Source organism: Malurus melanocephalus, unplaced genomic scaffold, assembly GCF_030028575.1.
Source record: "Malurus melanocephalus ecotype Western Australia unplaced genomic scaffold, MMel_1.1 scaffold_180, whole genome shotgun sequence".
Classification (NCBI taxonomy): domain Eukaryota; kingdom Metazoa; phylum Chordata; class Aves; order Passeriformes; family Maluridae; genus Malurus; species Malurus melanocephalus.
This window is the reverse complement of record NW_026623412.1, coordinates 1,255,947-1,372,198: the sequence shown is the minus strand read 5'-3', so window position 1 is coordinate 1,372,198 and position 116,252 is coordinate 1,255,947. Positions and strand designations below refer to the sequence as shown.

The 116,252-nt window shown below is 38.4% G+C and overlaps 2 protein-coding genes across 11 annotated transcripts in view; one reads left to right on the top strand and one right to left on the bottom strand.

Moving 5' to 3' along the window:
* The first annotated feature begins 347 nt into the window (after window positions 1–347).
* ABI2 (abl interactor 2) lies at window positions 348–62,748 on the top strand. 9 transcript variants are annotated; one of them, XM_057372873.1, is made up of 11 exons: window positions 350–612; window positions 28,138–28,305; window positions 36,174–36,350; window positions 47,756–47,853; window positions 48,590–48,736; window positions 49,748–49,872; window positions 50,776–50,958; window positions 53,501–53,659; window positions 57,958–58,044; window positions 58,374–58,547; window positions 62,455–62,748. In XM_057372873.1, the coding sequence occupies exons 1-11, from the start codon at window positions 496–498 to the stop codon at window positions 62,628–62,630; spliced, it is 1,611 nt and encodes a 536-aa protein (XP_057228856.1). In that variant the 5' UTR covers window positions 350–495; the 3' UTR covers window positions 62,631–62,748. The 9 variants fall into 9 exon arrangements, with proteins under 9 accessions (XP_057228857.1, XP_057228856.1, XP_057228855.1 ...); XM_057372874.1 differs by lacking the exon at window positions 57,958–58,044 and having other exon boundaries at window positions 348–612; XM_057372866.1 differs by lacking the exon at window positions 50,776–50,958 and having other exon boundaries at window positions 366–612; window positions 49,751–49,872.
* Window positions 62,749–72,042: 9,294 nt separating this feature from the next.
* Window positions 72,043–116,252, bottom strand: part of RAPH1 (Ras association (RalGDS/AF-6) and pleckstrin homology domains 1) — an 86,374-nt gene continuing 42,164 nt past the window's right edge. Inside the window, exons 5-15 of one of the 2 annotated variants that reach the window (XM_057372863.1) lie at window positions 104,408–104,482; window positions 94,990–95,067; window positions 93,531–93,690; window positions 91,258–91,379; window positions 89,524–89,589; window positions 88,006–88,149; window positions 86,667–86,777; window positions 83,837–83,935; window positions 83,113–83,233; window positions 81,319–81,461; window positions 72,043–76,906 (exon numbers count right to left, since the gene is read on the bottom strand). In XM_057372863.1, coding sequence (XP_057228846.1) covers window positions 74,939–76,906; window positions 81,319–81,461; window positions 83,113–83,233; window positions 83,837–83,935; window positions 86,667–86,777; window positions 88,006–88,149; window positions 89,524–89,589; window positions 91,258–91,379; window positions 93,531–93,690; window positions 94,990–95,067; window positions 104,408–104,482 — 3,087 coding nt within the window. In that variant the 3' untranslated portion in view covers window positions 72,043–74,938. The remainder of the gene's footprint in view (window positions 76,907–81,318; window positions 81,462–83,112; window positions 83,234–83,836; window positions 83,936–86,666; window positions 86,778–88,005; window positions 88,150–89,523; window positions 89,590–91,257; window positions 91,380–93,530; window positions 93,691–94,989; window positions 95,068–104,407; window positions 104,483–116,252) is intronic. The other variant, XM_057372864.1, reaches the window with a different exon arrangement.

Genomic DNA, 116,252 nt, shown 5'->3' with positions numbered 1-116,252 from the left:
AAGCAGGAGGGTCTGGCGCTATGGCTCACATGGCMCTCGGAGCCTCCGAGCTATCGGCAGAGGTGGCCGTAGGCCTGTGCTCTGGAGGGCGCGCTGCCAGCGCGTGAATTAAGGCAAAACTATTTAAAAGGAAGCCGGGACTTGCAGAAAGGAACGCACGCCGAGTAATTTCTTGTTTCCCAGGTCGTAACTGGTTCTGTGGGGGCCGCCCGCGAGCCACCACGCCCCGCCCCGCGCGCCGCCGGCACAGAAGTCGGCGTGCGAGGGGCCGTGCGGGACCGCGCATGCGCAGGAGGCGGTGCGCGGCCGCGCCCCGCCCCCGCCGCGGTGGGGGTCTGGCGCGCGCTCCCTGCGCGCTGCTCGAGGGCCCGAGACGGCGGGGGCAGAGCCCGGGGGGGCGGGGGGAGCGGGGAGCGCGCGGAGCGGGCGGGGGACAGGGGACAGGGCACGGACGGACAGACCCACGAACGGACGAACAAACGAAAGGATGTGAAGATGGCGGAGCTGCAGATGCTGCTGGAGGAGGAAATCCCGGGGGGGCGCAGGGCCCTATTCGACAGTTACACGAACCTGGAGCGGGTGGCCGAGTACTGCGAGACCAACTACATCCAGGTGCGTGGGGCCGCGGCCGCGCGGGCCGGGCAGGGGTGCGCCCTCACGGCCGCTCCCGGCGGGGCTGCCCCGCTCGTGGGGCCGCGGCGGAGGGCAGGCAGCGCCGGCTGCTGGAGCCTGGGGAGCGGGGGGTGGGGGGGGAAGCCGCTTCACCTCCAGCGTGAGCTACCCCGGCGTGACGAGGCGCTTAAATATGTAATTGATTCCTAGATTGAATTCCTTCCACTTTGTGAGTGAATGTTATTCCAGATCGTGTCTCTGTCGCCCCTTTTCTTTCCCTCTGCACATTGCGGTTTCCTTAGCTGCTGGCGCTGAGGTGATGCGATAAACCGAGGGCACAGCTAACTCCTGTAAATACAGTGATGGTGTCTATTAATTTAGAGCAGAGTGATAGATACTTTACTAGGGTTATGTCTGTCCGTTTGTATTTCCCTTCTCGAGCAGGACTGTGGAATCCCATGGGAAGGGCGGTGACCAAGTGGTAGGCGCAGGATGAAAGCGTGATGTAGTAGAGATGGTACAGAATTAGGGAGAAAGAGATCAAGTGCCAGTTGCTACCGCAAAGTGTGGTTTTTGTGGTGACTGCTCTGTTAGGACTTTCTTTTTCCTTTCTCTTTTTAGTAGAAAGAAAAGCAAAATATTGTCAGTTTACTGTGATAGTGATAGTAGGGCTAAATGAAAACTTTGTCCCCAAACAAACACCAAAAGACATCCTAAGATGGGTTTGAGTGTGCAGYAGAGAAAGGTGGGTGGGATGACATGGATTTGTGGTGTCAGTGTTGAGAGAATTCCAAAGTGTCCCAGAATTATTTTTGCATTCAGTCCCTGAAGGGTAGAGTGCTTGTGTACTTCCAGAGGGCAGCTAGGGATGAGATCTGTGGTGAGACTGTTCTGTCAGTGAAAATGGGAAACTGTTTAACTAGAGGCAGAGAATACTTAAAATGTCCCTGTAAAAAGGCTCTCACTGTTTCTTTTGAATTGCTGAATGACCAGCTTCCCTTTAGAGAGAAGACTTTGAATATTGTGGGTCATTTACAAAACAGGTCAATTGCAGTAAAACTGTATAGATGTATTTTATTATGTAGTAACTTTAGTGATGTTGAATTAYTGTGACTTAGGTTTTTTTGAGAGAAGTGTTGAAATATTTTCATACAGTTACAACCTGACATACATGTGTTTAAATTTATGCTTTTTTGAAAAGTGTGAAACTGATTTTTCTGGAATATGGGAGAAGAGTATTGGAAGGCAGAACCAGATAGGAAGAGCTGCATGTAGTTGGTGTTTTTTTATTTCCTCTGACCTTATTTTYTGATTCTTTGAATAAACCCAAGTTTTCAAAATCTGTTGTACAGCTCTGCTTTTAATGTTTTGATGAGAACTGCAGAAGAGGATTCCACGTTGCTTTGTGCAAATAGAGAATGAAAAAAATAGGGTTATTGCCCCAGACAGCACACAGGCCTTAAGGACAGTCTGGGATCACAGGAGAYGGATACAGACAGATGGCGAATGAGGGAAAAGAATGAGGCACTCTTGGTCAGCCTGATGGATTCCGACAACCACGCAGCAATATCCTGACTGTTGGCAATTTATCCAAGCATCATGACAGCACAGAGCTTTAAGGGAGAGGTGAAAATTAAAGAATGAAATTGTGTTGTGAGCATTGACTATGAGGTACAGTATGGGTCACAGCATGAGCATGCTTACATTTTTAAACAAGTGGAATGGAGGACATCAGCCAGGCAATAGGCTGCAGCTTTTGGAATGCTTGGAGACATCACAGAGTGGGTTTATTGCAGAGAAGAGATTCAGTGTGAGGGGATTCTGGATTTCGTGGTGCAGCTGTCCTAGTAACAAATCTGTCAGCGAGGTCTCCCCACCTTCACAGTGCCAGAGCTATATAGAGTGCTGCACCAGATCTCTATAAAAAGCTGGTTCTTTTCTTTAAAAGAGGGGAATACATTAATGGGAAGAATTATTGGTTAATKGAATATTTGTGGATTCGCGTCTAACAATATTTATTATTCCAAAGTTGTTATGTCTGAAACAAGTTCAAATTAYGTTCAAAACAGTAGCCTTGAGTTTTGTAGGGAAGGTGGGTTTGTGACTGCTCTGAAATGTGTGGGAATAATGATTGTCCAGAAAGTAATGTAATGAAGATGAACTAATTCTGCTGCAATCCTGTAGTATTTCATTTTTGACAGAAAATTTGTTGTGGATAGTCTTGAGATGTAGGGGAGATTGAGAATGTGACTAAGACCTGAAGCTGACCTGCAGGATAGTAGATGCTGTGGTGATGGGGACATTGAAGTCCTTTCATTGGCCTATATTACATATATCAGTATACAAGCCGCTCCCTTTCTGTGCTGCTTGCTGCTTACAAAAACTGTTGCAAAAGCCAGYGAGGCATAGGCTTTTGCAACAGTGAAACAGAATTTGAAGTTCAGTGCTAAAGTGAATGTGTTCTCTTCCCCCACAGCCAGCAACATAATTGCAGCTTCAAAATAATTAAACRTGTAATTTCATACATGATGAAATTGCTAGTTCATAGTAGTAGAGCTCTGGCAAKTGCAATTCGTTTGATTTCTGCTTATGAAATGAAAAATCTGTTCTTAAAAATTTTGTCAGTGTTTATCCAAATTATGATTGATGTGTAGCTCAATTACTTTAGCAACAGGGAATGTTATATAAGATGTTATTCTTCCCTTGAGTCTGTGATATGGTAGTATATCAGAGCACATCAGCTTTAAATTTTGTGGAAAAWTATAGACATATAGGAAATATATAATAAATGGACCTGCAGCAGTGAAAGACAGAAGACTGCTCTTTGGGGGGAAAAAACTTTATCATGTCAAAAAAGTCTTATTCTTCCAATATCTTGGAGAGAGTATACAGTTATTTTTATATCATGCTTCTTAAAGAGATGGGGAAGAGAAGCTTTYTTGTTTAGGAGGGTACTTGTGTGGTATCTGACACAATGTTGGTCACAGATGAAATGTTTAATGGTCTAGTACTTAAAGCGTTGAACAGTGCTGTGTCCTCTGTTACCAAGTTTAGTCTCAGTCTAAATGTGCAACCAAATAAAATTTGGTTATTTGGGATACTTAKTATTTGCAGTCTACATTGATTTAACTGATCTTTCACAAAAAGCAGATAATAGTTATATTGGACAATGTGCTGTGTCTACAAAATGTTCATTTTCCTGCTTAATTTTGTTCAGGAGTATCATAAAGGAAATTTCTACTTATGATAGTGTACAGTTATGTGATTTGCACATTACATCAGTAATTCAGCCAGTTGCTGAATTACTGACATAAATTCCAGCACTGGCTTGCCCTGTTAAGTTTTTTTGAGCCTGTCCTGTAGAAGTCTATTCTGGAATTCTTTTGTTTGTTTCTCATTATCATTGCTCTTTTTAAAGATCAGCATTTCATTTTGTGCAGTKCATGGAGCTTTCTGGAGTAACTGAATGCTTGTGTCTGTACTCTTTGCTTAAAGAGTCAGAAAAAATTACCAGATGGAGACATTTCAGCTTGTGGGTAAGTGTCTGGTGGGCAGAGATTTGCGGTGAGGGGAGATCCCACGACCACAGCATGCAGAACTGAGTGAAAAGCCAAGCCTCTGTCCTCTGCCCAGCTTTCGGAAGGAGCTTCTGATTTCTCTGATCCAGCTGTGTTGGCTGGATTCTTCTAAAAGGCTCTGTATTTCTTAGTTATTCATGATTATTATGCTTTACTTGTCAGCTCTAGAGACTGAAAAGGAAGAGGGAGCTCTTCTCATTCTCCTCTCTTBGTAGTCGTCTTGTTGCCATGACTGTATTGCATTTTATATACAGAAACACTCTTCTGGTGTTTGTGAGGGGAAGAATAGAAAGAAGATTTTTATTCTTGTTCTCAGTAATCCATCCTGCTGATTACTAGAAATAACCTGCTTTCATTCCTGCAGATAGGTTTATTTAAGTAGACATAAGGTGAAAACTRCTTGTTTCTTGGTAGTCTTACTGCAGTCCATAGATCAATGAGTTTGCTTCTTGTTTTCCACTTATCTGTTGATTTTGCTTAGATCTCATAGGCAAAATCAAGTGGTTGTAGACTTGTAAGCATCATCTAGTAGGCTGAACAAGAGAATAAGGCATCTATTAACATATTGTTTTAAATTACAGAATGGTGGTCTTTACAAATAGCAACTTCAAGGTTACAGTTGTAGTCATGAGAAATTTCTGTTCAGTTGCTTGTAATGACTGGTACCAGTATATAGCTATGTAATTATACAGGGAATTGCAGCATTATGGTTTATAAAAAAGTTCAAGAATGATCTATCTTCTTTTTATTRAAGATATGTATCGCCTTAACAAAGGTGGCTGAGTTAGATTTGTAAAATCTAATTAGCAGAAGTGTGGGTACCAAAGTTGTTTTCACTTACTCTGTTCCTCAAGCTTGTTTATTTTATAATCCAGCTTCAGTGAAGGGGTGATTAATCTTAGCAGTGATGGAGCACTTGTTCTGCAGGCATGAAAGTGGATATTGATTAGCTCCAGTGAATATTAGTCCAGAAGTTCAGGAAGGTGCTAACAAGCTGAAACTAAAAAACCTATGAAGCCAGTGAAACAGCAGTAATGAATACATGAACAACGTGCTATAGTGTCTTACTCCTAAGGGCAGTGAATTATTACATGGATGTATCTGGTCCATCAGCCTCTGGTAAGACTTTATAAAAACCACATGATTTTAAATTTGAAGTATGCAGTGGTGGATAAAACTTGAATGTCAACCAGGTGCCCACCAARCTGTTCAGTTATTCTCAGTGCTCAGCAGAACAACAGGAGAAAGGAAAAAAAAAAAAAGGTCATGGGTTGAGTTAAAGACAGGGAGRTCACTCACAAATTACTGTCATGGGCAAACCAAACTCAGCTTGAGGAGTCTTAATTTACTAACAGTTAAAATTAGAGTAGGAGAGTAAGAAACAAAATCAAAACTAAGTCCATCCCCCCTCCCTCCCACCCTTCCTTCTTCCCAGGTTCAATTTCATTCCTTAATTTCTACCTCTTCTACTTCCTCCCTCCCAAATGGTGTAGGGGGGCATCTTTCTGATGTGGGGGCAGCTCCTGATCTCATCTCACAGAGGCCATTCCTGCAGCCACCTGGCTACCACTAAAGGGGCATGTTAGATTTGGTAAGTTTAGTGAGGATAATCTAGACCGTTTCCTGYAAGTTAGTGAGTGAAGCTGACAAAGTTGGTAGAAGGATTTATCACTCAACCAGTCTACTTTCCTTTTTCATCAGCTGTGCTGTGTTTTGCTAGAAAAACTAATTTAATGCATTTAATATTGCCACAAGTTCAGCCTGGGATTCAGGAAGAGCAGGGTTGATCCTCTAATTGAGTGGATATAGAAATAGCATGAGCCATTTTATTAGTGGTAATAGGAGTTGCTGATGGTAATACTGTATGTGTAGGTATGAAAATAAAATTTGTAAACATGCATGTTGTTAATATAAATTTTGTAACACTAAATGTTGGTTACAAGTGGCATTCTAGTTGTTCCCTTCTATAGTTTATTTTCAGGTTCTGGTTATTGAATTACATTGACCAARAATTTTAATTCAGAGTAGCAAGCTTCATCCTACAGTTAATCAGCTCTCTGAAATTTATTGTCCATTGCTTGTGTTTTACTTGAGTTTACAGTTATTAATCTTTGTGGCTTAGTGCTAAGGCAGAAAGTGGTGCCTGTGTAAGGCAAGAAAGAGCTTCTCCTGTCAGTGCTTTAAGCAAGTGAAATCATACTCTGTTGTGTTCAGCACAATATATTCTTGATGAAAGCATTGATTTAAACACCATGTTTGCAGCAAATTTTTTCAGTAGAATCTACATGTAGAGGGTGATAGCCCTTTTTTTAAGGTTTCAAATGTGTTTTCACACTTAATTGCTCACTTGAAATTGTCCTCTTGCTTAGTAATCTAAGTTTTGTAAAGTTTGTTGGATATACCTACCAGGAACTTCAGTCATTGGGCTGCTTTATGAAGCAAAACTCCAGTCAGTAGATGAAGCCTGTCGTCAAAGCACACTGAATTTAGGAGCATTTCCTCTTCTTAGGGCTTTCACTGGTTAGGCTGGCAATTTTTTCTTGGACTGAAAGAACTAATATTTTCTTGCAAATAAGTTGTGCCTATTTCAGTGARAAATCTTAATTTTCTGTTCTCAGGTGCAATGAGTAAGTTGTTCTGTAAAATTTAAAGTTATATTCTCTGAAGTATATAGTTATATATATGCTATTCCCAGTAGATATCATTGTAAAAATATCTATTCTTAGTGGTATTTCAGTTTGAATAATAAGTGCTTGCCTTATTATTATTGGTTTAATATTACCATAATGAARTTGTTTTATGTTCAGTGAAATCCAGGGTGAGGAGCAAATACTACTTGGTCTGGGRTTTTTGGTAGCTTGTCTGTGTTGGTTTTAACACATAGCCAAAGCTAATTTTGTGCCAACTCCTAAATATAGTATTTTTGTCTTAAAAGTTCTTCTAGGTAAGTGTAAATATTTTTATTGGGGTATTTTCTAGCTTTGTTGTGTTTTTCCTGCTTGCAAGAGCTGCACCATTGCTTTGCTCAGGGATAGTGGGAGTGCGAAGTGAGGGAGGAGGAGGGAATGACTGAGGGTAGTGACCTGTGAGATGGACAATTTTAAGGTAGAGTGAGAAGTTCATCAAGATGCCAGGTGTGAAGGGTGGTTATTTTGAGCTTTTGTGCAACAGCRGTGCTACTCTTGGGGCTTGAAGATTAATAGTGAAAATGTCAGATGTTGTTTTTGTGGCCCCCCAGTGAAAACTGTGAGCAGTGGGGCTGGCACTTGTTAAACGTGAAAGGGTSGGGATAGATAACCTTTAGGTAATACAGGACTTTTGAAAGTGGAAGTAGTGTTGCCTTTGTGTAGAGTCTGTCTCATAAAATAGTCAAAGTCTGTTCTTGATACTCCTGGTTTTGCCAGACAAGAGTTTACAAACTTAGCTGAAATAGTATTTTTGAATCTGATCTCCGTTTAAACAAAAACTTTTATTGTGTCTAACAAACAAAATATGCAAAGCTATTTATTACTGAATAGTGTAGTGTGAATTCAAAGCACACTAACTTGTCTTGGTTTGCTTTAATAATCATTAAATAGCATGTGTTTGCTCAATATACAATGCAAATTCCCAATTATCTTCACGTGTGTCCTTTTAAACTGTAAGTTTGAACAATGCTGGGCATTGCAGATTTTGTAGTTCACTCTTAATTTCTTAACTAATTGTCGACTYTGTAAGTTGGTATGAGAAGTAGAGCTTGTTCATTGCTTTCTATGTGAGTCAGAGTGTTTTGCTGCAGGGTGTGGAAGTTTATTGTCTACGTACTTTTTATTGGGTAAAAACYACAGGTATGCTGCAACTTGTGGGGAATGTAAAAATGTTAAATATCCAAAATAAAGTGGCTGTTTTGAAACAGTTAACATACATTTATCTGTCTGGAGGGTCTGTGGAGGGACAAGCCAAAAATATTTAGCCAGAAGGAGTTAAAAAATCTTATAGAATATTAAAGGTATCCTGCCATTATGGGAAGTTTACAGTAATTTTCACTATTTATTATTTCTTTTTCTTTGATATAAAAACAAAAGCCAACCTTTTATCCCCCACACTGCCAACAGCAAAAAAAGAAGCTGAGATGCATGACAGACTTCAGACAGATTGAAAAAGGCCCATATGAGCAGAAGCTCAAAAAAAGGGGTGTTTTTTTTAGTAGAGAAATAATAAATTATAGGATTATTCAAATACTGTTTTGAAAAGTATGAAATATGTACACTAGTTTCCCATTTTTCTTGGATTAAGTACAGGGATACTAAATTAAGTTTGCGAGATAGGGCTACTTAACATAWTCTATAGAATTATTGCTATGAGCTTAGGCTCAGGATTTGAAGGTATTCTAGAAAGGCTAGACATTTTAAATAAATAATGAGAACATAAGCAGTTTTATCTTTTTCTTTCATATGCTTTTGCTTTGCATTTATTCTGTGATGGAATTTTATATCTGTTGTATGAAGTATTTTGCACTGTCCACTGTAAATAATTTCACGGGATTATTTGAGATATTGCTTCTATTTAATACRGTATTTTGTATATCCTAAATATGATATATCCTGGATCCTTTGAAATGCTTTTTGTGCAAATCAGTGTTGGATTGGCCTTCCAAGGAGAGGGAATTAATGTGTTGAGTTACTCATGTCAACTAAGTRAGATCTAGATAAATTTCATTAGTGGGAAAGAGCTAAAGATTTTTATGTGATGGAGTATATATGTATGTGCTGAAATGGTGATAGTAAAAGTAATGGGATTTTTCTACCATGACTAATAACTAGTGAACTGAGAGTGAAAAGAGTTGTAGAGAAGAATAAAACTGTGACATTTATTTGTTACTTATGATAAATCTATCTGCAGTGTTCTCTGCTACACTTCTCAGTTTTCTCACTTTATTCATCTGTTAGTGATCTCAGAAAATAGCTTCAAAGATTAAGACCTATTTGTGTTTGTGTCCTTAGGGATGTGATACCTATGAAGTGACTGTCTCAAAAGGGGCAGAATGATTTAGCATGCAGAATCTCTGGATCAAAGAGTAATGTATAATCAGCCTAAATTAGTGAGATTGTTGGTTTTGCAGCCTTCTTTATCATGTTCTAAGTGCACTGTCATGAGAGCAGTCCTTTCCRGAAAGAAAGAGGTAATTCTTTGGCTGTATGGGTATCTGTATAAATTAATCAGTTTGGATAGTAGAAGGTGGAAAGTTATCAGTAGACTCTGAATTGCTATTATATTTGTCTGATAGCGATAATAATTAATTTAAATMATCTCCAAATTGAGGACACTTCTATAACTGCTTGATGGAATAAGTTAATAGAATTACTGTAAATAATTTCTGTTTTATTAACTGCTTAAAATGTAAATGAAGTATTTTCTAAATATGTATGCAGTCTACATTTATTGTAGTTAGTAATTCAGTATGTACTACAAATACAGTAGGGCCAATCCAGTTCTGCAGACTGCAGCAAGAGGTAGGGGTAGGCCTCTTAATTTTTGTTTTTCTCATTTGTATGTTCATCTGTACATGAAATGCAGGTCCTTGGAAAAGGAACTTTTTTCTGTAATAAGCATGTTACAAATGTTTGTAGACCCTCAACTGAAGAAAGGTTTATAAATTATACTCATTATGCAGGACGGGCTGTTTTGAATCRTCTCATTTGATCAACAGTTGGATAATTAATACAGAGTTGTAATTTGTTTAACCATTTAGACATACACAAAAGAATTATTTCATCGAAGAGCTAGTGGGGAATACAGTGCCAGTAATCCACTTGTCCTCTGGAAAGTCTGTGTGTAAAGGTTTTACAAAGAGAAGGAGATTTTGCCTTTTTTTCTTAGGATGAACAGAGGTTAATATTTTCCATATATTTCAGTTTCCATTAAATTTTCTTTTTATTTTTTTTTTTTACTTTTGTTAAGGACACAGAGAAGAATGAGAGATTTATTTGCCACTGGTAAAGATTCACAGTATTGAATTTTTTACATTTATCTTCTTTTCTAAACAGCATGCTTARCTTTGTAATATTCAGTGTGTAATCTCAAATTAGCTTTTCTGTGTGACGTATCTTTAAAATTAAAAACATACTTAAGAAAATGAGTTCTTTTTTTTAAATTAATGATAAAAACCCCCCTAAACCAAGCAACATTTTCTTAATTTTCTGTGCCACTCTTAAAGCTGTGTAATGATATGGGCAGCAATAGGAATGTCTGTGGAGCTGGCTTTTTACTTCAGAAGTGTGATGTGTTTTATCATTTCAGGAAGAAGTCTGTTTTACAGATGAAGTACCAGTTTTAGATCTGAAGTATAGTTTGGAGGTCTGCAGCAGTTACTGTATGAATATGCATGACTCATAAACACCCCTTCTCATGAAGGAACCCAAAATGCTTTCTTTGTTCTCTTAAACGAGTGAAATGATAGCATTCTTGGGGTGAACTGATTTGAGCTTAGTTTTCAGGCCTCTTTGCATTACCACATGGTGAATGCTGTACTCAATGAAACTCCCTGGGCAGCTCTGAAAGGCCAGAATTTTGAAAATGGTTTTTGCTATTTGTCTTATATTGGAGATGGGAATGTTAAACTGTGGAGATTGAAATGCATGGATTAATCAGGTTGTTTTCCTTTGTTTGTTTGTTTGAAAATATTGTATTAATTTCTCAAACTGCATTTTTTTGTGTGTGCTAAACAGCTAAGTGCCTCTGCATAGACCCAATCACAACATGAGCAGGCAGCTTCTTATACCTAATTCTGTTGGTTTTAAGTAACACAGCTCTTGTGTGATGTCATCTCTAGATCTCATACGTTACAAATCAGGGTTAGTCCAGTTTCTGTGTACAAGCAGTGGAAGAGGTTTATTTTGGTCTGGATTCCATATGCCCTTAGGGCTCTGAACATAGTTCTTCAATAATTGTTTGCATGTGTTTCTCTGGCTAATTGTAGGGGGAATATGAATGGTATTTCCTGAGTTTTAGGGACAAACTGTTCAGTAAACTGCCTGGAATATGATGAGTGATAAAAAGAAGGCAAATACCTGTGTCTAGAAAGGTGGAGGATAAGAGGTTATGTAGTTGGTGGATCATTCTGCTTAAAGAATGGTTATGGATCATTCTGCTACTTGTCTGAAAAGTAGCTTGAAAATTCCTGCTTTCTCTGTGCCCCTTTGTCTTAAAGCCTATGATTCATCTTGTGAAACTCTCCAGGGTAGTTTTATTTACTGCCATAGCTAGATGTGTAGAGAGGTGATATTACTTAGGCATGTCTTTTCAAATGAAAAGGYCATTCATGTAGCACTTTTAATTCATGAAGGTATAGAGAAAACCCTTTTTTTCAGATGGTAGTAGAACTTGCTGAATACATAGTTGTAACAATCTGTTAAGACAACCTGAAAATGAATTCGCATTAAAAAAAAAATGCAAGGCAAGCAAATCTTTTATGACATAGAAAAAGCATTCAGTAGTTGAAATGCTATTTTTGTTGTTTCACTTCTCTGATATCTCTATCTTTGTGACAACAAATTGCTCTGAATTGTCAGAACAATAACAATAAAATTTGGTGGATAGGTGAAGTTTGAGTCTCTGTGTCATAATTATGGTGATAGTAAACACAGTCATGGGGATTCTTATTTCCAGTATTGGAGCATAAAACTGCTGTGAGAGGAGTCTTGTGTTCTTTCACACGTGTTCAGTGTCACTTTCAATTTTCATGCTGTAACCTTTCATTTCTGTATTTTGCATGTAGAACTGCTGTGTTACCTGAGCAGCTGCTACGTTGCAATGCAGTGCTGTAGGTGTGCTTGCAAGCTGAGGGTATGCTGGCCGTGCAGGTGGAGTGGGCTGTCTGCAACAATGCATGCAACACATGCAGCCTTGGGGATGTGTTCTATGGCTGAGAGTTCTGGCCATTGGGAGGGTTTCCAGCATGTGAAAAGCTACCTGGTACTGCTGCTGTAGTTGGACATGATGAAATTTGGCCTGTGTGAGGAACGGCATGATAATTCTTAACTACGGGATGAAAGTTACTCTTCCCTGAAATATTTTTCACCAAATTTAGGTTGTAGAGCAGGAAGGGTGTTCCATATTTGAGATGACCATAGTCTGCATATGACTTTTTTTTTTTTTTTAGAAGTGTTTGTAAAAATTGCCTTTTAAGACTTGCATCTGAAAAAGTTCATTGCTGGCAATTTTGTTCGGTGASGAAATTAATGGATTAATTTACTTCATGAAGATTCTGCTCTTAAGTTRTATAGGCTACTCTAGATGTGGCTGTTGTAGGGGAAAAATAGCAGTATGTTTTTAGCTTCTGCTGAGATGTCTGTGACAGATGGTGTCTTCTCTGTCCAATATGAATGCTTACCATTCTATAAATATTGGAAATAATAAAAATTCTTTAAATATGGAAAAGAAGTGTTTAATTGCTCTTCAAAAAATGCATCCTGTGATATAGGATTGGCTAAGGGGTATTTATAAAGGTCTTGGGCAGAACAGCACCAGTAAGTGCTAAAATCAAATCTGAACAAATTTAAAATGCCTGGTGAAAATCTGGCTCGCATTAGGCAATCAGAAAAGAAAATTATTATTTCTTTTAGTGATGTCTGCAGATGCTTGTATGKTTAAAAAGGTGCTTCAGTAGAATCTGAGGTCTGGAACATAGTTAATGTRTGTGCAGAGGTGGGCAGGTGTTAATTTTGGAGCATTGTAGATGCTCTATATTACTTTGAGAGTCTTTGMTTCATTCATCTGTCCCTTTCTGCAGCTTTTGTGGTAACCACCTTTTTCAAAACAGACTTCATAGAACTTCCTGTACACGTGTATGTGCTCCTTATTTATCATTTTAGAATTGATTCCAAGTTTACAGATCTGTCTTCTGTTGTATCCCAGATAACTTGATTGATTGTTTGAAGGTGTTCTGGTAGAACTGTGTCCGTAACTGCTGCCTCTACAAGGTCCTACACAGAGATTTTCTCCTGTATGTTGACTGGGATAYTTCTGAAGTTCTGTTTTTCAAAGTTTCCTCCTGTAATTTTTTGTGTTTTCCACATGAGTTATGTGTTGTCCATAGTTCCATAGTTATGTGTTGTCTTCAGCTGACATTCAAGTGTTAGAACAAAAGAACTCAGACATTTTAGAAATAAACTCTTGTTCGGTACTGCAGTCATTCTCTTGGGGTTTGTTGTGTTCATTTATTAACCTCCTATGCTTTTGATTGAAATAATGTATTTGGTGCATAATCTRCTTTCTTTGTGTGAGAGAGTAAAAACAACCTTGTAGAATTTAAAGCTTCTGCCAAGGGGTCCAGTTCCATTATTTTCACTGTCAGGTAATGCCAGTGCTTCGTTTTAAGACAGCAGTCTTAAATGTTGACTGTATGAAATTCTGATACTGTTCTGAAGGAATTTTCAGAAAAATACGRTTTCTTTAAGCTCATCCTGTTTGATGTTCTGAATGAGGGCCTTCGTCGTTAAGCAAGAAGATCCTTCTTCCTGGTAGTTTATGTTTTAAGTCCTGGCTTCTCTTTACCTGACATAAAACTCTCCGTATTGTTAGCAAGAAATTCTTGAAATGTCTCAGGGACCTGCAATGTGGTCACATTGTTTCCAGCCTGGAGAATGTAACAATTATTGTAYGTGGAGAAAAACTTTGCCAAGGTTGGATTTGGTTATCAAGCATATTGATTCTTATACCTCAGTGTGATGTTCGTTAATTCTTAAAAACGTAACTTGGTGATTTGCAGAAAGCAGTATTTAAATTGTGTGGAGATTACTGTGTTGCAGTTGCAGTGTAGTTAATATGAAAAAATCAAATACAGGTCCTTTATGCATGAAATGGCCYTATATTGTTTTTAAAAACTAAGTTACCGCTTATATGAAACAGTCTCTCTTTGGGTAAGAAATACTGCACTCAGTGTGAATGTAGGTCATGCTTAGAAAATGTGTGTGTAAAACAGAGATCTCACCAAAAATAATTACAGAACACTTGATGCTGTGCTGTTAAGTTACATGCTGCAGGTTGAATATAGCGACTTGGCTTGCTGTTCTTGAGCTACATAGCAATTGACGGGAAGTTTACTTATAATTTTGAAGTAAATGGACCAAAACTGCTTGTTAAACTTAGAAAAAGAATAATTGCTAGTTACAGTGCCTACAGAAAAGGGTTTTTTTCCTAGTTATTTTCTGAGGTTCTTAAATTGTASCAGCATCGGAGAGTTTGAGTCTAGTTGAAATGAAAAACCTGCAACCTTACAATTTTTTTATTTGTTGAAAACTCTATTRCAAGCATGGACATGAAGGGTTCTGAAAAACTGTTGTGGGTTTAAACCTGTTTTTTCCAAATCTGAGTCACGGCACCAAAAATGTCGTGGTTTGGACTGTGCTGAAAGCCAAAAAGCACTGCACCCRCGACGTTCTCTCCTTTCCSCCACTGGAGAGGGAGAAGGGAGAGCAAAAGCCCAATTATCACGAAAATTTATGGCTTTCAGACAACATAACATAATTGAGAGAAAGATACGTATGTGCTCCAGAGAATTGTCAGACAGGCTGAATAACTTAAGTTGCAAAATAGATTTATTACTACAAACTACTAAGAATACTACCGGACTGGGGAGGGGAACAAAGATAGGGAAAAATTTACAAGGAGAAGAAAAATAAAAACGGACATTTTAAGACACCTGTTATCCTTTCCGGGGACCCATGTCTTTCCCAGGGCCTCCCATCTCCACCCCCCATGTTTTCCCGCACACATAGGGGGCAGGAAATGAAAGTCTAACATAGATCAGACTACTCATTATGGTTGTCGTCCAGCATCATAGGAGAAGCGTTCTTGCAGCTCCAAGCTGTGGAAGTTCCTTTCCCAAGAAACAGTCAGTGTTTAATTGCTGGTGGCGAGGGAGTATTTTCTTTACCTTGTAGGAAAAAGGAAAATATGTTCTTCAAGGCCAAACTGCATTGTTTCGGCAGCGTAAGACCACTATCACAAATCTCCTGGCAAAACACAGCTTCTTCTAAGCATCCGCTTACTTCGGACATAGGCGGGGGCATCTCTCCCTCCCCGCAGAATTCATTTTCTTCTTAGCATCAACTTGCTTCAAATGTCGTGGGGGGGGGCAAGCCTCTTCCCCCTTTTTGGCTTCTGATAAGTTCAGTCCAGTCCTCAAAGGCCAGGTTTTTTTTCCTCAGAGCAAGGTCGCTCTCCTTTTCTATACAGATCTCCCATTGATGAAATAGTCCTTTCGAGAACAACTTATTTTCTCCGTACTTGAGCACCACAGCAACAGCACAGCACCTCATCCCATCTTCTCCTACTATGATCTTGGGTCTCCATTTTTTCTTCTTACATCTCCTCACCCTCCTGCTCTGTTTTTCCCCAGTGCATGATACTGAAACTAAATACTAACAACCTMGKGGCGGCTGCCCCTATCTTGTTTTGAATTCTTCTGAAGTACAAGACAATACGTCATCACAGAGGTGTAACCAACCTGTGCAATTGGCCCAGGCCTGATGRGCAGCCTGTCCRTCAACCTCAGAGCCACAATGGATTGGCTCTAAAACACAGGGGGCAGGACTCCTTTTGCTGGAGAAGAAGGAGAAAGCTTCTAGAACTTCCTCACAGAAGCCATCTTTGTGGTTTCTTGGTCCCATCCCCTTAGTACCAAAAAATCGGACCAAGTAAACCATGACAAAAACCTTTATTTCTAGCAGTTTACCCTTGATAATTAGATTGGGACTCTTCACTTGAGGAGATGACTTTTGTACTTCTAAAGTATTCTCTAATAAGTGCAGAACAGAGATCTGGGGTTGGCTAACTGTCTCTGCATAAGAGACCAGAATCCCACTCTCACTCTGCCAATATTGTGTTTTGTTCAGTGCTATGGTAACAGGAGCAAAAGGTTGTCAAAACATTCTTTGCCARAAAAATGAGCAGATGCTTCTCTCAGAGCTCATAGAGAACAAATCTACTTAATAAGAAGGTACTGGTTTTGATTTTTAGATTTCAGAGTGAACTTTCACTAACTTTCTCTCACTTTTTATTTATTATAGTAGTTTGTTTAGTTAATCTTCATCCTGTGTTCAGTTATACTGGGTATTATTGCGTCTTACCACCACCTTCAGCAGGTGGGCTCTACGATAGAGGTCATTTTCTAGCAAGATGAACATGGATATCAAGAACAAATCAATCTGTTGTTGCTTGCTTCTGCCCACTTTCTGTCAAGCTTTTATGATGACAGTTATGTAATGAGTTTATTTGATAATTTGTAGCAGAAGAAAGAAACTGGTAAAATAGGTAAATAACTCAGTTGTTATATAAGCTCTTTGTGTCTAGATAATATTTTGTGAAGCTGAAGTAGACCTCCTTTCTTAGAAATGGTAGATTGTGTCAGATTTCAAGAGAGAGAGATCGAAGTCTGTTCATCTAATATTGATAATGGGGGAAACAATTTGTGTGAATAGCGTTTTTTGTWCAGCCGAGTGTAGTTGCTATATGATTGTAGTTTTTACTTCTGAAAGCCACTTTGCATATGAAGTAAGTTTTGCAAATGCTGTGACTTGATTTTTTTTTTTTTATCAAGTAGCTGTAAAATTAAGTTTGAGTTGAGTTCATCAATGATTTTGATTTTTAAACTCRGTGAAACCTGTGCATACTAAAACATCCTTGGTGAATGAAGASTTGTACAACAGCAGATATCTGAGATTATAGTGTTAAGCCTGTGTATCTTTGCAATTTCTGAGGTTCTTTATTCAGTGCATTTGTATTGGCCTAGCCTCTTATGACGACAAATRTTGATTTTGTGCTGGTATTAAAGCCAAAATTTGCCTTATTTCTGGAACTCTTAACAATAATTATTTTGTTGTAGGAATTAGAAAACTACTTACTTTTCTCAGCTGTTTTATTCCAGAAAAGCTACTAGAGTAAGGTGAAACCTTCACAGAATGAGCAGGGAGTCTTAAAAGTACAAGGGGAGTAGATTTCCCTCACTGCTGCTTTGTCTCGAGCAAGAGCGAAGTCTGATGAATGCAGCAGTGATTATTATTATTATTATAGTATAGTAATTATTATTATTATTCATTACTATATGTTACTATTAATATAACCACATATTAACTGTATTATAGATGTAAAACCATGCTGTTCTTGTGATACAAGTTGTGATGCATCATTTTGAACTGTACTGTGGATGTGTTGAAAAATTTTTTATAACTTTATCTGGTAGGTTTGTGTGAATGTATCATGCCCTATTATTTTTGCATAAACAAGACTTTGGCTTTACTGTCAAGGAACAGGAACTTTAAAGGTCTGGTGAGAGCAGAACATTTGTGTGGGGAATCTGATCTTCTGTACTTCTAAATGTATGGAAATAAATACAAAGTTTGATTCTGGTGATGATTAAGGGAAAGATATGACAGATTTGTTGCAGTGATGCAGGCAGCATGAAAACAGTGGTGGTGCAAGTGATTAGATGTCAGGGAAGCTGTGCTTGTCCACAGCTCCCATTTGCTATGTTTTTCTCTTGGGTACAGTAGACTGATATTGTCATGGATTTCAAATCAGTGAGCTAGTTTTATCCTCACTAGCGGCCTTGAATGCAGTTTGTATTTTAKAAAGTAGCTTTTCCTTTTAGGGGATTAGGTTCTGTGTATATTTCTTTGAAAGGTAGCTTTCCTTGCTGTTAATCAAACATACATTTTGAGGCTCAGCACAGAACTGAAAACATCAAATAAATTTATGGCAGTGAAAACAAAAGACTGCAGTTTAATGCAAATGACCTTGTAGAGACTGCAGCAGATTATTGATACAGAGTTTCAGGTAAAAATTAGAAAATCACACTTGTAATAAAGAAGTTCTAGTGATATTTACGGAATCATTACAGTTTCTTAATAATCTGGAAGACAGAATAACTTAATGTCCAAGTCTTTACTAGATTATGAAGACTAAGAGTATATTCTATAGCTAGAATGCCTYCTATTAGTATGCAGATGAAAAAAGATAATAATTATAAATAATTTATTAAAATTAAATAATTGTTTATATGGTATTAATATTAGTGTAATAAGATTAATGCAATTAACCTTGCATTTGGAAATTACTTTTTTAAATATCTCATGTGTTACTTACTCTTTGAATGTTGTTTGAATTATAAAATATAGTGATATTTTGATGAATTCTTAATTCTAAACCYGGTGTCTTCTGTCATKATTGTGTTTGGCCTAAATGCCAGCRTTCCTTATACAGCTCTGTTAACTACTGTGTGATCTGTCAAAAGATGATGTGTTTTACTAGATATAGGATATACAGAATTGGTGCTGTGAGAATAGCCCTAATCCCCTTATCAGTTGTAATGAAAACGATTCCTTTAGTAAATTCACATTTAAAGGTATTTAAATTTTRAATGCACTTTGTGTGAAAAGCAAGTTAATTACTTACATGTAACTGTTGAGTAAAGCCTGTGGATACAATTGTGGAGGAAGTACCTGCCTTTCAGTTGAGCAGATATTGATAAGGTGGGATGGGTTTAGGTGCCTGACTAACCTCTTCTGTCTGTGCCWGGATGGTCCATCCACAGCTGAAGTTTCATTTTATGCTGATTCTTACACTATCTCTTGTCACTTCTGAGAGCAGTTCAACAATAAAAAAGGAGTTGTGTCTCTAGGAGACTTAATATGCTGTGCTCCTTTTTTCACAGCWAGGACAAAGAGTTTTCAAGCAGATTGCTTTAATTATAGTTAGCTGTTCAGATAAGGTCATGCTCAAATTCCTTTGAAATAAAAATATTGTATCTCCGAACTCTAGAGCTGCTATTTCTTTTAATTTGTAGGCCAGATTACCAGTCTCATTAATCTTGTTTGCTTCCCCTGTTCATGGTCTCAGTGCATTTTGCTGCTCATGTTTTCTTTTGAATGTAAAATAATAGAAAGCTGTCCGAGAAATTATGAGTGGGTTTGTGGCAGGGTATGTGTGAAGAAGTATTTTCCGTTTGTTGGTATGTAGTTGGTTATGTTGCTTAACATTTGTTTATATCATTATGTGTAGAGTACATGTAAATGGGCAATGACTGTGAGAGCTCCTTAATTTAAAAGAAGGRTGTATGCATTTCAGTAGGGTAATCAAGCAATCAAGCCAACCTTTTGTCTTCCTAAACTAATAACAGTAATAATTATATATATATAAACGAATTATATATATAATCATGAATAAGCAATGACATAAAGAAAWGTGTTTGAACATGGGAATGAATAGTGTCGAGATGATGTTGTTACAACTGACAGAGACAAAAAAAATCCTTCTTCCAGTTCCAGGTACTGTACAATTTTGATTATATTAAAGAACAGGTAGACCCAGTTGCCCTGTGTTCTGTATACAAAAGGAATACATGGATTGTTCTGCATGCAAAAGGGAAATTTGGAGTTTTACTGGTGCCACAGAATAAGTGCCTTAGAGCTCTATGGCCCTTACTTTTTTTTCTGAAACTCWKGGAGAGCTCGTTTCCTCCTGTTCTAATGTGTTTGCTTCTGCTTTTTTGTGCCCGTTTCTCCTATGTGTTATAGACCAGCTCCTTAAGAATTGATGGGTACATGTTTTTTCATGGTGGGAATGAGCAGTTCTGGTAGTGAACAAGGAGTGAGGGRTATTCTTTAGCAAGTGTTTAACAAGCTGGTTTGTTAAAACAGAAAACTACTGTGTTTTTCACAGTTATGTAACTTTTTGGCATGATTTTGACTTAATTTTTGGATTAATGATGCTCAGTTTTCTTCTCAATCATTTTTTGTAGTTCACGGAAGGATCTCAGAAAGCACTTGGATGGGGCAAGCAAATGCCATCTGTGCAGATGAATAAAAGTGTGTAAAATACTTAATTATGTTTGAGGCTTTCAGTAATTTCAAGGAATTCAGCAACAATTAAAATGAAAAGGATGATACAAGAGCTCAATCTGTTTTTCACAGGAAAACTGAAGTGTGCTCTGTCAGTGTCACCGTTGGGCACATTTTGGACTGAGTAATGCAAGCTTGTTGAACTCTTGCATGCAGCTTTTGTTCTTGAGGCTTCTTGAAGCTGATGCAASCTCAGCAGAAACCTGAGGGGTTTTGCTAGCTGTAAGACAAATGTCAATTTGGGTTTGTGTTAAGAGTAATCAAACGAAACTACTCTTATATTGATTAAATGAGATTAATCTTCTGTCTCATTTTTTAAATTTTACTTTTTCATCACATATATTAAATATTAGTRTGTTTCACTAAACAGTACTGTTTTGAACAAGAGCAAGAGATGCTCTGTATGTTGGGGAGTTGATTCGTATGTTCTGGATATACCTTTTTGTGTAGTTAGTCCACTGTCAAACTCTTCAACCTCAGCTTCTCCTCTGATGCCTAAATATTACTGCATGAAAGCATTGCACATTGAAGAATTGATTTGMATATGAATTGAGATCTTTTTCCATTCAGAAGTCTTTTTACTTAAAGCTGTGAAGGCCAGTAGCCTTAGGAATGAAAAMCTCTATTTTTTTGCCCCCGTTCAATTTAACATTAAGTATTAATCTTGGAAGAATTTTTTATTGTTGTCATATTGATATTAAAGGCAATGTGTGTCAATGTTCTGTATTAAAAAACACAGTTTCTTTCTCAACTCATAGGTCCAGACTTTTTGGCTCATCCAATAGGATTTATTGTATAAATCTTGTTATCCTGACTGCAAAACTTTGAACTTCCACGTTGATTATGACTTGTCGGGGATAAGTAACCATTTTTTTTTCCTTTAGAACTGTAGAAGGAAAGAAATCTAGCTACAATAACCAACTAAACTGCCAGTAGCTTTTAGTGCTTCCTTTTATGTACCACTTTCAGACCTGCCTTTATTAGCTCTTTCTAATTCATAAAAAACGTATTTTTCTTTTTTAACATGTTGCTTTCTTTGAAGTCTTTCCTTCAAATTTCGTAGCATTGGTAGCATTTCAAGCATTTGGTAACATTTCTTCTTTTATCTAGTTTTATCTAGTTGAGTGGATGTTTTGTAAATCTTGCTATGGGGCTCCTAGTTGCTTCCCATCATTTGTTTCTTTGTAGAATTTCTCTATTATTAGTAGCTGCTTTTCTGTAGAAAATGATCCAAGTTCTTAAGTGGCATGACAGGCCTTATCACTAGGATGTGGCTGATCACTCTTTGGGTGGAAGARTGCCTTAAATTCTTGGTTTCTTTCTAGCCCTGCATTTTATGCTTTATATGCATGTAAGAATTCCTTTTGCCAATCATATAGCCAAATAATTTTTTCATTTTGAATGCCTTACTGCATGTTTTATTATCTCATCTGCCCCGTGCTCTCCATCCAGTATTTTTTCCTTCTTTATAATCTGATTTTTTATTGCTTGTATAAATATAAAAGCTTGTATTTCCCTAGGCAGGAGAATAAACATTGAGACATTTAATTCCTAAAGTGAAAGGATATTTTATATAGTCAGTAATCTAGGCTATTTMGTATTCAAATCTGGTAGTGTAATTGTGTGGTGTAACTGTGCAGTGTAAATGGAACTTCCAGAGTGGGAACAAAAAATGATGCCTGGGCGGCTTTGCATCCTGACACGAAAAGTAGTCATCTTGRCACTTACTGCAGGTTGAATTCCACACAATTTCTAATGCTAGCAATTTGGTTTATACAATCCAATTAAAAATGAGAAATATTTTCAGGTGAACATTTTTGATCATTGCTGAGCTGTTAGATTTAGTGTCCATTGTTGGACTGGCATGTGGAACTTGAAACTGTTAATAATTCTCCAGTGTCTGAAACAAGCACGCACTATTACCTTGTGTATGTAATACATGCCTYTCCTGACTGACTGAAGTCTGTGCATTTGTAGCTGACCTGAATGACTTTGATCTCCTGTTATCTAAAAGCCCCAGTTTGTAGAGTGATTGTAGTCTTTACTGTAGCTCTCATACTGGAYTCATCCTGAGACGTATTTCCATATAGTTGATAGCTTGTTTTGTTTTCTGGTATAGATGCAATAACTGTTTCAGTACTGGATGCTTCCCACAAATGGAAAGCACTCTCCACAGGAGAGCTGGGCAGAGCAAGGGCTACTGCTGTGTCCACGTGCATGGGGAGCCACTTCCTGCTACAGCAAGGGAGTGTCTCCCAGTAGTAGCTGAGACCATCCCCACTCCATATGTGGCTGGCAGGAGCCTCAGATGAGCTCTTTGTGGTGAGTTAAAATGGTRCTCTCACTGTTGAGAGCAGAGACAAGGATGCTGCCTTGTGACTCACATGGACTACCTGATGATGTGTGCATTGTGTGGAGAAAAATGATAAACAGAATRAATGCTAAGTTGTTGCCTGGAAATTCCATAACATGGGCACAGAAGACGTGATCTGAACGTTTTCTGTTTRAGGCTGTGAAGATGATCCAGCTGTGATACTCAAGTATTTTAATGTTGTGTGAGAAGTCAAAGCCACAAGTTTAAKAGGTGGAGACACAGCGGCGTTCTTAAAACAGTTAATGGAAAAATGTTAAGGGAAACACGGGACACTGCACAGTTTGGGTAAAGAAAAACTATAGGTAGTGGAGGGCTAGCAAAACTGCAATGGAGTTCCAGCCACTTGTTCCTTTGCTAGCAAGCTCAACAACTCTGCATAGTTCTTCCTTCTTTATTCTTGATTGTATCCTTCCTTGTGTTTCTCTGGCTAGGTAGTGATTTRAATGAGGCAAAACTTATAATTTGGTTTATGGATCAGATAATTTTCATTTGGGACTTGCCTCCTGGTGTAATTCACTACAGCTGATGGAGTGTGCACTTGGTGTTGGGAACATCTACTGTGACAGGTACTGCTGATTAAAGTAGGTCCTGAGTCTTCATATCACAACAGTTGCTCAGACCATAATTCACTAAGTTGATTTACTTTTTCTCTGTGGCATCTACATAGTTTTACAAGGGGTAGTGTTTGCTGTTTTGCATGACAGGGAAGATAATGGAAGTGACTGGGGTTCATGAGCAACCATTTGTACCTGAAGTTGTTCATGAACCTGGTCAGGTACAGTCATGCCCTACATATACAGSGTTATCACAATGAAATGGGTATATTAAGTCTAGGAATGAGAGGATCCCTATGCTGGCAGTGTTGCAGAAGACTTGTTTGTCAAACAGTAGCTTTGATTTTTTAAATTTATTATGCGTTAAATACAGATCAAACYGACCTAATAGTTGAAAGCATTGCTTTTCTAAGAGTTGTGTGTGGATAGATGTTAGGAGCCTGTATTTTTTCATTGACATGCACGATTTSTGTGTGAGTGCTAAAGATACTTAAAAACTAAAATGGAGATTCTCAGTGTTCTGTTTCATGGCATTTAATTGAGATCAGGGCACTGAAAACACTTGCTTACCAGTGCTTGATCATGCTGAACACTATGTTTCTGAGAACCGAAGGACTTCAAGGACTCTGGTTAATATTCATGGGAACAAGTCTTTTTGTTACAATGAAAATACCAGAACGTTTTTTTCTTGTTTTCAATATTCTGCACAGAAACAGTATTCCATAGGTCACTGAAACTACTGTAGGGAGTCTTATCAGATTGTTTTTTTCTTCTTTCACTAGAGAATTTTGGTAGGTATGGATATTGAAATAACTTTTTTTCTGCCTTTACAGTCTGATATGAAGCTGTCGCGGTTTTGACTGTTCTGAAAATTAAAAAGCACTGCACCCAACGACGTTCTCTCCCTTCCCCCACCGGAGAGAGAGAAGGGAGAGCGAAAGCCCAATTAACATGAGACTTTATGGCTTTGAGATAACATAACATAATTGAGAGAAAAGATACGTATGTGCTCCAGAGAAAATARTCAGGCAGGCTGCATAACTTAAGTTGCAAAATAGATTTATTACTACAAACTACTAAGAATACTACGACACGGGGGGGAGAAAACCGAGATAGGGACAGATTTACCAGGAGAAGAAAAATAAAACGGACATTTTAAGACACTTCTTATTCTTTCCGGGGACCCRTCTCTTTTTTCAAGTCCCATCCCTCTCCAGCCCCTCCATGTTGTCCCTCACACAAAGGGGGGCGGGAATGAAAGTCTAACACAGATCAAAGCACTCAGTTGTTATCAAGCGTCATAGGAGAAACATTCTTACAGCTCCATGCTGTGGGAGTTGTCTTTTCCGAAAAACAGTCAGTGTGTAACTGCTAATGGCAGGGAAAAGAATTCCTTTTACCTCATAGGAGAAAAGAAAGAATGTCCTTCAAGGCCAAACTGCGTTGTTTTCGGCAGCGTGAGACCGACTATCACAAACCCCTGGCAAAGCACAGCTTCTTCTAAGCATCAGATGTCGTGGGGGGAGCAAGCCTCTTCCCCTCTTTTTCTTGGCTTCTAATCAAATCAATCCAGTCCTCAAAAAGGCCAGGGTTTTTTTTTCCTCAGAGCAAGGTYGCTTTCCTTTTACTTATTCAGGTCTCTCTCTCAGTCCTTTCCGWGACACTTATTTTCTCCATGATCAAGAACCACAGCAAGCASAGCAAATCATCCAGCCTTCTCCTTATTGATCTTCAGTCTCCATTTCTTTCTTACATCTCCTCACCCTCCTGCTCTGTTTTTCCCAGTGCAAGATACTAAAACTTCATGCTAACAACCTAAAACTAACATGGCGCCCGCCCTGTCTTGTTTTGAATTCTTTCTTAAATACTAGATAATACGTCATCACARAGGTGTAACCAACCTGTGCAATTGGCCCAGGCCTGATGGTCAGCCTGTCAATCAACCCAGAGCCAATGATGGATTGGCTCTAAAACACAGGGGGCAGGGCTCCTTTTGCTGGAGAAGAAGGAGAAAGCATCTAAACTTCCTCACAGCAGCCATCTTTGTGGTTTTCTTGGTCCCATCCCCCCACCACCAAAAAATCAGACCAAGTAAAACCATGACAGAAGCATAGTGGCTCGTATTTTGGTGTTAGGAAAATCAGAGTATTAGAATTTAGACTGCTGAGGATTATGTTTGAATTTTGTTTATTGATAACTTGAAACCACTTATCTTATTATCAGAAATCCCTTTATTTACATAGTTATGTACTCAGTATCAGTGAGCATTGGCAACATTTGTAAGCACTGTAGTTTGGTGTCAGTGGATTGTAAATGGGGATCTTGTTACATAGGAGCATATGATAAGATACCATATCTGGAAATCTACTGATCAAATTAAAAGATGGATTTCATGCCTAACACAATTTATCATTTCAAGTTAAAATGTAACTGACATTTATTGTTATATTTCCACAGAGGAACTTAAATTTTTTCTGTAGGTATTCTAGAGTTTTTCCTAGAGTTGATATGAGTTGTTCAAGTTTTCATCTCTTGAAAGTTTTCCAGGTAAACACAATTGTTTTAAAATGTWGTCACTAATTAATTTTGGTTTGTTTGAATTGGCTTGACAGTAGTAGGTTCAAATAGTCATTTTAATTTTAACAAATTCTTCATCTTTGAGTATTAAGGAAGAAAGTTCAAGCTTCAGTTTTGCTGTGCCTAACATGAGTGGAGTTTGCCTTASACTATTTCAGGCTCTCTAGAAAGGCATGTAGAGCAAATCACAGTTGTTAAGTTATCAGCTAAATACACAYATTAGACACCTCAGTCAGATGAGTTTTTGTGCTAATAACAGTTCCAGCGGAGTTTATAGGAACTTTTTATAAGATCTTTAATGTGTTTGAACATTGAGAAGCCAGTTCCTTCTTGGTTTGAACTGGGAGTGACTTGAATTTAGCTATAGGTTACATCCCTGGGAGGACTAGCTCTGAACATGGATTCATAATTGTGCTTCTTTAAGCAGAAAAATCATAGCAGAGGTTCATAATATGTAAAACTAMAGGTAGTTTTCCTTTTGTTCTCAAACACTTTGTCTGTTAATGAAAAAATACTGTGTTTGCTGGTTTATACTCAGATCCTCTGGATGTACAGTGTACTAAGGGAAATCAGCATCTTCTGCTTCTATAAATAGATTGGCAGCAGCTGCAGAGCAAAATAGGTGAGCTTCTGGTCGTTTTTATTATTGCCATTGAAAAATGGTTTGAATAGCTATGGTGTGTGCCTGCTGCAGGAGAGTATGCAGGCTGACCTAGGCATATGAGTAGGGAGAGGGAAAGAAAGAGTATTTACAAACCAGCAATGTGAGAATAGAGGTAATGAGCTCGGTATTCCTTAATTTTGGAATCCTTAAGCTGAGCTTTGAGCTCTTTTTTGTACAAGACATACTACTCACCTGATTAAAAGTCACGAGTTCTTAAATGAAATCTGGGGATAGTATTTTTCTAACATCTTTATAGCCTAATATAAGGCAGCTTTTATAAGCATGCTCTGCTGGAGAATATCATCATACTGTACCCCGAGAAGCTGTCTCCTAAAATTTATAGTTCCTTCTTCTGTTGGTCTTGTTTTGTCTTCTGGATGGGAGAGAAGCATGATGAGAATACTCACCTCCTGCAGCATTCCTCCTTCCTGCCACATCTGGGGAGCTCTTGGATAAGCAACTGCTGCTGTCCTCCTTCCTAGAAGATGAAGAACTGGTACCAGTGTAGCCTGCTAACTGGCCAGTGTTCTTTACGGACACAGGAGGTTGCCAGGAAAGGAAAAGTATTGAATATCTTTCATGTGAGCTTTTAATTGAAGTCCTCTGCTTMTGTTTACATATGGGGGATATTTTTTCCCTTGAAAGCTAGCCATCCTCTTTTAAGACTCTTGCTACAAGGTCTTGGGAAATATCTTGAGCTGTAAGAATTGCTTTCCTAAAWTACAGATATGCGTACTTTCTATGTTTCTCAGAGTATGTATAATAAAATGGATGGTAGCTTTGGCTTGTTCTGAAAGATAGGGAATGACTTTGTGTTCCCTCTTTAATAATAGCATATTTCTTGAATCTTGATACCCAACCCTATGTGAATAATATAAAAAGCAAAGGAAATAATGGAATATAGTATTATAATGTCAGGTGGGAGTAAAGAACATTTATCAACCGTTGCTTTAGAAACAGCACCATCAGCCTGTGAGATGGCTAAAGATCACTTAAAAGTGGAGTTCACTTGTATATGGAGGCACTGAAAACTGGAAAATTTCTTAGCATCTTACTTGTGTATTTTTCCAGTGCTTTAATCTGTRTTTCTGTAGTGAATTATATATTAGTGATAGTAACTATTATTCCAGGAGAAACACAGAACCCTAACAATCAGAGTCTTAGCTTATTATTTTCAAGTCTGTTTGAAATGTATGTTTTAAATGTTTTTAAACTTCTAATGGATATCTTGTCTGTTGATAGGCTAAATACTTTTAGGTGCTCTACTACTAGAAAAATGAATCATATTAATTTTTTGTAGAAGAAAGGATTGACAGGGTGAAAGTACAAAACATGTTTACRAAGAAAACATGGACTTATTCTTTTTAAAAAATTATTCTCTCACATTTTATTCAGCCACCGTCTYAAGGGAGTAATTATAATTCATTCACTGAATGACCATTTCTGACAAGAATGAGGTCTAAATGATTGGGAGACATGAGGAATATGGTATTTGGCAGCTCCTTTCAGGCAGTTAGGAATTATAAATGAAGGACAAATTTAGAAGAACTAAACAGTTCTAGATCATATAAAGTCTAGGAGAAAGAAAYAATAGGTGTCTCAGAGTGCTTTCCAAGTTAATTGCTAAAGTACTTAAGAAGTTGGACTTCTTTCAATTAAAAAATTAGTATATTTCAAGAGAAAAGGCACTTTATTGGTTTTTAGAAAGTACAGAAACTCTTAAAATACAAAGACAGCCTATTTTGTGGAGTGAATGGAAAGGAGGAGAAATAGTAACTTTTATTTAGAATTCGTTTGATTTGTATAATCCTTTGTCTGTAAAGACRAGCAAAAAGAGTTAATTCCAAGATTCTTTGCATGAAAGGCTTTATASTAAAAAATCTTCTCTTTCTGTTTTTAGTCAGCAGATAAACAGCGAGCMCTGGAAGAAACCAAAGCCTACACAACCCAGTCATTAGCAAGCGTAGCCTATCTGATCAACACTTTGGCCAACAATGTTCTCCAAATGCTGGATATCCAGGCATCCCAACTTCGACGCATGGAATCTTCAATCAACCATATTTCACAAGTGAGACTTTTTTTTCTTTTGCCTTTGCTATTACATAGCAAGTAAAACTCTGAATTGACATCTTGTGCATGAGAAAAATTTAAACCAGAGGGATGCATTTCTTCACGTATTCATTCTTGGGATTGGGTCTCATCATGTGGTTCTATACTGGTGTTAGTATGAGCATTTTACATACCGTGAACAGGTTGAATGCATTCTCAGCCAGTTTATTGTTTGGAGAGGGGGTCAATCTGCATAGGTGAAAAGCCCAGAAAAATTGCTAATGGTAAAATGAGAATATTGTGTTAAGAAATATAAAAAGGATGGTGGAGAACAGTACTTGTCATCTTTTTACTTTTCCTGTTGCTGTAATACTGGCATCTAATGACAGAAGCATAGATGACAAAAATAGTTTGCTCCTGGCTTTTCTTAATAAAATGTACTTTGCAGTGACATGAACAAAAGCCAAAATTAATGTTTCAATTTGTGCATGGTTGCAGAACTCCTGCCATTGTTTGCAGCTTTTCTGAGCAGCAATAAACTAAGCTACTATAATCAGGAATCCAGATTCAATCACCACATTGATGAAGGAATTTTGATTGCCAGAATGGGCTCAGAATGAATGATAGATAAAGTGGAGATTTAYCAGGCACTGATGGATTAAAAGAGAAATTAAAAACAATGATACAGCAGTTTCTGGTTTTCTTTGTCTCTTTACTGAATATTTTGTGTCTGAGTTGACCAGTACATTTTGGCTAGCAGGGTTGCTTGATCTCCATGTGATAATATAAAGTAAAATAAAGAATATTGTGGTATTGAGAAAAACATTTGAAGTAGGGGCTTTGTAAGGTAGGAGATAAGTAGATGGATTTGATCTATTAACTTGCTGATGCAGAAAGGGTTACTAAGCTAGTAGAGGTTYGAATCAGCAAAAGAAGTGAATAATTTTATGCTGGCTTAGTGGGCTGAATTGCCTCCATTTGGGTCAGAGGAATCCCAGGGCAAGTACAAAGAAAGGGGTGGGGAGGATTTTCTCTTTTGATAGTGCTGTGCTATTAGATTGCCTTAGTTGTCTCATGGATCTGCATCAAAAATAAGCTGGAAGTTTGATTTCTTCTGCTAAAATGCACCTTGTTAATCATTACATGGTCAAGTAAATTAATTTTTTCCTCTGGAAAATGTAATGAATTAAAAATGTCTTTGTAAGTCTGTGCTCTATCTGTATGCTGTGTGTGTGTGTGTGTGTGTGTGTGTGTGTGTATATGCCTCTGTGTGTGTGTATGTGCTTTTTCGCAGGCTAGTGCCAGCTGATATGTGTTTCAGCTGTTTGAGAGCCTGATGCAAAAGACAGTATATTTTCACTTCATAAATGTGGAAAATTCATTCTGTCACACAGCTTCTGTAAAGTAGCTTTTGTGGAAAGGGCCATAGCATTTTTCATTGTTTCCTCCTGAGAAGCTGACATTTATGGAGATTGAGGTACTAGGTTAGATTGCCTTTGACCTTTATACAATACGGGTAGTTTTTTAAAATGGAGCTCTAAATAAATAGTGCCCAATACCTAATGAAGATGCATCTGCACAATTTCATAAGTTGAATTTGAACAACCAAAAAAAAAAAAAAATCTGTGATGGTCTTTTATTTAAATACTACTGTAAAATTGAAAACCTAGGGCTTTTTTTTTTTTTTTTTTCTTTTTAATGTAGTTTGCTTTGGTTTTTTTAAGCTTTCATCATCCATATGTAGGATGCTCCCCAAATCTTCATGGAAGAAATTAGAGGAGCAGGCAATATTTGTATTTTGGATATCACATACTTGACATGTTTTGATCCAAGGAATGTAAAGTTGAATYAATGTGTTTGGAAATGGCTTCCTCCCATAATCCCACTCTTGTAGATGATTATGTTATCTGTCTTAATTTCCAGGGTTACTTTTCTTAAAAAAAATTACACAGTTTCTCTGTAAATAAAGAATTTATTTTCAAGAAATTTGATTTTACTTCTCTTGAAATTGGCCTAACTTGCAGAAGGCTTCCTTGATTCTTTTTATATTGATGTAAAGTTTAGTGGACTTTTTTCTAATAGCACTGAAAATGCTTTGTGTTAYAATACCTCACTGCCAGATTAGGATTTCAGTCAGCCTAACTTCAAATAAAGCCAGTAACATGGAAGAGAAAACAAGTTGGTAATCACCACCTGCCCATAGTCTATTTTTGCACTATTGCTTTGGTCAGTGGGTCTTGGTATTTATGTTTAGGAAACACTATGTGCAAATTATGATATGTGAATGTAATCCTACTTTGAAATCATATGTGGGATTCCACATATTCTCCAAGGAAGAGAGCAAAATCATTTGGCACTTAGTACAAAAGCATTTCCCAAAGGGCTTGTTTTATACAAGTAGCTCAGATCGGGTGAAGTGTGATTAACTTTATAAGATAAAATGCTCTGGTTCTCTGTTCATTGGTAGAATGCCAATTTATAGTCACTATCTGCRTTTCCTTCTAAATGCCAGCCTAATCAGAGCTGAAAAGGAAGCTGATATTTATTTGTGCTTTTTCAAATTATATATAGGTCATGAATAAGGAAATTGTCACTATTGAAACTACTTTTATGCAAGTGATTAAGTCCTATTGGTTTAAAAATTAGAATTACTTTGTTTTRGTCTGAAAGCTGATGAATCTATTCTTACTTCCCTTCTTGAGCCTTGCCCAGAACTAGATGATACACAGTATTTCATATTTGACTAAGAATTTAAATCTTAGATACAGATCATATGCACATATATGTATACTTGTTAAAAAAGTTATTTTGAAGCTTTCAAGTTATCAGACATGAAATACTACTAAAGTCTTTAAATTAATCTGGCAGATTTTCAGGTTTTAATGTTTGTATGATGAGAAGTGTATTTTCAGCTTTAGTTATAGTTTGTACTTAAGACGGTAATTTTTAAAACTCTGCTGTTAATTCTATAAAAAGCATTTTATCACAAAGATGAGTGGTAGTGATGAGCTTACTCTTGTGGCACTGTGTTGTGGGGAAGTCTGCTATGTCCTTCTCTTACAGAATTGACTCCCATGATCTTGCCTCTGAAAACAGGTGTTGAATAGACTGCAGGCAGCAGGTGCTGCTTAGCTGGGCTGTAGCAACATGTGTGAGCTGCTTGGTCTCTGCAGGRAAGTTCACTTGGACTTTCTGCTGAAAGTCAGTAAAGTTTTGTGACCTTTTTCAGTTGTCTTATTCTTRCAAGGAGCAAGAATAGCAAAACACTTTAAAAAATGGTAATGCAAGGCTAATTTTACACAACACATATTACCTGTTTATGGAACAAGTATCTATTCAGCATTTTTGTAGCATTATGATATTATTTTTTTGTGTATAAATTACATACAACCTGAGTTGAGACAATTATTRTCACATTTCTAACATGTGAAAATTAGTTACTAATTTCAAAGTGATAATCCACTTTTCAAGGTAATTTGCAATTAATTTGAATTGAATCAAATTAATAAGATTAAGAAAAAAAAGCCCAGCAATACTAAATTTAAACAATGTTTTATTTTAAGATTTTTGAAACTGAATTTTAAAAGTCCAGACTGACAAATAATTGATAAATGTAAATTAGAATGTTTTGAGAAAGGGAAGAAATGAAGACTTCTGGAGACTTYTATCTCTGAAATTTCGGTACTGTTCAGACTTTCAAAGTGCTGTTGTGGTTTAACCCCAACTGGCAGCTAAACATCTCATGGCTGCTCACTCACTCCCCTCTCCCTGGCTATGGGTAGAAAATCAGAAGAGTAAAAGGCAGAAAACTTGCAGGTTGAGATAAGTGCAGTTTAATAATGATAATGGTGGTAATAATAGAAAATAAATTAAAAAAAAACCAACAAAGAGGGAAAGGAAACCCAAGAAGAAATGATGCAAATAAAAACAATTGCACAGTAGCAGCTGAGCGGTGCCCAGGCAGTTCTCAGGCAGCAGACCCCAGCCAGGCTCCCTGCCCCTGGTGTTGCTGACTATGAGGCCATATGGAGTGTTGTCCCTGGTGTCAGCGGGGCTAGCTGTCCTGCCTGTGGTCTTTCGCAACTTCTTGTGCACCCTAGCTCTCTCAGTGGYGGGTGGRAGGAGGAGAAGAAAAGGCCTTGGCTCTGTGTAATCGCTGTTCAGGAGTAACTAAAACATCCTAGAGTTATCAGCTCTGTTTACAGCAAAAATCCAGAATATCATCCCATAATCTGAAGAAAATTACCTCTGTCCCAGCAAAAACTAATTTAAGTTAGTTAAATGCTAACTTAATAATTTGAGAAATTCTGTTTACTAGCTGAAGAGAATATTTCTCAAAACTCATGAATTCAGTGACTTTTAAGTGAAGTTGTAAGTAATGTTAACTTTCCCAGAAACGATTTAATGTTTTTTTCTGTTTTTTGCAGAACTTGATACGGGTTTTGTTGAATTCAGTATGAAAAMCTGGTATTTCAAAATGGTCATAAAATTCCTAATAGAAGAAAATTCAGTGGTTCATACTTACTTTTCCCCTTAAGCTGTTCCTTGGCTATTGCAGAGATATTGGAAAACATGAAAATATGGTAGTAATGAGCCTAACCTCTAACAAACTGTCATTTAAGGGTAAATGCTTTTGCCAAAGCTAATGAGGCTGTGCAAAAAAAAAAAAAAAAATAAAAGCATAAAAATGCTGTCAGGAGTCTAGAATTTCTTTTAGAAAACAGGGTTTTAAGTTATAGAGGGGCACAGTTACTCATCAGCTTTTCCTAACAGACTTTCAAGCCAGGTGTTTTGTTAGTCCAGCTCTAACCCCATTAGAATTTTCTAAATTCTCATTACAATTTTCTAAACTGCTGAATAAACCTTTTSGTAGAATTCTCTTGTCTTGTGTAAAGGATTTATGTTAGTACTGAAGATAATGATTATCTCTGTGTTGAGGATAAATGYTTTTATTTTCATCAGTAGCAAGTTAATCTTTGCTGTTTCCTCTACTAATCAAATAGTGCAGTGTTTCTTTCTGCTGTTCTATACGTCCATAGTCTACTAAACAAGGAAATGAAATGTTGGGAAAACCGCCAGCAAAATGCTTTTCTGTACCATTTTTAGTGTATGGACCAGAATTAGGTGCAGTTTTTATATTCYTAGTCATTCCATGGCTATTAAAAGAGATGTTCTGAATCCTAATGCCAGAGAAATCCCACCAGATGAACTTCAGGTTTTAATTAGGTTTAATTATGCATTTTATTGTTTGTTCCTGTAGTCATGCTTCATAATCACCATAGTCCTAAAGGAAATCTGTTATACTTGTGGCTTATATTGAAAAAACATTCTTTTTGCTCATGGAAACAGCTTTGCAGTTTCCAAACTGTGGAAGTTCCAACAGTGGCAGGATACCATTGCTACAGGAACATGCGCATTAAGTATCTGTACTGGCATTGTTTTAGTAAATAATTGCCTAAGAAAGTACTGAAAGAACATATTCTAAACTGCAGAATTCTAGYGCTTGAAAGAGAAAGTGAGAAATCATCTCGCCAATTCTGCACTAATAAATTAATTTTTGATTTGTGGATTGAAATAAGAGTGTAGTATGCAAGGCATGAAACTGGTTTTGAATGACCAGATCCAGACCCATATGGTTTTGATGTTCCAGTACAKCTGAAGTGCAGCTGCCATTGCAGCTGAAGCTTTTTCATATTCTAACCAGTGATATCAAGGGGCCTGTAAGGCAAAGAACATACAAAAATCAGTMATGTCTCTGCAATTCTCCAGTGACATGTCTAGACCACAGATAAAGTCTGCAGTAGAGATTGMAWYMATCWGKGRKRWCARWCYYRRGWYTGWYMYCMCWGATKRWTKCAATCACATATCTTTAACTTCTTAAGACAGTAYGTGCCCTCTGACTCGTCAGCTGGTAAGGTGAGGAGTCTGTGGACCATCTTTTCCAGAACATGTCCTCCCTCCCTGTTCTGCAAAAGCAAAGGTCTAGCACTGAGAAAGGGTAAAAGCCTGAGATGGAAGATAAAATCTTACATTTTGCCCTCATGTATAATGGTGTACTTTAGGTGCTGTGACCTGGAAAATGTTGGTGTGCTCTGTTTTCACTTGTGATTGTACTGTAAATAATACCATAAAGGCTGTGAAGAAATTTATGTGTTTCTGTTACACTTGTAAAATACACTTCTGCGGTATTTTTATATTGGCCAAATCTGTGGGTTTTTTGTAGGGGTGTCCCAGATAGTATAGCTTCCCCTATTAAATTCTGAATCATTGCTCAACAAACTAGAACTTTCCAAAGAGAAGTTATCCAATACATTTTGAGCTTGAGAAATCTATTTTTCTGTAACTTTATTTTAAGAAATAGCTGTGCACCTTTAGTGAAAACCTTAGGGTTCTAGGCAGGTGGAACTAGAGGTGGTGGAAAAATACATGACAAAGCTGTAGTCAGTGCTTAATTTTAGTAAAGTTGCAAAATCTTGAAAATACACTGCTGGGAAATAGTAGGTAATCTTGATGGTAGTATTGTAAGCTCACGTATAATGCCCCACGTATTTGTGGAAATCCTTCTCTGGAAATAATGCAAAGCAGCAACTTSTTTGAAGTAGTTTGGGAGTTGGTTGGGGTTTCTAAAATTTTTCCTTGGTAATTTTAAAGGTTGTGATGATTCTTCAAGGTAGCACAGGTTCTGTTACCTTGTTTTGCTATCAACGGCACAAACAGAAGGGTAAAACAGTGTAACCARCCCCACTGCCCCAGTGCGTGCCCACAGAAAAACAAAATGGACAAAAAAGTTTATTATGAAAATGAGTTCTCATTTGTACCTGTTCACCAGTTACTACAAAGCCTAGTTCAAAACTGTGAAAAGTGTTTCTGATGCCATTCATGATCAGTGAGGYGGTAAAAAGAAATCCTATCAGTGTTTAGAAATCATTATGATGGTGAACCTGGCTGTTTTCTTACTTTTGTTTTTTACGCTGTAGTTGAAACAGTTCGTTCACAGTTTTAGCAAATTTCCTATAAGGAAAGATGTTTTGTGAACAAGCAATTGTTTTTATTTTAAATAAAGCAATGAACTCCGTGCCTTGTGATTTAAGAGATGGTATTTTCCTGGAAGAGATATGTAGACTTTTTAGTACCATTTTTTTACTTGTATTACCTAACAAGATTCATATACATGTTTTTAGGCAATGAACTTGCAGCAGAGCTTTGTCTTACACAAAACATTCTTCTATGGTACTGATTTTAGTACATAGAAGGGAGGGTTTTCTAKTGTTGGCCCTAGGCATCCAAAGAAAAGGCAGTGTGCTTAACCTCTGGCTTTATTGTGGATAAATTAGTATGGAACACCTTCTAAAATATCATTGCTTTGTGGTGAGTGAGTTGCAATGACCAAAATACTTTATTGATTTGTCTGAGTGAAATTTTATTCTATTATACAATTGCCAGTCCTAATATAGCAGACTTTTATAGTGTAAGAAAACCTGCTTATGGTTTGATTTTCAGGTCATAAAATTAAGGTTTGGGAAGGCATCCTTACACTTCATCTAGTTGGAACCTATGTCAAAGACAAGCTTAGAGAGCAGTTGTRAACTAAATAAGTGAAGCAGTCTTATAAAACATTGTCAGTAAATTAATGTGAACTACTAAGAATGAAAAGGAGAAGGAATTCTATGAAATMATAAAGAATGAGGGTAACAGAAAACCCCAAGAACCCACAGCTATTAGCATGGCTTTAGAGGTGGCAAATTCAGCAGTAAATTGAAGTAAGATGATGTAATCAAGTGTATGTAGTGATATGTTTAGAAACATTTGAACTGATTTAATTTTTTTTAATACTGACTCTKTATTCCATGCATACCACTGTTAGTAAATACACTGCGTCTTTTGTAGACGGTGGACATTCACAAAGAGAAAGTTGCTAGAAGAGAAATTGGTATCTTGACTACAAACAAAAACACCTCAAGAACTCACAAAATCATTGCACCAGCTAACTTGGAGCGACCAGTTCGCTACATCAGGAAACCTATTGATTATACAATTCTAGATGATATTGGACATGGAGTGAAGGTAGGTGATATTGTTAAAACAGCCAAACTGCAAATTCATTGTCTTTTTATATTTTCAAAATAACCTGATGCTTTTCATGATAATACACCAGTTTCTTCTTGCCTGGACAATGTGTCTATAAACATGAGAGGAGTCCTGTCTGATTTCCAGTTGTCCCTTTCCCTTTTCTTGCCCCCAGTTGTTTCTTAAATGTTACAAACCCACTGAATCTTATTTCTGAAGATATTTGGGACTGTGAGTCTTACCTTTTAAAATGCTTCTGAATACCAACTTGTGTGATGCTGCTGTTACTGTTTGAATCAGTTGTCAGGTTACACGTGGGGACTGAAGGGCTAATGACCATCACATTTCTGCCTGAATTAGCACCACCAAGTGTGATCTAGCTGTAGTTCCCACTGGTTTACTTTGAAGCTCACACGAAGGGTTTTGATGAGAAGTATTCTGGGCTCCCTTTTCTTCTTTCTGCCATGGTCATTTATGCGCCAGTCTAGTGATGTGCTTTGTTAAAGTGAGCTCTCTACAACTTTTGTGCCATATGGGATTTYGGGATGGGAATATTGCTACCAAGTTAAAAGCCAGCTGGTTTTCCTTGTTAATATTAGGTAAAARGAAGGAATTTCAGGGCAAAGATCAGACTGAGACACAAATGGTGGCTGTTAAATCAATGTACCCAGCAGCAATAATATCATGTGTGAGATTAGATACACATTTTTAAAAGCACATCCTGAATGTAAACACAGTCTTAGCAGGTGTGAGCTCATTATTAACTTGTGCTGCTAGCAGGACAAGCATGGAAATGAGAACACTGASAATATTAAAGTTCCAGGAAATGTAGGGTAAATAACACAAAGTGGTGTCATTTTTATAAAATAAACTAACAAATCTGTAAACCTGCTAAGCAGCAGTARGGTATGATACTTCTTCCAGTCAAAGTACATCAGAATCTCTTTTGCTTGACTTCTAACTGCATTAGGTTATCTCCATTGTTCTATTTGATTTGTCTGCTTGGACAACCATTTAAATGGCAATATTTTGTTTAACCTAACTTTTAAAATTCAAATTCTGAACAATTTGATTTAAATATCTTTCCCAAGTAATTTTACTTAAGGTCTTTTCAACATCTTGTTTGTTAACAGAAGGTCTCTTTTCCCCCATTTCTTACCCAAAGAATCAACTTCTTGATTTTAAAAAGGCAAGTGGCTCTAAGCTTCATTTGGAAAACYAAACAAAACAAAAAAGCACCCCAAGCTTTAATAACTACAGTTTTGACCAGGAAATTATTACCAGTCTTATGTTAAAATCTGATACCAATTTTGAATTAATGCAGGTCAGCAGATCTCCTTCTGGATGTGGATGTAGCATATTAACCTGTAGTATTGCTAATATTTTAATCATTGCTTTTTGTTTTAGAGACGTCATTTTAGAAATCATTACAGAATAGTTTTTAATTGCTCTGCAGCACAATCTTATTTAGCACTGCCTCTAAATCATTATAAATGGTATCCCACTTCGCTGTAGCTCAGTCATACTAAGATGCAATGAATTATGTTCTTCTGAAAGAACATAGTTCATTGAATGGATGATGACTGGAGTGTGTGTTTACATCCATTTGTTAYGCTTGTGATAGACTTATATTTTCAATGCATTATGTTTATCTAGAGAATGAAGAACTACTGTGTACTTGTGAAACAACAGAGAACTTGCAGTCATGCTATCCTTAATATTATAAATATTTCAATCAGATAAATCCTGTGTTCAGGACGGAGGAAAGAACAGCTCTCTTGCTGATGGGGAAAAAGCAGGCAGTTGTTCTTATGAACCTGTTTTTGTTCTGCTTCAGTTACTACAGATTAGTTCATTAGATCTCTGGCTGTAGAGCAGAGAGGAAAAAAAATAGCTAAAGCTTTAAATTTGCCTATTTATAGCCTTATTGTTAGAGATGTGATACTTTTCCCTTCAAATGAGCATTCAGGAGTTGTTACATAAACAGCGTTAAAGCTCCACTTAGCATCAGGGTTCTTCAGTCTGCATTCTTTGTCCTTTTTCTGCTATAGGGCTTTTGGACTCAGAATTAWGTATTTTCAGGACAGGCAGAATGCTGATGCAACAGGTGTTCCTTGCAACCCCTAAGAAAGATGGCAAKCTGGACAGAATAATACAGGAATGAAAGAAAGGATCTGTGGCTGAGAAATTCAGTATGCCATGCTGAGAGAAGTAGTAGAGGCCCTTGAGCATCCTATTCCTTCCATTCAGAAATACAAAGCATTTCTGGAAACCATGTTCAGGAAAGGTTGYTCTATAGTATGGTTTAATAGATGTGAGAGAATTCAAGTGCCTCTGTATCATCCCAGCAGTCCCTCCTCATCTTCCCTCCCTCAAGCTACAATGCTGCAAAAATCTAAAGAAACTTTTGTGTGAAAGAATCTTGCTTTCAATTGTTTTCAAATGTTTCCCAAGTTACAAAGTCTTCCAACCTATTGCTCTGGCCAAAGGGTTCTTGAGTCRTAAGAATGGAAAAAAAATAAAATTCCATTCGGAGAGGTGTGTATTGAGACATTATATTTATAGGMCGTGCTGCTGAGCTCTCTGCTGATGGAGCGTCCCGTGTATCTGACCACTCTGGCCAGTACAGGAGTCCTGGTTTTCCAGTGTGGCTGTGTGAGGCAGAGACCATATTAATGGTTGATCGATCCACAGAACTTGAAACTSAAAGACAGGAGATTTTCTAGTAAATTAGAATATGTTTCTTTTTGGTAGGGCAGTGTCTCTTCTAAATGGGTGAAAGAAATCAGTAACTCTTGATGCTCTAYTATTTATCTGAGTATTTAAATATTTATCTGATTATTTAGTGTTTGGCRTTGCAGAAGGTCTAAGAAATTTAATGATACATTTAGATGAACTGAAATCTAAATCACTCACATGGAAAGACAAATAATTTTAAAAGAAATTATGATCGAGAAAAGATGTATGATATTGTGCCAATAAGATGCAGGCCTTGGTGTCAGAAAACTAGCACTTAGGCTTTAACCAACAGCAAGACCTTACTTTAATGTCTTTATTTACACTTTAGAAAATGTGGATATGTGGTGCTGCATCCATACAGAGTGCTGTGCTTCTTATAAGACCTAATAATTTGCTCTTGATCTTTSTTCAAGAGATATCTGACGACATCAAGTTAACTAACAGCATTCTCTAGAAAAGACCATAAATATGTATCTTAGCTTAATATGTTAGAAACTTCCATTTCAGCTACTTGTAGATATGTTAATGCATGTAGACAATTTAAATAAGCTCAGGCTCATTGATACGGCTAGTCTTTGACAGCTCAAATAAATTAATCTCTGAAGTTAATCTGTCTAGGTCTGATGATCCATTTTGAAAGAAGCTGCCTTTTTTTTAGCACTGTAAGAACTTTAATAAACAGTGTACAAGCATTTGAGCATTAATTAAAAAACATTAATTTAAAGGCTTTGTGGTCGATATATGTTARAAGTTTCAGCTTGAAGATCTTTTGTTCATGACATTCTGCTTTAACCACTTTTTCTATGATCTACTGATACATTATTTTGTTAATGCTGAATGCTTAACTTTTTCCTTTCTTTTTCCTTTCTCTTCATATCCTGAAGTTCCAACTAACCTTTCAATGCTTTTTTTCCTTACCTCTTTTATTTGCTCCATTTATGCATTAAGTGGTTGCTTAGATTTAAGGTAAGAAACCCCAGGGCTGGATTTCCATTCTTCTTCTGAGATTATTACACACGGGGAGATGATTAACATAAATTTTACTGATTGTCTAAAACAGCACCTGCTCTCCCTTCTGTGTCGCAGAATTTCTGTTGAGTAATGCATTGTGGATAAGCATTTTGTGATATAAATTGATGTGCATATGAAAGGAAGCTAAAGCAGTTAAGAGCTTTGTGATGAAATACTTTTTGCCCTCAGCATATCTAGCAGATMATTTATGAGGGAGGGGTGTGCTAGCCTTGTGTAGACAAAAATACACACGAACTAGCTAGCAGCTGAACATGAACCTCCCCCTGTGTAATACTCTTTATCCTATATACGGTGTAAGTTATGGTTTGATTTGGATTAATGTTTCAGTGTGAGATTGCTCAGATATTGGGCTCCAAAGGTGTGTCACAAATTCAAATCTGTGTATTATTTTTTAAAGTTGCAGTATTCTTAATTTTTTCAGAAACTGCTAGCACTGCTTAAATACTCAGGGGCACTCATATATGGAAACTTCCAGAAATTTGATAAATGTGTAAAATACTTAATGACTGTTAAACAACAAGATAAGTGGTTTACRTAGTTGAATACTAAATAAAAATGCATCAAATAACTCAGGCTGAAGTATGTCACATTCTCAAGGATCTTGARGGTTTAAATGTTGGTTTAATGGCTGCAGAGGCAGCAATAAAAAGCATCAAATCAATTAGACAAGCAGTTAAAGTAAGTTACATCATGTTATGGTGGAGTTCATAGTACATTATTTGATAGGTTATAGCCTTTAATGAGTATTATGATATCATCCTTCTCCTGAAGTGCAGCTGATTTGGGGAAAGGAGGAATGGAAGTTTTTTAGTAGCAGGTGCCATAGCTGTAATAAGGGAATTGTATTTTAGAACATAAAATGCTAATATGTAGAATGAGTATATTAATTACAGGAAGTCCCAAGTTGATGTGAAATATTTCTAAGTATTTTCTATGATTGGTAAAAGCTAAAAGAAAATACTTGCAAATTCCTGATATTGCCTGTAAAACCAAGTATTTCAGTAGATATCTCCATGAAGTCCCTGTGAAATTGGATTGATGGTACTTTTAGTCAGGTATTTAAGTGTATGTATCGTATCTGATAACAATGGAAAAATTTTAATTTATGAGAGAAGTCTCACATGTAATTTGAAATTWATTTTTACATAGGTGTGTGAGGTGTACAGTATTTCAATTCACTTAGTGTTTATATGCTTTTAATTTGACAATGGCAAAATATGTCTCCTCTCTGTTTTTTGGCTGTCTATTTATACAAAATGAATACTTTTGATGCTAAATATGTCTTATTCTGTATGCACTTAATATTGGATGGTGGTTTTCTCAGTGTTCATAAAAAAACAGTTTGCAAACTCAATTTTCTTCATTACTCTCTGCAGTTTCAGTTTATAAACAAACAATGACTATCCTAAACAAAGTTTTAAAATTGCAAAATTCTAGAGGATGTGTGAACTGACATGTCTGTGCATTATCTGCAGTGGCAGTAAGAATCTCTTCAGCTTTTCAGAGAAAATATTTTTTTCTATTTTAGCTTTGGAATGAAACTAACCTTTCTTTTTGTTATTGTACCACCTAAAATATTTCTGTATTTACTAGAGTGAACCCAATTAAAAATGTGATTAGAGGAATCACGATATGTCAGTCAGCATCTCATTGCCAAAACATCAGTGCTTAAAAGAGAAAACAAAAAAAGCAAAAAGCAGTGCAGCTTCTCCCAGTGAGTTATTCTCTAAGTCTCACTGTAATCACTGTGCATCAGGCTGAAAGAAGAAGACTAAAACTGTAACCTCAGTTCTGTGTGAATGGGTATTTTACTACACTTAAAAGTGATTGGATATGAAGTATTTAGCCTGCATTTCCTTTTTGTGACTGCAAAAAAACCTTAGCCTTACTTAACAGTRATAATATTAAACCGATTGAGTGTAGCACTGCATTTGTGTCTGAGTAACAAACAGATTTTGAAGAAAATTTCAGTTAGAAGTMATAGGAAAATCAATTGAAAATTACATTTTTTAAGCTTTTTTGTATTTACCAGACTTGGTTTTTCAATTTTACATAGGTGGATGTGGTAAAAACAAATAAGTTCACTTGTTGAAGCTGCTACTTGTAGTCATTTGCCAAAACAGGGCTGAAATTTATAAATGTCACTTCCATATAAATTCGTTAATGACCTGACTAGCAAATGGTTTGGTTAGACATGCACAGTAAGTATTTGAGTAGCTGAGCACAGCCTGGAAAAAGGAATTTATTTTGAGGTGGCACATGATGGGCAAAAATCTGTTCATCGTCTCTGTAACGTTAACAAGATGAAGCAAGTCATGGGAAGGTAGTTTTCATTCAGCCCTGTTTCTTTCAGTTGTTTTCTTCCTGTAATTGGGTATAAAATTACTCCAGAAGGTTGAGGAACTGCCTGAAATTTCTGAATAATCCATGAAACATCACTGATGGGACACTTTTTCTTACTAGGTTTTGGGCAAAATATTGTTTTGAAATCTGAAAGTTCTAGAAAGTACAATGTGACTGTAAAGCACTTAAATATTTGTGGCTGCRTCCAGCTTTGGAAAGCAGCTCCTCCTGGGGTTTGATTTTGTGGAATGTCTGGTATTCAGGATTTTGGGGGAAAAAAAMCCCAACCAACTAAAAATAACCCAACTCCCTCAAAACTCACCTTGCTTRCTTTCTTTCAGGTAAGTGCCTACAGCTCTATAAATACAGGGTGTTGGTTCAAACAGATCTTGTTGTCTCTTGACCRGGTCTTGCATTTGACCAACTATGTATTTCTGCACTTCCTCTTCAGTGAATTTCTTTTCATGAAAACAGTCCCAAGAATTAAATTGAATTAATTGCAGGATTTATCTGTTTTAACCAGTTTATTTCAGTACAAATCCCTTATACAGTGGAATGCTAAAGAAAGTATGTAAAAATGTAATTGTGAAGGAAGCTCGGTCATATGTAGGATCATAAGATAGTGTTTTAGTCCCTGGAATCTATGAAAATCTTATTTGCCAAAAATAGAAATTGGCTAAATAAGCCTTAATTATTAAAAAAACCCTAAACTTGAAAGGATAGTTGTTCTGAGGGCTCTAGTCTGTGCCATATTTTGCCTTGAAGTCATCAGATGGCAGCTTTCTAAAACTGGCTATGTAGCTCAATGATAGAAAATACCRGATGAAATACTGTTGTACTCTTGAAGCAGAATGGTCCATGGATATCCATTTCTTTACAGTTCATTTTACAGCTRTTGCTGTGGGGCTGGATCCCAGAGCACTTTCCAGGATGTGTTACCTGCCGAGGATCTGCTTTTTAAGTAGTTTCTGTAGTTTCCACCTCAGCAAAACTTGCAATTTCAGCTCTAGTACTCACAAAATTACACCTTTGGTAGAAGATACTTTTTCTGTAGAGCATGTGCTTGCTAATTCATCTATAAAAAGCTTCTGCAAGGTATCCAGTGRAAAAAAACTCTTAACCAAGATGTCACTAGAATTATTTGGTGTTCCAGAACTTCAGTTGGTAATGTTTTTTACTTTTTTTTTCTTCTGTGAAAGGCAAAAAAAATATTTGAAAAATCCCTCTATGCATTCTGCAAAGACTCTGTGCCCTACTTCTCTGTTCACAGGGTTCTCTTCCTGCTTTTACATCAGTCAGCTGTGTTTTTTTCCTGAGCTTTGTGCCCAGTTCATTACTGCCTCTCTTACTTTTTTTCTGCTCTAAGTACAGTGGTTGGCTGGTTAACTGTGCAGTTGTGAGCGAAGGCAGATATAAAGATCCTTTGTCTTTCTGGTTGTCCATGCATTTTCATAAAATTATTTGCAAGATTTAGACTAGAAATCATCCCTAGACCTGTGGGGTCCTGTAGTAAAAAAAACCACTATCAGGCAGATGCATTCCTCTGCTTTCACCCTCKCATTAAATCAGCTGCATCTGGGTAGTTCCAGCTGTGCAGAACCAGGGAAAATGTCTGAAACAGTGCAACTTCTGGCARATACCAGCCTGCTCCAGAAAAAGGAATTTTTTATTGATTTTTTATTTATTCACTTGACAGTGAATGCAAATGTGACTTTGAGTTCTGGTGATTGYGTCAGATTTTAGATGTTTTTAAGAGGGATGTATGTGGGTGGGGTGAGGATTTATGTATGGAAACTCTATTTACAACTGTTTATACAAAATAAAAAAGGCAATAGAGTAAAGTTTGGAAGAGAGGGGGCATTAATGGCCTTCCTTTTTTTTCCCCCTAGTAAAAATTGTCATAAAAGGAAACAGATGGAAAAATTAGTGTTTGTATCTCAGCTGTGGTTGCAACCTGTGTAGTTTCAGAATTTTTTTTGAGTGTCTTGCATGCTTTTATTTACAAACATCTGTCCGTTTTGATCAGAACCGTTGAAATAATCATATATTTTTAATTTATCTTCTGTGATTATTTAGCAATAAGTCAAAGGGAAGTTACTTGCACAGGATTGTTTAACTTAGAGTAGCTGATCTGAAAGCCATCAGATTTGAAATCCTGTCAGATTTGAAGACAGCTCTGTGAATTTTAATTACTTGTTCTTTGAAGATTTAAATTTCAATGTTGAAAAGTMATTTCTAGTACTCTGAAACTAAACCTACTTTAATTTTCTCGTCTTTCAGATCATCTTTTTTAAGGATGGTTTCTCTGTGCTAAGTTCTTGGGCTACAAAGAGGTCATTTTTGGTTTGGCCAAATTTTCTAAAGCTTCCTTCCCATCCTTTGTCAAGGATATGTTTATTTTCAGTGTTAATGAAAGTAGCAATCACTGAAGTTCTGTGTTAGTGAGACGAGTATTACCTGCACTTCTTGCTGTATCTGCTGTGATGTTACGGCATCTTCCACCTCGGTCCTTTCTTTTCCTGGAGCTGTAGCCCTGTGGATGCCTAAAAGYTAATTTTTGTTCTTGCAGTGATTGTGTATAAAATAATAAGATTATTTGTTTTAAATATATGGAGTGTCGTTGTCTTGGTTTGAGACAGTGTTTTAAGAGAAAAATGTTACAGAGTAAATATTTCCTCTGAAGTGAAAAATCTGATAATTTTTTTCCCACCAATATGAAATAGATGTTTGGGCAAAAGTGAAGAGAAAAGAAAGTAGTTTATTAACAAAACACAGTGCCCACAGGACACAGATAAAAAGTAACTGTTAGATATTTAARAACTCAGGAACACACACCGCTCCTTCCCCCTACAAACCGCTTGGCTACGTGGTGTGGAGAAAAAGATGGCAGCTCCTGTCCCCGGGAAAAAGAAACAAGAGTCCACTTGGCCACTCCGGCAACAGTAGCAACCTGGTGGCAGTCCTCACTATGGATGAAACAGTGGGCTTGGGGTGTTTTTCTGTCGCTGGCTTGGCCTCTTCCAGAGTCCGGGATGAGACGGAGCCRTGCGGCTTCTCCCTGCCAGCTGTGGAATTGCTCCAGAAACAGAATCAAAGCAGCTGCTGAGGGGGTCTGTCCAGGGGAAAGCTGTTTGCCCAAGCTAAAAAACCCGAGCTAGCTAAAATGGCAMCACATCGAGGAAGGACCTCCYGAGGCGCTGAGCTGAGCTCAAACTGTCCGCGCTGCCTTCCCAGCAGCCCCTGCCCCTTCTTCTGGGTCAGATTTAAAGGCACAAGCACCTTTTGGGCATACAAGCAGATGAAAACAGGAATACAGGATTGGCACAAAATGAACCCCAAGACACTCATATTAACTGTAAAGTGATAGTAAAAGTTACTGTAAAATAAGAGGTTACATCATCTCATCCGTAACAGTAGTGTAGCCAGTTAAAACACCTAAATGTTCTATTCAGGGGCACACAGATTGGTCTGTCATCAAAGGCATCCAAAAACATAGGCTGAGTGGGCTGTTTGAAATACAGCAAGTGACAATTCAGTGTGCGTTTAAGGTGAATTTTGTTTGTTTGTGGGGGGTTTTTTTGTTTGTTTTTTTTTTTTTTTAAACTCAAATAGGTAGATGGGTGAAACAAGCATGTTTAATACAGGGGGTGCTGCAACTTTAAAAAAAAATTCAGATTTTGCTATTATTTAAATGTTCTCTGTATAGAATAAAATGTATTTCATTTCACACTTTTCCTTTTCCCTTCAAGTAGTTGTAGTTCAGCGCTTACCTGATCCCTCACTTGAATTAACTTCAGATTTCTTGTTGCTTAGAGTTGGCTTAAAGGACTTTATAATGCTGTGCAAAATAATTTTGTCTTAAATTGACATTACAAAGTACTCTTGCACAACTAAATCCAAACATCTGGTTTTGAATCTGGTAAAAAAGAAAAAAAAGCCCTTCCAATGCTTGGGTTTTCTTTTTCTGCAGATTGAAAATGTGATAGCAATGGGATTATTTAAAGCCAGAAAATCAAGTTTCAGTGGATCRGAACACTGAATATATTGCTCTTTACATTGTTGTCAATATTTATCAATTCACAAATCCAAATATTGCCAAGGTTTTAAGTGAGTTGTTACAGTCAAATTTTGAAGGAGTAATTTGCCTTCAACCATTTTTGTAAATACTCTTGAGTGCCTTGATCATTGTTTCATTTCCATATGGGAGTTGGGGGCAGTAGCCAAGCCTTACRTTTGGGAAAGATGAAACACTTTCATGGTAAATAGAGCATGCCAGGAAGAAGGGAGAAAGGGATGTAAATAGGTTCATTTAGATTTGCTGAATATCTCTGTCTAAGCAATAGCTCAGGCGTTCGTGAATCCAAGCGGTTGGTAAGCAGACCATGTACTGATTCCTGTAAGGATGTGTGCATTGAGGAGATTTTCGTTGGCTGGCAGACTACAGAGAAGCAAAATGCACACTGGTAACAACTATTTACAATTCCTAGATTGAACAATCAGTTAAGAATGCAAGTAAGTTTTTGAAAGAGGTTAAATTATCTAATGTAAAATTTATTTCATTAGTATTTTAACCTGACAGAGGGGAAGTGGACAATCACAGTTATATCACATCACTGCTAAATATTTTTCTCTCTGTCCATTTGTTTATAAACTCTTAGAGARTAAATTGCTGCAGATTTAATGCGGGGGGAAATACACCTTTGTATTTTTCTTAATATAGCTTTCTCTCTATGTTTACATATACATAACTAATATTTAAAGTGAATATCTTTAAAAGTTCTTTTATGCTGTGCAAACATTAAAACACTAGTGGATCATATTTTTATAGATCACTTTGAMTTCTCCATATCTGTATAAATCACATTAGATTGTGGGCTATTAGATAAACTTTAGTATTTTTAACCCATATTCAAAAATATTTTTGCAAATTTACCATTCAGTAGTGCAATGTGAAATAACTGCCTTTATCTCAAAAGATGACTGGGAGATTCAGCCAAGTTAGGTACAGTGTCTGTATCATCAGAGATTTAATGTTAATGTGATAGCCTGAAGGCAAATTCACTTTTTTTGTACAATTTCTAAAAACTCGATGTAATAAAGAGTCCTTTGAGCACAACTCTTGACTTCTAGCAGAGTGGAAATTGCATATAAAATGCATGGCTTCTCAATTTTTTTTTGTTTGTTTAAACCTTCCCTACTTAAAGTTAATTGCTAARGGAATTTCAGTGTCTCTTCCCCTTGACCCTGAGCTCAGTGAAGGCCGTTTTCCTCCCCATTCTTTCATGCAGGTCAGCACCCAGAATATGAAGATGGGTGGGATGCCTCGCACAACACCACCCACCCAGAAGCCACCAAGTCCACCAATGTCAGGAAAAGGAACTATTGGGTAAGTGCAGGTACCGAGTGGGTGACCAGAAATGAAAGAGAAGAATCTTACTTTTTCTGCRTAAGAAGTGTGAGGGGTTTTCTGGGGTTTGTTTTAACCATTCCCAAAGRTCAAGAGGTGTTTTATTTGCATCCTCTTAAACTGATCATGTCTTGTATGTTAGTGTGCTAATGCYAGAAGACAATGGGCATCATCAGCCTTTCCTAACAGGAGCATTTTTCTCAATGCTGAACGTTTACGATGTCATGCTTTGGAATAAAATGTCATTAACTTTAGCAGGTGATGCTAAACAACTGAAAAATTAATATCTGGCACTGTTCATTAATTATTTGTGCTGTGTTTGATAAAAGTACTTTCCTGCTAAATTTATGAACTTGACTTTGACCTTAGGAAAATGTGTTGTAAGTGGGATGAATGCTGTTTGCTGGTATGTGATTATGTATATACATATAGACCATGGAGCTTTATTTTAATGAAAGATCATGGCTTACTTTTACAACAAGAATGGGACATTCAACAAAAAGTTTATTGATAGGAAGACTGAAGTGCATGTGGAACATCTTTAATTGGTTTTCTTCCTCATCTTACAAAATAGGTACTGCAAAGGTGTACAAAAAACCATTTCTTTAGTTCACATTCCTAATTAGTTTGCAGCTGTCTTTTAAAGGGTGAAAAATATCTGGTTTTATATGCATTATCTTAACATGCTTCTGGCATGTGCTTTGTGCTGGTGCAGGCGCCACTCCCCATACCGCACTCTGGAGCCGGTGCGGCCCCCGGTGGTTCCCAACGATTACGTGCCGAGCCCGACGCGCACCATGGCCCTGGCCCAGCAGAGCCCCGTCCGAACGGCCTCGGTCAACCAGCGCAACCGCACCTACAGGTACCAGCCTGGCCTGCTCTGGGCACGCCTGGCCTGGGGCACAGCAACAGAAAATTATGCGCCAAGTATCGGATCCACCTGCACCTCCCTCTGTGGTGAAGCTTYCTCATTCATCCTATGGACTGGGAGTGTCACTGGCTTGATGAGAACGAGCACTAATAAGACCAGAATAGTGGATCATGTCGAGATTATTYACCTCAGTTTTAGTGCTGTCACTTAGAGTACATAATAAATTGCTAAGATTGTGAAGTCTTTCAARGAGGTAGATCATGTAACAGTAATGTTACAGATACTGTTTTACTAATTGCCTRCAAAACGGGGGCAGGGACACAACCTGCCTTCTACATGTTGAARGGCTGCAGAGATGCTTATACTTGACATTTTTTAATAGTCTTTGATGTTTGTAAATTGAGTAGCTGAAATTGTAGCATAGTATTTTGAAGATATTGATAACTTCAAACACAGAATAAAGCTTAATTTCATTACCAAAGGCATTGCAGAAGACTAGCTTTTTCTCTAGGATAATAGAGAAGTGATAGAAGTGCTTTGCTTAAAATCTTTTTAAACACGTAAGTACTTGAGGATGGCTAAACAAGTGGACTTAGTAAAATTCAGATTTCTTATCTATTGTCTTAAAACTTCTAGGCATTAGTAGTCTCATGAAAGCATATGAATCACAGTCTAAGAACTCTATATGTTTTAAAGTTATAGGAAARAAGTCTGTAATTGCTCTGTAGGGTCTTAACAACCATGGAATGACATGCTTTGAACAAGGTTCTGGAAGTCTTTTGTTTTTKGGCAAGTTTACTAAGGCTGACTGAAAAACTTCTTGTGTTGTAGTCAAAGTAGAGAGTTTCAGGAAAACCCAACTTTGTATAGGTTTGTATCATCCTTGTTTTTTTYCTCTTGTTCCCTGTTACTTCTCTGATTTTGTAAGATGCTCTATGAGGATCATGTATTCCTGCATGAATAGCAGCATATTCATACCCTGATTACTTTGGTTTCTTACAGCAGCAGTGGGAGCAGTGGAGGAAGTCACCCAAGCAGTCGGAGCAGCAGTCGAGAGAACAGTGGAAGTGGAAGCGTAGGTGTTCCTATTGCTGTTCCCACTCCGTCTCCTCCTAGTGTTTATCCAGGTAAATGGAAACTTGTTCTTCCTCTTTCTGCCTCAGTCTTAACCTTGAGCATTCACAGTTTCCTAAACTCCAAGGGAAGCCCTAGAGTTCATTGCTGTTGTTACTATGAGTTTGAATCAAGTAGTATCTTGTCTGAGAGTGTCTGATGTGCTGTAATGTTCCTTTTATGTATTAATTTAGCAGAATTTTTTCCCTGGCTGCCTGCATGTGACAAGGTAGGATGCAGGGCCTTTTTTCAGTGGGCTGAGGGACACTTCTCCCTTGTCCTTGTAAGCAGATAAATGTTTTTTCATTGGCTGTTTATGTAGATATGTAGAAACATATTTTTAGAAAATTAGATTGAATGAGAGGCAGGCACAGAGTAAATCTTGAGTACATCAATGCAARCCTGGGTTGTCACAAAGAGACACTTGTTCAATGTAATGGCCCCAGACTTTCCCTAAGTAGGAAGTTTTATTAGTACGTCTTTTTCTTTGCTCAACCTTTTCAGTGAAGAAGAGCCTGTAGTGTGCTTGCAGTGATGCTTCTGAAACAGAGGAAATTTTTTGGTTTCCTCTTTATATTTTCTAATTCATACAAAAGCCAAAGATGACTGTGGTAGAGATTGGAGCATAAATAACAAAATGTAAAAAGATAACTTTCAAAAGTAATGGCTTTCACTGAGAAGTTTTGGGTTGTGTTCTCTTGACACCTATAAGGGAAGTGGCTTTGCTTGACCCACATTTACCACCTACACAGGAATGAGGCTTTCTTTAACAGTGCCATTGTTTTCTCATCTTTCTCATCTACTCTGAAATACGATGAAGCTAATAAATAGTTAACACTGAATGCTCAGAGGCTTTCTCTAATCCTTGCTAACATATCTCCTTATTAACTCCACCTCTTCCTCCTCTCTTCACTTAGCCCCTTCTGGCTCAGCTGGCACTTCTCCCCTTCCTGTTACCTCTGCTCCTGCCCCTACTCCTCCTGCTCCTCCTGCCCCTCCCTCCGCTGCCCCAGATGCTGCTGCTGCTGCAGGAGCTCAGCCCCTTGCTGATGGCTTCACCTCTCCAACTCCCCCTGCTGTTTCTTCCACACCCTCTGCAGGTGAGTGTCTGCTCCAGCTGTTGGGCAGATGAACCCAGACGTGATCATGGTCCAAGGCTTTGCAAAGTTACTTCAGCAGCAGTGATTTATAATTTTAAAAAAAGTTTAATTGTAACTAGAAAATGTCTGCTAATACCCAACTATAAGGTCATGGTTATAGTAGACAATTCAAAGTATGCTGGTTTTATAAACAGCAATCATTTGATTTTATAATTTTATTAGTTTTATATTTATATAATTTACTAAATCATAATTTTATTTTTGTTTGGATACTGAGAACCTCAKAGAATAAGTATGTTTCAAGGGAACCAGCACTGATAGTTCTGGTCTTATTCTTTTTCATAAATGCAATAAAAGAACGGTCATCTAGCAAAGTGTAATTTATATGACTGGTTTCTTCAATACTTTCAAATGACAAGTCTTCCTTTATAAACTGATGAAAAGGGCAGGTTTTTTTGTGTTCAGTATTAGGTAAAATACAAGTTTTTATTATGCAGAATAGTATTAAAGCTTTTTGTTTTAATATGTGGTACTTACGGTGTATATTGCAAATTCCTTTTTTTAGTGCTACACTTTTCATTTTATCATGTGCTGAAGTTGCAGAGTGTAGGACTTACCAACCATAACACTATCCTGCATCACCTTTTGATGAGGAGATTGCATTGTAAAGATCTCCTGCATGCAGCCAAATTCATGTGTAGCTCCCTGCATGCTTTGCTACTTCACATTACGGTGGACACCCTCACAGAGGCGTGAATTGGTTGGTGTGTTTATTCGTGTTCATCTCTTGGTAAGAATTTTACCAGGTTCCAGAAGCATTCTTGAAATTGCATTTAGTTTAAGGGGCTGTGGCTCATATCAAATTAGAAGATACTTACACTAGAATCCATAACTGTGATCAGAAGTTTCTAAAGTGTGATGAATTTTGGTATCCAAAGATGATCCTCATGTCTCAATTACATTCACATTTAGATGAGCTATGGCATATGAGACCTMAGTTAGTTTTCCATTTTTGATGCACTGTCACTATCCCAGTTCTTAAGCCACATTGTTTCTGTATTTTTAAMAAGTCAAAATCAARCAAAGATTAATATTTTAATGGCTGTAAATTCACATTCACAATTTCGTAAGAGAAATTTCAGGTTAGTTACTATTTTTAAGATATTTTGTTTCCCTGTTTTGTTAGTGAGGTTACTTGTCYGGCTTCTCTGAAATGAAGTAGTTGAAGAGATTGAATAGGTAACCACTTAGGAAGTCATAGCTTTTGGTCCTTAAAAACCTCTTATCCCTCTTTCATTTCCCTACTCTCCAATCACCACCAATTCTTGCAAGTACATTAAGTAACAAAGAGAGAGACAAACATTGGAAAAACACATTAGGAAAAATGAGAGAAAGCCTTTATAGAAGGCTTTCTTCTTTCTTAGCTGTTTCTCATCTGTAAAATGTGCATTTTTTTATATGGTACACTACATTATGGGTACAAAGCAGAGGGAATGTGAATCTCTAGTTCATGCATTTGCTCTCACAAGCAACAGAGCAAGCAACTTGTATTTTATTTTACTGACCTAGTATGAAGTTGTGCAAGGCAATTAAAACTTAAGAACAATGCTGATTTTTTAAAACTTGTACATTGTTTTGTTCTGTTTCTCTATTTACTTCTCTCCACTGTCACAGTGTGGACATCCCTTCTTCCCTTATTTTCTTGCAAACTCTGAAATTTGCTTCTAGGACAAATGGTGGAGGCAGAATAGTTTGTGGGGGGTAATAACCTATATGGGAATAATAAATCCAGCTTACTGTTTTATACAGTATAAAATCCAGAGAACTTTATGTGAGCACAGAAGATACCTTGCTTCATTTATTGCTTGCTGGGATTCACAATCAATGTCTTGAATACAGGAAGTAATGAAAATATAGAGCAAGTTTTTAAGGAGTTGTTTTAATTGACATGTCTCTGAAAGAGGGTCTTTGAGTTTGACATCATTTATTCCTTCCTTCAAGCAGTTTCTAACATTCTTTTCTCCTCACATGATTATCTTCTAAATAGCACTGTGATAGATAGTACTGTGTTTTTCAGTTACAGAAAGTAACAGCTTTGAATCTTGGAATTAGTCTACAGTTATTTTTTACATATATGTTCCTTAATTGCAGAATTGTGAAGTTTTAGGGAGGTTTTTTGCAGGTTTATAAATAACTAAATGCACAAGAAGTTATTGGAATACATTATTTAAAATAGACAACTGGATATCATTTTCTTTCATTTTGAAGACTTTTAGTTTAAAAACTTTTGTATTTTCAAACTGACTTTTGTAGGCAGTGCTGAGTGCAGGTAATTGGGAGGGTTGTGTTTGGTATTGCCATTGAGACAGTGTCCTGCAAGTGTGGCAGCTGAAGTGAGTGACTCCTCCTAGGATGCAGACTGCCTTAAAGTAAAGAACCAGAAACCTTTCCAAATTTTTCCAAACCTTTGAAATTGAATGCAGATACAAAGAAAGCAGGCATCATTCTTCTCTTTGCTAATCCATTTCTCTTTCTGCCCTAGGTCACCCAGTTCAGTTCTACAGCATGAACAGACCTGCAGCTCGGCACACRCCCCCAACAATAGGGGGGTCTTTGCCGTATCGGCGGCCTCCTTCCATCACATCACAGACGAGCCTTCAGAACCAGATGAACGGGGGCCCGTTCTACAACCAGAACCCAGGTTGTTGTCTGCTCCGCTGAGCTCAACAGTGGTGAACACAGTGACCTTCAGCACTCTGAAATTTTATGTTCTGTCTCCACTGCAGGTCTTGCACTTCCAATATGTTGATGGTAGCTGTGCCAAAGCTGCAGTACAAGTGCAGAGTGTTCAGCTTCCATTATGGCAAGCAGCTTAAAAAATACTGGCTGTTGCCTAATAATTTACTTCTGATGTCACAGTCCCAATTAGACAAGCTTTAGTCCTTGGCAACACAATGTGTCGTGGACCTGCTTTTATGTGGGATGGATATTTGATTTTGCACCAGAATGCTGATTCTTTGTAAATTAGTCTTTATCTTGTATACTTTTCCCTTCTGGGTAATGTACAGTTCAAACAATAGTACTTGTTATATGACGGTAAGCATTAGACACCCTGGAGACAACAGTGGTGTTTGGGATGTGAGAGAGCCGTGTCATCTGCTAAGCCCACAAGTGATTTACTTTATGGGTGATCTGCCTCACGAAGCAAGAGGAGACATTGCCAGGGAGTCAGTGTCCTGTGTGCCAGCGTAACACAGTAGCATTTTGCCTAAGGAGTCCTTCATGTGCTTCTGAGGGGATGTGAGGGTTTTATACCAGAGTAGGGGAGAGTTTCTCTTTTGACAAAGCTATGGAAAGATGCAGGGGACATGCTAAAGGGGTCTTGTCAGGAAATGTTCTTTTACCAGCGAGACTGAATGTTGACTTACAAGCACCATTGCACAATGGTGTTTTGTGGTGGTGGAATTTGAGGTGTGTGTGTGTTGGTTGGTTGGCTTTGGGTTTTTTTTTTTTTCTTGTTTGGTTGTTTTTTGTTTGTTTTGTTTTTTTATGAAGGTGAGCAGTGAACTTGGAATTAGGTCAGGTGCTGCAATCTGCATTTAAGGGATTTGGTCAGGTTCAAAAATTACTGTTTGTGAGCTATCCTGCAGAGAGCTGTGTGTGATGAGCTTTAGATGGAAATGGATGGTCCTGCTGGGGGCAGAGAAGTGGAGGAGGTTATAGGGCTWAATTGTAGCTGCCTGAAATACTGTCATATTTTCTAAACACATTATATGCGTATTGAAGGCTGAAGGGGGGAATAGGCAAGAAGGAAAGGGTAATAGCAACTAAAGAAACCTTTCAGGATTACCTTTGCAATAAAGAGGATTTTCAGTATATCCAGAGAGGTTTTGATGACTGCTGTGCGTTTTTGCYTTAGGAAAGGGATAATTCTCTGCAATCTGCCATTGCATTGTTAATAGGTAATCATAGAAGATGCCAAATAGACTTTAAATAACCACAGTTGAGTCTGTGTACTCAGAAAAAGGATAATGATTATGGTGATTAGTCATTTCAACTGTAAATCACAAACAAAATACTTCATTTATACTGGCATATCTGAGACAGTCTAAGTAAGAAGTTGTAGTAAGAGCCYTTTTTTAATATACCTAGCAGAATACAGAATTGATTAGTTTTGCAGGTACATTAAACCAAGTTTTTTTGAAGTTTACCTTGAAAGGAGAGGATGCTCAAGCATGCATAATTGATGAAGGTCCTAAGAACAGAGACACTGATATATCTGTAAGGCGCAAATTTAGTMGTGACAGGACAGAGGCCACAACTAYTTCTCAACATTCCTGAAGAGAGGGAGAAAACATGAACAAGAGGGGAAAGAGAATTTACAAGAGGCAGAGGAGCATGCCAGCCATGGCTTTTTGTTGCTTGTGAGCTGTTTGGCAATAACACAGTACTGTTATTTCCATTGCTGACATTTTTTAGAATGTTTATTCACTTGACAGGAAGATGAAAGACAGTTGCATTGCCCTGTTCTGTTAAATGCCACTTCTAATAGACCATTTTTCTACTCCATGGTGAGACCTTTCTAACAACTGAAAATATTAAGAWATTGAGACTCTTAAGTGATCTCAGCATATGTCTGTCCCAAAGCCACYCTTGTCAGCCCAGCCACCTAACAAGTGCTTTAACCTTGCAGCCTTGGATATTAATATCTAAGCAGTACAGAGCTCAGCACAGGCTAAAAAACCTGGTGGGAGAATCTAGGCAAGTATTGAGATGCGGTTGCACCACACCCCATTGTACAGATGAATTCTTACCAGTTTGAAGCAGCCTAGTGGAATATGCTCTTGAGCATYTCTGAATTAATGTACAGCAACTGTACTAAATCTCTAAGTGGTCAGTATGGAAGGAARATGGGAGAGAACATTTAAGCTGGTGCTTAGACAGCAGAGGTACAGTAATGTTCTTCTGATGTACTTAATAAGCAAAATAATTAGTATTGGCGCCTAAAGGTCAAATCTAGAGTCATTATATAGCATATAGAGACAATATTATGATWGTCCCTGCATAATTCATAGACTGAAGCACAAACTGAGGGGTTAAGATACACAAGGAATTAYGTCAGCTAGTGTTAGCATCATCATTGTGATTAAACTACACAACCCAGACTAAACCAGGGGATTTTTTGGTATTCRCTTGGTGTGCTTGTCTAGAGTGATATATTTTTCTATAGAAAGCCTTGTTATTTCTTTCAAAGAAATATATATAGCATTCAAACAAAGTACAACGAAGAGACCAAGGAAACTGAAGCTACTCTCATATGATAGGTATGGATTGTAGGAATCCATATGAYGTTGAATAGAGGAATCATTTTGAAATGAAACACTTTTATAGCAAGTGTAATTGAAAAAGCAGGGACAAGAATGCTGAATTGATGAATATTACTGCTTTTCAGTAGGACTTCAAGTTCCCTTCTTCTGCTTTGAAAAAATGCAAGACCAAATGTTCTCCCAACAATCATGGTTCCACTTGAATAAGTGGAATAAGTGCTCTGAGGTCACATCATTTGAGTCAAAGAAATTGTAATCAGAAATGTATTTCAGTTTTTTCTCAAGAGATATCAATTAAATGGTGAGATAATGGAACTTACTTTATATGGAGATACAAGATATTTTTGCAACAAAATGGATGGTTGCTGTTAGTATTTTCATTTATGGTGTGTGGTTCTGAAAAGAATRTGAATGGGAGTGACAGAACCAATTCATAGCAGTTAAGATAGTTTTTACTGGAATAAGCAAACAGAAGAAATTTTGAGACATGAATTGTAAATGCTGTAGAATTCTTTTCTCTTGCTATGATAATGTGAATTAATTCTGAAAAATGCTACATCATACCATCAGTTTTCTTACTAGCTCTGGAATTAGTCTGAAATTTATTTAGCTCTGTCTGTTAGCTGTAAAAATGTAGCGGTACATGAAGTATAGACTTTTTTCCCCTTAATCCCTTTGAACATGATTAAATCTTTTTTAGTATGCCACGTAATAACAGGAAATTCATTGATTTGTGCTTCTCCTGAAGTGTGCTGTCTGAAAAATCATTGGGCAACTTACTTAAAGAATRTTGCTATATTATTCAGTGCTACTAAACCTACATAAAACTAGTTAGCTGATTTTTTTAACTAGATAACTGAAACTTGCATTCCAGACTTAAACCACAGTTTAGTGTTATGGCATTTGCAACTAGCTGGAAGTGTCTTCTTTAACTGTGAATTCACACACATTGTACAAAGGCAGCTCTTAYCGCACAAAGAGAGCTCTTCTGGTACCAGTGAAAGGCCTGTTCAGAGTTCAGTTCAGTGAAGTCAGGTGGGGAGGAAACCAGGCAGCACATCTGGAATAGGCCCTGTGGTTTGGCAGCAGCACAGTATGCTCTGTTCTACCAATAAGATCAGAAGTGTTTTATCTTTCAGATGTGCACAATTCTCAAAGGCATCTTTTTCTGTTTTGTCTAAAATAGTTGCCTCATTTGATGCAGGTTTTTTGGCCTACATCTTCGAAAAAACAGAGCTATGCCCATTTTCATTACTAGGGATTTGTGGATGTTGTTAGACACCTCTATAAATACCAGATCTGAAAGGGGGAGAATTATAGGCAGAGAGTCCTCTTGATATATTTGTTAGGTCTGTTCATAAAGTGCTATATTCTGTAGTAAAAAACTTCATCTTAAKGGAATCTCATCGTCAAATCAGAAAAATACTTCAGCATAGATTCTTAATGTTATGAAAAAAAGCAGGGTTGGAAATTTTTAAAATAGAGAAATATCCTTGAAGAAAGCATTAGGAATATGCTTAAACCACTTGAGCCATTTTTCTTTGAATGTCAGTCTTTTTATCTCAGCTTCTTGGCAGCCTGCTGCACCGAGTGGTGATGTTGTCTACTTTCCTGTTTGCTGCTTTGTTGTGTTTCTAACTGGATGCCTCTCTCTTTTTAATTTCTGTGGCAGCATCCCTTGCTCCTCCTCCCCCCTCCATCCTACAGGTAACTCCACAGTTACCACTAATGGGATTTGTGGCCAGAGTTCAAGAGAATAGTAAGTTTGCGGCTTCCTTTTGCTATGTTTTTTTACTGGATGTGGCTTTTGGATTGAGTTGATGAAAGATTTGTCTGCATATAGCCAGAATTCTGCTTTCTCTACTGCCTCTGCAAGTTTGTCTGAAATTGTGAAGGGTGGGAAAAGGAAATAATCATACTGGAAGTACCTGGTCCTTCCTTCTCTGAATTTTCCTGTCTCTAATGTATTTTTTCCAAGTTGTAACTGTTGGTCCCAGTGCAGGTAATTGGGATAGGGAGTATTACTTCAAGCAGCAGCTACTGTGGTTATGGAGACATTTTCATGGTTATACTATCATTTATTTTCAGTTTCAGATACTCCTCCCCCACCACCACCAGTGGAAGAGCCAGTGTTTGATGAGTCTCCACCTCCCCCCCCACCTCCAGAGGATTATGAGGAGGAGGAGGCAGCTGTGGTGGAGTACAGCGATCCCTATGCTGAGGAAGACCCTCCTTGGGCACCGAGGACATACTTAGAAAAGGGTAGGTTTAGAGCTAGAAGAGACAGAAGGGTTGTATTTGTAACAACTTTTTCTATATGCTCCTGCCATCCTGCTTTTGGACATGGAGTCTGCCTAGACTCCTTCATAACCAGTATTTGGTATTACAGCATTTCGGTCAGGAGCAAATGAGAAAGGAGCCTGATATGCATTTATAGGGTCTCTTGCTAATGCAAAGGATGTATGTGTGCGTGCATGCACGTGGCTTGTGACAACAACTTTCTGTTTGAAGAAATAATGATATTTGAATGATAGCTCTGTTCTGCATTCCTGTGTGACTTTTATGTAAGTGCATATATGCACAGATCTGTTCCATCTCAGCACTTCAGTTTGATATTTACAGGGAAAAAGCACAAGGGATTGCAAAACTGTAAAGGGAAGTGTCTTTAAAGACAAGCTGGAGAAAGTCAGGCTTTTAGTAAGTCMTGTTTCCTGTGGGGCACAAAAGTATAGGAAGCCAAACATTGTCTCTATTGATGTAGAGACCCATACAAAAAGATAATTTTGATTTGTATTTGTAAAACTAGATGACCAAAACATCCAGAAGGTTGGTCTGTTTTTGAAAACTTTCTTAAAAGTAATAGAAAATTGAAGTGCTTTCAATATATGAAGAATGGTTAAATACTAGTTTTAGGATACCAGAAAAAATGAGATTTTGACATGTGAATTCTGTTGTAGTTACATGAATAGCTCTACTTGCATTCAGCCCATGTTGTGAGATTTGACTGCTTTACTGGAGTTGGGAGAGAAGTGATTGTCTGTGAGTTTTTTGTAGCAAGCTTTGAAGCTTTAATGAGGTGTCTTGTACTAAAAGAGGACTTTAATACTCAAAGAATGTGTATGGTTATACTGCTGTGAATTATAATGCTTTATTTAGAGAAATTATTTATCCTGTGGCAACTCTTCAAGTTTTTATAAATAGTATTCTATGCCACATGATTCAAAGASGACAGAACAGATCGAAGTAACTGCTGTTCCAATACATTTACCCCCAATAAGTAGAGTAGCAATTCTTAGGATTTGTACTTGTACTTTTGATATGACCATTCCCTTATTTAAGTTCATGTGAGAGCACTTCTAATAGGATTAGAGTAGATGACCTTTGCAACAGAAGCTACGACACCCAGGAGGTGGCAAATACAGAGGGTTGCTGTATATTGGAATGGGATTCAATATGACCCTGTTCTGTAGAGGGGTCAAGGAGGTACCTTTAACAATAAGATAYGCTGTAACCTACAGTGAGGAAGGAAGTGAATAGCAGATCCATTTTGAACAGATGGACAAATTCTTAAGTGGGATATAGTTACAGGAGATGTTGAACTTTAGGACACTGCCATGTGATGGTAACAGCCAACAGCCAACCTGGAGTGTCCAGGGATGTGCACTGCAGTTTTCCATTGAGCTTAGTGTCTGCATGTGGGGAAGGAAAAGATAAGAAAATGACCTGCCTTTGCAAATCAAATGAATGGAAATGGRTATCCAGAAGGAAAAATTGCACTTAGACCACATGGAAAAAGTGTRTGTTCACAGATTTCAGCTGGATAATCAGCCTAGCCTACATTTGTGGTCAATTGGAATAACAGAGTTCAGCCAAACTCTGTGTTATTGTTGAAGAACCAAAGATCACTGATTGAAAAAATGTCAACCTGAACGAGTAGTTCTGTTTTTCATAACTGCATTGAAATGYATTCAGTCAGAAATGAAAAGAAGCCCTGGCTGAGGCTGACAGGGAAGGATGCCACCTCCTGAGTCAACATTGCTGCTTCCTGTTTCATCTGAGGCCTTTTTTGCAATGCTGGCCTGGACTCCTCATAACTCGGGGCATGTGTCAAGCTCACAGCTTGTACTTCTGGGACTACAGACAGAAGGATTTAAACAGTCTTTTAGAGAGAGGAGCATTGCCAGTACAAAAATAAYATGCTGGAGGGAGCACTGGTGATACAAAAACAAAACCAGGCTTCAGGTAAATCTTATAAGGAAGCAAATTTTCTTAAAAGATTTAAGGAAATGTTTACTTCTTGYGATTACAAAATAATGAATACATTCATTATCTGTCTTGGGTTGATTTTGTGCCAATCCTGTATTCCTATATTCATCGGCTTKTATGCCTAAAAGGTGCTTTTGTCTTTAAATCTGACACGGAAGAAGGGAYRGGGKSSSYKGGRARGKKGSSSMRGSMRKTTWAAARSYKGGGCTGCTGTGCAGCYCTKTGCTTTMGAGCTCAGCTCAGCGCTGCGGGAGATCCTTCAGYGGASTTACATTGTTGCTGTTTAGCTAGCTCRGGTYTGTTAGCTTGGGCAAACAGCTTTCCCTGGAGAGACCCCTTCTGCGGCTGCTTTGATTCTGCTTCTGGAGCAATTTGGCGGCCGGTGGGGAGAAGCCGCGTGSCTCCGTCTCGTCCCAGACTCCGGAAGAAGCCAAGCCAGCGACAGAAAACACCTTGAGCCCTCTGTTTCATCCWCAGGGAAGGAAAGGACTATCCAGGTTTTGCCACTTTTGCCGGAGCACCACGTGGACTTTTCTTTCGTTTCTTTTTTTTTCCCTGGGATGGGAGCCGCCATCTTTTTCTCTGCATCAAGTGGTGGCGTAGCTATAGGGGAGGGAGCAGCGTGTGTTCCCGAATTTTTAATATCTAACAGTTACTTTTTAYCTGTGTCCTGTGGGCACTGTGTTTTGTTAATAAACTACTTGATTTTTCTCTTCACTTTTGCCCGAACAWCTATTTCATATTGGTAGGAAAAAGTATCAAATTTTTCACTTCAGAGAAAACATTTACTCTGTAACATTTTYCTCTGAAAACATTGTCTCAAACTGAGACAGTATCCAAAGGCACTAGAGTACACTCAAAAGTGGGAAAGGAATTGGAAGTTACCATGATCCTTGGGTGATCATCATCATCAAGATAATGAAGAAATATATAGCACAGTGAYACTAGGAAGAAATTTCAAAACTCTTTAAAATTTTGAAGGACTTATATTGAATGCAACTCATGTTCATAACTTGTTTTTCAAGCCAAAAATGTATTTGCTTCTCCATTTGTGTTTTGTTTGCTTAGAATTATATGTCTAAAGCTAAATAGAATGARTTACTTGATTGCTGGCACAATTGTAGAGCTAAACAACATGTGTTTTTAAAATATGCTCTAGTCACATGATAACAAAAAAAAAAATCTGTATATACTCTGATTTTCCACTGGGATTGATCTGTATATTTTAAAATCTCTTTCTGGACTGTTATATTTAATGTTTGCAAATGCTTTGTCCAATTTCTTTGCCTTTGCTAAGAACTTTTATGCCTTTAGTAGGATGTTSTGGAGCTGTAAGAAAAATGTCCTGATACACTTTGTTTCCACCRTTCTTCTTCGTGGCTCCTAACAGGGATTCGCACACCTTGGTGTTGTGGGCCCTGGGAGTGGCTGCTGGCTCTTGAGGTGCACACGCAAACTTTAGAAACTTAAATGTGGAAGTAGCTAAGGTAGATGGAAGTCTCATTCTCACTGTGGCCTGAAGAGAGCTCTTGCCCTCTCTCATTTTTCCCACTCGTAGTTGTGCTGAGCATTTATCTAATACAAGAACCTTGGAATAGGTCTGAGTGGTCATAGCTATGGAGATTCACAAMAACCTCCTTGTATCGTTCCACGCTAAAAGTTTGTCATACAGTTGTACTCTTCCTCTGTGGGTCTGGAAATAGTAAGATTGGAAGAGTTAAAGGAATCCTGGCACATGTGCTTCAAAGCATGAGCTTGTACAAAAGGGGTTGGAAGAAACTGTCCCTCTCAGCAGGTTGCTCTGAACACACAGAGGTGAGGCAGTCCCTGRACGAGGGAGGTTGATTGGATTTTCCTCCTTCTCCCCTACCTCTCCTAACAGTCATGTTCTCTTCTTTCCTAGTGGTGGCAATCTACGACTACACCAAGGACAAGGAGGATGAGCTCTCATTTCAAGAAGGTGCCATCATTTACGTCATCAAGAAAAACGATGATGGCTGGTATGAGGGGGTCATGAATGGAGTAACGGGGCTCTTCCCAGGGAACTATGTGGAGTCGATCATGCATTACTCAGAGTGAAGACTASAGGACAGAACACTGCATCTCCTGCTGCAGGAGCTGTCGGGGCTTCTCAGATCTCCACCAGCCTCTGGGGCCTCATCCACTATAACTGAATGAAGGATAATTGTAACAACCACTCTTTTGGGTTTTTTTTTCTTTCCCCCCTCAGTTTAAAACAATAGTGATTCGAATTGTTTGAACAAATGCCTCTTCAGCTGCCAGCAGAGGCTGTCCAGAGCTATCTGACTTTGAATTAAGCTGACCCATTCAGATGTAACAAACTTGAGTAGCTCATACTTCACTCGAATTCTGACTTCTGACAGGCCTTGGGATCTGTCTCAGGAATCCTGTGTGCCGTCATGGTACTACCGTTGGAAGCAGTGCCTGGCACTGGGGATGTTCTGGATGCTTGTGGTGAAGGTTACTGGCCAGTGGACATCCCTCTTGTTCCTACACTACACTCCTGTGCAGCTGGAAGAAGAGTCATGTGCTAGCTAACACTGGGATTTCTATGCAGAGACATTCCTGTAAATGACTTCCAGTAGCTGGGTGCATCTTWAGCATAAACACTTCTGCAGCTGCTCTGCACATGCAGGCTGACACAGGGCACACAGAGCYGCTTTTCATTCATTCACCTTTTAGTTTAGACAATTCAGATGGCTGCAGCCCAGAGGACCCTCATCTCCATTTCTCATCTTCTGAATGCCACATRTTTGTTTTGTGTTCTGCACTGATGTAACTGTGCTCCTCTCCTTGCCTTGGTTGCTGCTGGTTCAAACAGAACTCACAGATGCCATTGACAGTGAAGGCAAAACAAAGTTTACAGGTCCTTCTGGGGTCTGAGGATTAACTCTAGGGGGTGTGATCTAAGGTTCAAATCTACTCATGCCTGCTTGCACTAGAGAAAGTTGTCCCCAGTTTTAGTTTTATGCACAATATRATCTTAAAAATCCAATCAGGTATTGTAAATTGGCTGTTTTGTACTTGATTACTAGATTTGCATATGTACTGTGAGAGCCCTGTGCAGAGGCAGGACAAACGGCAACTGTCGTCTTCATGACTGTTGCCTAAATCTCTTCAGTGGAAGCAAAAAGGGCTGTTGTGTGTACTGGTTTCCCATGGAAATCCAAGCAGTAATTAGTAGTAGTCCTAGCTCTTCTCCTAGCCCTCTCCATTGTTTATTATAATAGATATTTTGAGCTGTGCTGGTGGCTTGGGGTGGAGTAATACCAAGTGAAGGCTCTGTAGCCCCTTGTGATGATACTTGGCTTTCCAGTCTAGTCTCGGTTAAAAATTCTGCTCAGTGATTGTGCACAGCAGATCACTGTACATGATGGTTGTATTAGTCTGCCTTTAGGAACATAYAACTTTTACCTTTGGGTAAATATCACGCATAACTAATTAAATTTCCTAATAAGTCTTGTTAGCCTGCAAATTGAGCTGATCCTGTATTACGAGAGCCTCCTGGGCGAGAACATCTTCCTGGGCAACATCTGACTGTCACCTGGCCAAGTTCCAGCTGGTACCAAGAGTAGCTTGTCCGAGGTGAGACAATGCTGCAGTCGGAGAGGCCGGTGTGTAAAACAGCAGTGCACAGGAGAGTTGGGCTGGCTTTGTGATGGCATTGGCACCAGCACAGGTAATCGATCCAGCCCCTTGAATGCAATAGCAGCATGGAGGTGTGGATTTGGTGCCATTCTGGGCAGGGAAGTGCCATAGCTACTCAAGGGGAAGAAAGAGGAAACAAACAGGTGAGATGTGTTTGTAGGCAATGGAGGAATGTGATCACCTGCTGTGAGCTTGTGGAACTCCTGTGAACAGTGCACAAGAAACTGGTTTGGTTGAAATGTACAACTTTGAAGAAACTGGTGTGCAGATAGAAGTGCTTTCTCCCTTGCTAAATCTACAAGTAGCCAAGGCACTCTCGTCTTCTTTCTGAGAGCGGACGATATTATTGTTTGGGATGTGTTTGCCAGAACAGATACCCTTAAAGCCTTTTCCTCTTTGAAAAGTTTTCTTGCAGCAAGACTAAGAGAAGCAGCCATGTTCAGTTCCCTCAGCCCATTGTTTCTCTCGGGGCAAGTGGTCATTGGAATGAGTGTTTCTATTGTCATTGGGTAGGCCTAAGCTTTTGGCACAGGGAGGTGGTGCTTGTAGCGAGGGTGATTGAAGAGCAGCATTCACAAGTCTTCAGTGCTTACAGGGTRGCGTTTTCCAGGAATATCAGAGTTTTCCTGGCCTCTCTTGCCTTGGATATCCTTGTGGCAAAAACTGAGCCCACAGTGCTCAAATGCATCATTAGGGCAGCTTAATGAGTTTCTGAGAGCTGAACCTGTGTTGTGAGAGCAGAGCAGAGGGAGATGAACCCTTGACAAGAGCACAGCACAGATGAGGCTGCAAAACCTTGAAAGTGGAATGTGTAACAGGGCTTTGGTCTGATAGGCCAGGGGTTTAGTCCCTGCTGATAGCATATGGAATTGTTTATCCTGCAAGAACTGCTGTGGATCGAATTTCTGGGTCAACTCCTGCTGGTTTAATGCTTTATTATGCAGTACTAATGTAAAGAAATTTGTTGAGTTTTATGCATATTTTTATTTTGTACAGATTTTAATTCTGTGGCTTGTTTGGGGATTATGTGATGTAATGGTCATAGACCAGGCCAAGGTAAACAGGCTGTGTATATTAATGTTACATAGATTGCATGCTAGTAAAGTCAGTGAGGGTTTTGTTTCCAGTTTTGTCCCTTGTATTGCTCCTTGTCCAAAATCTTCTCTTCCCCACCCCTTTTTTAATTTACAGGTTTACTTTAAAAGGGGGTGGCAAATGGGGGRTGGGGGAGAAACACCTCCGTATTTTACCTAAGGTGCACATCTCTTCACTGCTGAGTTTTGTTGCCACAGCTTATGGTGTTTAGCATCACAGGCTGTTGAAGCAGGAGAGTGTATGCATGTGAGATGGGGGAAGAAGACACTCCAGCATAGCCCAAAGAGTGCTGAATGGCCAAAATGAATATGTTTCTCCCTTTGTGAGAACTTCCTTAGTTCAGCCAACTGTTTCCATTGTGCACAGAMATTGTTCAGCATCCTCTAGCGGTGTATTTTGCCTTAGTTTGCTGTGTATCAAAGGTTTCTTCCTTCCTCTTGGCCCCAGGGATAAAGCTATTAACTACAGCTGCCTCTCTATCACGTGCCTGCATGAGGTCTGACTGAATCTGTCCACATCTAATGCAGAAGCAGGTTCATTTTGGTGCCAGTGCCTTCATTCCAGCTGAAGAGAGATAGCTGAGGTTGCATGTCTCACCCATTTTTCTCCCTCTTTCTCTTCCACCACTTGCAGCAGTGGGCTAAAAGGGGCAGGAGAAACAACCAGTAAATTCTGTGCCTGAGTGTCCTGAGGGTATGCTYATGGGCACTGGGCTGAAGTAGGCACCAGAGAGCTGAAGACAGACACTGGTGCACTGAAGAGCCATTGCTCTCACTGGAGGATGAGGTGTGGTATGGCCTGACGTAGATGACAGAGCTTGGTGTGTGTTACCAGGAGGCTGACTGTGTTCCTGGGATTCAGCTTGTCCGTGCAGATAGTTTAACATGGTTGTTCTTAACTAGAGGCTGGAGATGGCTGCTGGTGTGAACCACAGGTCCTGTGGTCTGTGTCTGGGTGGCTTGCCCATGGGTGCCAGAAAGGCTTAGACCCAGCTAGTTCTTGCTAGAGCAGTTTGTTCTCCTTTCACAGCTGCTGGGCATTTCCTTCTCTTGATGCTGAGGGTTCTCAGTGACAGCCAAAGTTACAGTAATGCGGCTTCTGAAAAGTGCARCTTTTATCTGGGGTATTCCAGTTGATCTTGAAAAGAAAGTGAGGCAGCAGCAGGATTCAGGAACCTTTTCCAGCAGAGGGTGTGTGGGCTGGCTGCCTGCTGTGGCTATGTGCATTGTTGACTAGAGGTGAAAGAGGACTGTGCACCAATACTATTGTGCTTCTGTGTCTCCCACCTCTGCTTGCTGTGCTTGATACTGTGCTTTTCCTAACAGCTTCCACCACTTCCTACCAAATGCTGTGGATGTGCCTCTGCTGGAAATGAGCTTACTTTTTTTTTATTAGTTATGTCTGTGGGCTCCAAGCATAAAGCAAAACTTTCATGCTTTCCTTTCTGGAAAGGATGGAACTTCATTTGGTGTAGTGAACTGGGAGCATTTACAGAGCTTCTCCTCCCAGACAGGACATTTTGCACCAGGACATTTTGTAAAACAGGTGATGTCTGTATTCTTTCCAGACCCTTCCTGGAAGCTGCTTAGAGGATGCTGTTGAAAAGACCATGGTGCTGTGGCTTTAGTAAGAGCAGTACTTGCATTTAGAGTATAGTGAGTCAGTGATTAAGAACTGCAGCATTTCAGGCAGCATTACAAACCCCATGTAGAGACTTCAGTTCCTATGTTGGCAGCCGTGGCAATGGAAAACGTACAGTGCTGTTGCATTCACTAAGGCATTTACAACACTAAGCTCTAGAGAAGGTGGTGGTGGAAACTGAGCAGCAGCAGAATGATGGGCTACTTATGGGGTGCCAGTTACAAGAATTTACTGTGCTTACAGGTGAATTCACCTTCCCCAACTTTTGGCATCTCCCAGTATTTGGCACTGCCGCATTTTGTGGATAGAATGGTATTACACAGAGGTCAGAACAGTACAAGAAGGGAATAATGTGTGGTTTAATTTGGGTTTTTTTTTTCTTTTTTTCCCGCAGTAAGTGAAGTCTGTGTGTAGTAACAGTCCTATTTACCTACTTCTGATTTTAAAACTTCAAGCATAATGGGACCCCCACCTCACATCCATGGGGACATTGCTAAAAGCTTGATGTGGCCAAGATTTGACAACTGCTGTTAGAATAATTCACAGGCCATGGTGTTCTGCTGCTTTCATTCAAAAGACCCCCTATTTGTGCAATCTCCAGCCCATGCAGGAAGTGTTTTGGGTTTTGTTTGGTACTCTAAATATACTAATTTTATTAGCACCTGTGCTTATTACAAGACCTATTACAAGGCAGGGATGGCTTCAGCAGCCTGCTGTCCAGAGATAACCCAGGAYCCTGCTGAAATGGGTGCAGTACATTTGGTCCAGTTTCTCTTTCTTGGAAGAACCTTACCACTGCTGACTAACAGGAAGAATGCTGTACAAACTTATTTCCAGTACAGTACCTTGGTAAGTGCTGATATGTCCCAGATTTTTTTGTAAAGAACAAGTGCTTCTTTTCACATTTGAAAAAGTGTCTTTTGCATATTGCGTGGACAAGTAGTTCCTATGAATTCTCTGGAGATGGCAGTGTTTATCACAGATTTTGTCCATGCACTTTTTTTCTGAAAGCAGATCCCCCCGTTTAGTTTGCAGAGCCCGCTGTAAATGACCAAGCCCACAGGACTCTGGGGAGCTGTATGCTGCCAGTAACRTTTTAGTGTGTGTGCCATTTGAACCACCTTCCAGTGAGTGCAAACCCAATTTTTAAATTTTTTAAATTGTACTTGGAATTAACTGTTGCTGTGTACTAAACCCTCTTGTTATGAGCCCTAAATAAAAAGAACGAAGCACACCCCATGTGTTTTGTGAGCGTGCCAGCAGCTGTGTCAAGTTCTTTGTCTTTGACTACAGACTTCTCAGCGCACTAGGGCCAGGAATGGTGGCTTTTGTGTGCAGGAACCCTGTCCCTGAGCATCTCTGGGCACAGCACTTCCCACAGCAAAGGTACAAACCCTGGCATCCATCCTGCTGCCTTCAGCAGCTCTTCCACCTGTGTGACTGCCCCTTTCCWGCAATGGCTAATGCAGTTCTCAGATCTCTGCTGCTCAGGGCTGCAGGGCGAGGCTGAGAGCATATCCCAGGGCAGGGGAATGGAACCACATTACCTAYAGACCCCAGACAGAGGCCGCAGCCACACTTACCAGCCCGCAGATGTTCTGTGTGAGCAGAGCTGTACAGGACTCTGCAAGCCTGAGGAAGGAGCAGATGGAAAAGGTGAGCCTTCCTGGGTCCTCTTTGGACCTGCAAGTGGTGTGCACCACGTGGCTGGTACAGCCAGCTCTGACCCACTGGGAAGAACTGTGCAAAGGAATAAAAGAAGTTTTATTGGGAGTGAGCACAGAAATGGTAAGCTGTAGGTCATCAGCTACCTGACCCCTCCAGAGGGGAACAACTGGTGGCGTGAAAACACAGTGGGTTCTGAGCTCAAGGAAAAAGGAAAATTGCAAGACAGAGGATTAAAACAGATTATTAAATTTAACTACATCTTTATTGAAYTGTGCATATTCCATTGTATAATGACCTATATTGGGTACTCTATAATGTAGTATTTMTTTTGTCCTCTCTCATGCTTAAAAAAGTATATTTATACATATATTTATATATATTTATAATATGGCAAAGCTCCCCCCAACCTGAAGCTATCAGTCTAAAAGAGCTTTGATTTTAATAATTATTTTTTTTTTTTTGGAAACGGAAGAAGAGGGGAGACAATCCCATTGAAAGATAAAATGTGCAATTTTCTTTTTAAAGCGGTAAACATGAATGTATTTACAGCACTCAGCACAAGTTTGCTGCACAGACAAATCATCATTGCAATGACACTTCTTACACTTGCATCTCCCGTATTATACAGAATATTCCCGGTGACTGGTAACAATTAGTGTAAGCCATAAACCAGACTGCTGCTCCAGCTAATTTCTGGTCCACTGCAGTCCACTAGGAGACCGAAGACTTCTAATTACAACTTGTGACAAAACATTTAGTTTTTCTTTTAGAAGTACATGCTCTGTTKTCCTGCACCGAATTAGCATCAGGGTGCCATGGGCACAGCTTTGTTTGCTAAACTGTCTTGTCCAAGTGAGTACCCAATTCCCAGTGTTGGTTAAAGGCAAGGGACACACAGCATTAATAGTGGCACCCTGTTCTCTCACCARATGTGCTCTCACCAGCACAAGACACCTGGCGACTGGGGCACACAYATCTGCATACCTGGAATTTAGCTCTGAATGCATCTTTGGCATCTTGGGAAAGTGGGGAGCAAATTATCTTCCACTATAGCAAACAGTTGGTGGAATTCCAAAATCTCCTMAAAGACAGATCTTTTAAAAGGCAAATTGCCATCAGGCATTTAAAAAAAGGGGTTTAGTGTCCACAATCTGTTACTGAAGGKCCTTCTTGCTGATTTCTCTCTGCCATGGGGGGTTGTATATACAGCACCAGYTCTTGTTCCTCCTGCTCTTCCATCTTCTCTAACTCCCCTCACTGAAGATACATCTGCTTAATAGCAAGCTGAGTCCTTGCCCCACTGAGGGCCTCAGAGCATCAAATGATCATTAACCCAAGTCACTATTTTCAACGTGGYTAGTGGCAAAGTAATTTCCATTGTGTGGGATAAGCATGTGTTTCTCATCTTATTTGCAGTTTAGTGTCTTATTCAAAACTAGACCAACCCTATCACAGTATTGAGTGTTTCCCCCTGCAACAAAACTCTGTTTTGGTCAGTCTTTATGGGCATTTTTTAACTGAAGGAAAGAAAATTCAGAAAGGAAAATTACTCAAGTTAGACAAACTCAGAATTCCAAAACCCACCAACACACAGCAAAAAAACATCCAAGAGAAACTATCCCTTGTAGTGTTAAATGCTCTCTCGTTTGGAGTCTGCCGAAAGCAGAGGTTTGAGCTTTGTTGTGCAAGGGAATGAATGCAAAGCTCAACAGCAGGAGCCACAAATGGGCCCCAAAGAATTAAGACTCACCTGCAGCTGAAGAGCACTGTGTGACCCAGAATGTAAGCTACACCTTAACTATGCAAAAAGGAAAAAAAAAAAACCCAAAAAACAACCAAACTCTCATTCTGGCTGCATCCTCACTACCTTCTGCCAGGAACTTACACTGTTCTTCTGCAGTGCAACTAATTCTAACATGATGCTAGTTTAAGTAGTACTCCTATTTAGACCCACTTACAGTCTTACCTTGAATAAGAAATTTACCTGTGATGGTAGCACTGAAGCAGAATAATTTGGTTCTATGCTGTTTTCTATAAAAAGCAGAAAAATTCTCTTTTGCCCTTCTGCTGTTGAAATTGCACTTTTGGTTTCTTAAACTGTGGAAAAAATAATTTTAACTGAGAGGAAGACTGGCCACACTTTATCTCTGAGCTGATTTATCTGGTTGCCTGAGGGTACAGAAAGATGGAATTAGAAACCTTTGAATGTACAAGCCTRGAACAGTAAATGTTAAAATGCATTTGTTGAAAAAATTGCTTCCTCTCCCATCAGACCTGAAACCAAATGATCCAGGTCCCTTCACTTTGTTTCCTTTATGTGTCAGTCAGTCACTGCTGCTCTGCAGGCAACTGCAGAGTAAGTTCAGGAGAGGAGCTCTTTGGCTTTGAAGTTATCACCAAGCTGGAGCAGTCAGTGGTCGTTTGCCRCAGGAGGAAACCATTGTGCAGGGTGAAGCAGGAACCTTTCTCTTCCATCGAAATAACAGAATTATTTAGACAGACACTTGTGTCTAACCTCCTCTCCTAGCTATGGGTTTTAGAAGACTAGCTGCAACCCCTAGCATAACCACCTCCAACATGTTGCAGATAATATGTTTAGAACATGTGGGCTTTTGGTTTTAAAAATAATTTCTAAGCTTAGGGCTGCTAGAAGAGCCTGGTTTTCCCTTTCAAAGTAACTCCCCAACATTTGAATTGTAATTATGTGGTAACAGCTCCCTGCTTTTTACACATGGGCTGCAGGCACAGAGACCTGGCTGAACAGGGCCTTGCTACTCAGAGGTGGATGCTACTCTGCATGGCAGGGGGAAAATGAAAACCAAATGTGGAACAGATTAACAAACACCTGTGCTCTCTCAGCTGCCCCTGCAGCACCAACCAGGGCTTCCCTGATACCCACTTTAACTAGAGTCCCAGCCCAAGGGCATTCAATGTAATGCAACTACAGCTGTACACTCAAGAATATTTCGGGATCAAAGCACCAGTTATCTTTGTGTCCAGAGTATGAACACAAGCCTTCACATGCCCCTTTTAACAGTGCCAGAAACATTACTGTCCAGGGTTGTAGCAGGAAGCCTCTGCCTGTGTGTCTGAAATCCAGAGCCTTAATTTTCTGATTTAAATAAATATAATGGTGCAATTATGAAACCACTGCACACAGGGGAAACTAACTTACTTGCAAATAAAGTATAAATGTTTACTGTCACGAAACCAGTAAATATCTCCCCCTGTAACTTGCGTTTCCAGTGTATCTCATAACCTGAAAAGGCAATCAGGTTGTCTGAACCATACTGTAGCCAAATTTCCATGCTCAACAGTGTGAGAAAGCACACTGCAACTACTCACTGGATCACTTCTGTAATTAGAAGGAATACTGGGTGCCACCTTTGCTTACATGCGTTTCTTTTGCTGCAAAGAGTCACATGGTTGTCTCCCAGCAAGCTGTTGGCAGCCCACAGTAATAAGCATGGATTCATTGCCTAGGGAGAGATACTGGGGAAATGAAAGTGGGCACAGGAAAATGAGAACAAAGCTCAAATGCCTCTGAAGAAATTGCACTCAAAACACTGATGTGCCAAGTCCAAAGTCCAGAGGTACCTGCASTGAACTAAAGTAAAAGGACTGGAACTGACACACACCAGTGAGGCTGTCTTGGGGCAGGTGCCAGTGCCTTCATTGCAGCTGAAGAGAGCAAGCAGAATTCCCTGACTGCTCTCAGGTGGGAGCCATGCTACATCAGCTCAGATGCACCTTGCCAGGGAGCAGGAGGATGTGCCCACTACCCGTTATCGCCAAGGGCCAAGGAGTTAGGACTGTAGYGAGCACCTTTTGCCCAGTGGTATTTCTGAGCCCCAGGAGCTGCATACACTACAAAGCAGCAASAGGACCAACGCTGAAAATTACAGCACCCATGAACTGCAGTATAGCTAAAAAACCCTCCTGTGAAGTTAGTTGCCAGCTACACTGAGCATGCTTAAAATCAACAATGCAAATGCTTTTAAGGACACTTTGTAAGCACAAAAATAGTAGAAACGGAACTTAGTGAACAATTTGAAAGATACAAAAAAGTGCCTTTCCRTAGCAGTGCTTTAAAAATGCACACAATGGTATATACTCTTATTGCTCAAAAAATCTAGTCTGAAATATTAAAACAATTTCCAGAGGTGCTGAAACAGATTTTAAAAAAATCATATGAAACAGGTCAGCAGAGACAGCACCTTTAATTTTTCTTTTCATTATGCACCTATTTAAAACTATATAGTTATAGATGTGTCATTTTCTGCCTCAAATTAGCAAAACTTTTTCTCCTATTCATAAAATATTCACAAAGACTTTTAATATTTGGATTTTTTTAAAAAACTGTAAAAAAAAAGGAATGGGAGATAATGTCACATTATTTCTTAAATATATCATCCTGAATTACTCTAACGAGAGATTAGTTTATATTGATTTTATACATGTGAGGATATTGCCAGGTCAAGCTGCTGTCTTTGTTTCATTCTTTGGGGAAAGGAAAACATTTCAGGTTTGCTTTTGGAGAAAAAAGTAAGCAAACGGTGAAATTATTTGCCCTATGAGCCTACTGACAGTATCCCCATGGTGGCAAGGGAAGCTGTAACAGCTGAGGATGGAGTAGGTATAGTCTGAGTTATTTACACTGTTTTACAAAGGCCGTGTACCACCAYCCTGTAATGGATGTGCAGTGATACATAAAACCACTTGCACTACCTTATCACAAGGTCTGAGTAYGTGCTTGACTGTACCATCAAGCTACTGAAGTAGCTATTGAAGAAAAAGGACTGTCAATACTTGATCTGGTGAATGTAAATTGGTGACTAACAAAAATCCAAGCAAATCAATAGTCTATTTTCTACTCATATGGGCCCTTAGATGAAATTCCTAGCAAATGTTATTGCCTCTTAAGGTCATTTTMTTTTCAGTCTTCTTCCTTGACTGCTAGAAGTGCAACTTTGTAATAAATAGGTTAATGCACTGGTCACAGTCTCTGTCGGGTCAAAGAAAAGAGAGAATTCCTACTCTGCTTGTCCTGAAATCRTGACTCCCTTCTGTCTTTTGAGAAGGAAAGTTTCCTGACAATTTGTAATCAATTACAAACAATACTTTCTTTATACATTTMCAGAAGATCGTTTTAGTAAAGACACTACATCTTACCAGGCACAGACCAGGTGAGACTGGACACTGTGCATGCCTGTGTGAGCACGTAATGCTTTCTACAGAAACCTACCTGTTCATTCAGGGTAAGAATTACACGGACAGCTCATGGATCAGTGTGGGTCAGCTWTGATGATTGACAGAATTTTCAATAGCAGGAGTCCTGGCAGCTTTCAGAAGAGGTTAACAGAAATATATTCCTCTTGAGCCATAGAAACAAATGATTGAGCCTATTATCAGTTAGAAGGCATAATGGTTTGGAATAAYATATATATATCCTACTTAACTGCATGGACAAGTAAGTTTGAAATAATTTGTATCAGTGTACATTTTAAAACTATTTGAAAGGAGGGGGAGGCTCTTTATAGTATAAATATATTTCACTCCAGCCCACTATATATAAAATCTATTTCTTTCCTCTGAACATATTCATTTTCAGTAGTATTACGACCAGAATGTTTTGGTATGTTGCATCTGCACTTTTCAATTAACGGACAATGTACAATTACCAGCCAAACACCTCAGCTCTGCATAATTTACCCACCACAAACTGCTGAGAAGTTTGTGGGTTTGGGTTTTTTATTTTCCTTTTTTTAAAGTGCCCCCTACATCTTCATCTTTATGGTAAGATTTGACCAGTTAAGAGTCCGATTCCAGATAATATACTGACTGAAACAATAAATACGGTTTTACAAAAACATTCTGGTTATCTTCTATAATTGCGACGAAATATATCACAATATATTATATGCCTACACTTATAATACATGCACAAACATGTCTCACATGGACAGACACTACAAAAAATTATCTCACTCCCCCTCCCCTAAAYGCAGAAAAAGTAAGAAAATGGGGGTTTGGTCCAATCCATAAGAAGGGTAAAAGAAGTGGAAAGAATGAAGCCAACACCTCTCTACCCACTTTTCCCAATAAAATATGAACATCCCTAAGCCCCCAACTTCTTTAATCTAGCCATGAAAGGGGAACGTCTTTACATTTAGCCTTAGCTGCAGTTCGAGATCACCTCTTTTGATGGGGCTGTCATCCACATCCCCACATTCTCTCCAAGTGCACAAGGTCACAGGCTGGCCAATCACAGAGCAGCCCATGAGTCACGGACAGCACTGGCCCCTGGGGACCGACTACCAGTCCCGTGACAGCTTGGTGTTCTGATCCCTTTTGGGGGGCGCAGGGGGTGGTCCCCTCCGTAACGTTGCATAGCCAGATATATGACTGCCCCCAAAGCTGCTGTTCTTCTGCTGGTCAGCCAGCAGCTCTGGTGGGGGTGGAGGCAGGGCCATATCGTCCATGGTGGCCGTGGGCTCCGTTCTGGACAGCCGTGTGGAGGAGAGGGAGCTGTGCCGTGTGATGGATTTCCGCTGCAGCGTCCGGTTGAGGTCTGCCAGGAATCCCGGCTGAACGCTAAGGCTGGATTTGGGTGACATGGGCACTTGCGGGGTACCTGACCCTGGGGGCTCTGCGACCTCTGCCTGTGTCAGTCGGGTGCTGTCGTTCCGCTTGGGCCGTGTGGGTGGCGGGGCTTTTTTCACAGATGGTTTTGACCATGCCTGAGGCTGGGGATTTACAACAGCAACTTTTGGGGAGGTGCTGCCTGAAAACACAGATGGAATTTCTACTGGCGGGGGAGGAAGATCTATTTCAGGTGGTGGTGGTGGGAAGTCTGAATCGGATGGTGGTGAAGGGAATTCAACCACAGGTTCCTTTCCAGACACACTTGGAGCAGAAGCCTTGGCTGGGATCCCACCTTGTGGAAGAACAATGGGCAGGCTCACACCAGAAAGATTGAGCTTTCCTGGCTTTGGAGGGGCTGGAGGAGGTGATGACTCCTTGGAAGGAGATCCTGACGGCTCTGGTGAGTGTGCAAATTTGCTGACAAGGCGATCCACTGAAGGCCTCTTGGACTCATGGTACTCAGTAGAGCTCGTGGACTTGATGCTGGAGTTGCGCTGAGGTGTTGGAGGCGGTTTCTTCCCTCCAGGGCTTGATGTCTTGCTGGCCTTTTTGACTGGAGATCCTGATTTGTCAGGAGGGGGAGAACCTGCAGAGGAAGCTGGGGAAGGAGGTGGAGGAGGAAACACTAAACTGCTCTCCGGTGGAGGAGGGGGAAAATCTGGTGAGGGAGCAGCAGCAGGCTGCCATTTGGACTTTGCCTTCACTGCTGGAGGCGACTGTGGAGCCACACTCAGTGGAAGTGGTTTCAGAGGCTGGGGCTCAGTGGCAGGTGGCGTGGGAGGAGGTGGGAACTGGCTGACTATCTGCTTCACCACTGATGGCACTGGGGACTGAGGGGATGGAGGAGGCTTTACTGAGAAACTCTGCTGCTTTGGGAACGTTGCAGGGGGAGTGGGGCCAGGAGGRGCTGGGGGCAGAGGCACCTGGGGAGAAGTGACACTCGGTTGTTTCTTTATTGCAGGGGGCAAGGGAGCAGTCACAGGGGGAGTGACATGTGTGACCCCKGGTGAGGCTGCCTTCCCACTAGGCTGAGGGGGCAGAGATGCCGTGACAGGCTTCGGAGGTGCCTGGGGTGGTGGAGGGGCGGGCACAGGAGGAGGTGGCGGTGGCAATGAGGAGGCAACAGTGGCCTGGCTTATATTTGGTWGAACCTGATGTATCTTGGGAGGTGGCAGTGGTGGCGTGAACTGTGGCACAGAGGGGGCGCAAGGTGCCGGCTTCAGCTGTGCCATGGCCGACCCCGGCGTGGGGGGTGGCGGTGGGGGCGGGGGAGGCGGCATGACCCAGTTGGGGGGCACCAGGATCTGAGGCTTTGTTGAGGGCGGGGGTGGCGGCGGGGCCTGCTGTGCAGAAGGAGCTTTGGAGAAAGGGCCGCCGTGCTGGGCCGCGTTCTGCAGCCGGGTGATGGTGCTGTACTTGACGAACATGGTGGCGGGCGAGCCCGCAGACGGGGCGGCCTGGCTGGGCAAGGGCGGGGGCGGCGGAGGRGGTGGCGGCGGGGGCGGAGGGGGCGGCGGAGGCGGCGGTGGCAGCGGCGGGGAGGGCTGCGATGCCGTGTGCGGGGTCACCGCTTTCGTCTGCGGAGACACGGGAGCTGCGGCGGACACGAAGGGCCGACCTGCAGGCTCCACTCGGGCCTATGGGGAAGGGATTTTTAGTGAAAGTGGATAGGGAGAAAAAGAAGAGAGAGGGAAGGAGGGAGAGAGGAAAGGAGACAAAGAAATTAGAAAGTCAAGGTCTAAATGTTCCCGACATTAAAAATTAAGTCAGAGACTACAGCATGCAAGAAGTATTATCAAAACACCAGAACAAGAGACTATTCCATACACTGACAAGCCTGGACCATGCAAGGGGATGGGGCAGGCTGGGAGGAGAGCCGGCAAAATTCAGTGGAGCCAGGTCGGCTCCAAGTAAGGCTGTCAGGGGGAAAATACGCCGGCATCGTTACTTCTGTGGGGCAGGCAGTGGGACCCAGCGAGAATCACTGGCATCCTTGGGCAAGCAGACCAGAGATCCCCCAGAGGACCACAGGCCATGACAGAGGACAAGCAGGCAGTGCAAGAGACTCTGTGGACATCTCAGCTCACTATGACTGGAATCAAACCACACACGGCCTCCCAAAGCATGTAAAATCCTTATATCTGTTAGTTCAGGCCTTACACTGCTCAAGTGTTACAAAACGCAGAAATCCTGAACTGCTTTATAACACATTGAGAGCTCGCTCTGCACAGGAAGAGTRCTGAGATACTTCTCCTCCACATGCTGTGCTATCCAAGACTGACAAGGAAAAAGTAAGGAAAAAGAGGAAGAAACCGAATTTTCCTAGGAAATTTCTCCAGAAGGAAATGTTTAGACATCCATAAAACGAAGTAAACTTGGCAAAGAAAAATTACACATGCAACTATTATGTTAAGCAGAAAAAATAAGGAAAAACAGGKAAAAACTGACTAAGGGAAGGATCAATGGGAAAGCAGCAGGCATATTTTAGTCAACTTATCGTGTTTTGCTTAAGTTAAGTTGTTTCTCAAAAACTGTAAGCCTACATGACTCTTAAAAATTGAAATGATGATTGCATTACTCMAATTTATAAACATCCTCCTATTACGAAGTGTTTTGGCTATAAGCCAAGTAGTGAATTYCACAGTGCACAGCACAGAAACATGCCACCACCGTGGCAACTGACCACACTGGATACCTATACCTTATTAGTAGATACTTAGCAGTAAGTTAGCCCAATTATGCTCGTTTGCATGGGAAGAGCATGTTTGCATATTGCTTTGTTCTAAACACAGGTGCACAGTGTCTGTATGTGCAGAAGTCTACAAAAAGGATTAGAGTCAGAAGCAGTAACTTTACAACCAAAAAAAATTGTTGTGCCTCTATTTGTTGCATTAGGTCTGTAAGGAAAGAGTATTAATGGGTCTGGAACTAAATCCACTAAAACATTAAAAAACAGAGAAATCTTGATCTCTTGCAGGTGTTAGTCTGTAAATTACCATTCTCCCAATCACCCAGGTTAATGAGTTTTCAATTAGAGCCACCTGACCTTAATTGTGCCCTGTATAAAGCACCAGGGGTGTGCTGCCTTTAGTTGTGCTGAGCTTCACTTTTGACACCTGAGACAGCAAAAGGCAACAGGAAAAATAAAGGCAGCATAAAACAGACAGAGGGAGATGAAGGCATAACAGAATAGCTATCCCTGAACGGCAAGACCTTGGAGAATTTTGAATTTGTCCCTTAACACAGACACAGCACAAATTTGGTTATTTGTAGTAGCATCCCATTTGAAAGAATGCGTTCAAAATCTAACAAAGCAAAACAAGACATAATGAGATCTTCACTGCCCAACTGGGAACAATGTGAAAAGATGAATAAAAGTATTTTTTTGGCAAASAACAGGARAAGAGTTTTTCCTAATTTTAGATAYATTTGAAAGAGGGGGGTGTTTTCCTCATACCCATTGAAGATAGTAATTTTTACAGTGAACAAATTAAACACTCAGGGACAGAGAAAATACTATTGTGCATCTCAAGAGGGAGAGCCCCTCTCATCGCCACAGAATCAAATTAAATTTCAAAATCCAGAAACATATTCAGTGATACTTTGTTTACAGACCCTTGAGAGAGGTCACTGTCTTTTTTTTTTTTGTCCTTAGAACTATGTCCTTCTGTGTATCTTGACAAATTACTTATTGCATAGTAGCAATTCCTATTTGTAACATGCACCATCATGACTATCTGGAATTCTAAAAACAAACTTRCAACTGAACTGTTTGCCATCTCTTTTCCCATGCTTTAGGACGGGTTAGCAAACTTAGGTCAAGTGAGACAGACCTCTAGAAATCTCAGCAGGTTTTCAGCCTCAAGAAATTGTTGTCAAGTTACTGGCAACTGGTAAATGAGGGCAAAGTGGGCAGAACTCACCCATTATTAATTTGTTGGGCCACTAGTACAACACCCTGGCTGGAGAACCAGTGTCAATGTCATCTACCTGCCGAGCCACAGCATGTTCTGTTCTGCCCTGCTTGCCAAGGGGGATGAGCCAAGGCTGACAAGGTAGGAGTGAGCTGTTGCACGAGGGCAAGGGACACGCTAGAAACTTCTGCATCTTGGCAGCATCCTGCCCACATCAACTTCTTAAGCCAGCTTTGTCACCAAAGAACTCCTCTGAGATAACAGRAGACTAATTGCCTAAACCAGCACATCTCAGTATCACTGTAAACACCTTCTCATGTAAATTACTATTTTTCAACACTGCTGTTGCATTTTTTGCCACACAGTTTAACATTTTCCAATGCCAGTCTGATTTCCTAGTTATTGAAGTTCCCTAGGCCAGACTTACACAGTAGTTTCACTGAAAGTAAGTTTGTTACTAATTCACTCAGAATTTTTTAACATGGCTTCTATAAGTTTACATGGTTCATTTCATTAGGATTCTTTGGAAGTTTTAGGGCAATCCATTTACCTGTGCTATGCATGAGGTGAAGAAATACACYTTTTCTTGGATTTGCAGAAAGGAATTCAAATTGATGAAATCTTGATACATGGGTGGCCTCAACAGGAAGCATTCTGAATATTTTATTTCTAACATGGCTTTAATCAGGTAGCATTGGGGTTTATTTAGATGAGCAATTGCCAGCAGCACTGAGGACTTGATAAAGAAAAACTATAACCCCAAGGTAGTGAACTTCTAACTTTTGCTTGAAATCTCACAGAGAGTGTATGTAGCAGCAGGATTTTTACACTGAACCCAAAACGTGAGGAAACAGTAACATTATCTTTCTCACAGAAGTACTCTTTCACCTCTGTTGGACACCTGGTAGCAAATGCCCCATCTCTGGCAGCTATCCTACTTCTGCAGAAATGATGCCTTCTATACCCACACAGAAGCCGTCTGCTGGTGGACATGCACCGCATGTTGCACTCATGCAATAGAAAAACTTGGAGCACAATTTAGCAAGCTACATTCCTGGACTGAGTACTACATTACTATTAGAATCAATTWCCAAGCTAGCAGGCACTGCAGAAAAGTTATGAATCCCAAAGGATGCCGCTACGTCAGCTTTCACATTGTCATATGCTTTCTTATTTGAAAAGATGATGTGTTCCTTTTAGTTATTTATCTGAAGCACTARTGCCAGGTGTATTGACCCATAGTTTAAAAAAGCTTGCTTCTCTAGCTTGAACCTGGTGTCTGGGGAAGATTTGGAAATGACACAAGTAACAACAGCTTCTCATAGTGCACTTCCACATGTAGTTGCTACAGTTAATGACATCAAGGCTCTTCAGGGACCTGCAGATTCCTTCAAATCCGACAACAAATCAGCTTCAGTGGAATTTCTGCTGTGCTTGGAAATCTTCCCCAGGAACTACATCASTTAACTACCACAGGAAGAACAGAAAATTAACTAAACCACAACAGACCTAATTAGCCCCAGCCTCAATCTGTTAAAATCTTTTATAACTCTCTACCAGCAACAGGAGATACCTCATCTGCCTAAATCCACAACTGCTGACAATGTGAGCACTTTTGTTTYGACCATATCTGTGGTTACTGTTTCCATTTCCACCTAACAGAAAACTTCTGAGTAAAAACTACTGAAGTACTTCAAAATATATGTACCTGCTTTCAGGCCCCTGTTACTCACACCTTTACAATGAAAAGATGTGGCTACTTAACTGGAGAGAGATCTTAGTGAAAGAATGTCATTCAACTTGTTAACAGCTTATCTTTTTATTTTGTCTTCATTCAACATTAGTTAATAGGACTCTGTGAGAGAGGCTGTATAACGCCTTCCAAGAACAAAGGGCTTCTATGCACACAAATTTAAAAAAAAAAACAAAAAAACAAACAAAAGAAACCAGGAAGTTGCAGGGCTGAATTACCTTAAAAAGTGAACACTAAAAAACCAATTATATATCAGTGTAAATCAACAATGTAAGACTGAAAAAGAGAAGAAATGCCACTCAAGAGAGAGGAGGAAGAGGTGCAACACCCTGTCTCATACATTTTGTTGGTGTTTTCTCTCAAACTAAAGTCTTCTTGTTACCTTGCTGGATTCCTCCAGTTGAGTGCCTCGTTTCCAGGCCTCAGAGAACATGGAGCTGACAATACTTTGGGAACAGACATGTCCAGCTGGCTGGGTGTCAGAAACTCCACTGTCAGACTGATTAGAATGATTTGATTGGGATTCTGTTCAGAAAAAAAGTGAAGAACAGTTAGCATATGTTTCTGAATGTAAGAGTCATGTCARTGTGCTTTATAATGCAATTCTATGTAACTTTTTAAATATGTTATCCCACCAGAGGACACTGCTCGCCATAATGACTGCATAAACTAGCTCACATCCAGGGCATTACCATCTGGAAAATAAAACAGTGCAACAGATGCCTGGCATTAACCAACCTGAAGCTGCACAAGGATGAGAGCATGTCAGATATATTTCAAAATAAAAGCACACTGCAGGTGTATGAGTTCTGAACCATGCCACAGCTCCTGCACTTTGGGAAAAGCCCCATTTCATGGGGGTGCACACGGTGCATGCAGCCTGCTCCCACCAGCACAGCCTTAGATACTGGGCATAGGCTGAGGGCAGGCAACGATCCAATCTTCAACAGAAAGAATGATGTGCATCTGGCAAGTAGCCAACACAGATGATGCTCTGGGTCCACAGGGTGTCTTAAAAAGACTGCAGCAGGCACTGCCAGACCAATTTATTCAGCCTGGCACCTGTGTGTAATTATTACACCTTTCTGTGTAATTCCAAACTGCCCTGGGAAAAATAGCATGTAGGCATAGGCTGGAATACAACTTAGGCAGACCACGCATGGCTGGTGGGCTGTGGCTCAGCTCCCTACAACAACTGACACTTTATCAAAAAAACAGCTAGCTTGGATGGAAAGATTGTCAATAACCAAGAGTTTACTGCTACACCATACCATGGAAACAATGAGCTACCTTCCCAGTTAGGCTGAATTTGCTTAGCTCATTCTTACAGGCTACTTTCTGAACCTCTCCRGTTCAGGATCATTACTTCCTGACCCGTATCTATGGTAGACAAAACACCTTCACATGATAGCACAATTTTCAATAAAGAATCTAGCCCCTGAGGGTTCAGAATAACCCACCAAAACATCAGTCAACTCTGAACCATGAAGTCACACTCTATAAACTTTTTATCAAGTTTTAAACTATGTGCAACAAGAAACTATGTACCCCAGTTCTGCTGAGAGGTAAACAGAAGCACATTTATGCAGGCATGCAGAGTTTGACATAGGAACAGAAACAGTATTTTCAAAGCTTTCTCTAGAGATTGTTGAATCTTTGTCTTTAGGCAGGAGCTATTTCTCATTTTCCAATTTCAAATATTTCACTCAACAAAACACATACACACATATGTTCTATCTAACAWTACAACATAAATTTGATTTTTCAAACAGGTGGACATAGAGGCATTAGAAATTCAAAATTAGGTTTCCTCTTCTCAGTATCAGAAGAACACTTCTTTTGGAGGTGAGCAAAAAAGTACTGCATGTTTCAAATACATATACCACACAAGTAAAATAGCAAAACATATTTCAAATACATACACCATGCAAGTAATATAGCAAAACAGGTTTTTATCTCTGTGTGTGTATATATATATATGTGTGTGTGTGTGTGTGTGTGCATATATGAATAAAATCTTTATTATACATAAAGCCTATGCTTTAGACTAAACATAGCATAAAAGACTTTGGAGAAACAGTCCATTTCCTGCAATAGTCTCTCTTGAGGGGTCCAGACAGCAGATGATAAAAGAAGTAATTGAATCTTTGTATTATGAGATAGATCACATTGTTACCTGGCAAACTAGATGAGCTGGAGCCTGACTTGATACTGGAGCTAGACAAGGAAGTCCAGTCATATGCTGACTCTGTTCTCTTCAGTGCTTCCTGATAGTTCATATAGAGTTGCTTCCCATACTAAGCAAAATGACAAACAAATTCAACAACTGTATATAGCCTGGGCACCTTTTCAGACCTCCACCTCTGGCTTCTCTGTTGCATCTTTCMTCCCACCAGCCCCCCTAAAGCAACAACAGGCTCTATGTTAAGGATTTAAGGCAATATTTATTGTATTAGTGAATTGCYGAAAGAAGGAAAAACCATTTCTTTATGTTAGAAGAGACAGTGTCAAGCAAGAAATGGCCCAATGAACAAACTAAGACAAGCTGAGGATCTTGGAAAACAGCTCTATTTTCTGAACTCTCTTTTCCCATAAGCCTTATTTTTTGAAAYCTGAAAGGAGCTGGCTAAAATCTGCCCATGATTATATGTCAGAAGTGTGTCATGTATCAGGGGTGCAGCAGAAACAAAAAGAAAAGGCCCAATTACTAAATGATTACAACAAAGCCTAATAATTTTGCTAAGGAATGAAAAATGCAAGAAGACTTTACAGTTCATGTTCAGAATTGTTAAAGAGAGGGAAGTTAGATTTACCATGTATTTGGCTAAGTAACTGTAAATGGTTTTAAGCAGGTGATGACAACTACCCATGAGATCAGTGTGAGACTGCCTGGAGGTTACCTTAGCAATGCGGATGCCATTGATCCACTGGTGCAGAGTTCTTACATCATCACAGCAAAGATACTTGATATACTGGGATTTCTTCTGGATCTGAGGATGCTGCAAAAAATTTTACATTCTCATCACTGTTTCAATAGCTAGGAATGCAAGGAAAGCCATTTAGTTGTTGAGGTCTAGACAGATAAACCTAATGCTGGAAGCTCTTCCACAGTAGTCTGTATTTAAGCCCACTTAAAAATGTTCCAGAGTATTTCAGGAGGTGAATTTCAATGGGGATTGCTTTACACACAGACTGGCAGTGTCTCCAGCATGCACTGATTTCAGGTTCAAAACACTAAGAAAGGGGAAGTCTTTCATTATTCTAGGGCTGTRGTACTTTCTACCTACCAACAGTCTTCTGTACCTGTGGACCTACTCACCATTTGACAGAGACAACTGATATTTTGCCTCTGTCTCACATTAAAAACCACCAAACTGGAGGAAAACAAACACACTGGTCTTTTCTGGCTTTGCAGGCTTAAGAGAGGCACTCCCCAAATGACMCAGCGTTAAGCATAATTCGATTTCCAGCCAGTAGAGTCTTCAAGGTTCCCACCCTACCAACATAGGGCTATCATCTAAGAATACTTCTGTTCCCACATGATTGTATAAAAAAGACACTGTATTTATCAAATCAGCAGTCACRAAATAAATTCAAGTTTTTCAAAAATCAGACCCTGCAAATCATTCTGGGTGGATTATTCAGTTGTTTCCCATCCATGTAGAAGTTACAGGTCTCTTGGTTGTTGGGGCAACTCTGAATTCTCCAGTTTTTATGATTTCCTCYGTTAGCTTATGGTTCAGTGACACAACAGAATTTTGATAGATGATTGTAAGTATTTAAGTTTTAGACAACTGACTGAAACATATCAAAGAAGTCTRAAGCTTTTTCAGAATATTTTATCCTGTGCCTTCCGACACAATTTYTAAAAATGAATATGTTTACCTCCATAAACAGAATATATGTAACAAATTTCCTTATTGCTGTAGATAGTTGTTTTCACTTTTCACTACTACCCTCCTTCACATACATGTTGCATAACAAGGAATAGTCTATAAAGCACAATTACTTTGCTAACAAGCCAGCTTCTTCCTGGATTTGTTAAAAAATTTGGTTATTTAGAGGTAAAAGAACCTCTCAGGAATCTAACATTTAGGACCAAGGAATTAACATTATACACTAGCACACAAATRTTACATTTAACAAGAGCACAGCACCTGGCTTGAGCACACTAAGTTTTGATATAAATGAAGAAAGGCAACACAAAGACAAATCCAGTCTGGACTTCAGTAGAGAATTGGGCCTTTGGTTTATATTTGCCATTCACCCATCCCAAAGGAGACACTTCCAGTTTAGTGAGTCTTTGTGGTAGAAAACTCTATTTTTATTAAAAAAACCTGTTGTTTCTATATATTTGCACTAATTTAAAACATCAATGTAACATTATAAAAATTGAAGAAGGTAGAACTGAATCCTGCTTAATATAATAATTTGGTAATTCATCAGTTCCACACAGAAAACATAGCTTCACTTGGKGTAAGCTACCCAACTAAATCTACCCCATTAATTTACTTAAAGGGATGATTTCAACACATTTTCGTGTCTTCATGAATGCTACCATCAAATTTTATGTTCAGAATGACAATAATTTTTTTAAAAGAATCTACTTACTCTGTGTAGTCAAAAAGTCTGAAAAAAGTAATTTAYTATTAATTTACTGTCCAAATGACATAGACAAAAATGACATGTAAGCAGAAGAAATCAATTTACGTGAAGGAATTTATAAGTACCTACAAACACTGATATGTTTGATTGCATTCAATGACCTACAAGAACATGGAAAATAATTCCAGTTTCAACTGTGTACTTTCTCCACTAATCTCATGCTCTATATTTAATATTCAGTGTCTCTTCAGTGGGCTCAAAGACATGTTGCCCCATCCATTGGAAAATGAAATCCTTTTTCAGGCAATAGACATGCAGCTGCACATTACAGGCACATAGAAGTGTCTAATGTACTGACAATATACAACACCACATGAGCTACAGATCAGGGAGAGGAAAAGTGCAACTATAAACAAATTTGTTACTGGAACCATTTCAAATCCATGAAGACACTTTACTTGTTGTGCACACAGTGTGAAAACCTGTTTTAAAATAGCTTGGTACCCAGCTGTCTTACAGGAGCTGACACCATTTTCAACACTTGTGTGGGAGTCAAGAGAAACKAGGAGATATGTTGATGCAACTAAAATAACTTAATGCACTCATCTTATTAGATCAGTTTAAGATCAGGTCATGGGTTTTATAAAATTTCTGKCTCCTTGTTCTTTCTACCTGTCCTTAATACTCTGAAGGTGCCTCCTTTACAACATTTCCATCCCCTCAGGTTGGGCAATAAAGGGTAAACTTGAATCTTTAACATCAATTTCTGCATTATTCTGGACCTACACTGAGTAGATGACAACTCSCTGCAACTAGCATTTCAAGGGGTATTATCTCATTGAACCTAAACAGTTGTAAGGTTTAGAGTTAATGGAAGAGTTTAATGTATGTTTAAGGGTATGATGAACTAGTAAATAGACTGGCACTCATCAGTCTGAAAATAAAACTATTCAGGGCAATATGAAAATGTSTACGAAGTCATGACCAGGACAGAGAACAGGCAAGCACTGTTCACTAACTGATCACATCAGATACAAGAATTAGAGGAAAAKGAAACAAAAAGCAACTGATGGTTCAGAACAAGTAAGAGTGCATTCAGGATATACCCAGCCACTGCASTGTTACCTTTAGCACTAAACAGTAGTCTGTGGGTGCTTTGTATTTGTTCCGATAGTCCTGTCCATAGTAAACACTGACGTGGTCTAGCTGTAGAAAGCACACAAGATCCCGTGACACCTAGTAAATACAAAAACAGTCATTTACAAAGTATCTTTACAAAAGTCCATGCTCACTGACAAAATCAGTCAAATGCTAAGATCCAATACCAATACAAGGTCAAGTTAAGGTCAAATATTTGTTTCAATCTGATTTGAAAACTACCACCACAAGAAGGAGATACAGCTATGCATAAATTCTTGCATCACACTTTTGTTTTTAACTAGGARATCCTTTTTCCCATTCAGTCTGGTGTTTGTGTTTTGTTTGCATTTTGCTTTTTGMCAACATTTTACACTGGGCTACTAATGGTTATTCAGAGCAGTATCATGAGAAAGTAAGTATGACTGATTGACCTGGAAGTTAACAGTCATTGGTTACATTTCACCTTGATAATAATCAAGGTGTCCAAATTCCAATGTGACTGTGAGTAGAATTCTAAAGATGTTTGGCAGTGAGTGTAAGGCAAAGAATTTCAACAGGCTGTTTGCATACAGATTGTTTTAATAAAGCAAAAGATTGTGGAAAGTTCATCTGATACGTATTCAGCTCTAAAGGCAGCTGTTGTATTGTGTTGATAGAGATTTCCTTTTCGTTCCCAGCTGTGTGGGAGATGGGCTTCCTGCKCTGGGAATCAGTAAATGCTGTCAAGACTGATGGATTCATGGACRACTTCAACTCACAGTAGTTCAGCCTTGAAGCTCTAATGTATTTGTAGTGGCTTTCTACTTATTTCACGTTATTGATACAGAATAGTATCTAGTGAATAGTAGCAACTGACCCTGAAGAAATGGAATTATATTTATCAGTTTCAAAAAATGCAGCACTAATTGGTCCAAAAAGGATCCCATTTGTATCAAGTAACTACACAATGAAATTATGCAGAGCGATTGTGGAGTTAGTCTGATACTTCATGATCAACATTTGCAGTACARTTTGGTCCTGAATTCTGCTTGAGCAAAGACAACTTCTTAGTTCCACCAAAAACTTTTCCTCAAGTATTTCTGAACACCTAACCCTAAAATTACTCAAGAAGCAGACCTCTGTCTTGTATTTTTAAACTGAGGTTACACCCTTCACATCAAACGCTGCCACAATAATTCACGCAATCTTTCCATGATAAAGCCAGGCTTTTAATTAAGGATGTAGTGCTTGGAAAGGCACAGCTAAGTTAAACCTTAAAGCCAACTCTTGTGTGTACTGTTTGCCTGCAATAAACAACTAAGAGCAATTGCTTTAGGTAGCATACCTTCGCCTTGCCTTTAGGGACATAGTAGATTCCAGACGCCCGAAGAAGGAAGTAACGCTTCTTCCAAGATTTCTTACCATCCTCTTTCAGCCACAAAATGCCCTCAATCTCTGGCACAGTTACAGAACTTCCACAGAAGCATTCCTGCCAATAAACACAGTGGTTTGGGAAGCAGTCAGAACAGAGAGCTTGCAGTGGTTTGTTTTGAATGACTGAAATTCTTTATCTAAGGAATGCACTTGTAGCAGAGATGGCTCTTTTTTCACACAATGGTATGAACTGCAGATCAATCATAGAAGCAATAAAGTAATTCAGACAAACACGATAGGGCATCTGAGCATTTGCTCAGTGCAACCATGACAAAAAGATCATTAGCAGCTATTGTAAAGAATTTTTAAACACTGCTTCTCAGAAATAAATCCCCCAATGGCTTTATGGGCTTTAAGGTAATGAGGTCACCTTACATAAGCTCACAAAAGCTAACTGTGCAATTACTTGAGGGCCCCTAACTGCCCACAACACTACAACTTCTGCWAGGCTTCTATATATAAAGAATTAATGGAGAAAACCCAAATGCTTTAAATACACTCCACATTAATATACAGCACAGAGACTTATGAATAATCCTAGAAGGCAGAAAGAATTAAGATGAAATACAACTTGCTGGATATTGTGGCTTCCAACAATTTTTTGATCCACAGTATACATATAAACACCTAATAAAATCCATATTAATAATATACTAATAAMATGCATATGCTACTTGTAAATTAAACAGTAGTAAGTTTAATCCAAAATGAAATACCCCAACTATCTACTTTTGTGTAACTATACAAATCACARTCATTATTCTGGAAATCGAGTGGAACCTACGGTACTTCAACCATGTCACAAAAATATTTAGTTTTCAGCTTATGGAGGCTGTATTTACTGTTTGCTTTATTTGCTCCACACTTTTATGCCCTTAGTTCTGTAAACTGCTTAATGTGTTTGATAATAATTCATTTTCTGTTACACRTGTCTTAAAATTCAGTATTTGGTTTTTTAATATGAAAATGAAATTGAAAAAAAATGTAACTACTTTGCTTGCCATCAAAATTTAAAATATTAACTTACACYGCTCACTAAACCCACGATCTAGAATTCTGCAGAAATAAAAATTTGGGAAGCACTAGTAAAAAAATCTCTACCACCACAGGTCAAAAAAACAGGTGACAGTTCTGCAAATTTCAACTTGAAATGAATGGTTTTAGCCATAGCTACAGGCAACCTCAATYTGATTATAACTAGGTATAATATTTCAGATATTAAACTAAATACAGAAATTTTCTTTTAACTGATCACTTCTGAAACAGTGTAACATTAAAATAGCCATTTTTCTCAAATACAACACATTGCAATCACGGTCTTCCAGAATTACATTCAGTTCCGCCATYAATTTCAACCACCACAACCTTTTGCAGTTTGTCTTCAAACTCAAAAATAACCACAACGTCCTTTATGGTTTGAGATTCTTACCTCTAGWAGCACCTCTTTATTTCTGTCTGCCATCTCAGAGGTTTCTTTCTTCCCCAGAAGATAGTTCTGTAACAAAAGCAAGGTGAATATTTCTACAGGCATTCTGAAATGAAGCCAAATGACATTTCTTGTTTATTTTTTCATAGCAGTAAGAAAAAAAAMCGCAGCTATTAAGCAAGAACAATGCCTGAACTGAACAAAACTTTGCAGACTATCTGAAACTGTCAGACTGCTAAATAATACTTTGACCTAACTTACAATCACCTTTACCAGAAATAYCAGTCCATACTCTTATCTAACAGCCTCACAAGGACATTGTCCTCACTTTCCACAAATCTAACAGTGGTTACAATGCATCCAGAACTAAGAATACTATGAATGTGTAAATACAGCAATAAAAATATTAAAACCCCCCAGAGATCTGTTACATACTATCATTATTTCTGTGTTCAAAAAAGCACACATAGAAACAATTTACTTCTTTCCACCTTGCTCTGAGTTTTGCCGAATAGAAAAATTTATTTTTCATGAAGAGCTACTAAATAAAATACTGATCGACTTTTTRAAAGAAATCTGATTATGCACAAGGACCATACTTTATTTAATAAGTTTTGCACTCTTATTCAATTTGGAAAAGACCAGGACAATGAAAAACATCTTCTGCCTAACCCCGAGCTCTAATATGGCAAAAATGCCAAATATTCACAAAGTTTAGCCAGTTCAATATTTCAAACCAGGAAGACATATTTGGTTTATGCTGGTACCTCACTCCKGTGTCAGTGCCTACTATATGTACTGACAGTAGACCTCTTATCTACAGACTTTTGAAAAGAATGTAGAGTTTTGGTGCTTCAGTGCAAAGCACCTGCATGAAGACCTGATTTTCAGATCCTGCTTAAAAATAAATAAAGTAAAACTGATGTCCCATAGTATGAGCATGCAAAACTGATACCCAGTTTAAATCAAATAAATTAGCATACGATGCCATACGGATATAAAAATAATCTATAATCCCAAAAGGGAATACATTAGGTAAGAACTAAGACAGAGATCAAGTGATACTACATCCAGTTCTTTCCAAGTCAAATTCTTCAAAGAGCTGCCTTCTGCTTTTCTATTTCTTTTCCTTGCCTCCCTTACAGTACTGAACTGCTGCCAGATACCAAGTCTGTAGCTACCATTTGAGAGGAGAGAGGTCTTTGAGGCCATTTGAGAGGAAGCTGGGCCTTTGATTTCTTAGCCAGGGAGTGGGAAACAGAGGTGAATATAGGCAGGTGCCAGTTTTCAYAGAAAGGGACACATGCTCTCTTCACTTGCCATTTGACCATGGAGTAGCTATTCTCTTAGATTTTGTCTTCCCCTTCTTGCCAGCAATAAAAGAATGCACAGTGCAGAGACATTACTATTAGCAGTATCTGTCAACACCTTTCTTGCACATTTACATAACTGAGCAGCACTAAGCATGGGTGTAAATCCCCTGAAACTGCCTGCCTTCATGTGCATTAAAACTCCCCACAAACACATTAGCAAACAGATTGCTTCAGCTCATGGTTTTGTCTTAGGCACTTGACTTTGTGCCAACAACACCATGGATGTACACAGTGCCCAAGTGTAAAGCTGCCTGGCATTTTAACACACACAAATACCAAAATGAAAGTACAGAGATGAATGCTACAGAAAAAGTAAGAAACTGCAATCAGCCTAACAGGCATTCAACATGAATCTCAGGCTTACCTGTGGATTCTTGAAAAGTGCGTATTTTTCTATACGTTCCACGAACATTAGTTTGTTTTGACTATCTCTTGTCCAGTTCAGGAGATTTTCCACTAAATTTTCATGATCTTCAAAGATCCTTTCTGCAGCAATAATAAGAGAACAAATACAKTGACATCTGTCTCGTTTTGTGATAGAAACAAATCTGTAGTCATATCTAGGAGACAAGGCATATATGGAGAGAAAGGGTTCAAGATCTACTATAATGGGGGAGAAGGTTGTGCTAAGAAACTAAAAGAACTTAGTCAACTTTCAGACATGCCTGGTTTAATTTTATACAACCAATCACTCAATGCTGACCTCCATATCTTCAGGCTTATGGTTCCATCAACATATGAAGTGGTTTTTTTTTTTTTTATCCGAGAAGGCCTACATCCCAAAGAAACACTGCAGACTCAGATAATAACATTTCAAATTTTACGAGGACAAAGAAGTAGGTTATCACATTTATGTGTATTCTGGTCTACACAATATACAGAAAAATGTATTGGGCAGCTTTTTTGGTACAGAACTTTTCTCTACCATCCCAAATGACAATCTCATTCATAAAGTATCAAAAMAGCAATGGGCAATAATTAGAGGGAAAACAAAATGCTTCTGAAATGTGGAATACCCATGGCTAGTAGTGGTATTGTAAAGAAATCTGAAAACTGACACATTCTACTTCCTATGATTTCTCTTGCTCAATAGATGATGTGTCAACAATGGCTTTTGAGAATTTTAGTTCTCAGACAAAGGTCTGAGCTTTGACTCTCTATTGAAATAGTTACCACTAGTATTAGCACTTCGGAATACTGAAAATAGGCAAAGAGAACAGAATAAGGAAAAAGAGGAAAATTTAATGAAATGGTAGAAAATAGCTGAAAACCATCATTCYAAAATAAATAAGAAGGATTTGGGAAACCACTAGACCAACTTTCTCATCCTTTTAAGCACACTGAAGTAGAATCTAACTGTTTATAATTTATTCCTTCTTCATATAGGCCACACAGTGGCATTTCAGGAAATTAATTTTTTTCAGAATCCTTTGGGACCTGCTTGATCTTTCAGTTGCACCTGAAACTGAAACATGATTTTTCTTCCCACAAAATCAATTCTCCCACATTCTTACARAGGGTATATGGCACTGACCACATCCCAATCTAGAAGCTATTGCTAATGAAGACTTRAATGACAGATGACATCTCAACATCTTAGTGTGAATGCAACAAAACGTCATCTGCAGGGAGTGTCAGATGACAAGACATTACTGAGGTCTCAGGAGCTCTTTCTAAGAAGCTTTGGATTTACAACTCATTACTTCCATCAAGCTCTATGAACAACACAGCAATAATGTCTTCCAATAAAGCAAAAGTCATTACCTACTAGGAGTGCAAAACAAAAAAATCTTCAGATGACTATGATACAGAAGTTTACATCTCACTGCAGCTTCATTAGTGAAACTGGATAGCTTTCAAAATATATCAAGTTTCATTATAAGAACACAGTTTATTAAAATTTTACAGTTTTGAGCCTGGTAAGATATTATTTTTCATGGGATAGGTASAAGATTCAAAGAATACTCTGTCACCTCACAACAACCGTTTTTGTTTTCTAAGATGCTACACTATCTGAAATGGAAAAGGTTTCACCGAGAAAGGAAACATTCATTTTCATTGCAATTTGAATCAAGGTATTTGGGATCAGTTTTTTCTTTAATCAAAGTCAATAAATAAGATGCACCTTACCCATTCCCCCTCTTTTCCATTAAGACAGTATATCCTTTGGCTAAATGAACAATGTGGTATGTGCAATGCAGTGCAAAGGAGCTTTAACTGCTTATAGAGGAATATTGCTAATTCCMTTAATATATTTAACAGGAAAAAAATGTAGATCGTTTTATGCAATAGGAGTTATTAGGATCAGTTCAAAATACTATTTACAAAGAGGAAGAAGCACAGTAAGCTTTTTATCCCTTACTTCTTTCTTCTGTGAATAATACCTCAAAACCAAGAGGCTCAGTGACCAGACATTAGTAAGATTTCTATATTACACCCAGCATTTAGCCATGCTATTAATGTCAAAGAAGAAACCACTTCCAGATCATTCTGAAACCAGGTCAATCATGAGCTTTGTTACATCAATTAGMATTTACTACATTAATGAACATTATGAAGTATTTAAATCATTCTGGGGATACAGACTACTGCTGTATCAATGAATAAGAATTAGAAATGCTTATAGTTATTACTTACCCATTTGCAATTCAGAGATGGTTTCCACCAATGACCAGTCTAAACTGTAGCCACAATGTGATTTGTCCATCAGATTGTCTAGTACTTGTCTCACTGTTTGCCTCTCATCCACCATCATTGTTTTTGAGCTGTCATCAGACATATGGACTCTGATCACCAACTATTAAACAGAAAATGAAAAAAACAAAAAGGAAGATCAATTGACCACATTTCAAATAAAAATAAGGTTTTAAAGATCTTGTTTATTCTTCTAAGATTTTYTTACAGTAGCATAAAATTCAATCAAAACACTCCCTCGAAATGTGTAAAGTCATAAATGATATTTGTMGATATTTGTATCATGGACACTGAACAAGATGTTCTCCTTCAGCATAAGAAAGTAAATATAAAGGTCTTTCCAGCACAATGAGAATGTCATTTAGTTGTGTGTTAAGGACAAAAATAATTCCTGCCAAAGTGTCCTGTTCTGAGTAATAAAGCATCTTTCAGACAATTTAACAAAGAATCAGAATTTTTCAGATGTGCAATYTAACCTTTYTTCCTGCTTCCTATGGTATTTTCTAAAAATGTCAACATGTAAACAGTATAGCAATACTAAATCTTAATCTTACTTTTCTGGGGAATATGAAGCAGTAGTGTGAAAAAAAAAGGCTTTTAAAACAGAATGGCTTTTCATAGGCTTTCAAAGAGATCACTATCCAGAAAAAAAAAATCCAGCCATTCATTTAGGCCAATCAAAAGACTTAAAACAACAGATTCTTTTTGCCAATCATTATATTTCCATTTTTGCATCTTGTTCAGCTGGAAAATGTAAAATCTACTAGTTGTAATAYATTGGTTGGCTTGTTAATTCCCATCTTCCAGTCAGGACAGTTTTTCAGTTTTGAACTACAGTTAATGCAWAATGCATTAAAAGCTACTGAAAAGCTCCGGTTCATAAAATAAAAATGCTAAATTTTAAGGATACTTTAATATTCTTTGGGAGTACATCAAGTAAGGTCAGTAGACTATCCACTTGATAGACTCTGTCTTTAGTGTGGAATAATTGTCTTCTATTTATCACTGGCAAATCCAGCCATGCATAATGGGAAAAGGCTTGTGAAGAAAACACGCACCAGTTTTAAACATGYGACTGCAGAATACACAAAAACAATCTCAAGAGGATGGACCTTTATTTCAGTTCTGGGAGGAAGGGTAAAATCTTCTCAATGAGCACCAGCTGCAAAACAAGCTATTCCTTAAGAAAAACATGTTATTCTATATCCTAGGACTTTCCAGTCCATTCTAGATGGGAAAGCACATTACCACTAAAGATTAGAACACTACAGTGTTCCTATTTTATAAAGAGTAACTTAAGGGTGATGGACACAAATGAGAAGTTTTATTCTTTTTTCACCTGCATTTTCCAGTTGAAAAAAGAATAACATGACAATCTGATAAACCGATATAACTAACGCACCTTTTTCACTTGTGCTTCTTTAATCTTCTCTAACGCAACCCTAATCTTCTCAGCTTTCAGTTTAGCAGCCTGTTCCTCCTAGGGGGACAAAACACACAATTCCAGTTAACACAAACTTCAGTCAGGTTCTGAAATGCTGATTTGCCCACCTATAAATCTCCARCTATTTCTTAGTGATGATGAAAGCTATTACTTTTGAAGACAAAAAGTACATTACATTTAGAATAGCAACATTTAGAAACACAACTGCTGTTATCAAAGAAAACATACTGCAGGTATATATTTTGTATAGACATTTGGTATTTCTCTGTTCTCCTGTACTGTAAATATCCTTATGCTACCAAATATTTCAGCATATTATTTATTTACAGTCATAGGCTGGGACAACACATATGCAACAAGAATGTACAACGAAGAACACCCAATAGATTATTGGCTGCTCAACATAAAACAAAATAGCAGTGAAGAAATATCAGAAATTAACAGCACACAGAAGGCATAGAAACAAATCTTGTAAGTAGGATTGCATACTACATACATTAGTTTGGAAGATTTTAAACTATTAAATCCATTTGCAGTAAGAGGCTTGAACACTTCCTTTGTCTGTATTAAATCCAAGCTGTATTTCTGCTCCTTGCTTTAAATATTTTAAGACACAAGGCAAATGAGCAATCTTTTGCTTTTCTAAATAATCTATTTTTATTACATTYGGAAATGCATAAAAAATTCATGTAACTGAAATCGATCTGTGGTTGCTAAAGAAATCTGTATATTGTTAAGACTAAAAATACAGATTTTCCATTTCTGGAGATTATAGATATTTCTGTTGAAATTCATTTGAAACATGCATCTAAACAAGCAGGCACTGTTTTGAAAACCACATATGTAATTTTCAGATTTTCAAAATCTTAAACTGTGGATCTTAATTGTGATTAATATCTAAAAGCATCATAATTATTTAGAAATCTCTAGCACAAACAAGTCTATTAAAAACCACACAAATCCCTTCCAAAATATGCAGTATCCRTATAAAAGAATAACTAATATTTTTCCCAGAGTCCCTTTCCATCACAACAACATTCAGCTTGAATTTAGTACAGAAATTTAGTTCTGTACTACTTTCTTCTATGAATGTAATTCATAGTTTTTTGACCATATGTTTAGATGGTGGCTTTTTTTGTAAAAGTCAAGGTTAAGCTATTCTGAAATCCACAGTTTAACTTTTCAGCTTCTCAATGAGTTACTAGTATTTGTATCAACTGCTAAAGAACATTCCCTCATTATTAACTGCACAGGTCCTTCACACCTGTGACTATCCTATGCMATGGGAAAAACATCAGCTGGACAGGTCTTTCTTGTGAGAAACGTAATTATTTTCAATCAAATGAACCAGTAAGTTGGCACRAGCAGAAATAATGTGAGCCTGAAACCTTATCTGGGAATTGAATTACCGAGAAATATAGCTTTCATTAGTCTGCAGGGAACTATGGCTTTTATCCACAATAGCAATGGTGTCCTATAGCTTGGAAAGGTTAAATCAGATTAGCATTCTATGAAAAACAAACCATGCCATGACACCAAGAATCATTTGTTCTTCCTATCTGTCTTGGTTTGAGACAATGTTTTCAGAGAAAAATGTTACAGAGTAAATGTTTSCTCTGAAGTGAAAAATTTGATTCTTTTTTCCCACCAATATGAAATAGATGTTTGGGCAAAAGTGAAGAGAAAAAAAAAAAAGTAGTTTATTAACAACACACAGTGCCCACAGGACACAGATAAAAAGTAACTGTTAGACATTTAAAAGTCCAGGAACGCACGCCGCCCCCTGCCCCCACAAACTGCTTGGCGAGTGGTACGGAGAAAAAAGATGGCAGCTCCTGTCCCCGGGAAAAAGAAACTAAGGAAAATCCCACATGGCTGCTTTGGCAACAGAGGGRAAAAAAAAAACCTGATTATAGTCCTTTTCCTCACTCTGGATGAAAGAGAGTGCTCAGTGYGTTTTTCTGTTGCCAGCTTGGCTTCTTCTGGAGTCTGGCATGAACGGAGCTGCGCGGCTTGTCTCCGCTGGCCGCTGAATTGCTCCAGAAGCAAAAYCACATGAGTCGGACAAAGGGTGGTGGTCCAAGGAGAGCTGTTTGCCCAAGCTAACAAACCTGAGCTTGGGCAAACGGCAACAATGTAACTCTGCTGCACTCAGCGAGCAAGGACCTCCTGCAGCAAGCTGAGCTCAAAAGCCAATGAGCTGAGCTCCAAAASCCAACAGCTGCSYGGCAGCCCCTGCACCACCCCTGCCCCTTCTTCYRGATTGGATTTAAAGGGACAGGCACCTTTTTGGCATACAAGATGACGGAATATAGGAATACAGGATTGGTACAACATCAACCCAAGACACTATTCCTTAACATTAACCATTTCCATCTCTAGAAATAAATTATTAYGATAAAACAAGGCTTCACAGCACCAAGCCTGACAGAGTTCGAGAAGTGTTAATACAACGCTGTCAGGGACATGGTGTGACTCTTGGGGATGTCCTGTGCAGAGCTAAGAGTTGGATACAATGATCCTTGTGGGTCCCTTCCAAGTGAGCTTATTGTGYGATTCTGTGAAAGACTYGTAAGTTCATAAAGTGATGTTATGCACCTGTTCATTATGAAATCAGCAAATCATAAGATTTATTTTATCATATATTTGGAGAAACTGTAATTCATAGTTTAAAAATCTGCTCATTAACCTAAACTTTTACTGCCRTACAAAAGTTGACAGAACGTTTGGGTTTGCGCTTCATTCAGGTCAAGCCRCACAATTTCCGAGCCCAATTCACTGTACAGTAGTGCAAAGCAAGAGGAGCACCTGCCTACCACAGCATACAGGCAGCAACACCAGAGCAAGTAACAAGCAGCTGTGGCCTCTCATATATCTGTGCCAAAACAGCTGGAAAATCTTTAGTGACATTAAAGTTTATAAACCATCATCCCCTAAAATGCTTTTAAAAATAAATAAATATGTACAGCAAACAAGATTTTAAGGATTTAYTATTTTAATGCCCACCAATTATTTTTCATTTCCTACTCAATTTAATGTGAGTCTAGAGATTAGGATTCCTCATACTTTATCAGAGTTTAACAAAGTCAGTTTAAATTTAAAAAAACACCCCAAAACAAAACAAAATTGCAATTATCAAAATAAGAACTGGTTTCAACCYGTAACATATTATAAGAAGAGGTCTGAATTTACTAACTGGAAAACACACAGAGTAAAAGAAAACAAGAATWTGAAATTTCTGGAAGCATATAGTAGTGAAAGATTTTCAGCTATTCATATTTTTCTTGATAGTTAGTGCTTAGGCCACTGCTGATGTGACAAACAATGTTTCATGGGAGAAGGAGGAAGAACTATYTGTTTTGATTCCTTAATAAAATAATTTAATAGTCCACCAAAATTCACAACCATTTGTTCTGTTTGTCTTCAAATGGCCCAAGAAAACAGTCTCCACCCATCAGAACCACCCCAGAATAGCACTTAGACACAAACACAGACTCTCTCCTCCCCCTGTACACAAACACAACACAACTTCTGGCCAGAAGGAAGTACGTGCAGTCCAACAGCTCGTACTAATGAGCCAACAGCCCTTCTCACTGCACAGGTATTTATTTCCCCTTTGCTAGTCAATACTAGCAACAGTGATATGAGTTGCTAAAGGGTTATAAATATGGAGGTAAATAGCAGGGCTGCTGCCCTGTCATGGCTTCACAGACCATGGGACAGACAATGTGAGTCCCTGATACGGTCTCACACTGGTTAGCATGACCTGCCTCTCTTGTGCAGCATTACTGCTCAGTTAGAGCAATCACAATACACATGCAGCATGGCCACAGACTGATCTGGAGGAAAACTAACACAGCAGAAAAGATTCAGCAGAATCCACTCCCTGGTGAGACTGCCTTTACACTCACAGGCAAGCCCTGGAAAAGCACAGAGGAAATATGTACACGCACATACTTTATAAAAACACAAAACATAATTGGAGAGTCATTTCCACCTCTGGCAGGARAAGGATATTCTCTTTTAGTAGCAATACACTTCACTGTCAAATTGCAACATAAATTCCTCACTTTACAGAACTATTCTGGGACTATTGTGACACATGCATTTTGAAGTTTTGAGCCAAGATTACTTTCAGTTATGGAAAATGTTGCACCTGATTTAAAGAATACTTGGCAACATACTTATGTATAGAACCTGTTAATCCAAAATATTTGAACATACTCTGAACCAAAATGGAAAATGCATATCTCTTCAGTGCAAAGGTCTCAATCATCTCCTTTCCTGGAATTTATATACCAGAACTATGTTTTGATTAATTTTAGCCTACAGTGAAATATCAGAAAGAATAACACAAAAAAAAAATGAAGTTAAGATTGCCATGATATAATGAYAAACACAGTTTCTTCCTCCAGTTTCCAATTAAATATGCACTTACAAGATATTCCAGCTGTGTTTTAGCATTAAAGATGCAAGACACGCGCAATGACAGAGCTGACCTTGCTCAAATGATTTTTTGCCTAACACTGCTAGGTTGGGGTTTCATTTTTTCTTTCATTTTACATTTCTTAAGTGTTATTAACAAGTGTTATTTCTTAATTGTTATTAACAATTATCTCTTTTACAGAGAGCACAAACAGAACGCAAAAAAAGTAGAGGGGCATCACTTAAGAAAGGTACTTAGAAAAGCCAGTAATTAAATGATTAAAAGAGCTAAATAACAAAGTCCTCATTTTAGCAAATTTAGCAAAGTAGATAYAAATTACAAATGCATAAAGAAAGACATTTCTTCTTTGATTAATTCTTTTCTGAATTCTTTTTTAAAATGAAGATAACTAAATACACCAGTAACATTGACTTCTGAAGGACTAAAAGCAGGTATCCAGTGTTYATTTTCCCAGCCACAGATTAGCCTTGGGTAGAAAGGCAATCACCTGTTTTGCAGGGACTGTCTTTTTTACAGTTAGTACTGACACAGAGGTTCCTGTTACCAGAGAACACCATATTAACATCTCCATTAGTACCTAACTGCCCAAAACTTCAAGACACCTTTACTAGCCTCACATTTAATGTATAGCAATCAGAATATTAATCACATTAATGCAGTTTTTCTGTCGATTGCTTTCATTTATTATTAAAAAGAACACTAGAACAAGAGTGTATGTGATCAGTACTAAAACCAAATGTGTGAATATTAAGAGCAGTTCTTCCATATTTCTTGATAAACTCATTAGGATAAATAGAATATTCCTACCCTAAAAATGTGCTGCAGTTGTGGCACAGTCCATTTACAAACAGTGAACCTGTGTTTACAGTAGTAGTTCATGGCTGTTCTCAAAACATATGCTTATTGCATTTCGTCTAAATAACATCTATCTGGGTAAAGCAAAAAGGGAAGCAAGACCTGAGTATCACTAAATGYGTGTGTGCATTCACCCTGATGAGGGGTTCATCCTCTCTAATGTAGACTCATCACAYATCTCCTCCTTCTTCCTTCCCAGTTTAACACAGACTTTTCCATGCCTCTGGAATATTCCTGACATTGTCACCATATTGCATTATGCTACAAAATACGGAAATGGCTGTGAAGTGGTAGTATTGTTTAGGGGTTGTGTCTGAGAATTACTCACCTGAAAAGGTCTCAGACATTACAATGACACTACAGTCAGTTAGTGTCATATTTTTCCTTTGTTCTACTTTGTTCAACATTCACAAACTTTTTGTTATTAGAAGCCTAACTCAAACACAGAAGATGGCTTCTGAATGGAAACTGGAAAGCAGCAGTTACATTTTCAATGCATCTCAAAGTCACACTGGCCCTAGTCACAGTTTCTGACAGAAGGCATCTTCTTCCCCACAGTCTGAAAGGGCAAAGAAGGCCCCATCATTCATATCACTAAGGAAGATGTTGAGAAGTATTGGACCTGGTATTGATCTCTCAGGTGCACCAGTGGTTAATGCCTCCAAGTGGAACTGTRCCCTTTTGAAGTTATGCTTCCAGGTATGGCAGAACAGAACCTTAATCAGCAGAGTTGTACCTTCTACCATCTGCCCTAAAGACTACTCAGAYTAGATTTGACAAAAGTGGCAGCGATGACATAAAAAAAAACCAAAGGAATTTCACTGTCTCTTTATGCCTTGAAGCAACCATCTGCTCTACATTATCATCCCACTTGCCTCCGAATAGGACCTGTCTAGTAAAGGGTCTAGGGCAGGCTTCTCACTAGGGCAAACAGTTACACAAGAAGTGTAAGTACTGGGATCTGGGACCAGGAGAAAAACAGGAAAGGAGAGGGGAAAATATCCAAACAAACCAGGCAGAAGAAGRGACCTTAGAAATCACAGTAAGGAAGACTGAGAGTGGAAAGACAACTACAATGTAAAGAGGAGACACTACAATAACTGGAAAGGAGTTTCAGCTGGACAAAAAGCTCAACTGATAGGTGGAAAAGTGCAGATTTCAGAACATTGGTTGATTGTCTAATGCAACCACAACAGATTACTAYAAATAATAGAAAAATTATGTTTTTATTAGAATGACAAAGTATATAATCTCATTACCATAGTAAAAAAGACAAAGGACATTAAAACTACACAGGCCATCACAACTTCCTCAGAAAGTGTCCATAGGWGGCTAGAGTTTTTCAATTGTCCTTAGATTCTTTGCAGATTAGAAATCAATTGCTGCATTTTTAAACTGCATTAAAAAAAATTTCAAACAGATGCTTAATTCAAGAATGAGCACATCTGAATCAGAGTGGCCTCTCAGGCCACAAGATGCATGAAGCCAACATCMCAACTGATTTAATCAAAAGTCTGATAGAATTACAGTGTGCAGTAACCAAAATGTACAAAGCAAGAGAATCAACACTCATAAGAAGAATTTTTGTATTTCAGATAAACAAGAAAAGAAGAATGACATCCCTGCTATTTGGGAAGAAAAGGTTCCTTTACCTCCAGATGCTGACATACTATCTAAATCATTACAGTATTAAATCACTATCATCTGTCTTCCTAAATGTTTCAGCTTCATATGCATCAGAACAGTAGAAGAAATGCTCAATTCAAAATCCAGCATGCTACCTTTCTATTTTGATGGCCAAAATTGAGATGTATTTGAGCCTTGAATACTTTCTCAAAATTATTTGCATGTGCTCTAATTTCACTGAGTACAAAGCTTAGTTTTTGATATTTATTGTAGGAAAACAAGGTTGCAGATTTGACAGTAAGGCTACATCGCTTTATTTTCAATRTTCAATAACTTAGTTTTACAGATATGCTTTCACTTCTTCCTGTTTTGAAAAAAAGTTTGAAAGCTGTGTATGAATGAACAATAACACCTGGAATTATATCTAAAAATGAAGAGACCACCAAAACAAATAATTTTATGTGCTGAGATCTATTCTGTACTGCAAGAGAAACTGTGTGCATGGTTGTAATGCAGAAGSAATCTAGTCCATGACTTGAATTTTTACAATTAGTTGTATTACCAGAGGACAAGAATAATATTGTTCCTCTGAAGTGTCTCTAGTCTCAGTATAAGAGAGACATATGAGAGAAGGGGAAGAAACCAGAAACAGTAAAGACAGTAAGACACAGTTGACACAGCAGGGACACTGACATAGACCTGCAACATGATCCTACAATCAACTGATCTAACMCCTTGCTACAAGGATATGTGCCATTTCTCAGGACTGCTTCACTCAAACAGGRGCTTATCCAATGTTACAGCAAGCTGAAGAGATCTAAGCAGCAAAGTGGACTTTCATTTCATCATTTTGCTAAATATATTTCTGTTTGCAGGAGGTCAGAACAGAACCAGGAAGTTCTGCACCAGGCCTGTGTGCTCAGTAGTCAGAAATGAAGGTACAGCTGTACGGAAACAGTCACAAGCTGATCAAACATTATCCTCAAAATTCAGCAAGCTCACCAGAAGCACCTAAATAAAAGAGCTGTGAAGTCTAATCRGTCAACATGAAGATTTATAAATACAAACATTTAACTTTGGAGTGTATTAGAATGTCTGATATGAGTTACTCCATGGTCATAGGACACAAAGGGACCATTTAACGCACTTTTWAAAATGAAGTTCCCATCTGGTAGCTAACACGCATTCATTCATAAACAACCAAAGGGAGGATCTGAAGACACATGGAGATGAAAGAAAATTGTGGTTTCTGTTTGTGCCACAACTGTTGTTAATCTATTTGCAGTCAAGCCAATTGCTGTTTTGGTAGCTGTTTGCTTTGTTTCGGGGATGCAGAGGAGCCAAGAGCTATTTGGGGGTGGGCCAAGGCAGAGATAAGGACTTGCAATTTAAGCAAAACAATCACAGGAGCAGAAGATTTCTTTGTTTTGGGTATTTGTCCTCCTCTGCAATACAGCCTGAAAATTTGTTGTCAAGATACATGCTGAGCATTTTGAGAAGAATATTAAGGTATTTAAGAAAAGGCAGTAAACTAATTCTAAACTTTTGTTGCTCAATACAGACTACTTATGCTCAGCAAACACCATCCTTATTGTTTTGAAGTTGCCAAGTTGCATTTTGTTACTTAAGGCTTGCCTGAGGTCTTTCCACTACAATGTCTGTGAATTAAAAAATAACTAACAGAAATGGTTTTGCAGTATGTATTAAYAGAGACATCTGACACCTCAGCTACCAAATATTCAAAGTTCTGAGTTACACCAAGCCATTTTTCATCCCAGAGTGTATTTTCATCAGACATTTATAGCTTGGTCCTTCCCTCATACTCTAATTTCAAAGGAAATACATACAGAACATGTAATTCTTAGCAAACTGGACAACAATTTATAATCTCCTAGTACATTACCAATCTCTCTCCTGTAAAGAAAATGMATTTATAATCAAAATTTGTACATACCTGGCTCATTAGACCACAGTCTTAGAGAATATTCTCCCCAYATTACAATCATTCAAAAGTTATATAAAAATATCCCATTACTTACTAGCTTGTCTTTGATAAAGCAAGAGAACTTATTTTAAGATTACTAATGCCTTTTACAACTATTGAACACTCCCACATACTTTTCACAGTTAGGATCTTTTTATTTTTGAACTAGTGAATGGCAATACGAACAAAAGAACTTCTAGCTCAGCACATTCCCTTTCCAACTAAGGCAATTTTACCTGCTAACATGATTATTAAGTATTTGTCAAGAACTTGAACACTTTGATAAACGTGCAGAAACAAACAACACAATTCAGCCTTTAAAAGCACCTTGGATCATCAGGAAAAATCATTTAAGTAAATGCAGAAGTTCCTGGAAAGGGGAGGGGTGGAGAAGCATAGCACACACCAAAAGCATTCTTTCTACATAGAAATAGTCACATACAGGTAGAAAGAAGCATCATCACCTTGGTCAGCAAATGAGAAGGCTTTCCTGCAATGTTTCTCAGAAGAAGGGAGGTTTCCCTGTCCAAATAGGAGTGCTTGTGCAGGAAGAAAGAGAAAGAACATAAGTCAAAGGAAGTCAGTACAGTAATTTTATGGTGTCTTGATTACAGAAGATAAAGCAGAGTTTAAAAGAAAAAAAAACCCTACATCATCACTCTTCTTCCCTCCCATAAAAACATGAACATTCCCAAATACTACGAGCCTGATACATGGATGTAAAAGAAATTGTGCTGATAGAAGACACTATTTTAATCTTCTCCTGTACAAAATGTCACCCAATAGAWTTAAAAAACTTTTGCTTACCTGCCACTGGTTTCTTTTCTGCAAGAGAAAGCTTATTTGTAAAGACATTTAGAACTATAAAAGTATGAAAACACACACTTAAAATGTTTTTCAAAATCCTGTCCAGTCTCCTAAGCATTCTACTTCCACTACACAAACATAAAGCCACTATAAACTGGCCATCCAGGAGACATCCTGGTTTTATGCTTTCTACATTGGCTGCTGCTTCATTCTTAAAGAAGAAAGGTGTTACCAAAACAATAAATCAATGTGACTTAAAGCTCACATCCTTTTTCTTGAAGGACTTAAGTCTCTCTYCTCTTGTATAATCCAAATTATAAAATTACAAATCCCCATGGTTCTCTTGGGAAGACAAATTAGCAGAAAATATAATTTCATGTGTTTTCAAAATGGGAAGCAAAATCAATAGAGGGGAAGCAACCAGTGAAGAAAGACAGAAATCAGTTAATTACAGATACCAAAGTGATTATCTTCTGGAGCACCTGCTCCAGGCAACAAAATCATCATCATGCAATGGATTTGCAGAACCACACAGTCAAGCCTGCTTAGGAAACTAGACTAGTACTCTGGCACTTAACAAGAGCATTGTACATCTGCTATGTATCACCACTATGCTGCAAGTTTTGTCCCATGTGGTTGCAATTGCCTCAGCCTTATTTGTTTCAATGTTGTACAGAACAAGGTGTGACAACTATAAATACCTACTACACTGTGTTTTAGTACTCAGCAATACAGAATTCCACCTCTTCTTCAGTGCTACAATAAGGYACAATCTTAAAAAAATGAAGAGCCTATGCCTATGTAGCCTATGCCTACAACTTCATGCAAGGCAGTACCAAATAGTTTGGTGAATATAGCTCCTGCAAGGTCATTTGATGTGACCACCACATGCTGGGATGGGTAAGGAGGAGGCTTGAGGACCTTGAGGAGGTTTTAAAAGTTACAGCTCGGGAAAGAATCCTCACAGCATTTGAAGTGAAAGCCAGATTTCAGTCAAAGCTCCACCTGTGTATTTATCCACTAATATAGACACAGGTTATGTTACAGAGTAGATGAAAGTTTTTCTACTTGCATATTAATTACTGTCTCATCCTATGTTTTAGAAGCACAGCTGTGCTGCCTAGCTCAAAGCACACTGCTGAGGGTTTGTAAAACGTGGTTATAATTATTTACAGTCACAGTGAACTGTATCCTTTCCTACACAGAGGCTCTAACTTCCCACACAGTTTAAAATTGGTCTCATTACAACATACTGCTAACACAACTTGCAGAATAAAATGGCTGGCTCAATCCAAACCCCAGAGGTATACATAAAAATCCAATGACAGGTCCAAGGAAATTCTTCTAAGAGTTTCTTCACAGAGTTCTTGTCAGTCATCATTGACTCTGATTTACATGGACCACTTTCTTGGTGAAGGGAGCACTGCAGTAGAAGGAACATTACAATGTACACTTGTCGCTCCTTCCTTAGAGTTTAGTCATCTTCTGTCCTAGCCTATTAGTGAACAATAGTGTCAAGATAAAGAGAGTATAWTCAATCTCTCCTTAAAGGAAATACTATTTGCTGGAGAATAATTCTCCCACAGGGAAGGTCAAGGTAGGCCAATTAACCTTCTTCCTGTCATTGGTCATCTTGGTTGCTGCTACCCTGCATTTAACTCAATTTTCTCCACTAAGGAACTTCTATCTAAAAATGGGAATGCCCATATACTTCTTACTTACTTTCTTAGTAACAGCTACTAGAAACTTTGATAATGATATTTTATAGGAATAGGGGTTGGCCAGTAAAATGTGGAACATCAGTGTGATGACAACTACCAGCTAATTGGAGCTGCAGAGCTAACATCTGCTGCCTAGAAACTGGAAGGCAACAGCTCTTTTCCAGACCTAGATCTTCTAGTGCATGGATTCTTCCTAATCTATAACAAATTCTGCAGTACTGCACATACTTAAAAGTTAGGATGAGCAGACATAGCAAAGCAATAGGAAAGCTCAAGTCCTAGAAATTATAGCTCAGCTAAACAATAATGACATAAACATACAATTGTAAAAATATTTGATATGCACAARCCAATAGAAAAGAAATTAAATTTCATTTTAGAAAATCATGTGTTACTTTCACAATCCAGTTTTAAAGCATGCAGTCTTTTTCAAAGAAAGACTTAATCTCAAACATCAAGCTTTGAGGTAAACAGATGTTGCTCCTAGAATACTCCACTGTTCAGGGGAAGATAATTTTTTTTTTCTAGATAGTACAATCACAGTGGTCCACACAGAGGATTGAAATAGCCTACYCTTCCTCTCTACTTCTGGACTTCAAATATGTATCAAAACTCTGACAACATAAATGCCCAAACAACAAACTGGCTTACTTTCTGCCCCAAGTACTTCAMTAGACTAAAAAGAACAGTGATAAAATCTAGGAAAATCAAAATATTAATTACTCCTGGGTAGATATTTCTGGTCTTCAACCATGAAAAGCATCTGTTCTTCCATCTGCTCCCATAACAACAATGAAAACTCAAGCTCTGGCAAGTCACCTCTCCCCCAGTGCCTCATATTCATTCAGGATATAAAACCAACTCCAGTTCCATAAACTAGTTTGTGTCTCTCCCATGCAGTGCCATGAATTTTTCTATACTGTTGCAGTAAGCTGACTGTYTCCCCAGTACAATGCCATCATTTCTTGCAAGGGCTATTTTCAGTTTTAAAGGTTTCTTTCAAATTGTCATACAAACCGAATTAAATGTGGTTGGAAGGTTAAAGTAGTCTGAAATATAATGTATACATCAAAATTTGACAAAGCTTCAGAGAAGATAAAACCATGCGGTTCTTTATACTAAGCATGAAACCATAGAAGAACCMGATTGTAACAGTGCTGGAAGAATATTTAATTTCTGCAATCACTAAAATACTCAGCCCAGCTAACTGAGCATGAATAAGACCAAGTCAAGATTTGATGCCTAATTTACCAAATTCTTTGAAAGATCAAGTATTCCTATGTCAGCAAGTAGGGAGGGCAAACAAAAAGAGTATATAGYATGCGTACAGTCTAAAGCGACCTATAAATCTTTATTTCTACTAGAAGTTRGGTTTTTTGAAGTTGTATTTTTTATGTATAGTATAGCTTTCTTAAATTCCAGCCATTAGTAACAGCCATACCTTGTTATAAGTTTTTGTATAAAATTATTACTGCAAAGGCAGTAAAAATGAAAGAGCTTCTTAAAGTTATTTCCATTATATGTGTAAAAAAGTTCACCTAACAGACSTTAGCAGATATTATAATTTTCTACTAAGAGGGGATCGAAAAAATCACTCTTTTGATAAAAGAATTTAAAAACCAACACTTATACTTTGATATATTAAATTATTATTAGGGAGTCATACTCTGGTCAGGATTCCCAGTTAATCCAGCATCACTGCTACTCAGGCAGAACTCAAAATACCAGAAGCCAGTGAGCATGCAGGAAGGAAGAAATTATAGGGCTTTAAGAGGACTCTTAAGAGGCAATATCACGTTTCCTTTTGTTGGGTGGAATCTGTCAATATGAACTGTTATAAGACTTCATACCAGAAAGTTGGGACAGGCCATAACATTATACCCCAAAACTCACCAAGTTTTTTCTTTGTATTATCTTCAAAAAGTACTCTTCTTTCTCTTAAAAAAGCAAACTTGAAGCCTACCATCAGGTACTAAATAYGTTTTCAAATTTTTTATGCCAAAAYCACTTCTTTTGGAGACAACTCTAAYACATAGGAGTCTATTTGCTTCTGGTTTAGTCATTCCTCATAGTACGGAATAGACTTAAACTAAGTTGCAGGAACTCAGCCTAGTTTAAAGACTTAGACAAAAATATGGAAGAAAACTTACCAAAATCAGGAAAACTCCTAACAGCAATTATTCCAAGTCACACTGAAAACCATGGATGTTCAATAATAAAAAAATCCTCAAAATGCTAAAAAAGATATGCTGATTGGAAAATTAACTTTCTACAAAATTAAATGTATACCTTTCTTCAAGGAATGACAAAACAACTGTGCACAAAAGTACTTAGTGCAAAAATATTTTTACTTGAAAATATTCAGGTATGATGATCAAAATATCAGAAGTAATAAAACCAGATAAATAAGCTTATTAATGTCTCCGTAACAAACTTTAGCTGCTGTGGATAATCAACAACATAGAATACTAGATTTGAATAAAATTAGCATTAACACTTCCGATGCCATTAGATGCCATTAGGACAAAAGCATTAACAATGTTCATGCACAGTTCAACCAGCAAAGACAGCTTTATTTGATGTTTATAAGAATATGGACTACAGTCTTGTTCCAAATTATGTTTTGGACTTCAAAGATTTCCTATATCCATTCTTTGAAGATAGAAATGTAACATCCACTACCTGCAGATCTAAATACCAGACATTCATGGACCAACTGTTGAAAACTGCATTTCAGTGTTTACAGAAAACTCAACACAGTACTTTAGTACAGAGTAGCTGCTTATGGCAGATAGTTTTTTCAGCACCTGAAGATTTTTATACCCATCACCAACCCTATATCTGCCAAGAATATTTGCTAAACATGACAGAAGGGACAAGCAACCAGGAAAATGAAAATACCGCTTCAGATTTTCAGAATATAATTTGTTGCACTAAACTAAATGACTGGTAATGCTGTACATGGCTAAAACCTCAAAATTTTCTAATCTATTATCCCTGTCGTTTCTATAAYGAAATATTCACTGGGTTGTTTTAATTCTTGAGGTTATGAGGTCTTGAGCTACGAGTCAGTTTCAAAAAAAAMCCCAAACCTGAAAATATTTCTAAACTATCACCGAATTACCAAGCATATTAGATTTATTTTTTACAGACAATAACTGATGGGTGGATTTTAAGAAAATCGTTTTAGAAGAGGTGATAAACTGAGCTGTCTAGCTGGGTTCTGAAGCATGAAGGCYGTGTAGCCTATCTTGCCATGGTAGCAGGCCAATAGTCCACAAGTAAAATGCTATTATTAGACATGGCCTCCTTTCTTCAATTCTACTTGCATGTTTTTAAAAAATTGTTACAAGAAAATGGATCAGTGTTCAATGTTTGAYTATCACTTATTACAGAAATAAATGGGATCAACTTAGAAAGATTTAATCTCATTGCTAAGAGACTGAGTTGTATCTAATTCCTCTGAATTTAAGGTAAGGGCTGAGAATACAGGCATACAGATTTTAAAACCAGTGCAGCACAGTCAGAAAGGTGTCAAATATGTTCTTAACACTAACAATTTACAAAYAATATTAAAAAACTGGGGTGTGAAGTGTAAGAAAAAGATGACCTGGTGATCTGCTAAAATAATTTATCTTACTGTTCTAAGGCCTTAAACATATTAAATAGAAAACTTCCTTTCCTGTTAAATACTATCTGTACATTCAAAGACACCATTCACTGAAGGCACATACAACAGAATAACTTACCTTAGTACATTAAAAAAGGCAGTAAGAGCACACTGAGGACTTATGCATGTAATTATCTTGCCATGTTTCTTGCAAAACTCTTTCATAAGAGCTYACCATTAAATACATATATTTAATTAAACCAGCTGGTGGCACCCTTGTGCCACCAGTGTGGATTTAATATCACAGTTGAGAAACACTATGAATACCTTTTTTACAAGCATTCTCTGTCCCTAAGAAAAACACCAAAAATCAGGGAAACTCAGTATATAGTATTCAACAGAGAGCTATATGCTTGTACAACTTTACTGAAAAGATTACTATAGCTTCCATTTCAACTACATCCTACACTGAATTCTTTAGACTCCAGCTTCAAGTATTAGATTCCACTATTTTCAAAAGAGAACTCAATAATTAAAGATTAAACATAATTTTTGTAATTTTGATCCGAAGATGGGAAAGGAGAAATTTCCTTTCCAAATCTCTTTGAGATTATGTATTCATACAGAATGTATTAATATGGAAACAATATGATAAATGTCTAACTAAAAATATCTAGTTTCTGCTTTTCTTTGCAAAGGGGGTTGTTTAGCCTTGAAAAAAATAGGTTGAGGAACCTGACCACTCTCTACAACCACTCAAAAGGAGGTGTAGACAGGTGGGTGACAGTGTCTTCTTGCAAGTAACAAGAGATATGGCAAGATGAAAGGCCTCAAGTTGCACCAGAGGTTTAGACTAGATATTAAGAAAATTTGTTGTAAAAGGGGTTACAGTTTATTCTTATTAAAACCTCAGAAAAAAAGAAAATAGGCACTAAGAAACCGAAGCAGCAGCACTGGTAACAAAGCTGCCTGACTCTTGCACACACAACATGTGTTTTCACAGAATTACAGAGGGGGTTAGCCTGGAAGGGACCACAGACAGTGATCTGGTTCAACCTCCTTTGCTCAAGTCATCCTAGAGTTGCTTATAAAAATTTTCTCAAATGATACTACTTAGAAATTTTCCACAATTGGTTTCTATTAGTAACCAACTGGTTTATTAGTGATTACTGATTACTAGTCAGTTACCTTAGACAAAGTGTCCCCGAGAAAGGAAAGGAAGATGTGTGTCATTTATAATACAGATGTTTTTAAAAACCTCTGCACATCTGGCCATGAAATAGATTACTGGCTGGGGCATCATCAAAATCTTGCTTTGTGTACTCTCATGAGAAGATACCTAAATTTGTCTGAGACTAAGCCAGACATCAGACTAAGCCAGAATCAAAATTGTAGTCTGTAAGTCTCAGTGAAGGCTGGAGCATCACAATTAAAAAAACCTCAAGGCTGTGTCCTCTCACAAGAGCACTGCCCAGCCTTTCAGCTAGATTGCACACTACTACTCTTGAATCAAAGACTGGCCAAGATCAAGAATGCCAGAGTTCATGGTGGGAGTGTACAGCAGTCTCCTTTAAATTGCAGAGCATGGTGGAGCCACACAAGGGAGTGGGGAACCTGGTGCAATTACTCTGTGCTCCTGAGTGGACAACTCTCCCTCCTACAACTCCTGCAACTCCATTTCACTTCAGGCAACTGGAATAAAATAAAAAAATTGAATCTTATTTTACGGCAAGTATTTCTTAAATATTAGGGATGTTTACAACTACATGCCAGTCCTGACTGACTAACCCTGTTGAAATTCACTGTAATTTAAGTAACATGTCTGTGGACATCTCATATAAACAAACTGCTGCTTTGTATGCATGAGGTGCACTCTGTGCTAGCCCATTCACCTCCCTTGGTCAGGTGAGATGCTATCCTGCCGAACACAAGTTACTAAAGACAAAGCAGGACAGACAGGATTGCAAAAACTGGTGAACATTCAGTCCAAGCTTCATTTCACTGCTCCTTTTTAGAAATTTAAGACTAAACTGCTGCAATAAAGAAGCAGTCCTGTTATCCTCCCAGCTATGAGCTCTCACATCTCTTGCGTGGACAGCAATAATTTTGATCATGTGGTCCAATGAATCAATGAACAACTAATTCACAGGATTATTTTCAGGAAAGCTGTTCCAAATCACTAGGCAGTTGCATAAACAACAGCACCAACATGAAACGGAGCAGGGCTGCCCAATTCATCAGTGGCATGGATCTAAACTAGCATAAACAAAACATGAAATCCCAAATACCATATGTCTGCAGGGAGAAAGTTTCAAGCAGTGAAATTCTCCCAAAAGAAGAACAACCTCCCAAAATAAGACGGAGTATAATTTCACAGAAAATGGTTGTCTGATCAGTCTAAAAAAAGGTCCATTAAGAGGAAGACCTAAAGAAAAAAGGGGAAAAAACCCCCAAACTTAGTCTACTATGACTAATTGATTCCTAACTCCATTACTTACAGAGTATCAGAGACTTCATCCTGTGAAGGCCTCTACCTGTCGCACAGAAAACAAGATATCAAAGCAGCTAAGAAACCTAAGGAAACCTAAGAAAACCTAAGAGTACATGTAGCTTTATTTGGTTTTGTTTGAATCTACTGTTTGAATCTAAGCAGCATGCTCAAAACGAACACAGCTAAAAGGCCAGTTCTCAATTGTTTCTTCAGAACATATAGTCTTATTTTGGGAGGTTCAAACTCCTTTACAAACCTTGTAAACCCTAGCTTTCATGCTATAGGTTAGGAATAACTCAGGAAAACAACATAAATCCTTTTCCCCTTTTAAGAGTTTAGTGTTCCACAACTGGCAGTTAAGTTGTGCTCTTCATTTTTGTCATCTGTCCCCAATTTCTTTTTTGGCAACCTGAAATAAAGACAAACAAGTAATCTGTTCCTAACTTCCTAGAGATTTCATATTTCACACCCCTAATCAAATCAATTGCTGCAGAAAAAGTAAAGAAATTTGTCTTTGTTTTAAGCAGACTGGTATATCTACAAATAAATTGTCTCTTTTAAAAGCTGTTAGTTAATCACAACTAGCAGAGTGATATCTTCACTGGAAACTGCAACCAATGTACACAGTTCCCCTGCAGCACACTTTTGACAAAGCTTGTTAACATCATAAGGCAAGACTTCTAATCTCTCAACTCAGGTCTAGTGCCTAGTTCCAAGAGTGTGCTGCCTCGATTTATTTGGTCATTCATCTATGGTATTTTTTTCTCTTGCAGAGGAATCTGGTAAGAGGGAACCTCYKAGCAATCATTTTCTTGGCTACTTTGTATAAATGATACAACATTTTCCTCAAAAAATCGTTCCATAAACACAAGTATTTTTCTAAAGTGCTATGGAACAGGCATAAAAGCGAAGAGATTCATCTTAAAGTGTGCTTATATACACATTTGGGACAGCAGAGTTCAGTTGCTTGTCCATAGATGACTCCCACCTCACAGAAAAACTACAAAGAACAGTACATTTAGGTAGAGAGATTGCCTTTGGTGCTCACACTGGTGTAACAAAGAACACCATAACTCTAATTTTTTAGTGGATACCAGCCTCGCCAGCCAGCAGCATGAAACAATATATATATTATACTTGTCCATTTTCCTGCTCCCTCCAGGGAGGGAACTTTTAAGCTTATTCATCAGTGTGAGGCAAAGCTGACAGAAGAAAAACTGTTCTTGCATGTTTTATGGTTCTGTTACATCTCAATTAGTCATCTCCTAGGTGGAAAAATTACACAATAAATTTTAAATTTATAGCTATAAAATAAGTCAGATACACTGAGTGGAGAATCAAGATTTACCAATGCAAGGATAATGTTTAAATTCTTGTTTCCTTATCACATATTTTAAATCTATATACCCCAATTTTTGGAAGCTACCATTCTGGGCATGTGTAGTAAACAAAAYGTTTAGAATGTCTCCCTTGGGTCCCAGCTGAAAATCCTTAAAAAAAAAAAAAAAAATCACAGTTATCCCTTCCCACCATTTGCTTTGCAGATTCCAAGTATAATGCGAAAAACAATTTATGTGCTAKTTTTGCAGGCATTGGGAAGAGTGTATTAGGAATCCTTGGGTTCTAGCATATCAGATGATGATTATGAACAGCCAAGCACATTTGATTATGTATTTGAAATACATAAATATTGTTTATATTTTATAAAATCACGTTTATCTCAGAGAATGCATTGAAAGCCTCCAAAAATCAGGCAAATGAGGAGTCATTTTACATGTATTTCAAGAACATTTGAAAACTGGATGGCTCACACTTCTTATGCCAACAAAACTAGAAGCCAAAGTAATGCTTCAGAAAGACAGACTTGCACAATTTTCCCTGACTGTTGACTTACTAAAGAACATTTTGTGACTAATAATTGGAAAAAAAAGTGGAAAAAATGGTCTAACTGTGCTTCAAATTAAGTCTTTCCATTGACTATTTTCAGCTTAGGAAAAGGCTAACTGGAAATCTAGAATACAGTTTGTGTAATAAACTAAGAACATAACAAAACTGACAGAAAATGAAATGAATTTTTTTAAAAATCTTTAGAACAAACACAATCCAAACCTCTGCCTTGTTTGTTGCTTATCTGTGATTACTCTCACAAACTGGAGTCTAACATCCTTTATATCTGCTAACCACACGTGTGCCCTAAGGAAAACTACTCAAACTTGAAGGTCCCAAAATATAAAAGCCAATAATGCCCTATTCCTGCAAGAGCTAAAATAGACCACAACTCTTCTTTAAATCACCCACAAATAACAGATGTGGCTCAGCAGTCCATATCTATTTTAAGACACCATTGCCTTACAAAGACCATATATATTATCCATTTATTTCTCTGCATAAACAATTAACTGCATTTTCATACAATGCAACATTTAGAAATCCCACATTAAACATGACCCTCAGTAATTTTAAATGGGTACCAAAGTTTCTGTGTTATACCACTGCATAGGCAAATGAAACGCCACCATGTCCATGTAAGAACTATGGCAAAATTGCTCTGAAACACAAACTTTGTTTTCCCTTATGTCCATTTCAAATTTTCCATTTTATCCCACAGGATYTTTTAGCCGGTAGAGATTCATTTATGTGTGCTGAGCTTACATGACAATTGCTACCAACTATCATGCCTCTAAAGCTCCCTTGTTTTCCCTGAAACATTAATGTTTACTCTACACTGCCTACTCTGTCAAGTGAAGAAAAAAATCATGTAGCTTTATGGCACTGGCAGTCCCTTCTCATGATTTTACCCCTCATGGACCAAGTCTAAATCTACGAGTTTATGTAAAAGCGTAAAAAGAAAATGCAATTAAATCATATAGTGATACTGACTGCTGAATTTTGAATTATCTTTGTATGACCAGAATCTCTCAGCTGTGCAAACTGGGTTACAGACATAAAGAACTCTCATATTGGGAGGGTGGGGGGTGATGCTGAACTGTGCCAGACCAGATGGCAGACTTCAAACTTATCTGCAATCTCTTCCGTGAGTATGTGYAGGACAGTAAAAATGACTGCCCATGAATGGAGCCTTTCACCCACCAGACACAAACAGCTACATCAGCATCGYCAACACAGTTCTCTATTCTCTCCCCTCTGCTTTCTTCTCCTGCTCTAGCACAGCTCACTGAAAACAGACACAACTTTTTGCTGGCAGAGGGACCAAAGGAAGAACAAAAAGATAATGTGGGTGGACGCAACAAGTTAGTAATACAGTCATAATTTCCCCTACCTTTAACTCAAGCTATTACTTCACTAATTCGGTCTACATGCAAGTGAAGTACCTCCTCSCCTGTCCCCTTCCCCAAAGAATATTTTAAAGTGTATACCACTCATTACACAACTAAAAGCATAAAAAATGAAAGGCAGTCTACCAACTAAAGAAAGAATACTGTTCAAACAAGGATTTGTGAAATMATTTTGTCAAAGACAAAATTTCAATTTAGCAAAAATTTATGGGGGTTAGGGTGGGGTGGTAACAACTTTTTATTGAACAATGGTTAAGGGGAGACTGAAGACATTGAACGTAAGTGCAGTCAGAAAACACTTAGTACTACCAAGACAACATCTGGAGACTATAAAGCAACAGTCTTTGAAAACATCAACATTCACAATGTCTAAAGAGATAGTAC